This window comes from Phalangium opilio, unplaced genomic scaffold (assembly GCF_054372755.1).
Source record: "Phalangium opilio isolate 3A_F unplaced genomic scaffold, DU_Popi_V2 ptg000013l_1, whole genome shotgun sequence".
In the NCBI taxonomy this organism is placed as follows: Eukaryota; Metazoa; Arthropoda; class Arachnida; order Opiliones; family Phalangiidae; genus Phalangium; species Phalangium opilio.
In genome coordinates, this window is record NW_028324148.1 from 9,475,170 (window position 1) to 9,603,856 (window position 128,687).

General features: G+C 36.4%; 9 protein-coding genes, 6 long non-coding RNA genes and 1 other non-coding gene across 18 annotated transcripts; 14 read left to right on the forward strand and 2 right to left on the reverse strand.

Annotated features, from left to right (window-relative positions):
• Positions 1 to 4,924: 4,924 nt before the first annotated feature.
• On the forward strand, positions 4,925 to 31,293 carry LOC149708862 (xibalbin-1-like). 3 transcript variants are annotated; one of them, XM_089864344.1, is made up of 4 exons: positions 4,925 to 5,989; positions 29,452 to 29,549; positions 29,868 to 29,922; positions 30,801 to 31,293. In XM_089864344.1, the coding sequence occupies exons 2-4, from the start codon at positions 29,477 to 29,479 to the stop codon at positions 30,937 to 30,939; spliced, it is 267 nt and encodes an 88-aa protein (XP_089720470.1). In that variant the 5' UTR covers positions 4,925 to 5,989; positions 29,452 to 29,476; the 3' UTR covers positions 30,940 to 31,293. The 3 variants fall into 3 exon arrangements, with proteins under 3 accessions (XP_089720470.1, XP_089720469.1, XP_089720468.1); XM_089864343.1 differs by having other exon boundaries at positions 4,925 to 5,273; XM_089864342.1 differs by lacking the exon at positions 4,925 to 5,989 and adding an exon at positions 28,524 to 28,825.
• LOC149708863 (uncharacterized) lies at positions 23,631 to 26,337 on the reverse strand. The gene is made up of 2 exons (XR_016381229.1): positions 25,227 to 26,337; positions 23,631 to 24,867 (listed from the first exon to the last, which is right to left on the reverse strand). It is a non-coding gene; the product is annotated as an uncharacterized LOC149708863 (long non-coding RNA).
• Positions 31,294 to 32,715: 1,422 nt separating the features above from the next.
• TRNAV-CAC (transfer RNA valine (anticodon CAC)) lies at positions 32,716 to 32,788 on the forward strand. The gene has a single exon. It is a non-coding gene; the product is annotated as a tRNA-Val (tRNA).
• Positions 32,789 to 38,895: 6,107 nt separating this feature from the next.
• On the forward strand, positions 38,896 to 46,611 carry LOC149708865 (cytochrome P450 4C1-like). The gene is made up of 10 exons (XM_089864345.1): positions 38,896 to 39,635; positions 39,896 to 39,984; positions 40,568 to 40,758; positions 40,854 to 40,923; positions 43,468 to 43,594; positions 43,678 to 43,848; positions 44,113 to 44,286; positions 44,361 to 44,427; positions 45,190 to 45,369; positions 46,240 to 46,611. Exons 2-10 carry the CDS (start codon positions 39,896 to 39,898, stop codon positions 46,395 to 46,397), a joined length of 1,227 nt encoding a protein of 408 aa, XP_089720471.1. The 5' UTR covers positions 38,896 to 39,635; the 3' UTR covers positions 46,398 to 46,611.
• Positions 46,612 to 53,793: 7,182 nt separating this feature from the next.
• Positions 53,794 to 55,818, forward strand: LOC149708866 (uncharacterized). Its single transcript, XM_089864346.1, has 2 exons — positions 53,794 to 55,637; positions 55,718 to 55,818. Exon 1 carries the CDS (start codon positions 53,835 to 53,837, stop codon positions 54,327 to 54,329), a length of 495 nt encoding a protein of 164 aa, XP_089720472.1. The 5' UTR covers positions 53,794 to 53,834; the 3' UTR covers positions 54,330 to 55,637; positions 55,718 to 55,818.
• An 8,465-nt stretch (positions 55,819 to 64,283) lies between these two features.
• LOC149708867 (uncharacterized) lies at positions 64,284 to 66,065 on the forward strand. The gene is made up of 3 exons (XM_089864347.1): positions 64,284 to 64,849; positions 64,916 to 65,050; positions 65,110 to 66,065. The coding sequence occupies exons 1-3, from the start codon at positions 64,312 to 64,314 to the stop codon at positions 65,577 to 65,579; spliced, it is 1,143 nt and encodes a 380-aa protein (XP_089720473.1). The 5' UTR covers positions 64,284 to 64,311; the 3' UTR covers positions 65,580 to 66,065.
• Positions 66,066 to 84,503: 18,438 nt separating this feature from the next.
• LOC149708868 (uncharacterized) lies at positions 84,504 to 85,553 on the forward strand. The gene is made up of 3 exons (XR_016381230.1): positions 84,504 to 84,635; positions 85,092 to 85,156; positions 85,331 to 85,553. It is a non-coding gene; the product is annotated as an uncharacterized LOC149708868 (long non-coding RNA).
• Positions 85,453 to 86,812, forward strand: LOC149708869 (uncharacterized). The gene is made up of 3 exons (XR_016381390.1): positions 85,453 to 85,529; positions 86,399 to 86,483; positions 86,597 to 86,812. It is a non-coding gene; the product is annotated as an uncharacterized LOC149708869 (long non-coding RNA).
• Positions 86,813 to 92,002: 5,190 nt separating this feature from the next.
• LOC149708870 (uncharacterized) lies at positions 92,003 to 92,581 on the forward strand. The gene is made up of 2 exons (XM_089864348.1): positions 92,003 to 92,122; positions 92,192 to 92,581. Exons 1-2 carry the CDS (start codon positions 92,085 to 92,087, stop codon positions 92,541 to 92,543), a joined length of 390 nt encoding a protein of 129 aa, XP_089720474.1. The 5' UTR covers positions 92,003 to 92,084; the 3' UTR covers positions 92,544 to 92,581.
• Positions 92,582 to 92,670: 89 nt separating this feature from the next.
• On the forward strand, positions 92,671 to 93,290 carry LOC149708871 (uncharacterized). Its single transcript, XR_016381232.1, has 2 exons — positions 92,671 to 93,003; positions 93,061 to 93,290. It is a non-coding gene; the product is annotated as an uncharacterized LOC149708871 (long non-coding RNA).
• A 1,227-nt stretch (positions 93,291 to 94,517) lies between these two features.
• On the forward strand, positions 94,518 to 95,007 carry LOC149708872 (uncharacterized). Its single transcript, XR_016381231.1, has 2 exons — positions 94,518 to 94,778; positions 94,869 to 95,007. It is a non-coding gene; the product is annotated as an uncharacterized LOC149708872 (long non-coding RNA).
• A 4,884-nt stretch (positions 95,008 to 99,891) lies between these two features.
• LOC149708873 (uncharacterized) lies at positions 99,892 to 105,218 on the forward strand. Its single transcript, XM_089864353.1, has 4 exons — positions 99,892 to 100,908; positions 101,064 to 101,211; positions 103,992 to 104,797; positions 104,985 to 105,218. Coding segments are annotated over exons 1-4 (969 nt in total). The 5' UTR covers positions 99,892 to 100,906; the 3' UTR covers positions 104,998 to 105,218.
• A 2,419-nt stretch (positions 105,219 to 107,637) lies between these two features.
• Positions 107,638 to 108,325, forward strand: LOC149708874 (deoxyuridine 5'-triphosphate nucleotidohydrolase-like). The gene is made up of 2 exons (XM_089864372.1): positions 107,638 to 108,101; positions 108,157 to 108,325. Exons 1-2 carry the CDS (start codon positions 107,936 to 107,938, stop codon positions 108,180 to 108,182), a joined length of 192 nt encoding a protein of 63 aa, XP_089720498.1. The 5' UTR covers positions 107,638 to 107,935; the 3' UTR covers positions 108,183 to 108,325.
• An 18-nt stretch (positions 108,326 to 108,343) lies between these two features.
• On the forward strand, positions 108,344 to 109,815 carry LOC149708875 (uncharacterized). The gene is made up of 2 exons (XM_089864362.1): positions 108,344 to 109,086; positions 109,144 to 109,815. The coding sequence occupies exons 1-2, from the start codon at positions 108,939 to 108,941 to the stop codon at positions 109,497 to 109,499; spliced, it is 504 nt and encodes a 167-aa protein (XP_089720488.1). The 5' UTR covers positions 108,344 to 108,938; the 3' UTR covers positions 109,500 to 109,815.
• Positions 109,816 to 121,631: 11,816 nt separating this feature from the next.
• On the reverse strand, positions 121,632 to 125,704 carry LOC149708876 (uncharacterized). Its single transcript, XR_016381235.1, has 3 exons — positions 124,650 to 125,704; positions 124,298 to 124,515; positions 121,632 to 124,234 (listed from the first exon to the last, which is right to left on the reverse strand). It is a non-coding gene; the product is annotated as an uncharacterized LOC149708876 (long non-coding RNA).
• On the forward strand, positions 122,952 to 123,516 carry LOC149708877 (uncharacterized). The gene is made up of 2 exons (XM_089864363.1): positions 122,952 to 123,339; positions 123,391 to 123,516. Exons 1-2 carry the CDS (start codon positions 122,952 to 122,954, stop codon positions 123,420 to 123,422), a joined length of 420 nt encoding a protein of 139 aa, XP_089720489.1. The 3' UTR covers positions 123,423 to 123,516.
• Positions 125,705 to 128,687: the final 2,983 nt, after the last annotated feature.

The window sequence follows — 128,687 nt, forward strand, 5'->3', positions numbered from 1 at the left end:
TTAGTCCCGTTAGTTCGAACCATCAATATAGCTAGAATTTCTAGTTTTGTTACCGAATTTTACCTAACTTCAAGGCTGGTAACAGTAATAGTAACACCACGAGAAGGTCTAAGAAATAGTTTGAGTTCTGGAAGGCTGGGCTGGTATGAAAGTTCTAATCTACAACCCAAAATATTTTAGCTTTATGATTCGTGGTTTTGAAATTGAAAGTTAAAAAAATCTTAAGATTTTAGTTTTCAAATATAACAAAAACCATGAAGTTATTTTAAACAGGTGGGAAGTGTTTAGTGTCTACATAGACAGTATACACTTCCTAAATCCATTTCCTTTAAACATAGGGCAACGCCAGGTAGCTTCGCTGCTGAAACGATTTCTTCATGACCTTTACGATAAAGTTGAAGGTCATACTTTAATCTTATATTCATACGTAAAGCGGTTACGCAATAGGCAAAACCAAATCCAAGTAAGACACCGTTATATAAGAAATGTTTCGGTGAGGTGGGTTGTTTTATCAAAACAGGGTATATGAGGGTTATAGAAAAGGGTAGAATATAGGCCTGGAGCGAATCCTATGGAAACGAGAGTGGGTAAAGACAACCACGCCATGTATGCTGCCCAGGATATCAACACAGGCTCAAGTGTAAAACCTGTCCCCGTAGTGCTCGCGTTGTGTACTGTTCTAAGCCTTCTCAATTTTCCTTGCAAGCCTGAAAAAGAGAGAGATAATCCATGGAGTTGCAGCTTACTACGCGGATGGCTGAGAGTTGGGTTTTAAGGTTTTCCCGTGGGCTTTGTGAAAGACGGTGGAACGCTTTTTTTGGGAGCAACGAAATGGGAACCGTAACACGAGGGAACTGCTTTTGTGCGGCGAATAGAAAATAAGCTGGATTTTAAACTGTATGAGAAAGTGCATCAAAAAGTAAATACTGGTTCGTATTCAACCTGGCTATGGTATATGCTAAGAAATATTTCATTTTACTGTGAATACGGGGATAAAGCAGCCTCTGGTGGCATACTTGCATATATACTTTCATTTGCTAATGTTTGTTCGAAAACTGTTAAAATGTTAAAAAAAATACTCTTGCATTTAAAAATTAAATTTTTATTCCTGCAAAAGATAATTATATCTTTGAAAATAAATAAATTCATGGCGTTATTCTGTGTTCTATGTGCACGCATAAAGTTGCAAAAACGGTCAATATAATCATCCCCATTAATGCATTGTTATACGCATAAATTGATAATCAAACATTAAGTTTCAACGTCTTAATGGGATCTATAGAGGACTAGCTGCCCCCCCCCTGCAGAAAATAATCCGTCTTACCCCAGCCATGGGACACTATAAATCGTCTATATACGAGCATGCTTGCTAATATACAATGGTAGAAAATGGTTCGTATGTTGCCTGTATTTTTATTCGGAACGTAAAAAACTCAGTAGCGTAAGAGGTAGAAAGGTGCTGCGCAAGCCGTGTTAAAAACATATCTCAAAGCTTGCGGGAGAAAACCCCCACGATAAAAAGAGACACCCTAAATTAAAAATTTAGAGTTGGCCCACCCCTTCACTTCACTCCTTAGAGTAGACGGTCGTGGCTTGGTGGCGCCACTACGGAAATAATAATCTCTCTTAGGCGCTGACGTAAAATAAAAGGGCAGGAGATCTTCCACCAACGACATGATGATGGACACTTAAAGAAGAAGATTATCTGCTTATGTTATAACTAATAAAATAGCCTCTGTTTTATAAATTTCTTAGTTTATTTCGCGTTCTAGGTGCCTGCGTTCAGACGTTAACAACATCGACTGGCAAAGAAAGGTTAGTAACCATATATATGGGGCAGGGGCTCATAAGTTTACTAAACTTCGATCAGCGTGACGTACAGGCTTTGAACTGTTTATCATCAGGGTGGGAAATATGGATATTTTTAAAACTGGACACTGGGCCAGCGACCTCCTTGGCCTGGAATAAGTAAACTGGCCCATGACCATTGACCAGGGCGCGTCGTCTGCTAAACTAAAGAAGTGGGTAATTAAATAGTTGAGATAATGTCTGGACTCTGGTTACCCTTGAATTTTCTTAGTGGTCCCGTGGACCACTGACCCCCCTCCTATTTAATTTTTAAACTGATCCAGGCAATTTTTAAACTGGTCATTTGCCCTGTGCCACCGCCTTATTTCCCACGCTGGTTTATCATTATAAATGGTTCAAGTTTTGATAGGCTTCTGCTTCGTATAGCAATTTTGAAATGGGCCAAACAAAAAACAGAATACCCATTATGAAAAATCTCTTGTTACTTGTTAGGTCTTTATTTGAACATATCGTGAGAATCATTAGAGTCATCAATCTCCGGTGCGAATTCATACGTCACAGCTTATTTGCTGAAAAGAATAGCCTCCCTTATAGTCAGTGACTTTTATGCCATTTTCCATCGGCTGCTAGCAATCTGCTACTATGGAGCAATGTTGAACCAGTTTTAGCTGTAATGTAATACCTTTTTAAAGGAGACTTCCTTTCTCACTCCGATATCGCAACGCTTTGCTAACTGCAAATGTCAAACGGTATTAGGTTTTCGATGAATATCGAGACGTCACAACAAGAAACTCGAAAAATCTTTATGTAAACAACCCAACAAAACGTTGAGTTTGATGTTTGTATTTTGACTATACTCAGAGAAACCAATCGTAAGAACCCAATTAAATTTAAGATATTAAAGAAAATAGAAATTTTTCAACTCTTTATTTTCTCAAACCCCACAAAATAAAATAAAAAGACGAAAAATTAATCTCTCGCTTATTATTTATAGAAAATATCCTAATACTGAAAATGGGGCTTACAACTACAATTCCATTCACAAAAATTCAGCAGAAAATATATAGTATGATTTTTGTGTAAAAGAAAAATACAGTTGAGCTCAGATCTAGCTAAAGAGATTTTGTAAGCAATTATAAAAACTTCCTGTTTGTGACGGGAGCTAGTAATCCCAGGAAAGTCTGTGCGTCTAAATCGTCAATTCATTTCTCGTTAATCCTTTACTTCTCGCGCATCAAGCTGTGGGTGGACAAAGAGAGCAAAGCGGAATAGAACCGCAGGGCCCTGAGGTGATAGAAAATGCCTCCTCTAAAAGAGCAAACTTTAGAAAAAACATCCCTTCCTTGCTAAGCTAGTCTCTTTTAAAGACAAGGGGTCCGACACTCTCTCGTAAACTCATGAGATTTCGTGATTTCGTCAGATATCTGTTTAAAATTTTACGAAATCTTCATTTAGGTTTCATGAATTCCTCTTTCATTTCACGATTTTGGCAGTATAGTCACAGATTTAGCAATTTCATGATTTTGCTTTAGATTTTAAGATTTTGTTTTAGCTCTCATGATTTTATTTCCGATTTTATGATTTTGTTTGAGATTTCATGATTTTGTTTGAGATTTCATGATTTTCCTTGAGATTTAATGATTTTCCTTGAGATTTCATGATTTTCCTTGAGATTTCATGATCTTTCTTGAGATTTCATGATCTTTCTTGAGATTTCATGGTTTTCCTTGAGATTTCATGGTTTTCCTTGAGATTTCATGATTTTGCATGAGAAATCATGATTTTTTCGATTTTATGATTTTCTTTCAGATTTCATGATTTTGTTTGAGATTTTATTATTTCGTTAGAGATTTTATTATTTCGTTTGAGATTTCGGGATTTTGTCTGACAATTCATAATTTTCGTCTTTTTAAAAGATTTCATTGTCTTGTGTAAATGTCGGACCCCTCGTTTAAAGATCATTGTTAGATGTCACATTTGCCGCTCCATCGATTCCAGTGATTCAGCCTCCTTCCTAAAGACGTCAAATGAAAAAGGATCCTTCCTTCCACGCGCTCATTTCATCCTCATCCTACATCCCTCTCCCCATCCTCTTTCAGTTTCACATCAACAGATTCCCTTCGAAAAATTATCTTTGTGCCATAGTTGTAAGATTGTAACCGACTTCGTGACAACAATATATTTTGGAACCACTATAGTAGAATTGAGTGTTGCTAGGAGAGATTTTAAAATTCGATTAAAAACTGATTTGTTGAATGCCACTATTAAGAGATGATGCTAAATGTGGTAAGACTAGGCCTATATGGTGAACAAAGAGCCTGACAAAGTGACAAGCGTTATACTTTTCCAAAGTTGCATTACGGACGAAAAATTGTTTAGCAATGGTATTGTTCTTAAGAACTCTAATCACAACCAACAGCATACGGATCAGATATCTTTTGTCGAAATATATTGTTACACTCTCTATTGTTATAATGAAACAATTCAACCGTCCTGGAAAATTGACACTATCCTCTCAAACATTCAAAAATCATTTAAGGTATAGTTTACTTAAATTTTAGCATAATTTACCTAAATTTAAGCATAATTTACCTAAATTTGAGTGTAATTTACCTAAATTTGAGTTTAATTTACCTAAACTTGAGTGTAATTTACCTAAACTTGAGTGTAATTTACCTAATTTTGAGAGTAATTCACCTAAATTGAGCGTAATTCACCTAAATTTGAGCGTAATTTACCTAAATGTAAGCATAATTTACCTAAATTTAAGCATATCTTACCTAAATTTAGCTATAATTTACCTAAATTTAGCTATAACTTACCTTTAGCTATAATTTACGTAAATTTAGGTATAATTTTCTTAATTGTAGGTATAATTTACATAAATTTAGATATAATTTACTTAAATTTAGGAGTAATTTACGTAACTTTAGGTGCAATTTACTTAAAATTAGGTATAATTTATTGCCATAGTTTATCATGGTAATTTACAAGGGTAATTATATTTTTGGTAATTATCCGAATTCTAAGCGAACCCATTAATAAATAATCCAGCTTGTCCTCTCTCTATCTGACTTTGAGCTTTTTCTCTCCATAGAACTTGTGCCATCAAGCATGCGCGAAAAGGCTGAAAATTTTGCGGGGGAGTTGAAGTGTATTTCTCCTTCGGCGCGAGCAATGGGAAACTGACGATAAACGCGCTCATGGCCTGATAGTCCATAACCCTCGCAACTGTCACGAGCTCTCGATATAAGAACTCGTTGCTTCGGTGACACGAGTGCAAATAGTGTTTTAAACTTTGTTAATATAAGAGCTTGGCCGCTCTAAAATTCCCTGGCACCTGAAATCTATCCTCGCCTTTAAACCTCGGCTACTTTTTCGTTCGTTCGCAATCGGTACTGCGCCTCTCAACTACTCTCTCTTCTCTCTCTCTCACTGATCATTTATCGAGCGAATATCAACAGGTTAGTTGCCAATATGTTTTGCGTGTTGTTATGCTACTGTAACATGTGACCAACGGTATTTATCTCCAAACTCGATCGATGATTTTGTATCAATTTATTTACTATTTTCATTGACTTAGATTATACAAATTTGATATTTTGGAAAACACCACGTGGTGAAGAATAAAGCTGTAAATCTAAAATTTCACTAGTGGTTTTTGAATTATATATTTTTCTTGTTTTTGCTCACTACTTTCTTGTTTACTGCACTGCATTTTATGTCATGAATGTTTGCGACAACTTTTCTTCCTTATCTTTTAATTTTTATTTGTTTTACTAATTACCACCAATTTTTCTTACCTGTCCACTTTTTTTCTATTGCTCTATCATTATTTTTATATCATACCATTTTTACGCGCATTGTCTCAAAAATATTCAATTTTTCTTGTATATTAACATAAATTTTATCTATATTTTCTCAAAATGTTTTGTTCTTGCTCTGTCTAGACTTGAGCATTTTAATGGGAGGTGTTTCTAAGCTATAATCTTCGAATTATTGCTGCCAAATAATTCTCAAATTATTGCTTACATCTAATTCTCTAACCTCTTCGCCTATACTTTCTATACTTGCACAAATTTCAGTAGTTACTCGGTTCTATCAAGGAAATTCGCAATTTTATTAAAAGCCAAACCACTTTTATCAAGGAAATTCGCTATTTTATTAAAAACCAAACCAGGTATTTCAAGGAAATTCGTTATTTTATATATAAAAAAAAACTCCGTTTTATCAAGGAAATTCGCTATTTTATTAAAAACCAAACCAGGTATTTCAAGGAAATTCGTTATTTCGTAGCATAGGGGCTAGCCACCACCCCTCTATGCATTGTAAAGGCGTTAGATAAGGGGCAATAAGTCGCAAGATGACTTGGTCCGATTAGCTAGCTGAACTTTTAAAACTCCGTTTTATCAAGGAAATTCGCTATTTTATTAAAAACCAAACCATTCCAGTTCGTAAAAAGCACCCTACCAAAGCCAGACAGCTTACCTAATAATTTATAGTATCAACTCATCTCTACATTTAGCGTTTGCTATAAACAAAAATACTGTACTTTGCGGTTCTAGGAATAAACGGATTGCAATTAATATAAGAGTTCTTAGTAAATGACTTTTTTGCCTGCACTGAATATATACTAAAGTGTTTGCGAAGAGATTAATCCGTTTGCTTTCTGGACATAAGAGAGATGAACCCGGGCTTCACAGTTATTAGTTTAGCTCTGCTGATTTACTTTCGCATTGAATAATATCCGATACGTAGAAAACGTTGATTGAACCAGAAACTGATTTATGAAATAGAAACAGGAATGAATAACAGTTGCCATTCGACGCGCGTCATAATGCATGACCCCCTTCCGCCAGATGAGGGTGTTTAGAAAAGAAGAGGCAGTTTTTTTTAGAATTCACCGAGGTAAACAAGATTTACGCCCCCACCATCACCGTCATCAAAACGTCGAGTTGGGAGAGCCAATGACGTATTTTAAAAAGTTTAATTGCACGTTAAGGTAAGTAAAGGTTAATTGATATTCATTACTGCTTCCTTTGAATAAATAAACAATTATCTGATTTAACAAATGGTGATGTAATTTGAAAAAAAAAGTTACTATTAGAAACTAGAAACCTTCTCGGTATATATTTTAAAATCATTAATAAACTTCATAATTGAAGCTCCATGCACAATTAAATATATAATTCTCGCTTTTCGTTCTTTAATAAACGCGTGGAAAATACGTTAGGGAAATAACCGACGAAGCTCATTCGTTCATAAAAGAAAGCGAGATTGAAATGACTTGGTTAAATTTCACTCGGTAAACATCTTCGATAATTATGTAAATAAAGAAACGTCTTTAAAATAATTTGAATAAATTATAAACCACCGAATAAAATTTAAATAATTTATTTTGAAAAAAAACTTATTAGGATCGTTCCTGCTATGATTTTTAACGCGTTCAACCTATCATCCCTTGAACCTTCTTCACATTCGACTGCATATTAAAAATTTCTAGGCCAATGGTCAGAAATAGCTTATGGTTTTCGGTCCAATTACACTCGGTTTAGTAGGACATTTTGGATATGTACGATCCAATGGGACAGAAGCATAATATCCGAAAACGCCTTTTTTTGTTGCTTGGTGGATCCAATTCAGGCTTCCGATTAGGCAAGGTAGGTTGGGTTGAGTTGGGTTAGGTTAGATACTGTCCAATGGGATGCTTTTCAGTAGGATTCGATCGAACGTGATATTTTCCAATGGGAATCGGTTCAGTGGGTTTACTGTCCAATGGGATTCGGTTCTGTGGGTTTACTGTCCAATGGGATTCGGTTCAGTGGGTTTACTGTCAAATCTGATTCGGTTCAGTGGGTTTACTGTCCAATAGGATTCGGTTCTGTGGGTTCACTGTCCAATGGGATTCGGTTCTGTGGGTTCACTGTCCAATGGGATTCGGTTCTGTGGGTTTACTGTCAAATCTGATTCGGTTCAGTGGGTTTACTGTCAAATCTGATTCGGTTCAGTGGGTTTACTGGCAAATCTGATTCGGTTCAGTGGGTTTACTGTCCGATGAGATTCGGTTTAGTGGGTTTTCTGCCCAATGGGATTCGGTTTAGTGAGTTTCTGTCCAATGGGATTCGGTTCTGTGGGTTTACTGTCCAATGGGATTCGGTTCAGTGGGTTTACTGTCAAATCTGATTCGGTTCAGTGGGTTTACTGTCAAATCTGATTCGGTTCAGTGGGTTTACTGTCAAATCTGATTCGGTTCAGTGGGTTTACTGTCAAATCTGATTCGGTTCAGTGGGTTTACTGGCAAATCTGATTCGGTTCAGTGGGTTTACTGTCCGATGAGATTCGGTTTAGTGGGTTTTCTGCCCAATGGGATTCGGTTTAGTGAGTTTCTGCCCAATGGGAATCGGTTTAGTGGAACGTATGGTATAACAACCCCACATTTTGGCTATATTTGATTTGCTCCAACACTTTACAGTTAGGGCAAAAATAATTTAACCGGTTTTTATTACAGTTAATTCCACGTGGCTCTGTGTTCTTTAAAATATACTACTAGTAAATTTGAAGTTAGAGACTACATCCGACGTTTTTGTCTGAGGAAATTAAATTCTCTAATGGGCTAGGGTAATTTATCGCTATTCTTCAGAGTTTTTTTAGTACCGGGAGTTTATCGATAGTTTCACTTAGGAATAGGAACAACCGTCCTGCCATAGACCCTATAGCTCCAATTGAAGGAACGTTATGTGGGTGGGTATTAAACTTGGATAAAGATGTAATTTCGCCTACGTTATAGTCTAAAAGCTCCAGATTGGTTGCCCCATTAGAGATAACGAGGGAGCCGAATACGAAAGGAACCAGGCAAATTTCAAAGGGACTTGATTTCATCCGTTAAGCGATGATTCGTAAGTGGTATTGTATACTCATTCCTGCATGGTAAAAAACTTCACCGGCAACAAGTCTGGGTTCATCCCATAACACGTGCGGTGCTATACAGGGAAAACTTTTAGTTGATTTACAGGTGCTCGTATAGTAATAAAATGAGGAGTTGAAAATACCTTTATGAAAAAACTTTTGAATCAAATCTTTTGTTCCTAACCCATTACAATAAATGATTCAGCCATTATAAATAGATGATAATTCGGAAGTTCGAAAGCTGTTGGCCCTCACCATTACCAAAAGTAACACTCTATTACAAGTTATGGTAGATGCGACGCCCAGCGGCCATTTTTCCCCATTGTATTTTAGCTTCGCTGTAACAAATTTTACGCCAAGGCTTAGCGATTTGAAGCATTTAACACTAAATGAAAACCTTACACGGGCCCGAATCAGGAATACACAGATATTTTGACTTCGAATCTTTAACATGACATTTTCTGGGCCTTTGTGCCGGATTTAAAGCGGAGGATGTGTAGAAACTGTCACCCCTGACGTCATGCATAATTTATTTCAACTTAGAAACCACGTGACATCGACGCCCCAAGCGACCTTTGCTGGTGCAACACGAATGTAAAAAGATCTTTGCGATGTCTGAACGAGTATAGTTCTAGGGTAGACGGCTGTCCTACATATGTGAATAGCCAATCCTTCTCCTTACCTTCAATCAAGTATTACAATAGAGTCTGTGGCCTCTTAAAGACGCCAAGTAGAAGAAAGCTGTGTATTCCTGCCTGAATCTATAAAGTCTGGTGTTTTACTTCTTGCTTTCTTAAGAAGGAAAATCCGGTATATTGATCCAAAGACCTTATACATGGCTTCTAACAAAAAAAACTTTGTCGGACTGATATCATTGAAGCCCTATATAATATTATCTTTGGATCCACATCGCGAATGTTCCATCTTAATCCTACATCAAGCAGACGAAAGGGTCTATCTGGATTAGATTAAAGTCGAATGAAGTCAAAAATCATCAATTTGTACTCAATATCCAGGTTTTAGACGGGTTACGAACGAGATGAGGAAATAAGGGTTTTGAGAAAATGCTTAAAACCGGATTAGGTCGTGGGGAAACCTTTTATTTCCGCTATTATTTTAGTTTAAGAAGTGTAAGACTTTTGTCTGAGGCTCTATTATTTAAAATTATACGACTACCCACAAATAAAATTTTAGGGTTGGAGGTGAAGACGATAATAAGTCAACTTAAACCGCAGCAATTGCATTCGGACTAAAAAGATTATTCTAATTAAACAATATAGCTGAGTTATTACAGGTCAATTGAATATTAATTCCATGCGTTTTATGAACTTTTGTACTTCGAGTCAATATTTAAAAGAAATTTTTATGTAAGAACCATCGTAGTGTCTGGCAAAACTAAACTGAAGACACGTTCTCTAAGCGAAAACTAAGAAAACGATATTCGAAAAATGTTTTATGCATGTAAAGTTGATCTCCGAGCTTACGACGTCAGATTTTTTTAGGTTCTAGAACTCATAATTTTCAGACTAGGAAGAGTCATATCATTTACACAAGGAGGCCAAGCTCCCTGGTGGAGTCAAAAGCATGGCCTCCTTGTGTAAATGATACGAATCCTAGTCTGAAGACTATCTACAGACTGAGTATCGTCAATAGGCCAAAAATGACGTCGAAGTCCAAATGTTTTTGGAAAATAATGCGAAGGAATCGTGTTTCAACTTATTGGCTTTAGGTTCCACTATTTTGAAAAAATTGACTTATGTCCACGTTCATTTTCTTCATAGAAACTGATTCGAAACCTAACTCTGAACGGTGACTTATGGAGAACCCACAAAGCATACTTTTTTTCGTACAAAGTCACCTAACAAATATCATAATGGTGGGCGTGTATAAGAAGTTTAGGCTTGAAAAGAGCAAGTAAAGGTTGAAACATGAAGTGGTACCAATGACCTTGGACGATGACCGTTTTGTCACTCAAACCAAGTGCCTAACCTCCCTCCAGCTGATTGGTGGTCAAGACAGAAAGTTTTAAATGTTAAAGGCTGGTGAAGTCTGGTCCTCTATAATTAACCCTCCGTTGTTGGAGACATTAAAGCCACGTTCACACTTACACGGGAAACCGATTCGGAGCGATTCAAATCGCTTCCGAGGTTACAAGTGTGAACAAAACTGACAATCTTGAAACTGATTACAAACGTGGTTTCTAGTTTTCAGGGGTATTTCAATTGGGATGAGTCTAGTCTTAATGGTATTTTCACCGGAGAGCAGACAGCACTAATATGAGCTTCATAATGTGTGAACCGAGACTGTTGAAATCGCTTTAAACTGGTAATAAAGAGTGTTTCAAAGGTAGTCGGACAGACGAGTTGTCAACCGACTCCCGTGAAAGTGTGAACTTAGCTTTATAGCACTTCCTGTCTCTGCGCCATATGACGCGTTCCTCATTTATTTTCCCTAAAATAGAACCTTGACGTCAATTTTAGTCTATTGAGGCTACTTAATCTATAGATACTCTAGGTTTGATAATCACACATATTATAGAAGTGACCGATAATGATTGTGTCATTATCCTAGGTCGGTTCTTTAGTAAAATTTTGGCAAGAGAAGAATAAATTTTTAATGGTTATTTATGGAAAGAAAGAATTATTACTGAATTACAAAAGCGACAGGTGAAAGTTGTTTCGGTAAACCAACTTATTACAACGTCAAATATATTAATTATATGAAATGTTAAAGATTTATCTTCGTACGCGGAGAACAGAGGCGAAGAAATCAATATTCAAGCAGACTCAGCGGAGTATCCAATCTTCTCTGTGGTTGCCAGCAAAGTAAATGTTAAGGTTGACCATAGCATTCTTAATAAAAGAAAAGGGCAATACAGTACGGTTGCCCGAATCTTGATGTTCCCTAAAGACGCGAAAGGTCGGGAATCGTGCCCTCGGATACTTCGTTTCATCCCCACATCCAATCGTCATTAGCCTTTCTTCATTGCTATTTGGTCTCCTCAAAAGGTTGCAGCGACTGCACGAGTCTTGTTCCCTTCTATTCTTCGGATCATTTTATTTACTAAACTAGCTTTGACTCTCACAAAACTCTCCATCTGAACAGAGAGAATGTCTTCTGTTCAAGGTATCATCCTCAAGAGAGATAAAGTGACGAAAGTAAAGAACCATTTTACTTCTACGTTGTTTTGGGCCTATAATAGCACTTGTTTCTTAGATATTGTTTGCTTTTTTCTACCATCAGACTGCTTCGAATGCCAAAGCAATCGCCATTATTTTTTAAATAGAAAGAGACAACTCTATCTGGAACTGCGTGTTTACTCTAAACATAACAAGGGGGGTGACATTTTTCTAGGAAGCCAACTTGCAAAATCCGAAATCATACAGTAAATCACGAAATCTTAGAAGAAATAAAAATCTCTGATACTCGCCAAATCCCTGACCAAATCATGATATATTTTTATAAATCACTAAATGACCGTAAATGTCTAAGACAATTTCGAAATAAAATTTTAGGCAAAAATCCCAGACTAATTTCTGAAAATCGTGAAACCAAAGAGGATATCCACAAACTTTAGAAGATATTACTAAGTGTACAGCAAAATCGCAAAATCTCTAACAAAATCATGAAATCTCTATGGTGAAGTAGAATGATTTTAAAACGCAATCCCGAAACGTCTTAGTTTGAAGTACGCAATCAAGTTATTAAACTCAATTTTTTAATACGGTTCAGAAAACCAATTTCTCTTTAAAAATCATCGAAAAATCCATATCCATATTTGAAAATAATTCAACCCAAGAGTAAGCGTAGAGTCTTTAAAATTAAATAATAATTACTGTACGGTTTCGGAACTTATTTTTCGGTTAATTTGTTGGAAGCATCTGTTAAACATTTTAGCGCAGGACGCGGGTATTTACGGGGCATCTTAAAAACTGCCATACAAAGAACAGTAACACCCGAGTATGTAGTTTCTACGAAAATGGTCTTGGTAATCCGATTGTTTGCCAAGCGAGGAATCAGGTTCTTTCCTCAGAATCCCTAAAAATCAAGAAATAAAATCCAGACGTTCTGTTTCAATTCACGGAAAAAATAATAGCAAATTTTCTAATTTAGAAATTCTCTTTAAAAATTTTAGGTTCAATGATTTATTAAGCTAACGTGCTGTAGTGATTCGAAATTATCATAAACAGCGTCTTACATTTCGAGAAATAAAGCATTCGCCTTTTTGCACGAGGCTAATTTAAACCATTCTTTTACATACGCATTTTTTTGGTGTACGTGGAATATTTTTTATTTAGTTATTAGAAACTTAATAAGATAATTATAACTAAAAAATCGAATATTTGGTAACAAAATAACACCAGGAATACCCCTAGATTTCAACTACTTGGTGTCTTTAACATGCCATTTTCTGGGTTTTTCTGCTCGAATTAAAGAGGAGGAGGTATAGAAATCGTCACTCTTGACGTCATGCATTTGATCTTAGAAGAAAAAAGACATTGTCGAAGCTAGAGACCAATCCGCGCCGAGCAAGAGGTTTAACCAAGTTTTAAGTCCTTCCCCTTACCTTCAATCAGATATTAATATGGAGTCTATGGCCTCTTAAAGATTCCGAGTAGAAGAACTCTATGCATTCCTGGTTATATTTACCTCAGCAACCCGTTGTATTGCGTAAATGAATGGTTTCATTTTGTTCATGTTATCTTTTGTGTATTTCATAAAGTTGCTTGTTTGTTCTTTATGCCTATTATATCCCAGTAATATTGTAGCTTCTTTATTTGAAATATAAAGTTGTAAAAAAGGTCCGTTTATTTAAAGAAAATAAATCATCATTTAACGACTATTTAGTGGTCCGGTACCTTAGAGCAAACGAGCCACACCGGCTATAGCTTAGCTAGTATATAATACACAACAGATGTTCATTGTTTATTCAACTAATTTAAAGGCATTATCACCTAAAAGCAAAAGTGGACAATCTCGTTGAAGGAACGTGGTTGGTAAACTCACTTCACATCTTGTTGTTTGAAATCACTTCTCAAGTAGAGGATTAAAACATTCAACATATGGCAACTGATTATTACCCTACGATTTGTTTAATTTTTGATATTTCAGTGATAAGATAATAGCCTGTAATACTGGCTCATAATTTGTTATATAAGATCGATATAATCAAAATATTTACAGTGAACTTGTGTTGTTATCTTCTATATCAAGAATGGGAATGATCGCATCACGTGGAATCCTGATATGTTTTAGATCCAAGCATGGGTCAATAAACAAGAGTACATAACCGTCATGGCATATGCAGGGAAACGAAAACCTTCTAAGCTTTGTTCTCACTTGCACCGGAATCGGTTCAGAATGGTTTATCCAACTAGCATTGAAACCCTCGGGTGTACCTCGTATGAGCAGTTCCCGGTAGAGCAGTTCTCGAACTAGCAGCCGCTATTCCAAAAAAAAACAGCGGCGTTCTTCAAAACTGCTGTTTTAGAAATAGCGGCTGTTATTTTGGGAAATAGCAGTGTTTGTCTTCAATTTCGAGTATTTCTTAACAATACAGTTATATTCGTTGTTTTCGAAAACTACCTTTTTCTGTGATCATTTAGTCAGTAATATGACCTACTAACGGATCGTGTTTTTAAAGTACACTTAAATATTACACTATTCTTCAGGCTGTATCAGTTTACAATTCTAATACCAGGATAGAAAATATTTCAAGAAAGCTTATTTTATTTCGGAAGTAGATAATTGTAAAGAGTAATTTTTTGGAAAAGGCATATTATTATTTGGGAAGTGAAAGATGACAAACAACAACATTTTGGAAAAGGCGTAACATTTTTACACCTTTTCCAAAATATTACTAACCTAAGTCTAACCAATCAAAACAAAACCTAAAAAACCCAACCTAACCTAACCTAACCTAACCTAACCTGACCTAACCTAACCTGACCTAACCAAACCTGACCTAACCAAACCTAACCTGACCTAACCAAACCGAACCTGACCTAACCTAACCTAACCTGACCTAACCAAACCTAACCTGACCTGACCTAACCTGACCTAATCAAACCTAACCTAACCAAACCTAACCTAACACTATTTGGGGTTCAAATAATCAACTTGAAGCTAACCATATCTGACCTAGTTCTATTTAAGTTCATATAACACAGCGTACACCATAAAAAAGAACAGTCGTTTTTCGCATTCCTGTTTTTCTGCTCTTTAGAGAACTGCTGTAATGGTACGCCGCGTTTACGAGAACCGCTGTAATGGTACACCGCGTTTACGAGAACCGCTGTAATGGTACGCCGCGTTTACGAGAACCGCTGTATCGGTAACTGTTGTAACGGGTAAACTGCCATTTCGGGAAACCGCTATTTAGGGAACTGCTGATATGAGGACCGCTATTATGGAATCTGCTCATACGGGAACCGCTCATCTGAGGGCTTCCCAAACCCTCGCCATTACCAAATTCGAAGAGATTTCAACAGTCGTGGTTCCTACTTTAAGATGCTTCTATTATTGCTATCTGATATTACTTCTCTTAGTGCTGTCTGCTAATGCAGGGAAAATTACCCTTAAGGCTAGAATATATCCCCCAAACCTTCTTCATTTTGGTTCAAGAAACCGCGTTTGCAATTTTTTTCTCGATTTCTATTTCACCTTCACACTTCACTTTGGAAGCATTTTGAATGACTTCGAACCGGTTTCTCGGTTAAGTGTGAACGTGGCTTTAAAGTTAAATAGACCGAAGCTATAACGACAATATTATATGTATTCAGTACTGTTCAGTTGGCTGGCAGGGATCTCTTTACAGCTACCACCAGGACATCTAAAAGTAACTTTAAAAAATTGCGTAATCAACGGGCTAAGTATTTTACGATCATTTAATTTTAAGTTCCATAATTAAATCGTTTGAATACTAAAAGTGTTAACTCTTTTCATATTGTTCTTAACTATCTCATCCTTCTACTAGTTGAATTTCTCTTAATGTCCGAATAGTGTCGCTAGAGTCATGTCCTTCTTTTATTTGCCCATGGTCAAAGCGTTCTCCCTTCATGCTTAAGCATAGCTTAGATAGGACCAGATTGTCTTGTGATGTCTAGAGAAAGGAGAGATGTAAATCATGGGGAGCTAAGCTCCACCCACTAAGACTTCCTTCCTCCCAAGCCCTTGAGCCAGTAACCGTATTCCATGTGTAACTATCTACGTATTCTTGGTTTCATAAAAAAAAATCTAATTTCGTTCAGCCTTGAAGTTGCTTGTCTTTCCTAAAAGATGATATATGTAAACCTTGGGCGTAGGGAGGCTTGGCTAAGGGGATTTTAACACAGAGAATATACCAAGAGGAGTGGAAGATAAACCAATACCAGAAGAGAATAATAGGAGAAGGGTTTAGAATTTGTAACTCGAGTCCGACCAACCTCAAAACAAAAACAATCACTGAAAATTCACGCAACTACAAAGCGTAAAACCAACTTCCACTAAAACTACTCCCCAGGTTATGTCACTTTAACTTTTAACTGGCTTTGTCTGCTACAATGTGAATAGCTTGATTCCGTTTTATGACGCTCACTTCAGCCAATTTCATTTAAAGAATGCACATTATACCCTTAACTGTTATTTGATTCTCCAGGCGTCCCCCCACGACATTAAGGGACTCAACGAGGACAGCTCCTAAGCCAATCAAGGAAGGGAAGGTAATTTGAGATTGGTAAAATAATGTTACAGCCACAAAGCATTATAGATTCATCAAGTGCCATCCTTCGCTTATATTCGCTTCTCGCAATACTTAGTAGCCCTGAGTTTTTAGGGTCCTAGTTTCGGTGAGCACGTGATCGCGTTAATAGAGTCGTCAGTTTACTATTCTGCTTAAGCAGGCTCACGTACTCAGGGCCGGAAATAAGGAAATATTCTTATAGGACATGCGTCCAGTGACCTCTAGTTTGACTGGAAAATTTATAGGACATTGTCCACTGGAGTGTGCAAAAATAGTGTCGCATCTCCATAGTCAAACCATCAAAACTACGGAAAATATATTGGTCAAAATGTCCAGTGTCCCCCTTAGTTTTTAGAAAAATTGTGGGACATTTTAAAATTTTATTGGACAATGTCCAGTGTCCGGTGCTTTTTTCCGACCCTGCACGAACGAACCTCTTCCACCTTTAAATTATATAATGAATAACATTTTGGCTACTTTATAATTGGGTAATTTGGTAGAGTTTTAATATGAGAAGAAAATTGAAATTGAAACTTTTCTTTGATAATTGCCATTCAAATTTTTTTTCTGACTCTTCTCAATAAGGCAATCTTTTTAGTAACCCTAAGACTAGACTCTAAAATGACCTTAGTCGTTAAGCAGATAACATATTACGTTGCAAATAACTAAATGTCCAGAAACCAGATGTAGTTCCCTAAAACACTAAAAGCATTGGCAAAGGCTTGGTCTTCTGCTTCTCGACTGTATATTCTCTTTGATTTTACTGGCTACAGTGTGATGGAATTGAGGGAGTGTCTCTGAAATTTTGTGGACTCTGAAACTCGCGGACGCCGATCAATCGATTCCGCGAAATTAAATCCTTGGTTTGCGTAAGCAGCGGCACACATGACCCCACTAAACTCTATCTCGAGGCTACAAAAATTGTATTTCGCACCGCTCCATAAAACATAAGTTACATTGGAAGTAAAAGTATGACCAAACTGTATGATTTCACGAGATTAACCATATACGTTAGGCGAGGAGATTGAGGGGAGATACACGAGAGTGCCTGGTTTTCAAGTTTCGCTGAGAGTGATTATTAAAATCCAAGAGGGTTAACATTGCAAACTCTACTAACGGAGACATCAGCCTGGAAGGTTTAATTTAATTCTCAAGTAGAGCTAGGGCGAAGTATCTAAATTCGATTCTTCAATTGGTCGTGCGCTAATATAATCCTTACACAGCGTTCAGCAGGAGATCAATACCCAAACGTTCCATAGATCGGTTACCTTGGTCAGCGTCCCAATGAATCCAATATTGAAGACCCCCTATTATCTTTCCTTTGCGTTAAATGCGAGTTCCTTTAGCATTAGCAGAGCTTTCTATCTCCCCGTTGTCTTATGTAAGACGGGTCTGAGGTAAGATGGCAATAAGCAGAAATTACTTCATGAAGACGATGGCATAGTACAAAGTTGCCTTTGATTTGTTTCTAAAACTTGAGAGAACCTCACGTGTTTCGTAAGGGAGATGAACAAAAGGGAGAAATAAATTGGACACGGTCGAGGAGAGTCAATGAAACGTGACGTTCGCGTTACTTACTTTTAGGAAGGGAAGGATTCAAAACGATTCGTTGCTGCCCACTCCAGGCGATAGTTACATCAGGTCGAAGAAGGGCAAGAAAGAATGATTGTTTTGCCTTATCGAAAACTTAAATCCGTTCCTGTCTTCTTCAATAAACATTTCATCACTACTAGGCGTGTAGGAGGTTTATCAGTTGAAGGAAATCAATAAAGCGAATGAACACTCTCAATCCTTTGTTTAACTTCATTTGGTGCCTTTTCTTACGATTGCCTTGTTGCAAAGTCTTGGTCGGGAAAGAGTTTTACGAATTTAATCATATGCGGCTCAATATTTTGAGTAACATGACATATGTTTGACGACAGTTTGTCAATTTCGGTTTAGATTTTGTAAGGAATTCTAACTAAAATGAAGGAATATTTCTTCCACTAGGAATCTTTAAGAGTTCTATAGATTCCATACTAATATCTGATTGGAGGTAACCGCCCGCTCCTCCTTCCTAGCGATTCATTCGTTCTTCACATACATAGGACAATAAACACGCGACACAAAAACAACTTGTTTACATTAGGATTCGGTGCGGATCCATCGCTAGCTGCGACAATGTATTTTGGTATCTAAGGTCATAAACATTAGGCCTAACGTCAAGAGTGACGGTTTCTATACACCACCTTTTTAATTCAAGCAGAAAATTGGCGTGATCAAGATTCCAAGTAGATGAAATCTATCTATTCCTGATAAAGTTACCTTTAAGGAACACATAACTTCGATAAATTAACAACGCATTCGGGTTTGATTCCATTGAACATTTCTATTGGTTTTAGGACATTGTTATTTTTGAAGGCAGTTAGTCATTTTAGGCTCAGATTTTGTGAGAAACAGATTCCTGTTGTAAGTGGATATATCTATGAAATTATCTTAAAGGAACGATTTACTTTGTTAAATCTATAATGCATTAAAATTTGACTAAACAGTAGATTTCAATTGATTTCATGACATTGCTATACCACATGGTGTCGAAAAAACACGGAAGTCGAAACTAGCAGACGACTGGTATTTTCTGAGAGAATTACCTTAAAGGCATCATTTACAACAAAAAAATGTATAAATAAATGGCGTGGGAAATACTACATAATTATAAGTTATTATAATATTATATTATTATATTATTATTAAATCATAAGTTATCACATGGATTCGGCCAATGCACGTAGTCAAGTAGCTAGTTTTTTAAAAAAAATTAAAATTTCACCGTTGAATGCCGCTTTAAAATTTCTTTACCATGAAGTACCTCTCATTGAAATATGACTCTATCTTTTTAATCTTTCAAAGTGTGTAAACTTACTGTATAATTCATCATCTTAGAACCATTTTTGAGTTTGCCATTCGAATCGTTAATATCATTTCTCTTTACTACTTTTTCAAGGCACCAATCCAAAAAATTTACATTATTTAAAAATTAAAAGTAAATTTGGTTTAGTAATTGTTCATCACTTTAAGCGTTTCCTAAGAATCTGACGCGATTATCCTTTAATACGCCTTACTATTTCGTAGAAGGAGAAGTCCCAATCACCCATTAAGGTCTTCGGGTTTATGGCGATAAAGACGTTAAAATGGCCCATCTGCCATTTATAGTAAGAACTAAACAAATTTCAAAAGCCATTTTGCCCCTTCTCAATACCAAATATTCTCAGAAACTACCCATAGAATTTTATAGTTTAGTTTCACTTAAGTCATTAAAGCAAGGTTTATTCAAAATGGTTTACCGGTTTTGAGGTTTAAAGAAAGTATATGCGAAACCGTAACAAAATAATTGGCAACTGTATATAAAGGTTAACATTTTTGGTAAAAGACATATCTATAGAAGAGAAATATAATTCTCATATTTCTTGGTTATTGTTAATTCTATTCCCAGCTTTGATCTCTTTAAAGGACTATAAACGGATATCGTGTAGCGGATTATTGATTGAAACATCAAATGTAATTATTCACAAGTTCAAATATAGTTTACATATTTTGCCGCAATTAACTGCTTCAGATCAAACGGACTTTTAACTCATAAATTGAAATTAACTTCGTATTGAGATAAAACGTATAGAAATTCGTATAGCCACAAGATAATAATACAGCTCCAAGGGACCATTTTCTTATTTTCGCCATAGATTATAGTTCTAAGAGTTTTGACGTTAAGCTTGCTTAGATTCCCAATCGCGCTGACCACAACACAGAGAAAAATTTCTAAATAATAAAAAAGCCACCCGGAGTTTTTGCAATAACGCTTCCTAGCGGTTGAAAATGTAACTATAGTGAACTTTTACTTTTGAAAAAGTATGTAGAAACGTAGTGGAGAGGCCTCGAGATGCAGTTTTGCGTGTAATATTTATTTTACTTCTATTGGCTTTTAACATCTCCACTCCTCTATTGGCTCGAATAGACTATCACGTGCAGAACAAAATCCTACAAGGACAATAAGGGTGGGATTACAATAAGGTAACCCCGATCTCCGCAGCAGTTGGCGCCCAGAAACGAGATGCAGAGAGAAAGACTTGATGAATTCAAATTCGGCTTAACTACAGAGAATATATTAGGGACGATCGACCGACAGAGTCTGAACCTTTGAGTATAGCACTATTACCTTATGGTATGGTATATCCGCATAATTTGGAACAGTTTTGTACTCCAAATAAGGTCGTTAAATTTTCACATATCAAAGCACATTTATTAGCAAATACAATGTACCATAATCATTGCATGTTACTGATAAAGTCTCAATACCATGACACGTTTCACGCGAAATTAACATTTCCCAGCATCACCATTACCATATCTACAGACGAATTAATATAGCACATGGATGCATGCTCGTCATTAAAGGTAATAATGGAAATTCCAGGAAGAAACTTTAGATGGAATTAGATATGAGCCTAAATCCTTTAACGCCCCTGCATTTAGGGAACTTGTGCTAAATCTAAAATCCCTGTTCACCCCTACTATCCATTATGTACTTACTTAAGACTGATCGTCCGACCGTATTCACTTCTTACTCTATGAATTGTTAAAGCGTACAGAATTTAAAATTTCAAAATCAAAGACTTAACCAATATTTTAATTTTAGTACTAGCATAAGTTGCAACGGTATTTTCTAACACTTACCTATAACGGCCGGGGTGCCCAATGCGCGAGAATTAGCCTATATAGTTTTGAAAATATTGATTCTTAGAAAGTTACAGATGTGGGAAAACATTTTGAAAATCTAAATATGATGTTACTATCACTTGAAGCAAAATTTTATTTTTTATTAGATAATATGCTTTAATAGTTACTAACCATTTCGTCTAAAAATCTTGATACTAGCACATAACTTGATGCGGGGGTAACACTATCCGCAATATAATTAGCCTAATCCCATTTTAACGAGCTCTCAAATTAATGGCGAGCCAACTATTAAGGAATTAATGTCGGAAATTCTCCAATGAATTTGCTCTGCTCGGTCTTTCACCAAAGCAATTCCTTCTCTCGCTTACTTACGACGGAGCTTTTATAGTTTAAACTAGCGTGAAGAATTTGCGATTAATGAGATATGGTAGTAAGCAACCTAAAACGCGGGAGCTCAACATTCTATATTCAATTGTGCTCTGGAACATAAGCTAATTATATCCCCACTAAGTCTCTTCTACTTTGAATCTTTAACTTGTCATTTTCTGGGCCTTTCCGCTTGAATTATAGGGGAGGAAGTGTAGAAACCCTCACCCTTGACGTCACGTATTTAAACTTAGAAACCATGTTATTGCCTATGCGCAACGGACCAAAAATTAAACAAGTTCTCTTTACGTCGTCTTCCTATATATTTGAATAGCCAATGAAACCCGAGGAAGGAAGAGCGGGGAGTTTAAAAACGTTTTCAGTCCTACCCTTTTATCGTATATGTTAAATTTTCGTTCCATGGTTGATCTAAACTTCGTTGTTTTCTTTTATAAAAGGACTGCTACTTCATAGATTTTTAATAAAAATTTTATTTATTACTTTAAAATAACGGGAGCTTTCGGACCGTGGTCCTTCTTCAGCCGATACAATTTCTAATATTACCCTTTTATGTTGTACAATTTTTGGACTAATCAAAGAGAGATAGAGAAATAAAAAATGTTGATATGATTAACAAAACATTTTTTTTTATAAAAGGCTTAAGAAAAAACTATGGATCGAGTTTTCATTTGATAAAACTTCAATAACAGAAAATCTTGTTAGAAGCACAGGACTTCATCCAATGAGTTTGAATCCCTACAATTCTCTATGAAGTTATCATCAGTTACATCTAAATTCATAAAATTTTAGTCAGATGCAACATAGTCAAAATTTTGCTGTGGTATGGATCTTAACCTTGAATCATGTTACCTTCTAAATTTGAACCATTTTTGGGCACCCTCTTAATGTAAACTACACTTTCAGTTAAGGTACGTTTTTTTTGGTCCTTTACAATTAAATAAAACAATGATTGCTTTAAGTAGTTATTTTACACTTAAACAATCAATACTGTTTAAAAATGCTGGCACAATTAAAAGCTGGTTCTATTATTTGCCTATGATAATTTTACCATTATAAATCTATACATAGTGCTTAAATCTATGATATCAGCAGCATGTTTCTCTAACTCTAGGGGAAGCCTTCATTTCAAAAAAGACTCGATAAAAGTAATCAAGAAATGTTTCAATTTAATTATGAAAGATATTTCGTAAGACAACGAGAAAATTTTGAATTTGAACCCTTCCACAGTTCAAGTGACATGGTATGTAGTTCCAACTAAGACTGTACCGTGTAATGTTGAAGACTTACAACTATAAACCTATAAGGGTAAAAGATGGGGCTCTGCAATCAGTTTAATTAAAGACTGTAAATGATCACTCATGTAGAAGTATTCCCTTTCGAATCCAAGCTAAGAGCTAAACCGTTGACGTAAATATTCGGGTATTTATATAAACTACTAAACTACAATTTGAAAGAGAAATAAATCGTAGTATGGTCGAATTGAATCGAAATTTAAATTTGTTATCAGAAATTTCAGTCGCGTATTTGAAGAGAGAAAAGACTCCAGACTAGAGTGTATAAATTTACACGTTTTGACTACAAAGCACTCCATTATTTTTGGAGAAGTTCGTTTTATAATTGTGGATGGACCAGCAGGGGCTAGTAAACTTGAGGACATACCTCTCATAGCATGTCGCGTAGGCAGGCTTTCGTGTCTCTAAAAAACCGGACCTTTATTTTTGGAGGTTCTCATCCTTGAGCGGATGCAATTAATCAGGGTTGAGTTTGGCCATTAATCAGGGAAGTAATGGGAATTGTACACATTCTGACGGAAAGTGGAATTGGGGCAAGTCACAAGTCACCTTTTTTTTCCTCAAACTTTGTCGCCCAGTTACAGGAGTGCAACACACTCCCGAGAAAAAGACGACGCTAAACGGATAGGAAGCATTAATTTGATTCACTTCAGCCTGGAATACATAGATTTCTTCTACAGTTCGGTTCAGCTCAACTCCTTGAAAAAAAAAACATTTTTACGACTGCCACCGCACCTACAAATAATTCTCTTCATCCACTGGGTTAATCAGTTATAAACAAATAATTTGAAAACAAAAAGTAAGATTAAACTCGTAAACATTTTTATTCTACTTTGAATGACACTGTGAAAGTATGTAATTCCGTTACTCCAACTCTCTGAAATAAGCTGTTACTGGCATGATTTAATTCTGCTTTTTCATATTTGTTGCTATGTTGGACGTTTTACTCAATGATCATGTAGCGACAGTAGAGTCATGTGACTCATGTCAATCTTTATTTGTCCTGGGAGAGAAGAAAGCAATTATTACCATCGCGCAAATTTATTTAAAAAAGGAAAAGAAAACGATAATGCATAGTTTAGGGTGGTGTGATTCCATTGCTTGATTACTCCAAGCAATATACTGTAGAATGAACCAAGTAGGTGAGACGGGATAATTGCTTACTTTGGAAAACATGGAATAACGAAGATAGAAGACATAATATAATTCATTAATCAGAGCCTTTAAAATATACAATCTAAAATACTCGTAACATAATTAACTAAAGAGTTCCGTAACTTTCAAAATTTATAGCAACAACATTTTGGGGGATTTTGCAATTCTAATTAGCACTAGTACATAGCCAATGAACATTTTCTCCGTGAGCTAGTTGTGTGACAAGCTCATAAGTCCATCGCCAGCGGGGACTACAACAACAAACCTTGGCCCACACCTAAATCGCAGTAATTTTATCGAAAAATCATTTATTAAGGAAATTTTGTCTGCTAAAGTGTCCACCTGTGGCCTTATTTAAATTTTCTAGTTTACAACGAATCTGAGAGCTCAAAAGCATTAGTTCGAATTGTAAACAGCTTCTCACTTGCTCTTACGATTGTCCTGGAGTTCTAAGCTCACCTAAACGCTCTGAATTGGTCATCAAAAAATTGTACAGAGAACCGTGACGGTTTCAGATAACACAAAATTACAAATAAGATTGTTGAAAAGTTTGAAACTTATATTAGGCTTAATGTAAATAAAGAAAGAACCTTGTTTGAGAAAACATCTGCATATTCTGCCATCTAGTTGTGTGACGACGTTCGATGTCTTGGCATGTCCTTTCAGTTAATCCAGAAGTCCATTAAACTAGCCTAGGAAGTGAACAATTACAATGGCTGGTATAGCGTACGTCTCTGCTGGGATAAAAACTCCTTCTAATTCCATGGATAGGGGGTTAAATTTTTCCCCCTTTCCTAACGCAGTTAGAAATCTCTAGCTCCTCTCTAGAAAGTCTTTCTTGACGTGAGCGGGGCGTGACTTCTTCAGCCCATGAACGCTGCATCTCTAAAGGGTAGATTGTTTGCTTTATAAAAAACTAAAAAAAGGAACGGCCACGGTTGTTAAAGGGAGGGTGAAGTAGAAAATCAAGTGGTTTTTTAATCGATTCTTCTACTAATTATAAAAAGGCAGGGGGTTACGCGATTGGTCGGACGTCCTTATTTAAAATTATCTTTTAAATCTGAACCTAATTTGAATTTTAAAATCATTCGGAGCTAGTATTTCCTGAATGTTTGACTATGCAGACTGGTCTTGTAAATAGTAGGGGAATCGATAAAAAAAACCACTTGATTTTCTACTTCACCCTCCCTTTAAATAGTTTTTTTTTCTATAGGTTTATGAAGAGTCATAAAAAACTGGATGACCTTGACTGTTCCAAAATTCACATCCCCATCCCTTCTCCTATTTTTAAGCGGGCTCGGTTTTACAGTGGAAGGGGGCGTTTTCGGCCAACAGTTTTTTCTCTCTCGATAGGGTCAATTTTGGCGTACGAGTCGCACCTAAACCGGAGATCTGAGAAAAATTATCGCGAGGTAGCGAATGTGTCGCCCTTCTTCAGTATTGCTACACAAGAGAGGGGATTCCCAAACCCCGCTTTTGGTTACTTCCTAGGCTAATTTAATGGACTTCTGGTTAATCTAATGGAATTTTTGTCTTTGCGTTCTTCAGAGGTGCGAAAGCATTGGTCAGACCCTTGCTGGCAGGCTGGGCGCCTTTTTCATCCCCTTTCCCTTCGCACCCCATCTATTACCAAACCATCTTGTTAACTATTAGGGCTTTAATTTCTAGAGTTGTTGGTAATTACAAAGCAGAACGCTTCCACGTATTTACCCGGGGGCAATTTGGGCGCGTTTAATTCTCGAATACTTTAGTCCATTTAAATAAGTGTTGGTACATAGTGTTTTATTTTATTGTGATTGTGTATTTACTTCCTGTTAATCGCTAAATGAACATATTTATTCCTTCATAAACGTGTCTAGTGTGGTGTAGTTTTGGTTATTTGATTGTTATTTAGTTTTCCTTAACTGTATCTCATTGGTAAACTAACCGTGCATTTCGCAAAATGAAATTCTTTCTGTATTTACTCAATGCATAAAAGATAATGGTTCCTAATACTGGTCAAAATCCGGTAAATCAAATGCTTTTCACTTGATTATAGTATTGCAACAGTTTCGTCCTTCTGTAGTTTTGAATACCAATTTCATCCGTCGGCTGTATTGCGATTCCAAACAAAATAAGCGTTGCTCTGCTGTCTTCCAGGCACCGTATTATTTTATTTAAGGTTCAATTTAAATTCCCGGGTATTTCGAACTTAGTTTTAAACACGTATGAAAAAATTCTATTCTGCAGTTCAAAGATTCTGATTTAGCTTCATTCAATCCAACTTACAGGATACCCATTGAATCCGTATCCAATTATTTTCAACCATTACCATAGCTTTATACAATACTTCAAAAGATCCGTTTTATTGAAGCCACTCTCTCCATCTTCTTTTCTTATTCAAAAGTATTTTTATAAATGTCGAAGCGTAAGATTTTAATGTTAAAATCGGATTAAGACTTTTTGAATTAATTTAATGGAGTTTTTTGGGGTAAAACTTGCTATTTTTACTTAAGCTATTAAAATCTTTCTTAAGAAAGGTTGCCTTATTAAAGAGAAAAGTGAGCAAATAAAGAAGGGATTAGGCTTTTCTTCATTTGAGTGCTTTTACTAAGAGCTTCATTTAAACATTCCTAGTTATTAAGATGGTTTAATCAAAGAAATTCTCGTGTTTGGGAGGTAATATTATAACATTTTCTTTAGACATTTAACCCATATTTAATAGTTTCTCTTAAAAGACATACCCGAACACAAAGATTGAACTCCCTTAAATTATGAGAATCCTGGAACCTAGTTTGGAAACCTCCGCTCTGTTTGGCAGAAATTATAGATAGTGGAAAAAAGGTTACGACACGTATGTAAATGAAAAGCAAATTCATTTTCTAAAGTGCCTTATAGCGAATGAAAACTGACATGAGATCCCCTTGTTTTTCGCAAACTTACCCGTATCGGTTTGAATTTTAAAGAGACTAAAATTCTAGGAACGCTCTGGCTCGTTACTGAATTAAGTGCGAGTTTACCACTACTATCAAAGACATAAATTTTGCTAATGAAGAATTCAATAAAAAAATTGCTACCCGTGGTGAACTAAATATTAGAAACTAAATATTTCCTAAAGCCACGATTTTTATAGCTTATCGTTGGATTACGCCGCTCTCGTCAATTTTAATATGTAGAAGGAATAAAACATTTAGACTACTCTAAATTCCATCAGGAATGCATAGCTTGTTAACTTCAAACTAATATCTGCTTGAAGGTAAGGGGAAGGGCTAAAATGTTTGTTAAACCACCAGCCCCTCCTTCCTCGCGATTCATTGGTTCTTCACATAAAAATTACGATCATTAGACGACTGAAAGATAACATTTTACGGCCGGGTTCACTAGCTACGACAATGTCGAGTGTTTATAAGTTCAAATACATTACGCATGACGTCAAGCGTGATGGTTTCTACAACTCTTGTCCTTTAATTCAAGCAGAAAAATCCAGGAAAAGGCTTCTTAAATACTCCAAGTAGAATAAATCTATGTTTTATGTATAAGTTCGTGATTCAAGATGTCTTTATCCATAGCATCAAAAAGTATATTTGCTACGAACACGCGTGGCAAATGAAAGGTTAAACGGGAGTCCAGTTGTGGTTTATTTTTGGTCCTCTACACCTTCCGGAGAAAGATTTGCCCCAATCGGAAATCATTGCCAACTGTGATATCTATTTCCAAGGACGATGGGGGACGAAACAAAATCCTCAGATTAGGTCCGTTAACTGTGAAACGGTTCAAGTTGGGTGGGACGCCAAAAATGGGGAAGGAATAGTGGGACGCATTGATAATTGGTCAAGAAAGAACACAGACGAACCAATTACAATTAATTCCGACTATTTTTGCCCCCTTTTTGGCGTCACATTACTAAAGACACGCACATACAACCATAGAAAGTTCTGGAAAGTTCACGTCATTCACATGTTTTTCGAAGAATTGTTAAGCTTAGAATATATGTGTACATATTGTTTTTTAAAGTCAATATTTCCTTTGAAAATCCACTAAACCCTTATGAAGCATTATGAAGCATTATTGAAAGGCTAGCTTTCAAAAATTATAGAGATTTTTCCCCCTGAAGGCATTAGTGGGATAATAATTACCCAAGTAGTTTATATTGCAGCAGCTGGAATGAATGCAAAATGACCATAAAAATATTCATTACCCTTAATTAAAACGCGCTAAGACAAAGGCTTGTCGCGTGACATAGAGAGAAAAGAAGCTTACGTTCAGTGGAAGGGATACAAAAGCGTTTAATTTCTCCTTAGAGGGGTACTTTAAGCCAAAAACGATAATAATCTAAGGCGTTATTTAATATCTTGGGAAAATATATACTGAGAATTTATTTTAATTTTGTTTCCCTCCACAGTCCTACGCAACGAAGTTTCGTCAACTGTTCTTGGCTAACGAGACCTTCGGGCGTTAATTGTTTTAAACAACTAAGCGAGTTTAAGATCTGAGATATTGTCATAACAGTGGTTGGAAAGTCTGTTGTTAATACAGGACAACACCTCGAGGGGAAACTTAGATGTCTAATTGAAGAATTACTTCAATATTCACTGACAATTAACAAAATTTACGTTTACTAACAAACATATATACATTATTAATTTCCATATAAACCAATATTTTGAAACCATAGCAGCCGGAACGTATAGGACCACCAGTTCCATTTTATTCCGTTCTGAAACAAATGCTTAGTTCCATTTTATTAAGGTCTGAGAAAAATGGTTAGAGCGGTCGAGTATTACGGCTTAGAAAAAAGGCTAACAAATGAAAATATCATCCAATAATTATGAGACAGCATGCCACGAAATATTTCATTTATTATGTAAGGTACAATTCACTGTCACAATGGTATTCACCACAAACGTATTTCGAAAACTATTTGTCTGACCAGAAATACGTGCATTTTTTAAGGAAGCAGTTAACCTTTACTACAGCCCTATTCATAATAAAATGAAAAATCCTCATTGGCTATCTTCCACGATGCATTGGTGCTAGAGGCGAAGTCACCGGTAGAAAAGCGTCGTTGAATATTACGATCGGCTGATAAGACCTCTTATTATTTTCTGCTACTTTTAAAATATTTGTAACTTGGTTTGAAAGGTTTGTAACATATGCGTAGGAAAATATTATTGGGCGTGGTTAACTCGTGTGCCCCCACCCCCTTTTGTCATTGAGCGCTCATTATAAATGGGGAGGCTTCTAAAATATACTGCCCTTTTTTAAAAATCTGAATTTTGTTACACTACGTTGCTAAAATCCCTAGATAAGAAATGTTGGTGTACAATGAGCATATTCGTTCGTTATATCGAAAAACTTGCATTTTGAATAAGGGTTGATAATTATTTCGTTTTGTAAATAGTTTGACAAGACGATTTGTGCGAATTTGTAGAATGTTGGAAATACGCAATGTACACGAAACTGATCCATACACATTTTTTCTCTTCTTAGGTTCTCAAGAACGACACCATTGAAAATGACGACTTACATGTTCTGGGTAATTCTATTGCTTATGGGTACTACGTTTGTAGCTGGATATGCGTCAAATGGTAATTTTAAACAAGCATTTTAACTATCCCCATCATCAAATGCAAAAAACAATAATCGTATCTGTAGTACGAGAGGTAGAAATGGCCAAATTTAATTTGAGGTTAATTTTGAGTTCACATTTTGCCGATAAACCAAATACAGGAACCTTTCCTAGTCATATTTCGAGATTAATAGGAGACAGCGAACAAGATGCAAAAAGAAAAAAACTACACTTATTAATTAGGAGAATTTGCAATAATACCTATTGCAGATACGATTTTTCAGTTTGCGTACACGATGACTTCTATGCATTTTTCAACCTCTGCTAACTTTTATAGATGTATATGCTGATTACAATGATAACTTGGCGCGTTTAATTTTCTACAGTCGGAAGTAAGTACATTTTGAAAACATTATTGTTAATGTTATGATTTGAGCCAATTTCTTGGGAACGAAGCTTATACTGGTTGTTCAAAAAATAGTGGTATGACTAAAGTACAGTTGGTTCTATGAGAGATTTTGAGTCGAAAATGTTCTATGAGAAATTTTGAGTATAAAATGTTCTACGATATTTTGAGTCTAAAATGCTCTACGATATTTTGAGTCGAAAATGCTCTACGATATTTTGAGTCGAAAATGTTTTACGATATTTTGAGACGAAAATGTTCTACAAGATTTTGAGTCTAAATTATTCTGATATTTTTAGAAAATGTTCTACGAGATTTTGAGTCGAAAATGTTCTATGACAATTTGAGTCGAAAATGTTCTATGACAATTTGAGTCGAAAATGTTCTATGACAGTTTGAGTCGAAAATGTTCTATTAGATTTTGAGTCGAAAAGGTTCTACCATATTTTGAGTCGAAATTATTTTACCACAATGACCATTGTTAACAAAATAAGATTTGAATGTTTTACAAATGGCCCCTTAATTTATTTGGCATCGTCTTTGTAAATTTAAGGGACCATTTATAAACCCCAAATCATACCTTGGGACGAAATCTCATAAAACATTTTCGACTCAACATCTCTCTTAGGACTCAACGTACTTCAGTCCTACCACCCTTTTTCAAACATCCTGTTTATACAAGGAAAATAAATGGTCTGACGATTCGTAGCGTTGTCGTGTTGGCGATTTCCAATCCCGAAATTCATAATAATCTCCATGAAGTTTAACATTAAGAAATGGCACTTCATTATACGTTCGCTCTAACACAATTAAAACTAATACTATGTAATCTAAATATTCTTTGTTATAATTACTTCTTTCCAGGCGAAGCTGCATTCGACGTAACGCCAGTTGCGATCATCGACCGCACGATTGTTGTTATAGTTCCGCCTGTCGATGTAACCTGTGGGGAACCAATTGCCGGTGTCAAAGGGTCGGCTTATTTCAGAAATGGGGAAAGTGATCCAATTGTCAACCTATTAAAATCTCTGTGATGTGTAAAAAATCATTTCTGGACGGAGCCCAACACATTTTTGCTTAATTTTCCGCTTTGAAAGAATGAATTTGTGCCAGAAAATTAAATAAGTTTGGTGAAATGAAAAAATCACTGTAAGGAACAATAAACATGGAACTTTAACTGAAGAGGATTAATGTTGAAGAAATATGAACCTAAGTCACTGATATGTTTAATATACTTTTTCTTTTCACATATTATTTTTATACATTATTGAAATTAAAATATGTAAAATACCTCACTATCATAACTTGTAAATGGCGTTACCGTGTAGCGTCGATTTTGAATTAAACTATGTTTAATTTACCCTTAAACTAAATTTCCGCAAAGAAAGATTTCATATTGTCATCAAATTGCCATAGCTAAACGACTTTCTCTCGCAAATAGTATGTTCACCTTTCCATTGGTCTTCGTTCCAGACGTTCTCGTGGTTTTGGCTTTCAAGGCGGCGTAACTTACTTCTACACATTTTTGGTCGCGTAAAAAGGTTTTCCGTTACAATGTCAAACAATCACATTAATAGAAGTTTTCTCCGCATCTATACCGCTTCTAATTGTTTATCAGGTTTTAAAGAAGTTTAATCAAACTTGGCCGGTTAATAAAGGCTTGATTTATTATCATCCGTCATTGTGTGGTGAAAAACTCCTAACATCAATGCGATGACCTATTTAGGTAGAGCATGATGGAGGCATGGATGCGCTACATTTCAAAGTCAAATTTGAGCCCCATTGAAAGACAATGTTGTAGAAGTTGATATCTGGCCGTAACTGTTTGAATGATAATGGTTAATTAAATGGGAATTTTCAGAACTTTTTACGAAAAACAGATCTGGCCACAATTCCATTTCTAAAAAGTATATTAGCTGCACCAGCGACTTGCGTTTATCAACCAAAGTTACCAAGTATTTGAGTAAGCAAAATTTGCTCAGCATTTATTAAAGGATCCCGATATCATAAGCGAAACAGCCTCTGTAAGTATCCAAATGAAACTATTTGGTGGAACGTCTCCAGCCTCTTTTCTTCACACATGGCTTGCAAAAATGGTGGCGCCGCTCGTGGCTAAGAGAAGTATATATGGGCGTGGCCTGATTCAATTGGGTAGAATTTTCAGTTTAGGTCTCTCTTATTATAGTGGGTTTTCCCCCGCTCACTTCGACTTGTGTTTTTTACAAGAATCACGAGGTGATTTTCTACCCCTTACGCTACTGATGCTTGTACTTTTCCATTGCGAGTTCCATTAAAACTTTAAAATGATTTCAATTGAGAGGTGTTCCTGGCATGACCAGTGAGAATTTGCTTAAGTCAAAATCTAAAAATATTAGAATTATCGCTATAGGCCTTTAGACGCGCAAAGAAAACTGTAAAAAATCACGGCTAAGTAATTTCTTAATTTATATTCTACAGGGCCGGTAGGCCCTTGTAGATATGACTTGATACCGTTTTGTAACGTTAAAGTAATATTCACCCACTTTTGCTAATTTCCTATGGAGATTAACATGGGTTTTTCGTGATTTTTCCCCACCGATAACTTAAAAACTACAGAGAAGATACTTTTCGGAATTATCTTAAATTAACAATTAAGTATTCAGGGTGTGCTATCAGCCAGTTTGATCAAAACAATTAAGTCTAAGTATGTTAATTTTAGTTAATTACAGCAGTACGGCTTTGACCATCGTGATTGGACATAATAATTAGCCAGATCTCTTGGAAAACTCAGTGTTACTACGTATCTGTAGTGTGGTGGTTATCACGTCCGCTTCACACGCGGAAGGTCCCAGGTTCGAGCCCTGGTAGATACATGTTTTGACCATCGTGATTGGGCAAAAGGATTAGCTAGATCTCTTGGAAAACTCAGTAATACCACGTATCTATGGTGTAGGGATTATCACGTCCGCTTCACACGCGGAAAGTCCCAGGTTCGAGCCCAGGTAGATACAGGTTTTAACCATCGTGATTGGACATAATAATTAGCTAGGGCTGCGTTCAGTAACACTCATCAGGAAAAACATCGATGTTTGGGAAAATGAAATCGGTGTTCTTTTGACGTCATGATGACGTTGAAGTTGTTGAACGGGAAAATTTTATGTAATCGATGCTTTTCAAAATGGCGACTATATTATGATAACGTTAAACCGAACTATTTACAAATATATTATACTTCAACAAGAATAAATTTACTATAAGAATGCCTAAGTCACTAGATTTTACGCTTCTACTCTTACGCCGGTGTCAGCGGACAAATAAGCCCCACCCCTTTCATGACCGTCATTGCTCTGTGCTTTCCTATTGGATCCCGTGGGGATAGGTCATACAGACGCGATTGACGTATTCCGAATAGAGAAAAAAAAACCTCGAGCAAAGTAAACAGAAAATGGAGGATGCCAGTGGTGCTGAAACGGTACGCGAATGGTTTTTAATTGCCATAACAAGTTAGTTAAAGGTTTTGAACCTAACTTAATGGATTTTGAATATGTGTCTCTACGTGAAAATCGTTCGTTCTATAATTGTTTCTAAATCGAATCAAGTGTACTATACTTATGATTTCGTGAGTTTCAAAAACCAAACCAAGGCTTAACGAAAAGCTAAAAGAGATAGATGGTGAAAAACATAGAGTAAGATAAAATATTAAGTCCCGCCTTGGTTTCCAGCCTCCCCCCACCCATGAGGGGGGATTGTCGACTATCACGCGCACACCGGAGGCCTTTTTAGGCCTTCTTATAGTAAATTCCTTCTTGACTTCAATTTATCAATTAAATCAAAACGCCTAGCTCTTAAAATTCTGTCATAATCCTTTTTTAACGAAATAATACGTTACTTTTTAGTATTATTATCCATAAATATAATATTTGCCAATTCTTCATTATTAAAAATTGCGGAAGATAGGGATGAAGTTCCCTACTATTTTTTTGTCGCGGCGCAAAATGACGAAAATTACGTCATGAATCCGATGCTCATCAAAAAAACCTCCTATCACAGCTGATTTTTTTGATGGGCATCCGATGAGCATCATGACGTCACGCCCAAAGACGCGAAAAACCGTTCAGTAAGACATCGATGTCATCATTTAGCCATCGATGTTTTTGATGCCGGTTACTGAACGCAGCCTAGATCTCTTGGAAAACTTAGACTTACCACGTGTCTGAGGTGTAGTGGTTATAATAATAATTTAACAATTATTTCACTTCACTTGGTTTAATAATGTGACATAGGTAGCGTACTTTTTCCCTACTTTTAAAACCATTAAACTAAGTAATATTAGAAGTTCAACAGATTGTCTAAAAAAGATGTTAAAAGCCACTGTAAATGGTGCATAAATGCTTAATATTTCCTTAATACTTGCAAATAATATTAGTAAATGGCGTGAATTGATCATAGAAATGGGGTTAAAGCACACCCTAAATGATGTCTTTTTTGGCACTGGAAAAAACAGCATATATGGTGTTTGAATGCACCATTATATTTTAGAGTGCAAATGTATGAAGGTAAAGCAAACATAATTATTCAAAATTTAATTACATTAAGACTGAAGTGACAGATATTATATAAAAACGTCTTGGTTTGGACCAAGGCCGAAAAAACAAACGATATGTGTGAGGTTTAACAATTTTTCAGATATTGAAATTTTTTTCTAGTTATTTTGATCCACTCAATCCTTAATCAATATTTAATTCAATCAACTGATTTTACTGTTAATCGATCTAGTCCCTCTAAATTAATTGAAAAAATTACATATCTACGCTTTTTCAAGAACAATTACATTTTCCGAAAACATTTTATGAAAAAAATTAATTATTTTGAAGGGATTTCGTGTCGATGCTCACTAACTTGTGAGCACCTTGACCGACATAGTTTTAATTGTCGCTGGCTTGACAAATTTTCAAGTTTGCACCAAAAGAAGATTAAATCTGTTTTAAGTTGTTGATAAGACTATAGTTTACAGTGAATGTCGTCTACTTAAGACAAAGCAACAAAGTTTATCCTGTGTGGTAAAGGGTAAAGATCACATAAACAGAAATACTTCTCAGTACTAGTTATATTCATTTCCCGCGGAAATAATATGGTTAAACACATCATTCATTACTAGTTACGCCAAGAAGGTCACATTTAATTCCGACACCCCTCTCTTCCTCTATTTTCCCAATATAAGGCATTTTATAATCACCAGTGGTTTCAGTGTATGGGTCATCTGAGCCGTCGCAACACACTCAGCCAATATTACCATAGACTGAGTTATAACCAAGAAATTGTTAAGTACGGAAATGGAAGTTCCAGTGCAAATTTACCATCATAGAGGCGACAATAGAAATATAGCATTTCGATATACGAAATTAAATGTATAAATTCGCTCTACACCCCTGTTTGGCATCCACGATTAAATATTTACACTTTCCATTCGAGTTATGCCAAGTTCGTTTGCTCTTTTTAGACATCCAGTAGAACATTTCAAATATTCAATACTGAACCCTCAACACGTACTCCCTTCAAAATAATTAATTTCATGATAAAATGTTTTCGGAAAATGTAATTGTTCTTGAAAAAGCGTAGATATGTAATTTTTTCAATTAATTTAGAGGGACTAGATCGATTAACAGTAAAATCAGTTGATTGAATTAAATATTGATTAAGTATTGAGTGGATAAAAATAACTAGAAAAAAATTTCAATATCTGAAACTTCAGTCAATTGTTAAACCTCACACATATCGTTTGTTTTTTCGGCCTTGGTCCAAACCAAGACGTTTTTATATAATTCTATTTGACGTCTTAATCTCGCTGGCATAGGATGTTTTTACCTCTCCAACTGACGATTACATCAAGAAGCGGAGAAGTATTACACTGGAGTGTCTGTGTGTGTTTGTCACTGCGTTTTCACTAGAAAAATAGGCACAAACGTGTTTGTAATTTTCGAAACGCGTTCATTGCTCACAAAAATTCGGAAAATTGTGTTTTACTACGTTATCTATCTCATTTTTGCGGTATTCTCTAACCCTTCTTCTGTTAGCTTTCCAACAATTATTCCATCCATTATTTACCTTAAAGCTTGTTTAAAGAATTGCTGAGATGAATAAGAGATAACATTTTATATTTTTTAATAAGCTTACAGCTTCTACTCCTCGGTTCATACATCTTTCTTGTTTTTACCTTGGCTGGAATGTAAAGAACTCTTTCAAAACCTTAATATTTTCTTTTTGCAAAATATTAAATGAAAATATGAGAAATATGCTTTGTTATTACGATTTTTTAGTAGTTGCGTAGCTATAAAGCTATGTTTCATTTCGATATTCCAAGAACATCTTTTGATATTAATATTTGAAATGGGAATTTATAAATATTTATTTAGCTTTACTATGTTTATTAATAGCCTAAACGTAGATTCAAACAAAATTATATACGTATTGGAATGTAATGCTTAATTAAATTCCTTCCATTGATATTATATCGGTTTGGAATTTATCGAAAATTGAAAACACCCTAGGGCCATACCAAGATATATACGATTAATATTGGCGTTGTTTCGTGTCCTCTGTGAAGTGGTGATCCAAAAGTTAAATACACATTTTAGTAAATAATACTAGGTCCTTAATTAGAACCATAGAGGATATACGGTAGAGAAAAGTACACTATAATCTTTACCAATGCATAAGCAAATAACTTGTTAAGTTTCTACTATCCTTTTCCGATTTGTTCTCATTGACTGATTGACTTCTGTATAAGACATATAATTATAGGTTGAAAAATGTCTTTTGCTTTACTGTAGCTCCTCTATGGAGGTAGGGAGAGATATTTAGACAAAGAGAACCACGCGTAAACCAAGAAACACAGCGCCGAAAGTAGTTCCAAAAAATTAACTATAACTGATTTTAAGAACTGTGTATTCCTCTGTTGTATATCCTCTATTTTAGAACCAAGAACCAAGAATCATGACCACAATTAGATCGCATTATCAATGGAATTCTTCATCACACTTGAATAATTCACTTTTTAAAATTTTAAAGCTTGTAGTCTCATATCAATAATTATCATTAGTTACATATTCAGGTAAACAAGTGGGTAGATGATAGTCCTCGTCTCGACTGGGAAAGGTAATATTTTTCTTTCCCAACTTGTTATTTTTGACATGTGACTCTGCAATGGGGAAAGCTAGGCTAATAGAGCCGTTTATGATAAAAGCGATACACAATACACAATACAGTGAGAAATCTGAATTTCAAATGACTGGCCGTATTGTTTTTAGTTCGCTTTCTACGTCGAGATTTTGCCTTTCTTAAGGCATACAGATTTGCTAGCAGTTCCAATTATCGCTTATTACTTTTCTATGAAAGGTAAATGAAATAATATAATTACCTATCCTGTCTATTAATTAAAAACTTTCCTATACGTTCAAACCCGAGGGGTCGGACGTATTTGAAAAAGTGTACGGGATTTCGAAATCTAATTTGATTTCTTCGGATTTCGTTTGATTTCGTCGGATTTCAAAATTTGATAAAATCGAACGGATTTCGTCGGATTTTTCGATTTTTTTCCCGTGATTTCGAAGGCTATTGGGATATTTCTCTTGATTTCGTTGGATTTTGAGGTTTTTTCCATGATTTCCACGGATTTTGAGATTTTTCCCGTGATTTCGTCGGATTTTGTGATTTCTTTTGATTTTGGAATTCGTGAATTGTGTAATGGATTTCACGATTTCTTTACTGATTTTGTTTCTGATTTTGTGACTTTGCTTCTGATTTTATTATATCTTTGTTGATTTTGTGATTTCTTTACTGATTTTATGATTTCTTTACTGATTTTATGATTTCTTTACTGATTTTATGATTTCTTTACTGATTTTATGATTTCTTTACTGATTTGGTGATTTCGTTGCTGATTTCGGATTTTTTATTTGATTTCGAAATCAGCATTGATTTCGAATTTCTTAAGTTGGATTTCACGGGTAGCGTACGGGATTTCATCAATGACCGACCCCTCGTTCAAACCTCATTGCAAGAATCCAAAAATATATAGATAACTATATTTGGAGAGAAGAGAAAAATTGTTTCCGAAAGGGATTTTTATTTAAATGGTTTAAAGTTTAATCACTCTAAATTATAATTTTAATCGACACAAGAAGAAAAATAATTTATGAAATAGTAAAATTATGCCGATCGTGTAAATAGCTTAGTTTTTTATGTTTATTTTTTTAATAGAAGAAGACAAATTAATCATGAACTTTGAAACTTCCATAGAAGTACATGATATCAGGGAGTACTTAAAAAGGGGAAGTATTTTAAGCGCTTTTGAGACTGGCAAAGGTAATTATTAAATGCTTTCAAGGGAAGGAAAGGGGAAAAACTTGATTTGAACTCATCACGTGGCCAGTGGCATCAGACATCTCGTAAGAATCTGACCGACAAAGCTAGTGAGTATAAGAACGAATACAAGAGTGTGGTCAACTTTGAAAAAATTACTTTTTGTGTTGCAGAGGGCGCAAACTACTAATTTATAACAAACAGCATCCCACGCAACAAGAAGGAACCAATTGAATTTAACCTCTCTTTCCTTTAGCGGGCCCTTCCTCCCAATATGGGAGGTTAGACTCCCTGTGTAGGGTACTAATTCATCCCAAAATACGCGGCCTTTTCTCTCATCAGAATGATTATTATAAAACTCAAAAGCTGCAGGAAAACGTCTTTATATTCAGCAATTTCTCACTGTAAAATCACATTTTTAATTCTTCAACTTAAAATTATCAGACTAAATTATCATCTAGCTCTGAAAGTGTCAACCCAAGATTCCAGCTCCACTATATAAATGATCTTTTTTGTAATAATGGCATTACATCCGTTAAGACGTAAATGATACAAACTCCGATTTAAATCATTAAACTTACAATTTGCAATCGAAGCTTTATATATTTCATAATCACGCGAAGGCCCTTAGAGATAGAGAATGCTGTTTGAAATGCAGAATTTTTTAAATAATTATATATTCATAGCATTCGCAACAGTGTTGGGTTTTACTATATATGTTTTTCTATGGAATAAAAAGCAATTGAAAGATTTGAAAAATTTACCGAGTTTAAAAGGAGTTTTTCCTGTAGGACATTTAAATTACTTTAAAAAATTCAATGTCAAAAAAGATGTTCCCAAAATGGCATGTAAGTTTTAAATTTTTTCTTGGCGTTAAAGTGAAAGACGATTAAGATAACCCTGCTTTGATATCAGCTTGTCAAAGTAGCTTTCCCTCGTGGTGTTACGCGGTTTCTTCTTTACATCAAGACTTTCTGATGCTAACGTTAATAGTCAGTACAGAGCGCTGTCGGTTAGCTTTGACATAGGAGAAAGCAAATATCACTCTATGCACTGTAAATAAGCCATACGCTTAGTGATCATAATCCTTCGTATAAAAAGCTTAGATTCATTTTATTGGTATCATAACTTTTCCAAAATGAAGTGATTAAAGTATATTAGAGAAAAAAATGGTACTCGGTTCTTCGAGAAAAAAAACTTATCAATCTCATACCCATTTATATTTGTCATTTCAATTGTTTTAAAGATGTTCTAGAAGTTTCTACGGGATTAGGGAAATTATTTGAAAAGGAGGGGAAATTTTTGCTGAGATTGGGACTACAAAACCTCGCAGTTCTAGCCACTGCTGAATATGCCCAGGTAAGCAAAGAAAGGTTTATTTAAAATTTTAACAGGTAAACTGGCAATAAATTTCCTTGAAGTACTCACTGTGCAATACAAAGGCATCTTAGCATAACGCGTATTACTTAATTGGCTCAAGATTTAACACCCATGTTACGGTAGATTCGCGTTGAACGTCAAAAGGCCAAATTGAGATATGGTTTATACAAGGGAATAATACACGCTTGAAAGTATTCTAACTGCCGCAATCTTTAATGGTTTTTTTTTCAAATTTTTAGATGATTTTAACAAACAAAAAGGAATTGCGCAAATCTGACTCGTACCATTTAGCAAAAAGGCTAGTCGGCAACAGTACGCTGACCAATGAGTAAGTTAAAATTTGATGCAAGCAGAATTTTCATCAAGCTAATATTCTTTGTAAACTCGTTAAAATGAAAATAAACCACGGCATTATCAAATCATTACCTATAACTTCCTGGATAGACGGTTAATTTTCCACGAGGTCTTCAAATTAACGGAGACAGTTTAAAATCAAAGTGTGCAATTGATCATACTATTTATTTCCGGTGAAACACAATACTGCCGAAGGAAGAATTATGTATACTAAATTGCAGACCTATGAATTTGCGTGTAAAATTTAAAATATCCTCAAACTGAACAATGTAATTACATATAATACAACATGAGCAATAATGGCACAGAAATACTGCAATTTTCAAGTGTCAACACCTTTTCTTAAATTTTAAATTACCTGTGAATACCCTTTTTATTTAACTCCACCGAATTTTTCCATTGGCAGTATTAGTATTTCCCTACAAAATAACTGTTGCTATCTCACTCTGTATATGAAAAGCTACATTTCAAATAATAAACCATTTTATAGCTGTTTCACATTAGTAACAGAAATTATTTTCTCGAAGAGCTAAAGTTTAGTAAAACTTTCATTACAGGGGTGACGCTTATGGCAAAAGACACCGTAAAATAATCAATCAAACATTTCACTCGAAAATGCTTAATCAATTTCAAGATAACATGGTTAAGCACTCGTCTATTCTTGCAAGGAAGCTATCAAAGTTTGAAAAACGCAATGAAGTAAACATCAAGGAATATCTTACGAAATGCACATTGGACATCATTACAGGTGAACTAACATAGTCCTTTGAATAACTATTACTTTTAAAACCATATCCCTCTGACGAGATTTTTGGTAACTCATGTAATATATTTTAATTTCAGAAATCGTTTTGGGTGAGAACCAAGAAAATAATTATTTCTTCAGCAAAGAAATATTGGAATCGCTAGAAATGTAAGTTGAAATAATAACTTTCGTGAAATGTTAACTTTAAAATTACGAAGAATAATCAATACCTATTTCGAGAACTGTAAACTAAGTACGCTGAAACGAATGCAGAGGGATCTACTTACCTTCAATGGAGAAATCAATAGATTTGAAATATAACGTAAATCGTTAATCGCTTTACGGAATTTTAAAAATGTTTCATCCATTTTAAAATGCAATCGAAAAGACAGAGTGCAGGTTATTCTACAAAACAACTAATGGAACACTGGTGAAAAGAGAGATGGCGCTGGGTATTCTGGAATGATTTTACCGTTAACTGTAACTGGAATTTTCAATTTTGAAAGGACCAACGCTGATCTTACGACAACTATGAGAAAGAATACCATTACGAGATGCACCATTTATAATTTTTATAAATTATCATTTAATGGTTAATGCGGTGTAATATACGTATCATATTCATATGCGTTTCAGAAGAGCTTCTCTATGGTCCGTTCACATCAGAGTTAAAACGTTTCTTAGTTTTCAAATCCCAACTCCCACCCAGGTTAATAATGGGTGTTCTATTAGACCACTGTCAGCTACGTTGTCAGGGCTTGGGGATGATTTCCTTTGTAGAGCTTGAGTCAGTGAGGAGACCTTTCACAATCGTTGTCAGTGGCGGATTACCCAACAGGCGCATGAGGCTCGTGCCTAGGGCCTCGAAATCGTTGGGTTAATTATACTCAAAAACCAAAATATAATTTTTATTGTCTCTAAATAAGTGAATTATAAAATAACCACTGTTACACTGAAGGCAAATTTTAAAAAACATCTAAAAAATCCTATTTTGATCCTGGAGACAGCGTTCGGCGGGGTCTGTTCGTTACCGCTTCTTTCCAGCTCCAAGCTGAGCAAGCTCGCGTCATAGCCGACTTCGGCAGTCTGCTAGTATAGTAGTATTTAAAGGCGCGTTTGTTCACTAAGTTCGGTTCTCGTACAGATTGTACGCCCTGGTCCCTGGAATGTATTTTAGCAAAATTTGAATTGGACATAAGATGAAAAGAACATTTCAGTCGGGTGCTGAGGAACGATAGTTTTCCGGATACGAATACCAAAAATAAGAATGTGAAGAGAGTAAGCGACACTAGATGGTCAGCTAGAGCAGACGCCGTTTCAGCCTTAAGATTAAATTATAAAAATATAAAGGAATCATTAATTAAAATTAGCACAAGCGAAACAGAGAAACCAATTGGTAAATTAGAGGCCAAAAAGTTAGCCAAAAAATTTGATGAATATGAAATAGCCTTAATAACTGTGTTGTGGGACAAACTGTTGCAGCGAATAAATACTACAAGCAAATCTTTACAAGACGTGCAGTCGAATTTACTCCATGGGGTAAATCTACACAAATCTCTATCTGATTTTATAAAGGATGTAAGAGACAAATTTGAAGATATTGAGAATGAAGCAAATTTACTAACAGAAAATAGAAACTACAAAGATAGTGATGGCAGAATAAGGAAAAGAAAATTACAGTTTGGATAAACATCCACTAATGACACGCGTTTAATTGGTAGGCAATCTTTTAGAGTTAAAATTCATAATGTAATTTGTGATGTACTCATATCTGAGATTACCAGGAGAATTACCACAGTTTACAGTGATGTTTTGAATGATTTTCAAGTCTTTTTCAATGAGAAAATGAATAGAGATGAAGTTAATGAATGTGTCGATAGGCTATCGTTGAAATACAGCAATGATATCGACATTAAATATTTTCAAGATGAAGTCCTACATTTCATCAAATATGCTAAGGAAGCAAACGTATCCGATCCTGTCGATATGTATAAATTATTAATTGACGGACTTCAGTCTACATTTCCTAACGTAGAAACTATTTTGAGAATATTTTTGACAATGCCTATCTGCAATGCAAGCGGTGAACGGTCATATGGAGCACAATTATTTCTATTAGCTTACAGAGCCCTGGTTCAGACAATACATGAGAGGATTGGAATGCATAATGTAGTAAAGTGTTTAACCTTTCGATGAGTTAGGATTCTGAAAATTATCTTAGTTACTGAATATTTCAGTCTTGGGTGTAAAAAGACTTTGGTTGTAGCACTGATTTTTCTTTCCCTCACCTTGGACTAATAATGGGTTAAAATAGGTCATATAGAAAAAGCTTGGTCCTACATGACCATGGTTCGGAATTATTGTTAAATGGATTGCAAAGCTGTACAAATTCCAAGAGAAAACAACTAAGATCATATTTCACAAAATGACAAGAGTACTTTCGTTGGAATTGCATGGCTTCTTATCGAACATTTTTCGGATCTCTATCTCCGAATTGGTTACCTGTAGCTAATTCATTGTCGCCATTTAATACTAAGCTTTTCCACACTTTCTCCAACCTTTTCCATTGATTTTCGGTGGCGTTTGCTAATGATACACGGATTAGGTCTACTCAGTTAACAAAAACTGCCGCCAAATTGATGATAGAAAGAAGCTCATTTACGAGAATTGTAGGAGCGCTATCTTATTTAATTTTTTTCTTTTTCATTACAGTATTGAAAAAACTTGGTCCGAAAGTATTGTAAGGATCTGGATGCAATGTGACATTATGTTTGACTTAACACCAACAGGAAAAGAGTTTTTTGTTCAGAAAAGCAAGGTTTTCGAAAATTTTCAAAAGGTATCAAATAATTGAACGATATTTTGCGACCGAATAGAATGCCTCTATTTTAGGTTAATTTAATAGTTTCTCCCTAAAAATAGAAAATCAAGGAACGAAAGTCATTATTGGAAACATTTGAAAAGACAAAACTGGCCGCAGACAATTTTGACCCAACATGCCTATTAGATTTTCTTATCAAGGAACAACTTCGAGACCCAACATCATTTTCGGACATGGAAATATATGAAGAGGCGTTTACAATAATGGAAGCTGTGAGTTTTAGTCCAAAAAAAAACGAAGAATTTTAAATATATTTGCATGCTTTGCTGAGTATGAAAATTAGGAAGCGGTTTAATTCATTGCTCATGAAAATCATTTGATAAAAAAATACAACACGAATTAGGGAAAAAAGTTATTTCGAACCTTGAATATTGATAGAAATTTTCTGATCAAGTTAATGGCTACCCCTACCTTCTTTCTTTATCCATTTATTTAAATATACTTCATTTCATTGTTAATTCGACGTTTGGTTTTAGGGCATACAAACGACAGCAATATCTGCTGCTTGGATTCTATTTGTCATTGGTAATTATCAGAAGGAGCAGTTAAAGATCCACGAAGAACTGGATTCAATATTTGGCGTAAATACGGATACACATATCGACGCCAAGGACTTGAGTCAGTTGAAGTACCTTGAATGCGTTATAAAGGTAATTTCTATTTAAAAATTTAAACAATTGAAGCGAATTTTACAAAAAAAGTGAGAATCATTCTGTTGAAATAGGAAGTTCTTAGGATGTATCCACCATTCCCATTCATATCAAGAAAACTAAAAGAAGATCTTTATATCGGTACGTGTGATATAGAAACTCATTTAAGCAATATTCAATTGCTGACTCAATTTGGGTAGGTAAAGCCAACTATTAATATAAGTAGTACTATGACGTGAAACTAGAGCTCGGCATTTTCGATCAATTATTTACTTTATTTTATTTTTTATCCATACTCAAAAATTATCCACAGAACTTACATGTTAAATCGTATTATAATCCACAAATTTGTTTATAAATAATCGGTTATCCACCAATTTGTGGATAATTGATCGAAAATGCCGAGCTCTACGTGAAACAGAGAATCTTAATCTCTCTATATGCGGACAGTAATAAAATATTATGACAAAATTTCTCCCACATCTCTAAGTTTTATTTCGGCACCTTTTCCTTGAATTGATTCATTCTATCACATCTAATAATAATGTTACAATATGTTGTTCAGGGTTGCCACAGCTCAGGGAAAATCTAGAAAAGTCAGGGAATTTCAACAAATTTGGTTGAAGTGGCTATAATATCTGCACTTCAACCATCAAGCTGGGTAATGTTTTAAACCCGGTTTTAGTGAGGTTACGTTTTACCAGAGACGAAAATGGCGGAGCTCGCTCCACAACATCATACATTATATATTCAAATGTGCGATTCAAACGCAATTCTTTAGTTATATTTAGAACAATGACAATTGGGCCTAAAAGATAAGAATAACCTGGAAAATTTAGTGATTTTGAATCTGAAAACTACCTGGCAACCCAAACTAAATTCATATATTTCGTGTCGACCTAGATGATCTTAAACTGCCAAAGGGAACTACGACAGTACTTGCTGTTCTGATGATTCACAGGAACCCTGAGTACTACGATGAGCCTGAAAAATTTATACCGGAGAGATTTCAGGCAGAATGTATCCGAGAAAGGCACCCATATTCCTATATTCCATTTTCATCTGGACCAAGAAACTGCATGGGTATTTACCATTATACGGCTTTCAAACGTAAAGAATTGCTACATCAATATTAATTTCAAGTTATTTTAACCAAATTGATTGCATCGCAATTTTACTCAAATTTATGAAAAACAAACCCATACTTTGTTGAAGAAGCAACCTTGTACGCGCTTTGGTTTAAGGGGGATTGTGAAAAGCTAAATCAAGTTGTAGTTATTTCATTTCTCTACTCACAAAAAATATACAATTATATTTAATGCTTATTATTTAGAATAGAAAAATTAAAGTTCGAAATGACTGAACTAATAGTAAGACAAATTTTTATGGCATTTTTTAGTTAGTATATTTGTTTATTTTTTCGAACGGGCATAACAGAATCGCTAACTATATTGTGAAATTCATTCGAAAAGAACTAATTTCGCTTATTTGGAAAGTAACGATGCAGTCACAATCTGACACACACCAAAAAAAAAAGCTCAAAAAACGTACAAATTCTATGCTATGCGTTGTGATCTCGCATTTTTTAACAATATTTCTCTTAATAAGTCTTAGTCTGATCATTCCTATTAATGTTATAAATGTATGTTTGTGAGATTTGATTTTAGTTACTCTTCCTTTTTTTTGACTGGCAATCTATTCGTTTTGCTTTGCTATTTTGATGTTGTTGTTGCCTTACGATTAAGTAAACTATTAATTAATATTTCCCTTTATTATATTTTTATATTATTTTTTCGATTCGTTTTCGTGTTATAATTTCAACGCTTCGTTATTTAAATTAACAGCTTACCTGACTCCCTTCTATTTGTTTTGCTATGCTTTTGCAATATTCAATTGAAAAATACTACTTATTGCACGAAAACAGATGGTAATACTGTAATTTTCAAATAACAGGTAGAGCTTTCGCCATGAGAAGTATAATGACAATGTTGGCGACTCTTCTTCGATGCTATAAAATTGAGTCCGTGGATAATATCGATCGCATTGGCATAGACTGGCAAATTATGGGCAGACCACACAAGGATATCTTAATAAGGATTCACAAAAGATAATTTTGGTCTTCAAACAATTAGGATGCATATACCAAAAGTTTCGATGATTATAAAAACGTTATTTCATTATGAGTAATTCTTGGTGATTCATCCAAGCTTTCGTAAATAACAAAAACTAATTAGGTACTGTTTCTGTACGGTTCAGTCTAGAACCAGTTTTTAGAGTTCAAATAAAATTTCTAGAACCAGTTTTTAGAGTTCAAATAAAATTTAAAATTGTAGAAAGTAGAGGAGAAGGGCCGGTTCTGGGACAATGTATTTTTCTATGGGTCTCAGCTGCGACCGCAGGCTTCGACCCCCTCTCTCCCACCCCTTCCTCAGATTGATGTCGATACATGGCGCGGGCATTCCCGGTGACTGTATGGTCTTGCTCCTCTTGTTCGAACTGATAAGATTAACTCGACCGTCGATATTTCCGAAAATTCCGTTGTAAAAAAATACCGGTCAGATCCGGTTTACTGATTTCTAAATAGCATTTCCCAAGGTAAGATAATAAGGAAACTTCAAGAAATATTTCAACAGGGTCTGACGCAGAGCTCCGAAATAGTAATTTCGGAAAAATTGGTTAGACCTTTGGTTTTGAATTATTATTAGTAGGATTTTGAGAGTGTGAGTGTATTCGGTCTCGCTCCTCTTGTTTATAAGAGATTATATATATATATATATATATATATATATATATATAAACATAAAATAAATATTTGTTTTTAGAGGAATAAAGGATTTTAAATTTATTAGAAGCGTAATTTATTGAAGTGATTGTGAAATATATTTGTCTCGAAAATTTATTTTCGAGAGTTTTGTTTTGAGATGAGTAAGGCGGATGACGCAGGGAAATTTCACGGAAATCGGTCTTGTGAAATAGTTTGTCTGGAGGAGTTGGTATATGATTTCGGATCACTTATACCTTCTTACAAAGTGTATGGTGTATTGGTCCTTTTGTTTGCTGGATTTAAGCTGAGAGTGGGTAAGGTTGTTAGATTGCTAGGTACATCTTGTTTTATTGATTGAAGTCTGGAATTGATAAGACACTTCCGATGGAATGTTCTAGAATTTCATTCGCGAAGTATAAGAAACGAGGTTATCCATTTTTAAACTTATATTTGTTCATCGTCTTGTAATTGCTAGACCTTCTACTTTTTTTACTCGCGTTTATTATTTGTACACCTGTATACCAAACAAAGAAACACGTAGTTTTTGAAGACAAATAAAAACAATGATTTTAATTCAAATCACTTACTCCGAATCGCACATTATAATTTTTCTCAAACTAAAGGTTTTGGATACTTATCATATTTATTAATATAGAACATGAATTAAAAAATACATAATAATCCTATTATCAAAGATGGGATCTTTTATTATTATCAAAGATGAGATTTTTCATTATTGTTATAATTAAAGGAGTTCGAGGAAAATGTTCGCCCATTTTTGTTTTTTAAAGTTTCTTCAAATTCCGGAGCATAATTAACTTCATTCCAAACCAATACTCTTTTGTCAACACATAGATTAAATGGGAATTTATTATGGTGACCAGGATTAAACATATGTCCGACATTTATATAGAACGTTGAGATGCAGTCGATCAAAACGACTTGTCGCACTTCGCTATTTCGAAACGAGCGATATGGATGTCTAAATTTATTGCACATCACTAGACTCGGTCATCTCTTCAAGAGTATATTTCGTTTCCCTTAAATATACCGGTGCATATGACTCTCAAGATAAAAGCGCACTAGGGTCTCCTACATAATATCAAAATGCGACCAAAGGAATACTATCAATAATGCACAGTCAAAGCTATAATGACGTGCGAGATTATGATACCATTTTAAGGTATAAAAAGCCAAGACACTGAGTTAAACAGTCATTCTATTACCAGTAAAGTTCGATGAGAAAGGATCATTCAACAAATACAATGTAAGTACAACTCTGTTGTCTTAGATATTTTGTGTTAAATATATTTATTATATGCTCGGAAAATGACTGTGTAAATGGTACGTTGATCATTCCCATCGCTAGGTTTAAGAAATCCATCGTCGTAGAGTTTGATTTCCTCGACTGGCGTGCTACTATTAATGGACGGGAAAAAATAGCGAAAGAAGTGGCGGTTACTATATAGTATGGAGAAAACACCGAGAGTGGGATCATGGACATTCATGGCACCCAACCCCGAAAACGAAGTAACGCAGGAGGCTAAACATCAAAACCGGTGGTTGCTGAACGATTTACACGGGCTTGGATTTGACGATGGAGTAACTCCCTACGAGTGCCTGAGAGGCGCCGTGCAATATTATGATAGTGTATTTTGTAAGGGAGATGAAAAATGCCTATTTTTGTCGGACATTATACACCGGGACGTTATCGAATTAAGTGGGGTAGAGGGTGGGCAAAGGCTAACGAAATCGACGAAGATGGCCCGATGATCACGTGTATAAATAACCATTAGACTATCTTTAATAACAAAAAATAATTTGCGCGTTGTCAAAATGTATTTTATTTTCTGAATGGGTCTATTGTCACGAGGTGATTGTAAGCAGTAATCTAGAAAATGAATAAAAAATGAATAAAAAAATCTAATGTTTTTTATTTTTCAATATTCATATTTGATACGAAAGATTAAAATATTGCAAAATGCTGATGGGTGATGTTGGTAGGTTCCAGTAGCGCTTTATCCAACTTGGACGTTATAATCATCCATAAGTTTACGTGGTCAATACGGGATTAGCAAATACTCCGGGTGAACATTGAACCGTCATTTATTTCTCGAGAAAGAAGAATTGCGAATTCTTTGATAGTTTCGGCAACCCACCGGATTTCCTCCAGTTTAACAATTTTGTCGAGAAAAATAGTTTAACCGTCACTTTCAATTCGAAGCAACTGCAAAACAACAGCGGCAAAACGTTCGGGGGATATTGCGTATATTTTACTTTAAATAGATGTCGAGGAATAAATTTGAACGATATTGTTATTAAATTTACCAATGATACAAATATTAATGACCTTATGATTTCCGAATTTGTGGAGAAAAAGTTTCCAATAAAATTTTTACCGTAACAAATCGTTTTTATTATTGTACTGTTTATACAGTATATTGTTATGGCCGTTAGCTAACGTCGAGACACCGTCATCCAGGATGAAACGTTTATCGTTGTACGGGTTCAAACACAGCTTGCGGATTACAAATATGCGACAACGTAACGGTATCGGTGAACAAAAGTACAATACAAGATCGTAAAGTAACCGAGGAACTAACAAGTACCATGTGAGTATTATATTTTTATATCCCAACACAGTCCATACGTCCCTGAATATCTATAGGCACGACAACTCACCCATTCGTACCATTAGGTTCAAAAACTCAATCGTGGTGGACTTTGAGTTTCTCCTTTCGCCGATGGTACTCGTCAAGTAATTTCGCGCGGACATACTCCAAGATAAGATCGGCTTCTGGTCGAACCTCTAAGGCTGTTACCAATGTATCATACGACTCCGGAAGACTGCATAATAGCATACATGTGAAATCTGATTCTTTCATGTTTTCTCCGATACCTCTTAGATGTTCGATAATTTCAAGCATGGCGGTAATGTGTTGCTGCATAGTTTGTCCGTCCCGCAGTCGCAGTTTGTGTAATCTTCTGAGAAGATATAACTTGCTAGTTATATTGGCTTGTTCATGAAGCTTTTTGAGTGTGGTCCACATGGCCCTTACCGATTTCGCGTTCATGATGTGCACCTCCTCCACTGCGAGAGCTATTATGGATTGAGCCTGACGGTCCCGTTTATTCCAATCCGCCGGTACATCTGTAGCTGGTTTGTCCTCATTTACGACTTGCCAAAGATTGTCCCTCGTTAGTACCATCTTCATTTTAAATTTCCAGAGTTGATAATTTGTGTCGGTTAGTTTCGTTATCAGTAACTTCGGTTCTCCGTTTACTGCCATATCTATCACTTAACTACAGGTGCCTGAGGCTTTAACTAACCCTACTAACTATTCACTTGTTCAATCGCAGGAAGCACGGACTGAGCCCATAACCTATTAGAATGAAGCAACGAGGCTAACTTAACATGGCAACAGTTTATTCACAAGTGGAAGTTTAAAATACAGAGTTAACGCATTTATATATCTTTAGTATACATTAGTAAAAAAACTACAATAAAACATTAGTTGACATATTATTGATCTACAGCTGTACGGCACCGTCGCTTATCTATGATGACGCCAACAGGTCGCACAACTTTGGAGAGTCGTGCTAAGATTGTGAAGGAGGCTGCCGCAACAGCAGTTGAAGTAACCCCGAGAGTCGCATCGTGGTCATTTGCACCTCTTTACCCAGAACATGAATTATCTCCGGAGGCAAAACAGCAAAACCGGTGGGTATACCACAACCTTCACGGTCTCACCTGGGATCATGGTGTTATTCCATATAATAAACTGGAAGTGTGTTTAAACGAAGCCATCCAAGGTTATGAAAGAGTGTTTTGCAAAGGAGAAGAAAAATGTTTATTTTTGTCAAATATTATTCATCGGGATGTAATTGATTTAAGTGGTGTCGGTTGCCCCAAAGCATCCGATATTGACGAAGATGGGCCCATGATTTCCTGTTTAGTAGGACATAAGGTTATATTTAAAAATGGTAAATATGTATGTGCCCTATTAAAATTTATAAACATGAAGAGGATGTCATATCTCAAATTGAATAAAAATAAAACAAATTGTAATAATTAACGTCTCTTGTCCGACTTCTTGTTATTGAACGCTAAAAGGAAATGCAATGTCTCAGATAAATTTTACTCCTACACGTATATAAATAAAATGATATAAAAACATTATTCAAAGAATGGAAAATTTCCTGGTTAATAAAAAATAGTATAAAAAGTAAGAGGCGATATGAACATACACAGTTTCAAGATAATTTCGAACGACAAGTACTCAAAGTCAATACCAACTTGGAAAATTTCCTGGTCAATACAAACTAGATTAAAAAATTAAGAAGTGATTTAATCAAAGAGAACATACACAGTTTCAAGATGTATTCCAAAGAGCAGTACTCAAAAATGAGATAAAAACATTATTCAAAGAATGGAAAATTTCCTGGTTCTAGTGTAAAAGTAAGAGGCTATATGAACATAACACAGTTTCAAGATGATTTCGAAAAACGGTGTATAAAATGAGAGATACCACAAGGAAAGATCCAAAGACGTTGTAACATGTCTTTCAATCCAAATTCATTATTTAATCTAGCTAAGAGTACTATGCGTGACGTATTTTGTCAGTGGCACGCTGATAAAGAAAGTAGTAGCTGGGATTTGTTCAAGTCGAGGGCTGTGCCTACATTACTGGCCAAGACTCTGGAACCATTGTTATTGGAAACGGTGGACAACGAAATGTTTTACGAAGATGCCGCAATATACGATACAGACATGGATTTCTGGTCATACCTAATAACCGGCGTTAGGATTGGATATGACCAATATAATTATATGATGGCTCCATGCGATTGGATCCCTGTATGGGTTAATAGAAACCATGTTATTTGGGACTACTACCGATTTGAAATTACTATTGATTTTCCGGTTCAAGATCCTTATTGTATCAATTGCCATGAAGACGAACCCGGGTATAAAAAGTACTATAAAATATGTGGAACGTGTTACCATGCTAATCAAGGTGACGTGGGGTAGAAAAATGACTGGGGTTGTAATATGTCGATTCCGGAGTTCCGCGGAAGCCGTGGAAAGGTGTAGAGCTCGGCATTTTCGATCAATTATCTACTTTATTTTATCTTTATCCATACCCGAAAATTATCCACAGAACTTACATGTTAAATCGTATTATAATCCACAAATTTGTTTATAAATAATCGGTTATCCGCCAATTTGTGGATAATTGATCGAAAATGCCGAGCTCTAGAAAGGTGACATGATAATCGTATGTCGTTTGCACAAATTCAAATTGCACGGTGGAATTTGTGTCTGGTCGATAGATAGCTCGATCAAAGGCCTGAGTAGAGGTAAAGTGGAACTTATATATCATTAGGTGGTGGAAAAGCAGTAGAAAAGTGGTCAAACTGTGGTGAACAAAAAAAAATCAGGTTGAAATCCTATTGGGTTTAGTAAGGGGAGGTACTATATCAAAGCGGTGAGCTTCAGTTAAAACCAGCATTGACGGACTCTATTCATCTTTGCAAGATAAAATAAGAAAATTCAAGGAGATTTTATTGTTTTGTATTCGTCCACAGCAAGCACCTCCTTCCCGGTAAAAAACCGCGTCATCTGCTTTTTAAATTTTTATACTTATTTTTGTATAATGCTAAATTGTCCCGAAGTGGCGCCCTAAGTGCCACCGCCTAGTATATTTTTTGTACAACATAAAAGGGCGAGCTGAAAGCAAAAATGAGTCAGTTTTGCCTTGTCGATTTGAGCGACCTTCGCGATTTATTCTTTGAACTTGAATATAAGTATTTTCTCACGAAGTGCGTTTTTGTTCACCACGCTATGGATTATTTGGTAATTATATTTTAAGTCAGTCATGGATAATAAGTCCTTTAAACGGGAACCTGGGAACTTCTAGTATTATTTATAATATAATTTCTTTGTGAATCGTGAAGTTAGGCCCACTTTCCTACATTTTAATTTTACGGTTACAGTATAAAAGCCAAACCTTTTGAAAACCAAATTATTCAACCTATGAAAAAAATAATGTATAAAAGCTCTTCTAGTAATGAGTCAAACCGAGTTAAGTAAGTTCGCGGGGCAACTCAACTATCAAATCATCCACTACCGTTAACGAAGTTTCCGGCTCTCTCGAGTGACCGGGAATTGAAAGTAAAATGTTCACAATCCTCGACAATAATCGCGTCGTATGTACGATCCATCGCGTCAACCGTTCCAAATTTATATGGCATCACCGAAGATGGACTGTCCTACCAACAGAAAGGTGTCCAGTACTGGTGCGATCTCTACCTGAACCATCGTCCAGAAGACGTGGAACTTCTTCTTACGACAACAATCCTTCTATCTTAGCTTAAAACATGCGTACTAGATGACACACCACCGGTCGAAGCTCAGAGCTCTACATCAGTTTCAAATACTCCGGCAACAAAAATCAGTCGTCCCAGTCGTCCATTAGCACGTTATTTCCGATGTTTATATTTGTTAAAAACTAAATACTTATGATATGATGCACATCTTATTATGCAACGTATTGGACTACAGAAAGAAAACACGATCAATTGCATCCCATCTAACACGGAAACATACTTCAGCTTTAGCTGGGATTCTATAAGATTTTTGGATTTTCCGGTTTTTACCTGATGGTCTAGAAACCCTAATCGCTAAGGGAAAGGATCCGATCACTTCCGATCTTTAAACAAATTTCGCCAACCGGAACAAGTTGAATTACTATTAAGGTAACAAGCCTATCCTTACGAGTATATGGATAGTTTTGACAGATTCAACGAAACGGAATTACCTCCCAAAGATGTTTTCTATAGTGTCTTAACCGAAGAAACTATTTCTGGTGAAAGTTACAACAATGCAAAAGAAGTTTGGAGGAGATTCAGTATTAAAACTCTAGATGATTTTCATGATCTTTATGTGACGGTAGATTCACTCCAGTTAGCGGACGTCTTTGAGAATTTCAGAGATATGTGCAAGGAATACTATGGTCAAGACCCTGCTCACGCGTTTACAAGTCCTGGATTTGCTTGGGAAGCCGCTCTACACATGACTAAAGTCAAAATGGACTTGTTTCTAGACCCTGATATGCACCATTTTATTGAGAAAGAAATTCGGGGCGGTGTTAGTATGATAAGTCAAAGATACGCTCAAGCAAACAACCCGTATATTCCGGAAACATATGATACATCTAAACCGAAAAATGAAATCATGTACCTTGATGTAATTAACCCTCTATCTGAATTCCAATGAGTTTCACATCATGATATGTTAAATTATACAGAGCTTCACATTTTCAACTGCTCAGATGTTTCCTCATATGGGTGTTTATTAGAGGTAGATTTAGAATATCCTGAAGAGTTACACGAAGAGCATAACGATTATCTCCTAGCACATGAATCATTTAAAATTCGTGAGCATATGTTCTCAGGTTTTTATGTTAAAATGATGGAAAATTTAAATATTCCTATCAAAGACACTCTTCCCAAATTTATATGATGGAGAGAAATACGTTATCCACTATCGAAACTTGAAGTGTTGTGTTTCTAAAGGAACGAAACTCTTGGCAGTTAATCGTATTGTAACGTCTAGACAAGAAGTCTGACTTTGACCCTATATTGATTTCAATACTGAGAAACGTAAAGCTGCAACCGACAAATTTTCCAAAAATATTCATAAACAACTGCGTGTACGGAAAGATGATGGAAAATCTTGGTAACAGAACTGACTTCCATCTAGTTCAGTCCTCAGATATGGCAGTTAAGATAGCATCCTCACCTGCCTTTGACAAGTTTACCATTTTTCATAATAAATTTTTAGGTTTAATCGATAGACCCATATACATATGATTCACAATTTTAGAATTATCTAAATTAACTATGTATGAGTTTCATTATGATTATATTAGATCAAACTACGGGAATCGGGCCCGCTTGTTCTTCACAGATACAGATTTCCTTATGAGACTGATGATATTTACAAAGATTTTGAAAAAGATCGGTTTGGTTTTTGTATCCAGCTAAGCACTTTCTTTATTCTAAGAAAATAAGTGTTAGGGAAAATGAAAGTTGAGTTAGGTGGTACTCCGATTCAAGCGTGGGTCGGACTGACTAATATCGAAAAATGCAACACTTTCTATGAACTTTTACATGGAAAAGTTGAATAAGATATAGCATGTCCTAAGTTTAGCTCCCTTCCAAAATGTATATTTGAATAAGGGATAACTGAGCGTTGTTCAAGTCAAACCAATTAGTCTCTTTTTTTTCTTCGAGGAAATTTTATTTTTGACAAAGAAATAAATTTTAAAAATAGCTGTCTACTTTATTCTGGGTATTCCTACATTAATCCTTTTCAAAGCACTAATATCTCGTTATGTTTTCTAGGAATTCAGAACTCAAGAGGGTACATTTTGGATATCTGTTTACTTGATCGATAAATTTTAATATATATTTATTTTCATCTTGAAAATTGGGTTTCTTCATGATTTCACCACCGTCCGACACAACTCTTATCATTTGAAAGTGCTTTTTATATTTCCAATATGAAGGAAATAAGATTTTAGTAAGTCACTATTCAACTTAGAAACGTTCTAAAAGTAAGTGAAATTAAAATGAGTAAGGAAAGCCACGTAACCGATGTAGTGGATATGAACGAATTGCTCTGATTTGCAAACGGCGAACGCAATCCCCTGGGGTGTAACAACAAACAAGTCCTGGACAGAACCTCTCCGTGAGTCCGTGACGTAAGTCTTATAACATTTGCAAAATATATTTCAAGTATAACTATTTTAATATCGAATGATGTTGGTAATCTTTTTATTAGTTTAGTATCACACAACAGGGGTAAATCAGTAGTGTACTGAATATAGTCATGAGAAGAACGGGTATAGGGATGTTGGTTTCATGGATAAATTTAAGCAATTCTAACCTTTGTCAGTCAGGATATTACGGGGTGTTAAAAGTATGTACCGTGCCACTGATATAAAAGTTTATTTTAAATTTACAGAAAAAGAGCTTCCAAAACTGGGTGGACCTATATTTATCTCACCGCCCAGAGAACATGGACATATTTATGACGTCTGTCTCATTTCCTGCACGAAACGTCCTCGTTTCTTGGCTAGCAATAAGCTTACACAGCCCACCACCAACCGAAGCCCAGGGTATGCCGTCGTCGTTCCAACCTCCATGGGCTTCCAATAAGGCGACATGTCGGCAAGTAATCAAACGTTCTTTACTACGTCAATCCGCCGATGTTAAAGGAGAAACGAAAAAGAAAACCGAACTTCTCGCCCTCTTGATCAAAACTTCGAGACAACGAAGGAGTAACAACATACATTTCCCTAGAGAAGTCTTCCTCGGATGTTTAACACATTAAACAATACCAAACGTCGGATATCGCTTTTCTAGATTCTGGAGAGTGGTGGAAGAAATGCCAACTGGAAATGCTACTTCCCGTGAGCCAATCGGCTTTAACTGGCCTAGCGGTTCTCTCCGCTATTGAAACCGTCGTCAAGCAGGACGAAAATATAATAAGGGCTCCCAACGTTGAATGCACATTCAGAGCCACAAACAATTTAAGTGAAGTGAGTAGCGTTATGAGAAAAAATCTTCATAATAATAATATTTCTAAATGAAAGTAAATCAAGTGATCTAAAACTATTGTAACATTTTCAAATTCAATAAAAATATATCAAATGCAATATAAAATGTATCAAATGCAATAAAAATATATCAAATGCAATATAAAATGTATCAAATGCAATAAAAAATGAATCAAATTCAATAAAAAAATATTTCAAATGCAATATAAAATATGTCAAATTATAAAAATATGACACAGAAATTGCTTTTCTGGATTCTGCAGAGTGGTGGAAAATGTCAATTGGAAATGCTACTGTCTTTGAACCAATCGGTCTCAACTGGTCAAGCGCGATTATCTCTTTCATGGAAACAATTTTGAAGCACGAGGAAAGTATTGTAAGTGCTCCCAACGTTGAATGCAAATTCATGGCCACGAGAACATTTAAATAAAATTATCGTTCTGTTTTTTTTTAAGGCCGCCCGAAAATATAAGGGCCATTTCACTCAAATGATGTGAATTAATGAAAAATTAATTATAACAATATATTAATTTTCATTTGATACTTTGTTTAATGAAATAATCAAGTAAAATATAAACACCAACTTTGTTAAGTCGAAAATTCACAAAAAACGTGTACATGTTAAGCCCAACCTAATTCTGCAGGGCCGGTAGGCCCTTGTAGATATGACTTGATACTCTTTTGTAACGTTAAAGCAAAATTCACATGCTTTTACCAATTTTCCTATGGAGATTAACATGGGGTTTTTCCTGATATTTAAGCACCTCTAACTGAAAAACTAGAGCGAAGTTACTTTTCGGAATACTCTTAATTTAACAATTAAGTATTCAGGGTGTGCGATCGGCTAGCCTAATCAGAAAAAATTAAGTCTAAGTATGTTAATTTTATTTAATTACGGAAGTACGGCTCTTGAGTTAAACGTCAGGTTAACCTGTTAGCGCGCTGATATCCATTTCTTCAATTTTCAACCAGATTGAGAACAAGGGAGGGCCTAGCTTTGTGCCTGATAACAAGTTTAGTTGACATTTTCAGTTTGCTTCATTCTGTGGAAGTTGAACCTATAGCGCTAGCAGCCTGCGTCCGCGAGTCGCGTGATCCAGGAGGCTATGATCTTAAGAATTTGTCTTTGAGCAGTCGACGCTTGTTTAGTATTTTCCGAGCTTGAACAACTTTATCTGGATTTTCTAACTAACTATAACACCCTTAGAAACAAATACTTTGTTATCAGGTCGAACTTTCGTCTAAAAAAGTAATTCAGGTAAATAATTACAGTTAATAGAAGTTTTTATATCGTTTGAACATAGCCAACTAGATTAGATAAAGCCCGTGCATGCCCAGAAATTTCTTTTCTAAACTGGCTTTTTAAGAACGCCAAGAGTGGCCGCAAGGTAGCGTATTATGGACTATGAATGATGACGTACGTCGATGACGATGACGTAGTAGCCGGCTCACCAATTGAATTTTTTTTTCTCAACGGTTGTCGGTTAACGCTTGGGCAGCTCGGCCACCACGGGTCCGCCGGCACGGGGCCGTTTACTTTTCGACAAAATAAACGTTAAATATACAGGTAAAAGTTAATTTTATTGTAAAAATTTGTTTATCTACGTTTTAGGTTCAAATATATAACTATTTTAAAATTTTAAATACCTTTACCTAGACATCCTAAGCGAAAATTTACGATATAGACTAGGGCCTTGGTCTTTACCTTGAATGAATTTTTATAAATGGTTTTAAATTTCTTTCAGTATTAAAAATGGTTTATTGCTTTGTTCCAACTTGTAAAAGTAGTGATTGGAATAAGAAGGAAGGCCGAAGTTTCCATAGAATCCCGAAAAAGGATGTTGACAGAAAGAAATGGCTTGTTGCAATATTTGGAGTAGATCATGATGAGAGGAACGATGAAAATTTACACAATCCAGGCGCAAGAGTTTGCAGTGATCATTTTAAGCCATCTGATTTTAGTATTTCAACTACAAGAAAATCTTTACTGACATTTGCTATTCCATCTGTATTTGCCAAAGCTGTCACTGAAAACCCTTCATGCGAACAGACATTGGAATCTCACGAGAAAAGAAATACTCAATTAAACAGATCACCATTATCAGGAATCATCAATGAAAATAACCAAGAAAATCTTCCTTTTCAATCTAATTCTAATGGAAATCCATATTTATCTCCTCCTAAGAAAAAAAGGTCTCTCGAATTAGTACTGTGTCAAAATGTTGAAGAAAAGGCAGACTGTGATAATATTAATCAGTATTCAACTCCAAGGAAAGAAATATCAACTCCTGTGAAAGCTTCAAATTGTACAAAAGTCAGACGTAGAAGGTTGTTATTTGAAAGTTACAGTGATAAAACAACCGTAGTTTCGAATTCAAATAAAAAATTGAATATCTCTAATATCACGGACACGCTCAAAGAAAAATGTACCGAAGAAAAGGCAATCCAAGTGTCCGTTCCAGTACTTTGTAGGAGACGTAAAATAACATCAACCAGAAAACAATCTAGGGTTATTTACAAATTGAAAAAAAAATTGAGAAACTGAAAAACAAGGTGTCTCAACTCGTAACAGTTAACAAACAACAAAAGAAGGAGATGAAAGGAAATGAGTTTGTACAATTACGTAAAATTATTGAAGACAGTAAAACTGATTTGAAAGCTTCATTTCTTTTGGAGCAAGTATTATCATTTCAAAAGGAGAAAATGCCATTTCTTGAATCAACCCTTAAAATCTGCTGCATACTATTCAGAAAATCACAAAGTGCATATGAATTTATTAGAGACCTTGGCATCCTCAGACTCCCTCACAGAGTTACATTGGCAAGATACGTTGGGCATTCTTCTGGCGGGAAAGGTATAAATGATCTTGTGAAGCTGAGATTGAAAGAACAGTTTGGAAAAATTCAAAATGAACATGAAACATTAGGCTCTCTAGTTATGGATGAAATGTCCATTAAGCCGAAACTTATCTATGATCGTAACATGGACACATTTTTTGGCCAAACCGCTTCCACTGGCGAGGATTTAACACTAGCAACACACCTGTTATGTTTTGTATTTCATGGAATCACAACAAATATCCGAATACCAGTCTCATTTTATTTTACTGCCAATACTGATGGAGTGACCTTACACAAATATTGTTTGGAAGTAATGAATCTTGTTGAAGAAAGTGGATTTGTTGTTTTACGTTTCGTGTCAGATAATGCTAAGATCAACACAATGGCCTACAAAATATTTGGAAATGGAACATTAACTCATGTCATACCACACCCTTTGGATGGGAAACGAAAATTATTTTTTGCGTTTGACCAGAGTCACCTTATAAAAAATTTGCGGTCACTGTTCCTATCACGGGATATGACGTTTATTGGCCTAGTCATTACGGCAGATTTCATTAAGAAACTCTACAATATGCAGAAAGAAAATCTAGTCAAGCCTGTACGTTTCCTAACTAGGAAAGTAGTATTTCCTAACAACCTTGAGAAGATGAACGTACTACGGGCTATACAAATAGGGGTCGACTAATCTGCAGGTACTCTGAATGTCTGAAATGCAGTCCACGGTAGGAAACCTACTATTTGTAGTATGCAGGTTCGGTTCACATTTACAAATATAAGAAAGCAATACTATAATTCATTGACTAACATACAGTCGAACAAAATTAGAGTTTCAACTCTGAAATCTCTTGACTAAAATGCAGTACTCTGAAATGCAGTCCTAGAAAATTATTATTTTCAACTCTGAAATCTATTGACTAAAATGCAGTACTCTGAAATGCAGTCCTCTAAAACTATTAATTTCAACTCTGAAATCTCTTGACTAAAATGCAGTACTCTGAAATGCAGTCCTCGAAAATTATTAATTTCAACTCTGAAATCGGTTGACTAAAATGCAGTACTCTGAAAAACAGTCCACGAAAATTATTAAATACTACTCTGAAATCTTTTGACTAAAACGCAGAACTCTGAAATGCAGTCCTCGAAAATTATTATTTTCAACTCTGAAATCTTTTGACTAAAACGCAGTACTCTGAAATGCAGTCCTAGAAAATTATTATTTTCAACTCTGAAATCTATTGACTAAAATGCAGTACTCTGAAATGCAGTCCTCTAAAACTATTAATTTCAACTCTGAAATCTCTTGACTAAAATGCAGTACTCTGAAATGCAGTCCTCTAAAACTATTAATTTCAACTCTGAAATCTCTTGACTAAAATGCAGTACTTTGAAATGCAGTCCTCGAAAATTATTAATTTCAACTCTGAAATCGGTTGACTAAAACGCAGTACTCTGAAATGCAGTCGTCGAAAATTATTATTTTCAACTCTGAAATCTTTTGACTAAAACGCAGTACTCTGAAATGCAGTCCTCGAATATTATTATTTTCAACTCTGAAATCTTTTGACTAAAACGCAGTACTCTGAAATGCAGTCCTCGAATATAATTATTTTCAACTCTGAAATCTTTTGACTAAAACGCAGTACTCTGAAATGCAGTCCTCGAATATTATTAATTTCAACTCTGAAATCTCTTGACTAAAATGCAGTACTCTGAAATGCAGTCCTCTAAAACTATTAATTTCAACTCTGAAATCTCTTGACTAAAATGCAGTACTCTGAAATGCAGTCCTCGAATATTATTAATTTCAACATTGAAATCGGTTGACTAAAGTGCAGTACTCTGAAAAGCAGTCCACGAAAATAATAAATTTCAACTCTGAAATCGGTTGACTAAAATGCAGTACTCTGAAATGCAGTCCTCTAATACTATTAATTTCAACTCTGAAATCTCTTGACTAAAATGCAGTACTCTGAAATGCAGTCCTCGAATATTATTAATTTCAACTCTGAAATCTCTTGACTAAAATGCAGTACTCTGAAATGCAGTCCTCTAAAACTATTAATTTCAACTCTGAAATCTTTTGACTAAAACGCAGTACTCTGAAATGCAGTCCTAGAAAATTATTATTTTCAACTCTGAAATCTATTGACTAAAATGCAGTACTCTGAAATGCAGTCCTCTAAAACTATTAATTTCAACTCTGAAATCTTTTGACTAAAATGCAGTACTCTGAAATGCAGTCCTCTAAAACTATTAATTTCAACTCTGAAATCTCTTGACTAAAATGCAGTACTTTGAAATGCAGTCCTCGAAAATTATTAATTTCAACTCTGAAATCGGTTGACTAAAATGCAGTACTCTGAAAAACAGTCCACGAAAATTATTAAATACTACTCTGAAATCTTTTGACTAAAACGAAGAACTCTGAAATGCAGTCCTCGAATATTATTATTTTCAACTCTGAAATCTTTTGACTAAAACGCAGTACTCTGAAATGCAGTCCTCGAATATTATTAATTTCAACTCTGAAATCTCTTGACTAAAATGCAGTACTCTGAAATGCAGTCCTCTAAAACTATTAATTTCAACTCTGAAATCTCTTGACTAAAATGCAGTACTCTGAAATGCAGTCCTCGAATATTATTAATTTCAACTTTGAAATCGGTTGACTAAAGTGCAGTACTCTGAAAAGCAGTCCACGAAAATAATAAATTTCAACTCTGAAATCGGTTGACTAAAATGCAGTACTCTGAAATGCAGTCCTCTAATACTATTAATTTCAACTCTGAAATCTCTTGACTAAAATGCAGTACTCTGAAATGCAGTCCTCGAATATTATTAATTTCAACTTTGAAATTGGACTGCTTTTCAGAGTACTGCACTTTAGTCAACCGATTTCAAAGTTGAAATTAATAATATTCGAGGACTGCATTTCAGAGTACTGCATTTTAGTCAAGAGATTTCAGAGTTGAAATTAATAGTTTTAGAGGACTGCATTTCAGAGTACTGCGTTTTAGTCAATAGATTTCAGAGTTTATATAATAATTTTCGAGGACTGCATTTCAGAGTACTGCGTTTTAGTCAACCGATTTCAGAGTTGAAATTTATTATTTTCGTGGACTGCTTTTCAGAGTACTGCACTTTAGTCAACTGATTTCAGAGTTGAAATTAATAATATTCGAGGACTGCATTTCAGAGTACTGCGTTTTAGTCAAAAGATTTCAGAGTTGAAATTAATAATTTTCGAGGACTGCATTTCAGAGTACTGCACTTATCCAACCGATTTCAGAGTTGAAATTAATAATATTCGACGACTGCGTTTCAGAGTACTGCGTTTTAGTCAAAAGATTTCAGAGTTGAAAATAATAATTTTCGAGGACTGCATTTCAGAGTACTGCGTTTTAGTCAAAAGATTTCAGAGTTGAAAATAATAATTTTCGAGGACTGCATTTCAGAGTACTGCACTTTAGTCAAAAGATTTCAGAGTTGAAAATAATAATTTTCGAGGACTGCATTTCAGAGTACTGCGTTTTAGTCAAGAGATTTCAGAGTTGAAATTAATAGTTTTAGAGGACTGCTTTTCAGAGTACTGCATTTTTGTCAAGAGATTTCAGAGTTGATATTAAAAGTTTTCGGGGACTGCATTTCAGAGTACTGCGTTTTAGTCAACCGATTTCAGAGTTGAAATTTATTATTTTCGTGGACTGCTTTTCAGAGTACTGCACTTTAGTCAACCGATTTCAAAGTTGAAATTAATAATATTCGAGGACTGCATTTCAGAGTACTGCATGTTAGTCAAGAGATTTCAGAGTTGAAATTAATAGTTTGAGAGGACTGCATTTCAGAGTACTGCATTTTAGTCAATAGATTTCAGAGTTGAAATTTATTATTTTCGTGGACTGCTTTTCAGAGTACTGCACTTGAGTCAACCGATTTCAAAGTTGAAATTAATAATATTCGAGGACTGCATTTCAGAGTACTGCATTTTAGTCAAGAGATTTCAGAGTTGAAATTAATAGTTTTAGAGGACTGCATTTCAGAGTACTGCGTTTTAGTCAACCGATTTCAGAGTTGAAATTAATAATTTTCGAGGACTGCATTTCAGAGTACTGCACTTTAGTCAAAAGATTTCAGAGTTGAAATTAATAATTTTCGAGGACTGCATTTCAGAGTACTGCACTTATCCAACCGATTTCAGAGTTGAAATTAATAATATTCGACGACTGCGTTTCAGAGTACTGCGTTTTAGTCAAAAGATTTCAGAGTTGAAAATAATAATTTTCGAGGACTGCATTTCAGAGTACTGCGTTTTAGTCAAAAGATTTCAGAGTAGTATTTAATAATTTTCGTGGACTGTTTTTCAGAGTACTGCATTTTAGTCAACCGATTTCAGAGTTGAAATTAATAATTTTCGAGGACTGCATTTCAGAGTACTGCATTTTAGTCAAGAGATTTCAGAGTTGAAATTAATAGTTTTAGAGGACTGCATTTCAGAGTACTGCATTTTAGTCAAGAGATTTCAGAGTTGAAATTGATAGTTTTAGAGGACTGCATTTCAGAGTACTGCATTTTAGTCAAGAGATTTCAGAGTTGAAACTCTAATTTTGTTCGACTGTATGTTAGGCAATGAATTATAGTATTGCTTTCTTATACTTGTAAATGTGAACCGAACCTGCATACTATAAATAGTAGGTTTCCTACCGTGGACTGCATTTCAGACATTCAGAGTACCTGCAGATTAGTCGACCCCATACAAATATTCTCCAAGCCATTAACTTCAGCTCTGAAAACAATGTTGCACCTGCGTTATGTGGATGAAGACCAAAGAGAAAACTTGGAAGCCACAATCTTTTTTATGGAGACCATAAGAAAATGGCATGAAATTCATGAAATTGCCAATAGGACACACGCCTTTCATTCTCGCAATGATAATAAAATACCATTTTCGGACTTGGATGATGAACGATTAGAATGGCTTCTGGAAGACTTTCTACCTTTTTTATCAATGATTCAAGTTAACGCTACAAACAAAATGGAACGTTTATCAGATGAAACATACGAAGCACTTCAACTTACAACAAGATCCACAGTTGATTTAATTAAATACCTCCTTGAAGGGGGATTCCATTACGTGCTTACAAGAAAGCTGTCAAGTGATGTAGTTGAGATGACGTTTAGCCATTTACGTAGCTCAGGAGGTCGAAATGACCAAATGGATGTTAGAGCTGCTACTTTATCTATTGAAAGGTCTTTAAAAGTAGGAATCATCAAATCATCTGGAAGCTCTAATGTTGGTTCGACCACCTGTTTAAGAGAATCGCTCAGTTCCGGTATGCATACTGTTAACCATTCTCTCTACGATAGTGTATTACATATTTGTTTCCTTTTAATTGCAGAATTGTTACAGAATAACAGGAAATCATTCCATGAGCGCTTGCAAACACCTAGCCCGGCAAATAAACACTTACAGCCAGTATTATCGTGGCGTTTAATAAAGTTTCTAAATCAAATGGAAGTGACGACGGGACATGGTAATATTTTTCTTAAAAAATATTTTATGTAGAGGCTATAATTCGCCTCCTTTTTCTAGATTTTTGCATGGTAACAATTAGAAATTGTTCAGTAGCTTTAATTGGGGGCTATATTGTACGTGTAGCCGAAGAAAACACCAACTGTCCTGGATGTTTAGAAAAATTAATCCAGCCCAATTCTGAAGCTCCATTGCTCTATCTAATTAAAGCAAATGATAATGGCGGACTTAAGTATCCAAGTCGGCTTCTAATATGTTTATTAGTTATCGTGTTAGACTTTGTACAATCTTCAATCACCCAGTTTCCCAAACAAAATATTTTAGCTACATATGTAGAAACGATATTGCCCTATTTTCAAAAGCCTTTAAAATGTGAAGATGATTGTGGGAATTTGAATCTTTCTAAATTACTCTTAGAAAAATTTTTAAGACCCTTACTTTATAATTATGCCAAAGATGTTTCTGATAGGAAAGAGAAAGTTAAGAAGTTTAGGGCTAAACCATTATCAAGAAAACTTCTAAAAGTTTAATTCTCAATTAATTCAATTGCAATGATATGCAAGTTCCTATTTTTTTTTAATATTTCTGTGATAAATAAATTTAATTGCTATAAAGTGAGTTGAAATAGTCAAAAGCAATATTAAAGTGATTAAAAATTGTTCCTATCAATTGCTATTATATGCAAGTTCTTTTTTTAAATTTTGGTGATAAATAAATGTAGTTTAATAAGTTTTTAATAGTCAAAAGCAATATTAAAGTGACTAAAAATTGTTCCTATTTGAAAATAAAGCTTTGCTTTAAACCTTAATCATGAGTACTTTTTATTTAAATATATTTGGTGTTCAATTTCAATTTTCAATATAAAAATAAATTATAGGACTTACATTTATAACTTTATAGACAGCCCCTTAATAAGTTTTTGGAATTTCAACCTTTATGACCGACCCCCGAAACTCATAGTCCAAAACACGCCATCGAGCGACCTACCGGAGAACTAAAACTTGGCAAGGAGTATGTAAAATATCTCCCCCTCTCCAGCGGGCATGCACGGGCTTTATCTAATCTAGTTGGCTATGGTTTGAAATACGTTTTCCGACGTTCTTTACGGCCAAGGCTTAGTAAGTCTCTGTAAAGACTGCAAATTCTGCAATATAGTCTTTATAGTGTCATTCCTCTTTAAAGATTATTAAAAAAGCTAATTTCCAGCTCCTTTTTTGGAATTCTGTTGTCTGTAGTCTGCTTCGTTTCCTGCTAGAAACATATCCTAGGTTTTACCGGATTTACGGGGCCCTTCCAATTTGAAGTAAAAATGTTATATCTATTCAATTTCTTAACGTGTTGATTCTTAAAATAGAGTGTTTTCACCTTGTCAAAAGTTAGAAAACTTCAAAATACTACTGGAATGATGACAAAAAGTTTAATGTGTTTTCACTAGGGAAGTTAAACGAGTGGTGTTTATTTAATTCAACATTCCCATATGAGGTATACACGGTTTCATTATTTGTTAATCTCACTAAAATTCTACTAATTTGAAGGTGTGTGATATAATTCCTGAAACTCAACCAACGCATCATCATTCGTTAAAACAATTTTTAATCCTAATGATGTTACGTAATCATTTTTTAAACTATTTGTTACCAACAGTGGATTGTTTAATCCATAAATAGAAGTAACAGTGGTGCTGGTTAATCCAGGAGGACAGTGTCGTTATGTAATTTTATTAGTGAAATAATTTTCATGTTTACATCAGCGGAGAATTTTCCAACGTAACCACGTGGGAGTCAAAGAGTTACGCTGTTCGCCAATCGGTTACACGCTATTTCCACAGTCCACATTGCCCTTTGTTTATTAAATTGCTATGAATTATTTACGCATTTGATGTAATTACTGACATAAAAGCCAAACTATAGAATAGCATCATTCATTAACTTATTTCATAGATGTTCTTTCCGTTACCGCAAATTTAGCAAGGGTATGATAAAAATTGAACGCAATGTGTTGGAATAATCAAAAACTCTTCTAAACATTACAATAAAGGTCAATTATTTATTCAAACTCTTTTTATAACCTAAATGAACACTGTCGAAACACAATCCAGCTTTAATTTAAACTTATTTAAGTAATTAAAGTGAAATTAAACCAAAAATATACATTTTTCTGGATAAAAACGGAAATAACTTTTAAATAAACTATTTAAATAAGATTAAAACTACCCAAGCCGTTGGTAAAGCCAAAGGTTTTCTATTTCACTCTTAAATTAATTTGAATTATCTTTACAGTACATTAAGGCGCAAAATTCTTAATTTTAGGGTAAAATAAGAATCAAAAACTCCACAAAAATGCAATTATGGTTAATTATTTATTGAAACTCATTTTATGACCTAAATGGACCCTGCCGAAACAGAATCCTACGTTAATTTCAACCTAATTAAGTATAATTAACGTGAAATTGAATCAAAAATATACATTTTTCTGGATAAAAACTGAAATAATTTTTAAATAAACTATTTAAATAAGATTAAAACTGCCCAAGCCGTTGGTAAAGCCAAATGTTTTCTGTTTCACGCTTAAATTAATTTAAATTTTAATTAAAGTACTTTAATAGGCGTGAAATCCAAAAGTTTAGGGTAAAATAGATAAAGTTCGGCAAGAATCAAAAACGACACCAAACATTTCAGCCTGTTAATAGTTAACTACCGCCTTAAGACTGAAGTGACAGATATTATACAAAAATGTCTTGGTTTGAACCAAGGCCGAAAAACAAACGATATGAGTGAGGTTTATCAATTGACTGAAGTTCCAGATATTGCAATTTTTCTTTAATTATTTTTATTATTAATTTAATCCTTAATCACTATTTAATTCAATCAACTGATTTTACTGTTAATCGATTTATTCCCTCTAAATTTATTCAAAAAATTGCATATCTACGCTTTTTCAAGAACAATTACATTTTCCAAAAACATTTTACCATGAAAATATTTTGAAGGGATTTCGTTTCGGTGTTCGCTAACATGTAAGCACCTTGACGGACATAGTTTTAAATGTTAGTGGCTTGGCAATTAATCTTCAAGTTTGCACCACTAGTAGTCTTTTCAACGGTTACAATTTGCTGAGAAGACGGATATTCGATAAAATATGATAAAGAGAATTTATTTTGCACGGACTAATTAATAAAATAATGCCATTTACTTAAGACATAGGAACAACGTTTGTCCCTTGTGGTTTCTTTTAGTAGGTAGCGCTTCTTTCATGGACTGGAAAATATTATATAGGCATAACCAAGGTTAGGGTAAAGATTCTATAAAAAGGAAAACGTCTCAGTACCAATGATATATATATTCTTTTCCTTCGGAATTAATACATAAACCACTCCATTCTAAACGAGTTATGCGAAGGAGGGAACACTAAAGCCCGCCCCTTCCAAAATTTTCTTAGTATATAAAATTTTGCAATTATCAGTGCTTGCAGTGTATGGGTCATCAGAGCCCGCTCAAAACACGCGGTCAGATCCAAATCTTTCCACAATGTAAACGGTACGTGACTCTCTGGACTTTCCTGCCAACCTTAATAATCTATGACTACAAATTGTTTGCTCTTTTTAGGGAGTCAGCAGAATATTTCAAATATTCATTATTGATCCCTCAATACGTATTCCCTTCAAAATAATTAATTTCATGATAGAATGTATTCGGAAAATGGAATTGTTCTTGAAAAAGCGTAGATATGCAATTTTTTGAATAAATTTAGAGGGAATAAATCGATTAACAGTAAAATCAGTTGATAGAAATAAATTGTGATTAAGGATTAAATTAATAATAAAAATAATTAAAGAAAAATTGCAATATCTGGAACTTCAGTCAATTGATAAACCTCACTCATATCGTTTGTTTTTCGGCCTTGGTTCAAACCAAGACATTTTTGTATAATAATTAAATGTAATTATCACGTGTGAAGTAAAGAAATTCCATAAATAAAATAAATCTTCAAATGCCAAAGGATAAAAAATAATAACACCTGTTTATTAGCTTTTAGATTTCAGGCTTAGATGCTTTCGTAACAAGTGGGAGTCAGATCCTAAATAGCGATATTACCCAAGGTATATACAGAAGGAAAAATTGGTATTATTACTCACCGACTAACTTTCTCATTTCAAGTCCCCCGATAATTCGACCTCGCTCCATCGCTTCCCCATCTCTGAATCAGAGTGAGGCCACGTCAGTTTCATTCGGATTAGGAGATTATTGCCCCAACAGGAGAGGAAAAGGTGACGCTATTCCCCAAAGGCCAAGCAACAGTCAAGTATAATGGCCAGATGTATTTCGTATAGTTCAAATTAAATTTAAACTGAATGTATGTATAGGAACTTAGCTTTCGTGGCACAAAGTCAATATTAAAATATATAAATTTAAGGAACTCCATAAACGATTCTGTTAACTTTAAAATGGCCAAGATTCTATTCTCTCCTTATATTAATAAAAACTGTCATTGTAGACAAAGACGGGAAAGTGTAAAAGATTAGTGTAGAAAATTAATTGCCTGAAGTCCCAGATATTCAAATTTTTACTTTTGAAGACACAATCATCAAACATATCTTATTTGAAAAAGATTCTTATCTTAGTTTTTTGACCAATTTTCTTAGCCCTAAATATTTTTCAACATTATTTACACAAGTATTTTGCTTCAAATGGCATCTTCATTTATTATTTAAGGGATTCTGGATTGAAACTATCTTTTACATTTTGACTAACATTTGCTTTTAGGAGGGTCAAATACTGTATGTTTCAAAGTCGGTCGTTTTACTTTCTATGATGTCGAGAACCATTGAGCACAAAGGTTTGGTTGCTACTTTTAAAAATCTTCACCAAAAACGAGCAGTAGTGAGAGCTGAAGAACCTATGCCGGCTTCGTATTGTTAGACTTGAGTCAACAGTTTATAGGCCAGTCGCAGGGAAAGCAACAAAAACTACGTTCAGGTTCCTTCCTATTTCGTAGCATCGCCATTGACTCGCCGAAACTCTCGCTGTCCCTGTCCCAATTTAAAACATAAATATAACTTCGTTTTATAACCATCTTAAACCCATTTAGATAGAACAGGACGTTATTATTAAAACCAATACAAAATAGTATAGTATAGTTAGAAATTTAAATTGGCAAATCAAGATTTTAAATCTACGTGAAACAATACTAGCTCAAACATTTAAATTAATTAAAAGTTCGCAAAAACAAATTGAAAAAAAATTGAAAGTCAAAATGATTAACTCCGGTTGGTTAAGTCGAAGACTTCAGTCACCTTTTAGGTTGTATTTATAAAACTGAGAGACAAACTAAAATTTAAGCTATACAATTATTATTAGTTGGCCTTAATCCAGAAGGTATGTATCACTATCGGTATGACCCTACTTTCCTTGATAGGGTGGAACGGAGGGGACCTGACTCATACGCGAGCATAGCATGGCGGAACGTGCTTCCCGAGATGGGATGGGGACCAGGCAAGGATAACTGGGTTAGCCGAGCGTGGCGGCGATTATATAGCCACAAACGAACCATGAGCCGTTATAAAAAGGCGAACAACTTATCTTCAATATTTCTCTCTCCGGCGCCCCGCGCTCTATTCTATAACGGCTTTAATACGAAGGGTGCCAGATTACTCACCTACTGAATGCGCCATTGAAACTGGGATCGCTCCCGATTTAATGTATTCAAAAATGTACCCCCGTAAGTTGCGCTGCTCTTTTAGCCATCCTCTACCCGCCCGGGACGTGCGTCATGCCGATGACCAATTCGCTTACCTCACTGCTTAGTTCCGATACATAGATACACGATCGACTTATCATATAGATTAAGGCTCAGCTTAGAACTTTGCACATTAAAATTCTGAAATGAGGATTTCATTTTCACAATTAAAAAGTTGAGGTGTAGCATTAATTAACCTTTGGTACTATGTTCATTTAAAACCGCTTTTGTGTTGCGTTGCCGTAGCGAGCATCTGATTTTTACATGCTCATTAGAGTCAGGGCCTTACAATATAGTTCAAGGCTCAGATCAGCATTTTGCATATTAAAATCATAAAATTAAGAATTCATTCACACAACTATCAAATTTGGGTTGAGGATGGTCGAAGATGTGTTTGTATCTTTACTTAACTTTGTAAAAGTCCATATTGAAAAACAAGACTGTTTTGTGAGGGCATCAGTAAGCGCTGAATAAAGGCTGAACTTTTCACTAAGGTTTTTGGTTTCAGGTAGGCAATGCTACAAAATTTGTTTGGAATCTCAAGCACTATCACAGAAAAATAGCCTCAAATATGATTTTTTTTGCACGGGTGGAGAGTTTCGCTTCTATTAATTTTCAATTTAGATAAGAAGCACCGAAATTAAACATGCCGGACTATTTTTCAGATATTTCATTTGATTGGTTAAAACGGAGCCTCCGAGATATCTAGGCCCATGCATCTAGCGAAGCGAGAATATTTTTTTGACTAATTTAGTTCGCCGTGTTTTCCCGCTTGGTTGCGCTTTCAGCACCGTAAAATAAACAAGTTCAGCCTAATGACCCCGTCGACTGCTACAATATTAGGGCAAGGTATAGACGTAGAGCGGTGAAGCCGAGGTCGCGGATAGTTAAAAAATGTTTTTGAAAATTTCCGAAGACCTTTATTAAACAATCATTCCAAAGAAGTAAAGGATAAAAATGTTAAGGTTAAAAAAATTAAAGGTTTTGAAGGGGTAAAAAATCTTCTAATGGTATATAAAAACTGTGAATTAGGAACTTCAAGAAGATTTGTTTTACTAAAAAACAACGATGTTAAAATCTCATAATTACTTTTTTGTCCATACAATCTAACCTATAGATTCAATAAAAAGTGAATAGCCCCTAAAAAATTACGTTAATTTAAAGGTGAAACCTTTCTCTTTCATAAAAGTTTTATAAATGGTCCCTAAAATGTCATCGATAATTTATGGAAGACCCCGGTCGCAACGGTCATTAAAGCGCCACCTCGTACACAATATGAAACTGGATATTTCCCCACGTAAAAATCGACATGCATGGGCCTAGATATCTCGGAGGCTCCGGTTAAAACGATTCGCATCCAAAATTTGGGTCAGTCATAAATATTTAAATTTGGTGATTCAACTTCTGTTCACACAACCCAACTAGCTCACTGAACTCAAGTTGACTCAAAATCAAAAATTTTAACGTCTGAAAAGGCCTTCGTGAATTTGTTTGTTTTTTCAACGATTTTTGGTCATTGGTGCAGGTCTCTTTACATGTTGCATGCAACTCTGTCTCCAGTTTAACTTATCCCATGTCTGAGAAACGGCACAGTTTTGTACATAAGAGACTAAAATAGCTTAAGGAGACAGAACTCATCTATAAGATTCTGGGTTACTTTTAGTGAAACGTACGGGCATTGAATAGCAATATTCCTTTTTATTTAAAAAATATCTTGTTTTAAGTTTTCTTTTGCTGGGGCACAAATTTTTATACAGCTATCATCTATTTATGTAAAAACATTTACCTGACTGACAAGTCATGAACGACTAAACAAAACGCGCCAATTAGTACACTTTTGTTAACCTGCACTTGAAAAATATCGAATTCTGATTGTTTAACCTCAAACAAACACGAAGTGTTTCGCACGAGCTGGTAGAATTGTCGAACGGGATTCAAAAACCACTATTTGCACATCTCTCTAGCGACAATGCAGCCGGTAGGAGGGAACAGCAAACCTCCAACCTTCCACATCCTGTAGCTCGAAGTAACGGAACTCCACAATGCAGGAACGTAACGTGTCAGGGGATGAGGGAATTTTCTTCATCACGATACGTAGAGCCTGTGTGTAAGGGAATTCTTCATTCATTCCAGTACTCACTATCGCTCTGCGCACTCCTTTAAAACGGTGTCTCCTACGCGGTGTGCCACGCACCTTTAAAGAACCACGTGTTTTTTTCAGTTTTCAGTTGAAGGATGATAACTTTAGTCTCGAGTGTAAACTGAACATAATTCCTAATGAGAATTCACAGAAAATTGTCAAATAGAAAACTGATATACGTGTTTATAACTGTAAATAAAACATCGTGGTCTGTGTTAGCTTTATGGCTTCTACTTTCGGCTTTCGTTTTCGTCTTGTCTTTTATAAGTTTAATAGAAAACGAGTGGTTAGTTAGAGTTAATACCTCTTTAAATAATGACACTACGGAATACTCCTGGTTATTGCCATTGCATTATCACAGAAAGGACATGGTGTTAACTTTGGGACTTTTCAACATTTGTTTTAAAGAGGATCAAATATCTTTCATACAGTTGAGTTGCCTGAAATTGTCAAGTGCTTTTTCGACAGAAAACCTTCTGATTTACGCGCCAGGAGGCATTTACTCCGTCGGTGTCATTCTTCTTGGCATTTCATCAGCTTTATCCGTACTTTTCTTAAGGAAAAGCAATTATTACATCATCATTCTTGGTCGGGTTCAAGTTGTGGCAAGTGAGAAAAAACGAAATATTGGTGTATATCTTAGTTTAAATTTCTTTGTTGCAACAGTGGAACTTCGTTGTTGTTTATTCTTTTTAGTAGTGTATCTTCGGTGTAATTTATCTGTTGTAGCAGTGTATCTTCGTTGTAATTTGTTTTAGCAGTGTATCTTTGTTGAAATTTATTTATTGTAGCAGTGTATCTTCGTTGTAATTTGTTTTAGCAGTGTATCTTTGTTGAAATTTATTTATTGTAGCCGGGAATCTTTGTTGAAATTTATTTGTTGTAGCAGTGTATCTCTGTTTCAAATTTATTTGTTGCAGAAGTGTAGCTTCGTTGTTGTTTAATCGTTTTAGCAGTGTATCTTCGGTGTAATTTATCTGTTGTAGCTGTGTATCTTCGTTGTAATTTTTTTAGCAGTGTATCTTTGTTTAAATTTATTTGTTGTAGCAGTGTATCTCTGTTTCAAATTTATTTGTTGTAGAAGTGTATCTTCGGTGTAATTTATCTGTTGTAGCTGTGTATCTTCGTTGTAATTTTTTTGTTGTAGCAGTGTATCTTCGTTGTAATTTATTTGTTGTAGCAGTGCATTTTCGTTGAAATTTCTGATGTGTAATACAAGATTGGTTTATCGGAACATCTGTCTTGCTTGATTTCGTTATTTTTTATTGATGTAGTTTGAGAAATACTAAATAAAAAAATAAATATATCATGTATTTTTAAACCACATATTAAGGGTTCGGATTTTAGTTCTGTGTAATTTCTTGGAAACAGTAAACCATTTCAAAAAGGTAGCTAACCAAAGAGCAATTCTTCTACATTAAAGTCATCATCAGGTCTTATCTATGAGAGCCATTTGCTAATCGTTTTAATACTACTCTTCCTATAACATACGTTTTCTACGCAAATGATGAAAGGAAATCCCTGATCTTATATTATTTTTTATGAACCCCAAAGTTTCCCAAAGAAAGCAATTAAGCTTCGAGAAGAATCGTAATTTGCCTTTCGGTAATTAGCTCATACCCGACCTGTTTGATTCTTGCAGCACCAAAAACCCTCGCTTACAATGCCAAGCCTATAAATGATTGTTAAAACCGTGATAAAAATTCTATAGTAACTTTCAGTAACAGATAGTACGAATCAATACACAATTTTAAAACTATAAACCTACAGGTGACGGTCATAATATTCAAATTTAAGACTTAAATTGCTATATTGGATTTTTATTAGAAATATGGTTTTCGCGGACTAGAATTAACCTTCCAACTTTTGCCTACATTGTTCTATATATATTGCAAGAAAATCATTGCAAGGGTCAATTTTTGTTAAGAACATTATAAAAAATATTTTTTTTAATATTCCTCATATCAACTATTTTACTCTAAGTTTGACTTTGAAATAAAATTTACTCTGGTTCCAAAATATAATACCTTTAACAAAATTTACTCTGGTTCCAAAATATAATACCTTTAACATTTTTTCTTTTCTGTTCATTCTAGTTACGCTTCAAGCACTTTCCTTGGTCGTATACGCATTAGTGTGGTCCTCATTACAACATGATTTGGAATATTTCAACATCTTTGCTCAGTATTCATCATGCACTTCGAAAATTGGGTGGGCCTACATACTAGCCATGGTTACAACTGTTCTTGGTTGCTATTGTCCAATGTTAGCTCTTCACGTTAACTACACAGATATTTACGAAACTTATCTATGGTCTTTTGTATAATCATAAAATAAATTTTCTTAATAACATTACATAGCTTGTGGTTTCTTTCATAAACAAAATAAAACCATTTTATTTTCTTTTTCCTGCCGTGTCATTGTTCGAGAAACACCATTCACTATGAAATAGTAGATGAGCGTTAGTTTTCAGGGATCCTGGAGTTATTTTTAACATGCTCCAGACTGGCACTAATTAGAACTTGACCAAATCTTCCAACACTAGGTAAGAAAGCATGTAAAATTTAGTACAAGTGATCATACCCTTGTATTTCGTTGAAGTAATATGTGGGATAATAATGTGGGAAAGATTTCTTTGAAATAGGTAAGAATCTGGTTGCACCCATAGAAGTTACATTGGTTGCACCGTACCTCCCCTCCCCCAAACAAGATCCGAAAAGTGTAAGATCCTGCAGAGTTCTTTAAAAGTGTCTCGCGAATAGTCTAAAAACAGTGTCCTGCGAATAATTGAAAATAAGAGCAAAATAATCGTCAAAACAATATCGGTGCTCGTGACTAGTGTATTTGCATACTCATAGTATGCAATTCAAAGTCATTGTACGATTTAACCAAAGAAGAACTGGGCAAAACGTTTCAGCAGTTTCACGCGTTAGACGATCTTTGTGTAGCTCGCACAAACTTATTCAAGACCAAACCAATATTAATCTCGTATGATTTAGAAGAAACTGTGATTGACAGTGCAGAAGCCGTGGACCGGATGAAGATCTTCTGAACGTGCGACCAATGTGCTGGCAACGACTATCTTTCTTAGAGTACAATCATCTTATGCTGCACGAAGATCCTGATGAAATGTCACCGGAATGGATGTTAAGCGGACATTTGATTAAGAAGTACTTCAAAATGGAGTGTATGTTCGCCTGCCCGAACAAAATTCCCAATTGCATAGTTTGTCATGAAAATGATAAGAAAAGAATAATAAAATTATGTCTATCTTGCTTTAACAAGTACAATTTAAATGACATTACATTCCCAGAAGTTTTTGATCAGATTACACGAGTGGAATATCATAACATCTACGAAATCGTGGAAATACATGATGAAATCACAAAGGACAAAGCAAATTATTGGTGCAATAACTGCTTCTTCACAACACTATTTTCAGTATTAAATGAAAATGTTGGAGAGGGGAGGGCCAGATATGATCGGAAGCGCCATCTCTGGGGTTGGTTATACGAATCAGTGCCATATATCAACATCATTCGGGTGAGGAGGGAAGGGACGGTGCAGCCCCAATGCCCCATATAAAGAAAAATATCCAACAGAAATCTGGCACATACGTCATTTCAAGACGCAAGCCCTGGAAGGAGCTCTAAGTCGTAAGGTATAATTCCATTTGTCAATGTACATAAAGGAGACGGCGACCTACGATGTCTGAATTTTCAAATCACTAAGCTCCTTCTCATAACTACCCGTCCGAGATAAAGGACAGTGTCACTATTTGTTTTGCAACATTTGCATCCTAGGCTTCGAGAAGGGAAAGTATCCCAACTACAAGCTGCAGGAAGTAAGCGATTACATTCGCCAAAGGGCATCATCCTTCGTAACGAAGGGAGTTGAGAAAGCCGAGCTCCTATCTAGGATTTTGGGGATGGTGTCAAGAACTGGTCACCATCGAGGACTGTAAAACCCCCAAAGCTTGTACGTACAATGGACCGACAACAATTGTGCCCTGGTGAAAGCCGCGAGGCTATTCACATGGCTCCATCGAAGAGTGTTAAGAAATTGTGTATTTAATTCACGCGAAATAATTAATTTGTAACTTTGTAAAAATTTTATGTCAAATCCCTTGTTAAAATCATCCTAAAATTACTTTGTAAACATGTATTGAAACCTTAAAAAATAAGAGAAAAACAAAATTCCCCAATCCCTTACAAGCCAACCCCAATATAAAAACCAGTTCAAACTTTTCCTAAAACGCCAAGACCCCTTCAAAACCACCCCCAATGTAAAACTCCAAATTTTCCCCAAAACCCCTGATAAGCATCATTGACGTCATGGGCCAAAAAGCGGTACCCCAAAACTTTTCAAAACCACGCCCGCACCTCGCCTGCGAAGCAAAGGTGAAATCCCCCGTAAGACGATGACGTCAATGATGCCTTCTATAAAGGCTTGGCGAGAAAGGGAAAGTATGGGCATTCCATTCGTAGCTCTCTGACCAAAGGGTCTCCACCTTATAGTACCCTTATAATTTTTAGAAACTAGTAACTCCCTAGTAAAACTTTAAATAATTTTTTAGTGTAATAAAATAACTTTTTTGAAATACAACTCAAGTTTCCACCTCCTTTGCACTATTAAATTCAAGTTCACCAAGTCCATCCAAATATCTACCAACTGTTTCAGTCCGGTCGGTAGATTACCAAGCAATTAAAAGCTCTCCCAACCCAGCGCTATTCTTCATGGTGCCGAAACCCGGGATTAAAACCGTAACCTTTAGCCGAACTCCTTGGTATGTAAATCGAACTTTTACTCCTCGTAATTTAATGCGATCCACCTCGGTATTCAAACCGGAAATTAATTTGAACTCCTCGGTATTTAAACCGGATCTTAAATGAACTCGTAAATTAATACGGACTTCCTCGGTATTTAAACCCGATCTTAATTGAACTCCTCGGTAATTAAACCGGACTTCCTCGGTATTTAAACCCGATCTTAATTGACTTCCTCGGTAATTAAACCGGACTTCCTCGGTAATTAAACCGGACTTCCTCGCGTAAATGCCAGATCCCGAAAACGAATGCAATACCTCTGGATCACACCAAACAACCATCACCAACCCCTTTGGAAGCGAGCAGACCAGGCGGACTACACAAACCTCCAAAAACGCCGCGAATTCTGCCACTAACATGGCTAACACCAACGGATCCAGTCAGAGAGACGAAACTTGCCCGCGCCTCCCAAAATAGCGCGAGAAACGCCGCCACCCGAAAAATAAACGCGCTTAAAAGCCTGCTAAAGGGAGCATGCATCGACGCGGAAGAAGTGGAAGACGCCATTGCCATGCTTATCCAAAGGGAAGATGACGTCATAGTCGCGGACGCCAAAGTACTAAGCCTGATTACGGACGATGATGAGATGGAAACCGAATCAGATGCCACCATCGCTTTCCGTGAGGAAATTTCGGAATTAAAACTAAAGGCCGAAAGAGCTGCCCGAAAGGCCCACCAAACCAACGGAACTTCTTCAACCTCCAACTATAGTGGATCGACGCAGATCAACGGAGTCAACGCCACACCAAACCAGCAACCCGCCAGTGTACCCAGAAACAACTCCAAGCTGCCGGAGATAAAAATTCCAACATTCTCAGGAGACCACGCGAAATGGAACTGTTTCTGGTCAAGGTTTAACGCGGTCATCGAAAAACAACAAGGCATCTCAAAGGTAGAAAAGCTCATTTATTTAACGGGATTTTTAGAAGGCGAGGCCCTTCAGGCCATCGACGGATTTGACGAAGTAGACAGTTCTTACGATGAAGCGGTTAAAATTCTTAAAAAACGTTACGATAAAAATGACATGGCAGTCCATCTCCATTATAAGAAATTAAATGAAATTCAGCCGGTTGCAAATTCAAACAATGTAAAGGCCCACCGTACCCTTTTAGATAATTGCGAGGTTAGCATTAGAAGCCTTAAGAGTTTAGGAATAGATCCAACCGTAAAAGCCGAAGGGTTTTGTCCAAATATTCTAGCCTGTTTACCAGCGATATAAGGACCGCCTACTGTGCTCAGAGAAAACCATCCACAAATGGATCGGTTTGGGACCCCGACGAATTAGTAGAATTTCTAAGGGGACAAGTGGAGAGTAGAGAAATGGCCGAATTATTAGTTGACGGTCAGAGAACAATGCCCTTAGTCAACCCCATAAATTCAGAAAAAATTCCAGATAGGTTTAGAAATAGATCAAGGTACGAACATAATTATAATAATCATAGAAGACCGTCAGCTGCCCAGTTAGCCACCGGAGTAAATAAAGCTCCTAAAAACCAGGAATTTACTTACTGTATATTCTGCAAAAACGATACCCATAAAACCCTAAATTGCGCCAATTATACTATGAAACAAAAAAGAATAATAATTAGGGATAGCGGAAGATGTTACATCTGCCTTCGCAACAACCACGACGCTCAAAGGTGTACATCTAGATTTAGAAATTGCAAAACATGCGGTAGAATGCATCATTTCGCCGTATGTGATCAAAACCCCTCTCACAAAAGGTCAACCAATCAAGCCCAAACCCAATTAGTGGCGCAAGTCCAAACCCAAAACGCTTACCAAATCCAAAATCAGGGCCAGAACCAAGTCCAATATTTAGTTCCCGTGCAAAACCCAAGTCAGGAAAACAACCACGCCCAAACGCACGTAAAATACCAAGACCAAAATCCAGTAGAAAACCTAACTATGGCCTTGGCGCCAATTAAAACCTGCAGCCAAAATGTACTGCTCCAAAGAGCTATAGCCCTAGCCAAACATCCCTCCCAACCAAATAACTCTAGAATAGCTACGTGTTTCCTAGACGGGGGGGAGCCAAGGTAGTTTTATAAAGGAAGAACTTGCCACGAAATTAAACCTACCTATCGTGGGGGACCAAGAATTAGATGTTTTTAGTTTCGGAAACAAAGATCCCCACCAAGAGAAACATAAGAGAGTAAGGGCCACCTTAGAGAATAAACAAAACCCAAATGAAACAGTAGAAATCATTTGTATTGTCCAAAGGTTCTTAACATACGACTTTTCTAAATCCAATGATTCAGAAATTCAAGAAATCCTGAAAACCAAGGGGATAAGTTTAGCTTGTGAACCCGCCTTAGAAATTGAATCAGAACAACCTGATATTGATATCCTAATAGGAGCTGATTTTTATTGGGAAATCGTCAGCGGGAGAACAGAAAGAATGGGACCCCGCACAGTAGCGCTAGAGACCAAATTAGGTTGGTGCCTAAGTGGACCAGAAAAGAGCTCAACCTTAGCTAAATCCAACCAATCTGTAACCTCCATGTTAATTAGCTTAGGGGAAAAACGAGTAAATCAAACCTTAAAAACATTCTTTGATTTAGAAACCCTCGGTATTGATAGCTCAGAAATTAAGGAAAATCCCAATGACCTAGCCTTAACCACCTTTTTTGAGGATATTACGTTTGACGATACCCAAGGTCGTTACGTGGTAAAATTTCCCTGGAAGCTTAGCAAAGAAGCATTACCAGACAACCAAGCTGTAGCCATGAAAAGAGCCCAAAGTTTAGAAAAGAAATTCCAAAGAGACCCCAGCTATTATGGACGCTATAAGGCGGTAATTAAAGAACAATTAGAACTAGGCATAGCAGAAGTAGTACCCCAAGACCAATTAGCTTTCTCAAAACCAGGCATGTATTACATGCCACACCAGGGTGTAGAAAGGGAAAATGTCCAAACAACCAAAACACGTGTCGTTTTAGACGGCTCATCACATGCCTATGGGAAACCCTCCCTAAATGACTGCCTACTACCAGGTCCCAATTTAACTCCAAACCTCCTATTAATTCTTGCCCGATTTCGAAATAACCAAATAGCAATAGTGGCAGGTATTGAAAAAGCATTTCTGCAAATAGCTTTGGACGAGGAAGATAAAGACTCTGTAAGGTTTATCTGGTTCCAGGAGGAAAATGATAGTATTAAAATAGGCCATTACATAACCCTAAGAATGACGAGAGTACCCTTTGGGGTAACCTCAAGTCCCTTTCTGTTAGGCTGTACCATTAAATACCACATCCAGCAAGATACAGACCTACCAGATCTAACCAGACATATACTAAACAATGACCTTTTTGTCGACGACCTCACCACCTCAGTAGAAAATGTAGACCAAGGTTATGAAGTATCCCTTAGTGCCGCGAAATTAATGAAGGAAGCCGGGATGAGATTTAGAAAATGGGGTACTAACTCCCAGGATTTAAGAGATAGATGGACAAAGCATGATAACCAAGGGGGCCCAAAATTATTCGAACAAAATACTGAGACCATAGAAAATAAAGTATTGGGTGTAAATTGGGACCCTAATTCGGACATGTTAACATTTAACCTCTCCAACCTAATCAAAACCAGTCAGGTTATGAAATTTACCAAACGCCAGGTGCTTAGTTTCATCCCTTAGGCCTACTCTGCCCATTCACAATTAGGGCAAAAATGTTATTACAATTGTTATGGGAAACCAAGGAAAATTGGGATACAGAGCTTCCCCAAGAGACCAAGGGTATTTTCGAAACATGTGTAAATGAATTACCTCTCCTACACCATCTCAAAATTTAAAGAAACTACTATTTCAAAGCCATAGACGAAATAGCAGAAATTGAGCTCCATTGTTTCTCCGATGCGAGTTTAAAAGCCTACGCCACCTGTGTTTATGTTAGGTATAAAACCATAGCCAACCAAATAGGAACATATTTAGTCACCGCTAAGTCGAGAGTAACCCCTCTGAAAAACCAAGATCCTAGTTTAGATTTAAAACTTCCCAAGCTAGAACTAATGGGTTGCCTTTTAGGAGCTAGGCTTACAAACAACATTAGACAAGTTTTCACCAAAAACCTAGTGGGAATATTTTGTTGGACCGACTCCACAATAGCCTTAGCATGGGTCACCGGCGATTCCACCCAATGGAAGCCCTTTATATCAAACCGGGTTTCCGAAATCCAAAAACTAACCAAAGGGGAAATGTGGTTCCACGTCCCCGGAAAAGATAACCCTGCTGATTTTCCTACCCGAGGCATGAAAGCCGAAGACATGAAAAACAATAGTAAATGGTGGGAAGGACCCTCGTGGTTAAAAGAACCTAAACAAAATTGGCCAAATTCGCGTAAACCCTCTGAAAAGGATTTAGAACCCGTAGCAAGCGAAAGAAGGAAACTAACCCTAGCTATAAATATAACCAAACCCCTAGGCATCCACACCTTAATTGATTTATCAAAGCACTACCGCCTTAATAAGGTATTAAGAATAACAGCCTATTTATTCCGACCCGCCCACAACTTCAGAAATCCAAACATAATTACAGGCCCAGTTAGTGCGGAAGAGTTACAAAGGGCAGAAATAGCTTGGATAAAATCAGTGCAGACCTTAGAATTTGGACCTGAAATTAGACAACTAAAGAATGGAGAACCAATCCACCCCAACTCTAAGATAGCCCCCTCTAAAACCAATCCTAAACGAAACTGGTATTTTGGGCGTCGGCGGACGGTTGGAAGAATCCAGTTTTTCCTACTCTGAAAAACATCCCATACTAATATCAAAGGGACATAGATTAGCTAAACTGCTTATATTTAGAAGCCATATCCAAATCCATCACGCAGGTATTAGTGATACAGTCACGCAGTTAAGAGAGAAATATTGGATACCCTCGGCGAGACAATTAGCACGCTCTGTAGTTAAAGATTGCGTCATATGCAAACGATTGAATGCGAAACCAGGTGATATGTCTACCGCTACACTACCAAAAGATAGACTGTCAGAATCCCCTCCATTTTCAATTATGGGTATTGATTTCGCAGGCCCTTTAATAGTAAAAAAACAAGTCCCAAGACCAAAAGTGCTACATTTGTTTAGCAACTTGTGCCATTACTCGAGCTATCCAATGACTTCCTATTAGCCTTTAGAAGGACAATAGCTAGGAGAGGCGTGCCAGAAATAGTCTACACAGACAACGCCAAAACATTCAAAAAGGCCAATTCAGATATCAGAACAATTTGGCAAAACCTAAAGCTTGACCAATTAAAAGAATTCTTCGGTAATAAAGGGATAAAATGGAAATTTATAGTAGAAAGAGCCGCGTGGCAAGGAGGAATATGGGAAAGACTAGTACGCTCTACAAAAAATATCCTTAAAAAATGTCTAGGTAGAGCCTCGTTAAATTATACCGAATTAGAAACCATCTTAATTGAGACAGAAGCAATAATTAACAGTAGACCTATTACATATATCTATAATGATTTAAGAGAACCAATGCCCCTCGCGCCTGCTGAATTTCTTATTGGGCGCAGAATTACGTCACTGCCGCCATTGACATTCACCAAAAACCAAGTAATTCCAATGTCACGTCAAGAAATGACCAAAAGACTCAAATATCGCGAAGCCACAATAGAAAAAATATGGAATCGCTGGAGACGCGAGTACGTTATGGAACTTCGTTCCGCTCACCATTCAAAACTCGCTAAAAACGAAGCCGCGTTTAAAGTCGGAGACGTTGTGCTCATACACGACGAAAAGATTCCACGTCACATGTGGAATCTCGGCCTCATCCAAGAAGTAATACTCGGTCGTGATAAAAAAGTGCGGTCTTGTGTAGTAAGAACCAAAAACCATAATAACATTAAACGTGCCGTACAACACTTGTGCAACCTTGAAATCAGCGATTCCGCGTAAATTGTGCCCTTGGTAATACTTCGTATTACCGGGGGGAGTGTTAAGAAATTGTGTATTTAATTCACGTGAAATAATTAATTTGTAACTTTGTAAAAATTTTATGTCAAATCCCTTGTTAAAATCATCCTAAAATTACTTTGTAAACATGTATTGAAACCTTAAAAAATAAGAGAAAAACAAAATTCCCCAATCCCTTACAAGCCAACCCCAATATAAAAACCAGTTCAAACTTTTCCTAAAACGCCAAGACCCCTTCAAAACCACCCCCAATGTAAAACTCCAAATTTTCCCCAAAACCCCTGATAAGCATCATTGACGTCATGGGCCAAAAAGCGGTACCCCAAAAACTTTTCAAAACCACGCCCGCACCTCGCCTGCGAAGCAAAGGTGAAAGCCCCCGTAAGACGATGACGTCAATGATGCCTTCTATAAAGGCTTGGCGAGAAAGGGAAAGTATGTGCATTCCATTCGTAGCTCTCTGACCAAAGGGTCTCCACCTTATAGTACCCTTATAATTTTTAGAAACTAGTAACTCCCTAGTGAAACTTTAAATAATTTTTTAGTGTAATAAAATAACTTTTTTGAAATACAACTCAAGTTTCCACCTCCTTTGCACTATTAAATTCAAGTTCACCAAGTCCATCCAAATATCTACCAACTGTTTCAGTCCGGTCGGTAGATTACCAAGCAATTAAAAGCTCTCCCAACCCAGCGCTATTCTTCAAAGAGAGTACACAAACATTTAAATTTTTTAAATTATATATCAATATGCAATGCGCGTTAGAGAAATTCAGCGATTGGACCACATTTCATAAAATAAACTTCCATGGTCATGTTTGCACGCACTTGAGAAACACTACTTTCATATTTTACTGCATAATCGTGCAATCCTTTCTTGAAGAAAAAAAGAGAAAATGAAGCCGTAATTGGTTAACCGGAAAAAAGAGCCGCCAAGTCAAATGAAAAAAGAAATGGTGTCCAATCAAGTATGAAAATCTTATTTCAAAAATAACGTAATTAGCTTAGCTTATGAGAAGATGAAAAACTTACGGGATACAGTATAGATTGCATCGCGAATCAATTCATGTTTATAGAAAGGCTACTGTAACCATGTCAAAAAGGCTGGACTTTAAATCAAGATCTAGAACGCCCACGTATGTAACGTCTCTATAGAGTGCTGTCAGAGCCTAGGAGTAGGCTAAACGTCACGAGTTTACCTTTGGCAATGGGCGGGCATGACAGTTACCGTTTCTTCTTAATGGGAATGGGTGACGTCACAATTAGCCTTCTGAAAGCACTCTATAGGCTTTACTTACTGATTGGTGCACGCGGAATTAAGTTCGGCCTCTTTTTGACAGTAAGATTTTCAAGGATATAGCATAGCATAAGAATCCTTATTCAATTGTATATGAATACACTCATGATCAAAATTAAACTTGAAGGATTTGGAAAAGTCACAAATTGAAGTTGATGACGAAGACTCAACTAAAACTAATAATAATTCATGGTAATTTTTACAATCCCTCAATAATTCAACTTCACTGTAAGTTTCCAATATATGTTCCATAAGTGGAGCCCCAATGGAAGAGTTACGGAAATTAATGGGGCATTCATTTGGAATATATACACTAAAACTTATAGCTTCACGAAAAGCATATATTAAATAAATTATGTATTATAGGATTATTGAAAACAAGAAAGATATGAAGAAAGATATGGTGGGTTCACGTACAAATTTTGGTCTGGAATATAAATTGCCAGAAGTTCCTGACACTTTAAAAAAAAGAGCTATACAATTGCATAGTAAAAGAGAACAAGACTAAATTAAACCGAGAACTGATCAATATCTTGTTTAATGACACCGTGAAAAACTATTCACTGTGAGTTCAATACATTTATTTTTATCTGGGAGAAACGAGGGGTCCGTCATTCGAAAAGAAACGTACGGGATTTTTAAATCCCTCGGATTTTTATGGATTTTTACGTATTTTTTTTTAAATGGATTTGTCGATTTTTTATAAAAATCCAAAATCCAGTAGGATTTTCACGTATGTTTTTTTAAATGGATTTGTCGATTTTTTATAAAAATCCAAAATCCAGTAGGATTTTCAAAAAAACCGTTGTTTTTTAGAATTTTTTCATGGAATTTCGTATTTTTTTCGGGATTTTGTATTTTTTCGGGGATTTGTAATTTGTTTTAGGAATATCGTTGTTTGTTTTGGGATTTCGTATTTTTTAAGGATTTTGTATTTTTAACTGTAATTTGTATCGTCTTCCTGTATTTGTGAATTTGAAAATTTTGGATTTTTTGGTGGATTTTTACAAAATTTTGGATTTTTTTTTGGATTTTCGGATTTTTTTACATAGTTTTATATATTTTGAAACTTTTGAAAGATCTTCGGATTTTTCAAAAAATACAATATCCTTTTTGTATTTTCACTGGAATTTTGGATTTGTTTTTGGATTTTTCCCCGAGCGTACGGGATTTTTTGGCAATGACGGACCCCTCGGGGAGAAATCATCACTGGAATATGGAACCGTTTTTAAGTTAGTGTTTCTGACAAGAGGCACAGACTGAAGATAAATTTAAATTCTCTAAATACTCAGTCTGGCCTGTTTCAAGAATGTGACGAAGGTCAAATTGTACAGATCTATACTGTATTCATGTGTAAAATGTATAAATTCATGATGTAATGAATTTGTTTAATCAATGTGATGGTTGTCCTTGAACCAACTTTGTTTTTTTTAGATATCCACCTTTTCATATGCATGTTGCAAAGAAGCTCGTACTAACACACCCACATTTGGTTCAAGATCCTGATATGGAACCTTACGTAAGTCAATATTTATGTGAATAAGTTGTAAATTTAGGTTTCTCTAATTTGACCTAATTAAACATCACTCTTTCGTCTTTAAGAAATGAAATTTAAGATAATTTTCCATTTAGGAATACTGGTACAAGAAGCTCCAATCAAAGTACAAAAACTTTAGATTTGGCTTGAAAGGGGTCGCTTCTGTAGAAAAGGCCAAAGGAAAATATGGAAAAGTCCCAACCAAAAAGAAGTCTACAACTGTCGACAGATTTTCCACCTCTATAGACTTAACATCTTCAGCCCTAACAGTGTGCGATGACCTTTCAAAACTGGAATTAGCGATGAAATAAAAGAAACATCGACGGTAGATGGATCTGAAACCATTTCCTTAAAAACTTCAGCTAAGCCGCTACCATCTGTAACCCAGAATGATGAAAATGCAGGTAAAGATGAGCCAATAGAGTCTGGATGCTGCGACTGGATCCAAAGCTCCGGATGGGAGATGCAAATCTCCGCCTGAGGTGATGTTCGTTCGTGGTGTGGTACCATCTCAAATTGAAGCTAAATCCGCTAAATCCACGAAATCCAAAACCCCAAGCAATAAAGAGTCCTCGAATGACTCGAATTTCGAAGATGAATCCAGCCTTCAAGAGCACATAAAATATATGCAACAAGAAATGGCAAAACCTAACAAGGACTGGATGATTATTGACGCGAGGATGAGTCGGAATTTCCATCAAAGGCGGCAAATGATACATAAAAAGACCTTGGATGCCGTATTTAGCACTTACCCGGCTCTTCGAGATATTAGACAGGTTAGAGAATGTTATTCCTATCAGAATTTTTTCTCCTATGACTAACATCAATTATATTTCAGATCAATTTGGAATTTGAAAGGTTGACCAAGGTCGATATTGAAGAAAAATATCAAGAATCCTTTGAATTATTTTCAAATAAAATTTGGAACTTAAACCAAAAGGAATCAGTGGAGCTAAGGGCTGAATTGATGGGAAACGTAACGACTTTAGTGGACCCCGAGTCACAAACTAGTAAGTGTCATTGTTTTTCCTTTACTATACACAACCACAAATATATTTCTACAAGAGATATTTGTCTCCATATCGCATTATCCTTGGCAAAAATACCTTGATAAAAAAAACTGTTTTCTACGATTTAGGAGCAAAACAAGCATACACTCTTATGCTTATACCAGGGAATTTAAAAGAGAGCCACATGCAGTTCTTCTGCCAAAAAAATGAAGTGTCTAAAACAATGGTGAAAACACCAGTTGTCATCTATACAGGAAGGAACATGTTTTCGAGTGATCAGTATGAGTTGTATATTGATCGGGAATTGGTCACACAGGCTTTTGACTTTTTATCTGCCATGTGTGCATTTTTTGCCTCCTTTTGGATTTTCAACATCGAATACCCTGCCGTTTTGACAAAAACATTAAGCTTTGTTGAGTCTTGTTTTCTAGGTTTGAACTCAAGCAAACTATCTGCTCAGGTGAAGGCATTATCAAAAAAATGTAAAAATAATGGCAGGTGTTAATAATAAATTGTTGCTTACAAGAACATTTTTAAGTTTATTGTACATATGCAACCCCAAGCTACGGTGACTTTCCTTGTAATGGCGAAAGTTACAAAACTTTGCTCTTTATCCTTTGGGAAAGGAATTTGAAAATCCGTTCTAGGTTTACACATATAGACCAGTTTTATACTTTTAAGGTTATAATAATACACATTTAATAGTTTAAAAATACACCATTTTATTGCTATACAATGGTTTATGTTTATAATAGTATTCGATTAACTTCAGGCCCATACTGGACTTTCAGCAGCGCAATAATGGTTTATAATTATAATAGTAATCGTTTAATTTCTGGCCAATACCGGACTTTCAGTAGCGTATCAAGGGTTTATAATTATAATAGTAATCGTTTAACTTCAGACCAATACCGGACTTTCAGCAGCGCATCAAGGGTTTATAATTACAATAATTGTAAATAGTAATCGTTTAACTTCAGGCCAAAACCGGACTTTCAGCAGCGCATCAAGGGTTTATAATTATAATAGTAATCGTTTAACTTCAGGCCAATACCGGACTTTCAGCAGCGCATCAAGGGAGTAATATGAAATTGAGAGTTCAAAATAACGGGGTTCTGGGCTCCGGTTACCGAGACCCCAGAATGGCTACCGGCGTGTCAGTGGACTTTTTACGGCGATACTCTCGAACCCCAAACCGTGCTTTTATATATGGAAAATAAAAAATTTCAACGCCGTGATAATTCTTCGCAAATACCGATAGCATTTTATCAGCCAACGACATAAAATCACCCCCAATTCGAACGAGGAACCCAAGAGAGCGAAAATTTTCCCGGGAATTTGGTGTATCCATAGGCGGTAGCGTGAAAAGTTTATTTCTCGAGATTATTTATAAATCGATTGTTTATCTATTGAAATGGAACTAGTACAGTAAAGGGTGGAAGAATGGTTTTCAGATATTGCGATGGGGCTCTGTAAAATTGCAGACTTATGCGAAAAAATGTTATTGACCCCTTTGGGTGTGAAGTAAACAAACGGGGGTATAAAAGAGAAGAGAAATGCGGTAGGACGGTATTAGGGATAAAGTTGGCCTGCCGATGAAAGTAACATCTTATAACAGCAATATCATTAGAACTGTTATTGATACTTTACACTAATAGAACTTAAAATGATGAACTGTACGGAAAAGACATGCATTCTTGAGGTCAGCTTCCTACGGGCAAATAACGGATATATCATAAAGGAATTGGCGTACTACGTCGATGGAACTAATGAAAATGGGGTGTTCGTTTTTAAACCACCGTTTCCATACAACCAACTGACTCCCCGAGAAAAACGGACAAATTCCTGGATTTCTAGGAATATTTGCGCCCTGGAGTGGGATGACGGAGACTATGAGTATAGCGACATTTCCCATATTTTTAAGGAGATTAAGGGTGTAGCCAGCGTTTATTGGACGAAGGGACTTGAAAAGTCGACTATACTCTCGAAATACCTCGGAGTTGACGTGGAAAACGCCGAGTCTTTGCTTTGTCCCAAATTAAAGAATTGCACAAAAAGCCCCAATTTATTGTAAATACCACGGAGATCACGTCCATTGTTGTTTATTTAAGGCATATAAGTTACACTTATGGATAAAAAATAATTGAAGTGTTTGTACACCAATTGAAAATAAAATTCATATCTGGAAGTAATTCCCTTAAGTTCATTATTATTTGGTATAAATAGCTGTTTCAAATTTCTTAAAAGCACCATTCCTTCTAACAACTACGTAAAGTAAAAGAAAAACTAAAATGGAGACCAAACCAATCCGCCCTACTTTATGTAGCATCGTATATACGGCAACGTTCGGTTTAATAGCTCCGAACCTTTTATTCAAGTTTTAAAAGTAATTGTTTCCAAGTACCACGGGACGTGGCATAACGGTATTTTCCCCGAAGAAAGTAAGCGTGAAATTCGGGTAAATCTTCCGTATCACGCCAACTTGGAGAATATAAGGACGAACGGACTTAAAAAACGTCAGCAGTTTATAAAGGTATGTTAATATTATCAATATTATATTTTGACTGTCTTTGTAATTTGATTTTCTAAACTAGGTTGAGAAAGTCCATCTTCCTGTAGACGGAGAATCTGAGGTGGAGGATGTCCTTAGGTTCTTTGACATCGATGTAGTCACGATTATACCCGTCATCAACCAAGACGTTCCTACTACCCCATCACCCCTGTCTCCACCAGTACCCGAACCCATCCTGTCTCGAATTGAAGCTCCACCATCATCATCGACACCACCACCCACCCCCGAGGGCAGTTCCACCACACCTGCACGTAAGAGAACCAAGGCCTCAAACCCCACTGACGGAGAACCAAAAAAGCGAGCGAGGAGAATGAAGCCAGTCATTGAAACCGATGAACTCCAACGTCAAATTATTGTAAATTAACAATTTTGAGTTGGACAGAATGTCCGCCACAACGTTCCTCCCCATATCGTCGGAAAAAGGCAGGTTATCTTATCTATTGTGAGATAAAGATATCAAAAATTATTGGTATATAAACCTGCACTATCGGGAAGCTAACATATTCGAGTAAAAAGGAATCTGAATGATGTGAGTAAATACCTTCTTTTTATTTAAATAGATTTAAGCTATACTAATTAAATGATATTTAATTTGAAATAGTTATGTTACGATCGCCTGTCCATTGTGATAGAATCAACTTTATCATGCCTGTATTTATCGATGCTAACTTCTTCCGTGTTAGAAATAAATGGATTCTTAAAGAGATTGCTATTTTCGTATCAGAGACGTGTGAAAGCCAAGTCTGGACAATTAAACCACCAATCCCCTTTAACGACCTTCCTTATGAGGATAAAAGACAATGTAGATGGTTAGAGAGGAATATCTGCGACATACATTGGTATGTAGGTAATCACGAATACAACAATCAGCAGGAGATAGTGGAAGCAATCCAAAAAAGGTCCACACAATTTTACGCGAAAGGGTTGGAGAAGTGCGAATATCTGTCGACTATTTAAATCTGAATGTAGTCAATATTGAGGACCTACGATGTCGCAAATTTTCATCATTGAAATACAGGAAACCGCAAGGTTGCCCTTTCCATCGTGACCCTAACAACTGCCCATCTGTAAAAGCTACAATACTTTCATCTCGGTTTCTTGAACAAAACTGTACCAACACAGACAGGATGCCCTAAGTTTAGTTCCCTTCCAAAATGTGGTTTTGAATTGATATGCAAATATCACAATAAACATGATAACTGCGCGCTGTTCGAGTCAATCAAATTGACCTCATTTTTCTCTTCTAAGTCAATTTAATTTAAGAAATAATTAAATTTTACGTTTTTGATGAATAAAAGTCTACCTTATTGTGAAAACTCATACAATATTTAACATATAACATCAATTAACCCTACGAACTCAACAACCTATGTGATTTATTAAACTCATACAATATTTAACATATAACGTCAATTAACCCTTTTAATATCTCGAGAGGTTGTGGAATATTTGAAAATGAAAATACCCTTCATCTTATACTGTTTATTTTCATCTTGAATCTTTTTGCGCGGGGCTTTAATTTCTACTCTCAACAACTTGGGTGATTTATTAAATTCAATGCTGATTGTATTTAAACCCACACTGTTCTATTGATTCAATATTTCAACTTCTAATGTCGATAATTTAGGTTTATTTTATACACAAACAATATTTTCACCCAACTCGAGTGTCGAGTGACTAGAAATTTAGTATAAAAAGGGGTTACAATGTAAATTTTCTATATTGTCTTCTTCTATTTCAACCAAGTTAAACTCCCTTCTAATTGATAGTATTAAACAATGGCGGAACAAGTTGATATGAGTAAGACCGTTTCAATAGTCGGGTTTTCAGTAATAAGGACCAAAATTGATGGAAGACCGGAGATATCCCCATTTTCCTTCAGAATGTTGGAAATAATAGTAAAAAAATACTGAAACTGGTTTTGCCAGGAAACCGTAGTGGAAGAGAAGAAGGGTTATTTTGATGTTCATTTAGCTACGCACGTATCAATCGAAAAAATATATGAGAGGATTGGACCTATATCCAAACATTTTATTAAAGTAAGATTTTTTTTGGTTTATTAATATAATAACCGGCTGGACAAGAAGTTAAATGTTCTCTCTCTACAGATTGTGGCCAGAGCCCAGAGTTGTTGGCGTTGATGACAGAGAGGATGAAGAGTGTGAAAATTTTCTCACGTTTTTAAAGACGAGTGACGGTGTCCAACCAACATTCCAAGACCAATCAACATCAACCCCGCTTCTTAAGACGAGTGACGATGTTCAACCAACATTCCAAGATCAACCAACATCCCCTGACGGCTCCACCACCAATACACGCAATATAAACGCGAGAATGGGTGATAAAAGGAGAAGACCCGAAAGTAAAGAAAAATCAAAAAAAATAAAAACTGCATTTGAAAATAGCGACTTAGAAAATATTATAGCATCTGAAATTTTGATTAAAGAAATGAACAAATAAAACACGAATAAATACAATTCAAAACTGACTATTATAAAGTACTCTGGTTTTTCCCTCTCATATTCTCAAACACTCCAATCAATTTTCACACCACCACCGCAATAATCAATATCTTATCAAATTATGAGTATAACAAGTCGGGAAAACCAAAATATTACCTCTCCGTGTCGAGAAGATTATATAAACTTAAGTATCCAATGAAAACGTCGACCTTTTTGCCCTCATCCTTTCCCGCGCTTTGCGCTTCCGCATTTCATCCTTACTCTCAACATTATCTTCCTCCATTTTACATACAAAAATCGAATACTCACAAAAAGGAGCGGCAAAAACCTGCTGGCTCTTTACAACCACTTAATTTGACTTAATATCCAACTTCCAAACACAAATATTTACTGGTAGATAAATTGACAACCTACAAGCAAAGAAAAATTCTCAAGAATGGCTCCCGCAAATTTAAAAGGTCTATTTTCAAATAGGTTTTTTTGAAATTTTTGGTCTAACTGTTATCTACACCTAGATGGTTTTCAGAGAAACAAACAAGGAGCATAAACACAATAATGGAAGCTTCAGTTTTATTTAAAACATGTAAAACAATTATCATCTCTGCAAATAGCTTACACATGTCTTTTTTACCAATGCCTAACCGTTTGGATTTTTCTAAAGCAATCTCAGCACCAAAAAATATTTTTTGATACAAAATAAATGTTTTATATTCTTATTAAGAATAAAACAAAAGGATAAAAAAGATCTGTCCTCTCGTAATTTTTTAAGCTTTTATCAAGATTACTCTATACAACAGTAACAAGGAGTATAAACCCATTAGTGGAAGCAGTATTTTTTTTCCGAAACAATCTCGCTTATGTTTATCCTCTCTAGGCTTCGCTAAATACGTATTTCTCTTATGTAAAATATTAATAGACAGGCAAGGATTCATACCATTAAAGAAGGAGAGCAATATTATCCATATTTTCATTTCATATACAGAGAAAAGAAATTATTATGTTTCTGAGAGGAGCTTCCCATTTTTGTTGTTGTTTTGAAAAATATATCGTAATGCACGGGCCTTAATAGATATAGGAGGCAATGAATGAAATATATCACAATGCACAGGCCTTGATAGATATAGGAGGCAATGAAGGAAATATATCGCATGCACGGGCCTTGGTAGATATAGGAGGCAATGATAATCTCTCTCTTTGCACGAGAGATTTATCTTTAATATTTAAATAAATATAATTATTTTTAATTATTTTAATCTTCAATAATTAACATTAATAATAGTTAAATCGTTTAAAATAAAGTTATACCTATTATCATCTCAAACTTTGCTAATATTGACGTTTAAAGTGAAGGGTACCCCTCTTGCCCGCTTTTTTCAAATTTGGGGTATATATACGATTCGATTCCATTATAATAGTAAGGAAAAAGCGCAATTGCGAAAACCTTTGGTGGAGATCCCACCTTAGGGAGGCTAGACGTTTCTCGTAACCCTAGCTGATCGCCGCGTATATCCTAAAACCAAACGATGATAATGGAGTAGAAGCCAATGATATAGATTGGTGTCTATGTGGAACAGACTTTGTGGATGGTGGTGTTAGAAGCCAGTGTAAGTGCAGACTGGTGTCAATGTGGGATTGACAAAGAATAGAAGATGGTGGTGGTGGAAGCCAGAAAAGTACCAGACCGGTGTTCATATGGGATGGACGAAGACCAAACATGGTGGTGTGAGAACTCAAGTATAGACTAGCCAAAGGAGAGAAATACAATTTTCCAAATTTCTGTGAACTGTCAATGCGGTCCGGAAATTGGGAACACGTTTGCTCCGATACGCAAACTGCGAACGCGGTCACGTGGGTGTAACAACGGACAGACAGACACACAGACAGACACACACACACACACACACACACACACACAGACAGACACGGCCGTTACAGAACCTCTCCTGGACTACGTCACACGGAGAGGTAAAAAGACCTAACACAGAGCTCTGAATTGGTAAAATTTCATTTGGAGATTTATTAAACCATGTTGATCCTACATGGTAGAACATTGCGATAAGTCATCTTTAAGAACGTCATCTTTATGAGATTAGAATCCGATCGTCTCGCGATAAGATCCTATAAAAGACGTGGTAGTTTAAAAGATAAGCCATTTTACGACTCTTCAAGCTTTTCACCCCAGCTAACGATATCCACGTGTCATCACTTAGAAATGGACTCTGTCAAATTGAAAGTATACTCTTAACAATACAGTTAACCCTTGCATATGCATTTGTATCCAGACTTATAATCAGAGTATCCGGTTAATTTTTTACACCAACAGGAACGAATCAATAGCGTTCTCCGAAACTGACAATACGCCGGACACGTCTTCCTGCCCTATCCGTTGTAGTGAGGGTGGTAGATTGAATTCACCCATTACTTTAGAAGCCGCCGTTAGACGAAACAACTTAAGACGAATTGAAAAATTTGCTGCTATCGGATGGGATAAAGATTACGGAAAATCTGAAAGGACTACAGATCCCGAAACGGGGGATTTACTAATAAACCCCACACCGAACGAAGTCTATAATGTAGCCGATGGTGAAGGCTATATATGGCAATACGTTAATGGCCCTAATATAAATTTTGGTTTGAAACACTTAGCGATGTACAGATTACTAACTTCTACAGTGCAATTTTCCGCAGTGTCATTAATTGATATGTTTGCTAGACAGTTTCCATGTATCCTAAATAAGAAGGTTCATCAATTCAAATTGAAAGAATTTGCGGGGGATTCAGATGATACTTCCAACCATTCCCATGCCGTCCAGTCAATTCCCGTGGCTACAGAACTCAAAAAATCGAAATACCATGAGAACTTTGCTTACCTTAATCAAATCATGTCTCGAGAGCGCGACGAAATACTTCAAGGAAATGTCCGAGAAAACGCCGACGAATCAGAGCCTATTACGTCCGAAGCCATTGAGTGGTTGGTTGGATTTCTGGTTAAATTCCCTCCTCGAGGATCACGACTTATACACGTATTTCCCGTACACCTAACACCGCACAAAATGTACGGAATGCCAACCCCAAATATTTGCCAGTTAGGGAGTTGCCATCCTCGCAATGAGGAGGGATGTAAATTTCGTACCTTTTGTTACGGAGGATACGGATTCATTGTTCATACTAGTACTTAAGAGTTCTGAACTTAGCTCTTCATATGTGTATGTTTATGGTATATAAAACTAACAAAACCGTAAGGAAAAATTATAGCGATGAAAACGACATAGCTATGCATTATATATTCAAGGCCCTACAGATTTGCAGGTTAGCCGAGTGTCTGTGTGATAACACTCACAGTTTAATGTTTCACGAAGTTCATTATCACATGAGATCCAATGACGCGAATAATTATTTCGCGAATAAGTATTTCGCAGACTTTCATTAATTAATAAAACGTTTTTAAGTTCTACATTTTGTAGGCGAGGGATAGTGTTAAATGTTAAACAATATTTGTAGAATCTCGAATAAAAAGAAAATGTTTGAATGATATGTGTTTCTAATTATTTTACGTAGGTTTAATCAAATTAATATTTTAAGCCCATTTTAAAACCTTATCTTTTGACCATTTAAACAACCGCCTTATCCAAATTTGCACAAATAGTCCAAATTTGGATGGCAAGTGATGTAAGGGTCCAAAAATGGTAGCTTTAATCCAAAAATGGATGCCTTCGATTCTTGGTGGGAAACCCATCCATATCGCAACATAAACACCCTAGACTCGAACAAAGAGGGGTTAAGGTATATAAAAGGATTAAGGCAATAAGGGGGAGCGAAATGATATTTGAGCATCACCTACATAAATATTTACCTATTTCTCATTAATCATTTCTCTTTATTGATAAGCAATTGCAGAAGTTAACGTAAAACACAAACACGTTAGATACAAAGCCTCTCCCCAGAGAGGTAAAAATCTACTCCCCATACAATATTTCAGAAAGTCACGCTTGAAACATCTTTGGGTCATTTACCTCAAAACGACTTCTTTATTCCACTTTAATTAACTAACGATATCAGTACTAGTCATACATTAACTTTGGAAAGAGCTTCATGGTACTGTACAGTCTTTATTACTCGCTTTAAATAAACTGTGAAATATATCCAGTGTATCGACTTCACACAATCTTCCTTACTTGTCCTATATAAACTTTGACTACGGATTTTTTGGTAAAGATAGGTTTTTCTCAAATGTTTTATTAAAATTATTTCATATTATTTATTTTTATCGAGAGTTACTTATCATACTTTTAGTTGTATCGTTTTAAGAGAGGTTTTCCCTATTATCATTTGAACCTAGCTAATATTGACGTTTGACTCCTAGAATATACCTCTTTCGCGAGTGTCTAAAAGACCACAAAATGGTGTAGTTAGATTGGGGATGACTGAAAAGAGAATAGTGGTCAGTGTACCTGCGGTTGTACAGTTTGCCAATATTCCACAATTCCGTTAACTGTGAATTTTGAACACTTGAACTGTGAAATTGAGAACACTTTTGTTCAGATTAGGAATCTGCGAAAGCAATCTCTTGGGGTGTAACAACCGACAGACAGGCACACACAAAGACAGATGGATGCGTCGAGAACAGAACCTCTCCATAGCATACATCACTCGGTGAAGTAAAGAATCTAGCATCCATATTGGCTTCATATGAGCCCGATATTTTTCGACATTTGTTCAGTGTTGGTTAGGTATTACACCAATATGGGCTCGATATTAGTCCAATATGGGTTCGATATTAGTCCAATATGGGTTCGATATTAGTCCAATATGGGTTCAATATTAGTCCAATATGGGCTCGATATTAGTCCAATATGGGTTCAATATTAGTCCAATATGGGCTCGATATTAGTCCAATTTGAGCTCGATATTAGCCCAATATGAGCTCTATATTAGTCCAATACGGGCTCGATATTAGTCCAATATGGGCTCGATATTAGTCCAATATAAGCTCGATATTAGTCCAATATGAGCTCGATATTAGTCCAATATGAGCTCGATATTAGTCCAATATGAGCTCGATATTAGTCCAATATGAGCTCGATATTAGTCCAATATGAGCTTGACATCGTTTAGAAATTTGTCCAATCTTGTTTTGAATTTAGTCCATTATTGGGAGGATACTAGTGCATTTTTGTCCATTTGCGTAAAAATTGGATAACATCCTGTCCATTTCTGGGTAATTGTTGATCCCTTAATAGATGATTCAGGATCCAATTTTGGATGAGACTCCCAATCTGGCTTATCATTTGGCCGTCCCTTTTTGGACACAAATTACGTTATCCAAAAATAGACGATAAACTGTGCTGTCTCAGAGTCAGCCGTTTGGATCCATTTACATCCAATTTTGGACAACATTTTTTAACAGTGTAATTATATAATCGTTTATTTTCCATAAGATTATCTCGCACATTTTTTCATGGCATCCAAATTTACCCGTGTTAGTTACGATCTTTCTGATTTTTACTCGGAAAGCGCATTAAGGCCTCTCAGAGAGGTCCGCACTTCTTCCCAAGTTCCATCCAATTTTTATTCTAAAATTTCAGAGCTCATGAAATACAATCTTCCCATTCCAGAGTCTCTATCGAAAATGGGAAAATGGCGTCGTCTTATCGAGTCAGCAACGAGGGTGTGACGTCAATCACGTGAGTAGTAATCTTATCTCTTTCCTTATCAGTCTGGGAAGTACACATAAAGTTTTATGTTTTTTCAAATGTTTTCTTACCTATCCAAATATAGGAAGATTATGATAAAAATAAAATGATTAAATGAGAACTATGACCGCGTTTGTTTTCACCATATTGTCTCGATGAATATTTTTTCAAACTATTTGACTAAAAAATAGAGTTTCATATCTATTATAGGTTCGACATCTCTAGTGTCAAACGACCCAATTAAATGTATGTCTAAATAAAGTCCAGGCAATCCTTGGAAATCGGAAAGTTTAAATAAAAAGGCGAAATTTAAATTTATTTTTATGAAATACACGTGCATTTTCGATAAATAAACTTGAACTAAAATGTTCAACATGCGACGTCAATTGACTGTTTTTTTGTTGTAATACAAGTATAATTTTATTGCGTAATATCTCTACCAAAAACGGCACCAGGGAGATAGTCTCCTTACAACAATTAAGAACATAAATAATACAAAACTTTGATAGTTATAAGTGTGAATTACTATTTATTTAGGCCCAGAGCTGATAAAGTTGTTTTCGGTGGAAATTTCAACATTATTATTTCTTTAGAGTCGACCTCTGCTATTTGCACCAGATTGTCTTGATGAATATTTATTTTAACTCAAGAGCTGACAAAGTTGTTTTCGATGGGAAATTTTAGAATAGAATTACTTTTGGAGTGGGAGCTGAAACTTGTAGTTTGAAGGAATGAAGGAAATTTTGTGAATTATTATTTCTCACAAAACAGAATAAAAAAGTTTTTATATTCACAATTTTACCGAAACCTTTTAAGTTTTGAGCTTGTTATTGTATATTGAGCTTGTTATTGTATATTAATAATGAATTAGATTTTGCTATAGTCTATTGAATGAATGTTAATGCTGAATTAGATTTTGTTTTAGTCTATTGAATGAATGATTTAATCGATGTCTTTACAGAGAACCCTTTTATAACAGGGAGTACCTATTAATGGATCGCAAGTATGAGTGTATTAAATTTAACAATTGGGTAATACAAGTCAATACTATGATTTTTTCATAACGATTAAAACGGCAGAACAAGGAACAGAATGGTGAAGGTGATAACATAGTCACTCAATTCAAACGGATTTGGCACCAGAGCATAAGTATTTTTTGTCGATGACGTTTGGGTTGTGTCATTAAAACCAAGAAGAGTATGTAATGCCATAGGAAAAGCAAACAGCATATGGAGCCTGGCCACCATCAGAGTGTATTTCCGTAGAACCAAGAAACACCGCAAGGGGCAGTGTAAGTCGGCTAATCTACCGGGGGGGGGCGAACGTGGGTTCTGTTGGCATTCCCTATTGCCGAGATTGAAGAAGACTCTTATAACGGTCCCGCCCCTAAGCGTTGATTTTCAATTACACTCGAAATTTTATGCTTCAACACCATTCCTCGGTTAACTGTGACCATTCCAATCATAAGAAATTAACTTAATCTGTTCTCGACAAGATCCATTTTATATTTTGAGTTTCAAATAGTTAAGATGAGAAACATTTCGAGTTTGTTATTAGGAGGGTATAAAAAGTCTTTGTCAAATTAATCGCGAAAAACTTAATTTTTCGCGTACTTACATTTTCTCAAACCTGATTGAGAAAATACCCAACATGTTATAAATATATATACGTGTAATTAAGCGTGGGCATGTTTTACATGTCTGTCCGTCAGACTTAAAAAACCCAATTAGGAGAAAGAGTACTGGAGCTATCAAAGCACTTGAGGCGATGGCTGTATATAAATGCCAACACAAAATTCACTAACCCATTCAGTTTTATTAAGTTCCACATTACCATAGCTCTCGCTGGGAAATGGTTTCTGGCACCATATGTTTTAAAGAGTTTAGTCAGTTAGATGTGTTAAAACGTCAAGTGAGGGAAAAACATGTGAATGAAAAGATAAGTTGTGAAATTTGTGGGAAATCATTCACAAGGAGAGAGATTCTTAAACGTCATTCACTTATTCATCGAAAGACTAACGAAAATGTGTCAAATAGTCTCAACTCGTCATCAACTTCTGCAACTGTGAGTCTATCAAACACTTCAACATCCATAAGTTGTGCATACACAAGGAGAGATAGTCTTAAGCGTTATTCGCTTACTCACCGAAAGACAAACGATAATGTGTCAATTAATTCCAACACTAGAGTTAAGGATCTGTCACACCCTTCAACATCCACTGAAATTTGCCACACTACCCCCATCCAACCTACACCACCTTGCATCTATCCCTCATGTGTAACACCTAAACCTAATTACAAAATCATTTTGCATTTCTCCGTGTGATTTCCAATGTGGTAAAATTATACAGGACCCAATTCAATACACGCGAAATACAGTGACCAGCACACTAAGCTTGAAGGAGAGAGAGAGAGAGGAATGGAATGGTAACCCCCATACCTATACCGTTGCCTCTGTACCCCCCCCCTACGGTACCATAGTCCTCCCAGCATATTTATATCCACTTAATAAAGCACACAATTTCGAAAAAAAAATTATTTTCAAGTGAAATACCATCACTAAATTTTTTCATCCATAAATTTAATCTAAAAGCTTTAGAAAGTCAACAATACTTAATTTACGACAGTCAAGAGTCTCGACACTTCCCACCAAGCTTAGAAAATTAGAAATGTTTGTACACAACTTTTGATTAAATTTCAATTCATTTTAGGATATTTGTATACAATAATTATATATATAAATATAAATATGAGAAGAAATTTTCATCGACGACAGTCGCACCAATTTAAAGGAATGAATCCTCCTCCACTTTTTAATTTATGTAGGGATAGTATGGTCGGAGTGTTTCGGGAATCATTTAATATGGGAACGGCCTCGAGATGGAACTTGCATCACCAATACTACCAACATCAATCGCACGCACGTTGGACCCTCAGCTTCGGGAAGCTTCTCTTTGTCCGGTCATTCAAAAAGGTGCAGCTCTTTTGGATATACCCCAGTAGCAAAATGGACGTTGGGCCAACGGAGTCGGTTCGAGGTCCAACCAACACTGACGTAAAAGCGTCGGTAAACTTTCATTTCGACCGTCGAAATATCCTATCCGTTTAAGCGTTGGCCCGACTTCCGGCCGTAGAAATTTTGCCAGCACTTTAACCGACTCTAAAAAGTAAGCGTGTCCAGCTCTTACATTATCAAACAAGAAGTCGGCTTTGTTATCTGGTTATGGTCGGATTATTAATCTAATCGCGGTCGGCTTTATCGACTGTTATTTGTCGGATTGATGGCTTGTTTGTGGTCGGCTTTATGGCTTGTTTATGGTCGGCTTTATGGCTTAATTAGGGTCGGCTTTACGACTTGATTATGGTAGGCTTTATGGATTGTTTATGGTCGGCTTTATGGCTTAATTAGGGTCGGCTTTACGACTTGATTATGGTAGGCTTTATGGATTGTTTATGGTTGGCTTTATGGATTGTTTATGGTCGGCTTTATGGATTGTTTATGGTCGGCTTTATGGATTGTTTATGGTCGGCTTTATGGATTGTTTATGGTCGGCTTATGGCTTGTTTATGGTCGGCTTTAAGGGTTGTAGTTACTGTCTTCTAAACACCACTTTCATCTGGTCTTTTGTCCATCCCACATGGACACCAGTGTGTACTTACTGGCTTCTACTCCTTCATAATCGTTAAGGTTAGCGATCGGCTAGGGTTACAAGAAACTTCTAGTTTCCCAATGGTGCAGTTTCCACCAAAGGTTCACGCAATTGTGCTGTTATTATCCATTACTAAGATTCGAAACCTTATGTACCGATTGGAGTAAGACAGCAATGGGCGTATGCTTCATTTCAAACGTCAATATTAGTCTAGTCTCTCAAGAATGTTCAATAGTTATTTTTTAAACGATGTAACGCGCAATAAGGTTAATAATTATCGAAGAAAATATATAATATTAATTATATTTATTTTAATGTTTAAGATAATCTTAAACCGTTGATACACTAGTGCACTTTGATAAAAACGCATTTTAGTTGGTAAGGAGTCGAGAAGCCAACATAATCCTTCATTACATTAACCGACTTAAAATGTAACTATCAGACTACTCTATTCTATTGTTGTCAAGGCCGACTGCAAAGCGGAGTTAGCAACTGAAGTTGGATAAAAGTCGGATTTCCGTTGTAAGTGCCAACTAGACCATAAACCGACGAATCTACCTCGAACCGACTGAAACGCGGAAGAAGCTTCATTATAACGAAATTTGACATGTTTAGTATTGATCGGTAGGTAGTCGGATATGCCAACCTCTCGACCCTTGTTGTTATTTGATAAGAAACCCATGTAAGTTGGTAAGGAGTTGAGCAGCCGACCTAATCCTTTCTTACACCAACCGAAAAAAAATGTAACTATCAGCCAACTCTATTTGTTTGTTCTCACGGCCGACTTTAAAGCGGAGCTGGTATCTGAAGTTGGATAAGAGTCGGACTTTAGTTGTAAGTGCCGACTAGACCATAAACCGACGAATATACCTCGAACCAACTCAAAGGCGGAAGACGCTTCATTATAACTAAATCTGAAATCTTTACTATGATCGGTAGGAAGTCGGATATGCCGACCTCTTGTCCCTTGTTGTTATTTTTATAAAAACCCATGTTAGTTGGTAAGGAGTTGAGCAGCCGACCTAATCCTTTCTTACACCAACCGACATAAAATGTAACTATCAGCCAACTCATTTTGTTTGTTCTCACGGCCAACTTCAAAGCGGAGCTAGTATCTGAAGTTGGATAAGAGTCGGACTTTAGTTGTAAATGCCGACTAGACCATAAACCGACGAATCTACCTCGAACCGACTCAAACGCGGAAGAAGCTTCATTATAACTAAATCTGAAATCTTTAGTATGATCGGTAGGTAGTCGGATATGCCGACCTCTTGTCCCTTAATTGTTGTTATTTTGATAAAAACCCATGTTAGTTGGTAAGGAGTTGAGCAGCCGACCTAGTCCTTTCTTACTCCAACCGACATAAAATGTAACTATCAGCCAACTCTTTTTGTTTGTTCTCACGGCCGACTTTAAAGCGGAGCTGTTATCTGAAGTTGGATAAGAGGCGGACTTTAGTCCTAAGTGCTGACTAGGCCATAAAGCGAAGAATGCACCTCGAACCGACTCAATCGCGGAAGAAGCTTAATTACAACAAAATCAGAAATTTTCAGTGTGATCGGTAGGCCGTCGGATATGTCGACCTCTAGACCCTTGTTGTTATCCTTTATTTGATAGAAAAGCATGTTAGTTGGTAAGGAGTCGAGAAGCCGACCTAATCCTTCATTACATTAACCGACTTAAAGACAACTATCAGCCAACTCTATTTTATTGTTCTCACGGCGGACTGCAAAGCGGAGTTGGCAACTGAAGTTGGAAAAGAGTCGGATTTTAGTCGTAACTACCGACTGGACCATAAACCGACGAATCTACCTCGAACCGACTCGAACGCGGAACACTCGTGCTACTGGGGTATTAGACGGATTTTTTGATTCAAGCATCATAGAAGGATCTTCAAAGTCTTACCAAGAATTCAATTTCATGATGGCGGAAAATGAATACATACCGATGTGGATTGAAGGAACACACGTTATCAACCATTATTACCTGTGCCAAATATATTTCGATTGCCCATTTGGAGATCCTCTGTGTACCCGTTCTCATGAAAATGATCCCGATTTAAGATTCTTTCATAAAATGTGCTCCACTTGTTTTTATGATTCAGATGATACTTCCCACCATTCCAATGCCGTCGAATCAATTCCCGTGGCTACAGAACTCAAAAAATCGAAATACCATGAGAACCTTGCTTACCTTAATCAAATCATGTCTCGAGAGCGCGACGAAATACTTCAAGGAAATGTCCGAGAAAACGCCGACGAATCAGAGCCTATTACGTCCGAAGCCATTGAGTGGCTGGTTGGATTTCTGGTTAAATTCCCTCCTCGAGGATCACGACTTATACATGACATATATTCAACGGGAGATGACGCCGGTCTTGAAACATTGGCTAACCTCATTGATCAGCGAATCGGAACAAGCCGCCACCTCGCAGATAGGTTCTTCCTCATCTCATTCCACGAACGTCACCTCCATGTCCTACATACCTGTGAGTGGAGACGATCCTACTGCAGGTGTCCCGGGTTCGTCGACTACAGGGAATACTCCCAGTGGCGCTTTCGACGTACTCGGCCAATACGCATCGGCGAACTTGCCTCCTCCAACTGGCAAAATATCATCCGTTATCAGTCTACAGGGTCTACCAGATATAACTACGGAGTATACGGGGGTGGAAAAATATTCCACGGAAATTTGGATGCTTCGTCATTACAAGACACAAGACGTAGTAGATAAACCACGCAAGGACTGGTGGAAGTTATCGGATCTAGTGATGACCCTTCCTGTTGGGACCTCCTACCAGGACATGGGACTGAGAGCGGCCTTCAACAAGGTGATGGAAGAAAGCAAGAAGATAATCGAGGACCCGACGAGCAGTCGCATAATCAAAAAGCGCTGGCACTCGAAAGAAAAGTAATTGGAAATCCTGTGTCCCCTATCACTGCTGTGGTGAATCTAAAAGCTTGGCTCGGTACTCACGAGGAGCCGACGTCCACTCGTTTTGTTAGGAGTGACGACCCGACTCTTCGTGATGTATTCGATGTGGTCAATTTGAGGTACAGTAATATGTCTCTAATTGATTTCATTGAATATTTTTCAGAGTCAAAGAGTAGATTGGTGACAAAAAATGGGACATTATTCAAAAAATTAAATACCATTTGCGACATTCGAGATATTCATGATGAAATTATAAGAGATCAAAATAATTGGTGCGAAAATTGTTTTTTAACTCCTCTTATGACAATAATGGTTGATGATACATGTAGATGAATATATCCTCATTACCATGGATTAAAAAGAGAATGTCCATGGCAAAATAATGCAGTTGTTTCAAAATTTTTAGAAGTCTTGATATTAATAATACTTATGATGAAAAAGCTATGACTTGTTATCAACATTATAACAATGCTGAATAAAATTATCTTTTATAGAATGGATGAAACTGATCTTTGCTTGCCTCTTTCTTTTATTTCATTAAATTTAAACGTCCATGACGAACACCATCCATCAACTTGTTAAAATTATCGTGAGTAAACGTCTTCGATAGGGTTAAAGAGAGGATGAGACCAACGAGTACCATGTAAGTACTTAACAACACAATTACATTTCATCACCCCGGAATAGTAATAACCCATATGCTCATCCTAGGTTTAAAAACTCAATCGTCGTTGACTTTGAATTCTTGGAAGGTCGATCAACGGTGGGTGGACGATTGAAAATTGTAAAGGAAGCGGCTGCAACAAAGGTTGAAATAACACCGAGGGTAGCATCATGGTCCTTCAAACCACCGTACTCAGAGCAGGAACTCTCGCAGGAGGCCAAACAACAAAACCGGTGGATTTGCCACAATTTACATGGTCTCCCATGGAGTCATGGAGTTACATCATACAACAAACTGGAGGCATGCTTATCTCAAGACGTCTAAGGATACGAACGGGTGTTTTGTAAAGGCGAAGAAAAGTGTTTTTTTCTCTTAAATATAATTCACCGGGACGTTATCGACATAAATTGTGTGGGGTGTCCCAAAGCATCCGACTTTTTCATCAAATGCGGAAGACGACCAGCCACTTTTATATGCCCTGTCGATCTTAACTGGAAGCGCGATGAAAATCATAGAGAATCCCAAAACTCAAGAAGGTGGATGGACAGAAATTGCGGAACTAATATAATGATATGTAATTCTGAAACCGAATAAAACAGTCCATGAGCTGGTAGAGCTTACCGAACACTGCAAGGGAATACTGGGTACTACATTAGCACAACGTTCGCCTTACAACAGGTCCAATAATATAAAAATAAATAATAATAAGAAATCTTTACATATATATAGCCATGAAAATAAGGAAATACGTCCGCTTCGTTATCGGTGTTCGCGTTAGGATGAGTATTACCTTAAGAGAATAATTAACTAGCGTTCGTTTTCAAGCCACCGTTCCCATACGGCGAACTAAGCTTGAAGGACCGACGGAATATTTGCGCTCTCAGTTGGAACGACGGGAAATACGTATTCGTGGACTTTGCCAACATTTTAAGTGAGGTATCTGGGAAAGCTGATATCTTTTGGACGAAAGGGTTAGAGAAGTCGACCTTTCTCTCGAAATCCATCGGTGGCACCGTGGGAAATGCCGAGACTCTCGGCTGCCCTAAATTAAGTGGTCCTTCAAAAGAACCTCCGCCATCGAACTGTATTTACCATATGATTACTGTTGTCTTTATAAGCTTTCAGATTAAATTTAGGGTTGAAAAAATTAGTGCGGACAATAATTTTGAAAATAAAAATTAAATTCAAATTTGTGCATGTTTTATTACGTGGTGTGGATACAATTGGTATAAATACCGTTTCTGACTTACGGAAAGTATCATTCTAACTCAGCCTGTCGGAGAGTATCATTATAAAAGTAAATACGGAATTAAACCATGGAGTCTAGCAAGCCCACCACCTGTAGAATCATCTACACTGCGACATTGGGGTTAATAGCCCCCAATTTGTTATTAACCTTCAAAGTATTTGAAATTATAATACAAAAATACCACGGATCCTGGCATAACGGGATTTTCCCTGACGAACCCTCCGGCCAGATAAGGATGGATCTACCTTACCACGCCAATCTGGACAACATTAGAAAAAATAGACTAAAAAGAAGTCAACAGTACATCACGGTACGACAATATTTTCAGAAATGCCTATAATTCGATCTTATGTTAACTGGAATATCTTCTTTTAGGTCCAAAAAATTCCCTTGCCAGTGGAGGGTCAGGCTGAGGTGGGCGATATTTCTAGACTTCCTCGGTATTGAAGTTGCCACCCCGATAACAGACGCATCGCCTAATCCATCGCCGGTCAATCCGCCGTCATTCGTGTTAGCATCGAGATCGCTTGAACCGACAATCGTACCTCACCTAACGGTGGAAAATCTAAATCCACCCATCTTACCAAGCACCACCACAACCTTCGAGTCACCCCCATCATCTTTTGATGTAAACCCTCGAAAAAGGACTAGGGTGACAGCAGGGGCGTGCCACCATGAGCCAAAATGTTCTACTGGAGCGGGGGCAAAATGGCTGCCTAATGTTAAAGTCCCATAGAGTTGAAAATTTGAGCGGGGGCCTTCGCCCCCGCTGCCCCCGAAGTTGGCACGCCCTTGGGTGACAGGGTTGGTTGATCCTAAAAAAAGAAGAAACAAACCGATCGACGAGACACCTGAACTACAGCGGCAGATAGATCTAATTTTCTAAGCTTGGGTGGGGGGGGGGGGAAATGTCGAGACTCTTGACTGTCCTAAATTAAGTATTGTTGACTTTCTAAAGCTTTCAGATTAAATTTATGGATGAAAAAATTTAGTGCCGGTATTTAACTTGAAAATAAAAATTTTATTCGAACTTGTGTGTTTACTAAGTGGATATAAATAGTATAAATAAGTTCTTCCATCATTACACTTTCGCTATCCTTTGCTACTTTTCGTGTTAACTATTTGTCAAAACCCGCTTGTAGGTTTTTTGCCCCACGTCTCATTCTAACTTTACCGTCTAGTAATCAGTTTTTATTTCTAAATGAATACCTTAAAAGTAGTTAAAGTTAAAAGTACAAGGGCATCGATTAATTCTGCCGGGCTAGATCTTTACAGCGCGCATAATGTCGTTATTCCTCCATTTTCAACGGGGATGATCGAAACAGACCTCCAAATATGTGTTCCTGAAAATTGTTATGGTCGCATTGGTATATACTATTTCGCCTGTGTATGATTATATATTTATAAATAAAACTATTCTAGCCGGGAGATCGGGACTAGCCTTATAAAAGTCTATTTCGGTTGGAGGCGGAGTTACGGACCGTTATTACACCGGCAATGTAGCAGTTATTTTATTCAACCATTCAAATGTAATGTACTTTGTCGAGAGAGGAGATCGCATAGCTCAGCTAATTTGCGAGCTTATAGTAAAACCTGAAGTAGAGGTTTGCCAAGTATGCTTACTATAATTTGTTATATATTCATGAAATCGACTTACCGTTTTGGCTCACTTTAGACTCTCGAAAAGACGGCTAGGGGGGACTGACGGCATTGGTTCATCAGGAAAATAAAATGTGGAATATGGTTTATTGGAATAAAGATTTATTTTCATTCTATCTTGATTTTCTATTAAAAACAACTATAATATTTTAATCTTGTTTATATAGATTAACAATGTAAACAAAACTTGAAGAATACCTTCGCTAATATTTCCGCTAAAATAACTAATACCACTTTCATATCGAAAATTTATGATGTTAAGACGCGGTTTGATGTTAAAACGAAAGTGCTGTAAGGACCCCAAACAAATGTTAAAGCTGAAAATACAACTCAGAATATAATAGCATGGAAATCCATATTACAGACCCATTCCAACCAGACCTTCTTTTTTAAAATAACTATAATATTTTAATATATCCTTAAAGCTACGTGATTTATTTTAATATATTCTTAAAGCTACGTGACCAGAGAAGGCGGTTAAAAAGGCCAATACCCCAGCCTTTGAGAAGTTTACCATCTTTCACAATGAGTTGGTTGGTATTCACATGACAAAAAAGAAGTTGGTCCTAAACCGCCCCATCTACACGGGGTTCGTTATTCTGGACTTATCTAAACTTCTGATGTACCAATTTCATTACGATGTAATCCAGAGACGATATGGGGAGAGCGCGAAATTACTTTTCACAGATACTGGTATGAGGTTTTTAAGGTGTTTACCCGATTTTAAACTAAACCAGCTTGTAATTACAGACAGCCTCACGTACTGCATCCAAACACCTGACCTATACGCCGATTTCGCCGCTCAAGCGGACTTGTACGACTTTTCTGGTTACCCTCGCGATCACCCGCGTTTTAGTGATGCGAACAGGAAAAAACTTGGAAAATTCAAAGACGAGCTACATGGCACAGCGATTGAACAGTTTTGTGGTCTAAGACCCAAAATGTACAGTATATTATCTGCAAAGGGCGAAAAGAAGACTTGTAAATGTGTATGCAAGCTTGTGGTCAAGAAGAATGTTCGGCACGAGCAGTACCGCGACTGCTTGTTTAATCGCGTGTTGACTGTTGCGGAAATGACTCAAATCGTGAGCAACAAAAGGAAATGACTCGATTCGTGAGCAACAAACATGTTTTAACAACGGTGAGACAGAATAAACTATGTGTTAACCCTCGCGACGACAAGAGGTTTATTTTAGATCAAGGAATATGGAGATAGGGAAGTTTGGTCAGTATAGGAATCTCTCTTCACGAAATGTAGCAGGTCACACGACTTATATTCGGCGTTAGTTTGAACTGCGCAGGAAACCGGTAGTGCCGCCTATCCTCAGCACGATGCGCGAGAAAAGTGCGGCGCGTGCGCACATGCACATCCACGCCGAAAACGGGATTTTTGGGCGACCGGAGTTATAGCGTTACACGAAGCTTCCCTACCTCCATATTCCTTGTTTAGATGACGTGAATGTCTCTCAACTAATCACACTCGTAGATAAATATATATATGGTTTAAATTTAGTTTAAAAGGAGAATATTATTTGAATTTTAAATAGTTTCATTTCTTGTTTCATTTAAAAAAACTCAAACCCAACTCAAGCGCGTTCCAAATATATGAAACTTATATATAATAGTAAAAATCAATATGGAAAACCAAGAATTTACATTGAAATACGTCAAGCTCTCGTCCAACGCGTTTTCACCAACTAGGGGATCGAATAAGTCTGCAGGGTACGATCTGTACAGGTAAATATCCATATACATGAACTTTCACCATTTGTGTAAAACACTATACTTGTAGCGCAAACAATTATGTAGTGGCTCCTATGTCACGATGGTTAGTGAAAAACGATTTACAGATCGCTGTACCTGATATAAATTTCAAGACGTGATATAAATTTTAAATGTCGTTATTTACGTGATTTGACATGGATAAAAACGTACAAAAGGAGGCGATCGAAAATTCAGCGATCGCCTCTGAGCTGGTAGCAACAAAACCAGATCCAAAGTTGTACAGTAGTGAAGTAGTTGGTTCAACTTTAATTCAAACATTAATTGAAGCGTTGGAAATACAATGTGATCAATTTGTGATTTCTTCAAATTTACAATTAAGTGGAAGTGTTTTTGCACAACAAATTATTTCCGAAATATCAAAATTAGAGTCAATATCTGAAATTGGAGTATTAGATCAAGTTCCGACTTATTATACTTTCAAGGATGTAGATAGTGTAATTAAAGTTTTACGAGTGGAGTTGTATATATTGAAAAGGTCAGAATTAATTAAGGATAGGAATATTGTCCAATGTGAGGAATACCTACAAGCTCTTTTCACACTGCATGCTGACCTAATTAAAGAGGGAAGCTTTGTGATTAAACACATAAAAAGAACGACGATTGATGGTCGGACGGTGGTTGATCATCTGTCGTTTGTGTTAAATGTTGATGCGATTTTGGGCATGGAAAGATTAGAATTTAAACCGCAAATATAAAAATTTCGTCGATAATATGTTGCTTGATACTCGAAGAGGCGGAGTTGATGAAAGTTTCAGATCTTCGAAGCGGCTATTCCCGACGAAATTTATCAAGTACATAAAGTGCTAATTGATTTTTTAATTGATTCGACAAATGATAGGTTTACCGCATTAAAACTATGGTTGATGAACTACGGAACGTTCAAACGACTATCGTACTCTGAAAGCTTTCTTTCAAATATCTTAGCATGAGATTGTTTTTATGTCATTCCCTACAGTGTTCCTGTGAATCCTCAAATATTTTGGGTAATCCCACAATCGGCTATATTTAATCTAGTGATTAATATATTTCTTGGAATGCCGCCAATCCAATACATCTTAATGTCATCTTCAATCATAACTCAAACAATTTCAATGCGCATAACTCAATCTAATCCATTGATGAGACTGGTACCTGCGACACCAATTCCTCCGCAGAGTAATGAAATACTGAAAATTTTCCTTGCATTAGTATTCCCAAATCAGATTAGGATTTCAATTGTTCCAAGACAGGAAATTGATTATCCATCTTTGGAAGCGGTGTCTATCTTGGCACGCGCTCTGTTTTCTTTTGGGCCTACAGTATTTAATTTAACTGAACAATCGATTGTATTAATCGATCAGTTAACAAGTTCATACATAAAAGGATTTGGGCAGACATTACATGGTATTAACCAGAGGTCCGCCGCGCCATTAGATTTCACCATCGGTCGTCCAGGACCTGAATTTGATATGTCGCAGGTGAGGAATGATCCAAATACCGGTCAAGGATACGCTGGAATGGGTGTCGGATTTCTCCATCCTGGACTGAATTCACCTTATGATACGAAAAGAGAAAGACGTTCTTATTTTGATCTCCCTGACCTAGAAATTGTTGATCAAAGACCGTTAGTCGCGAACCGTTACCAATTTTTGATTTATTAGTACGGATGTTAAATGCAGCTAGAATATCATCATTCTCTGCTTTTATAACAAACTTGCGAACTTTCACAATTGATAGATTTGCATCTATTAATAGAATTATGAAGTTAGATCTAGTCAGCGCATTTGCCATGCCGGATGCGGAATTTGGTTATCTTTCGAACGCGATTTTACGTGGAGACGAAAATGTGCATAGTAAAACGATTATACTTGAAGTTGACTTAATTTCCGTTTGGCATGCGTTCAAACGGATAATGTCTCCAGCAGGAATGAATGAGTTAGTGTAAAAGCAGCCAGAAACTGAGGCCTCGTTTGGACAGGCGATTTGCCTCCAGGCTCAAAGGGCTAGAATCTTTTTTGATGAACGTGATGATGTTGGAAATCTAGCGGAAATTTCAGCAAATTCAATACTTTCTGAAAATGCACCCGTTGCCGTAAAGACTATGTTTGACTTTCTCACTGTGAAAGGTTTTTCTACAATTGAGGAAATACAGAGATGGGTTTATGGCCATATTCGAATTGATGCGTTATTGACGCGTATGTCAAAATGCGCGTGGGAACAGATTCAGCGGAATAGGGATGCGTTTGCACTTACTCAGAGAGTTTTCATTAAACAGAAGAAAATAGTAATACCACATCCGTATGATCCAATAAAATATAGAGATGATGTTGAAATATTCTCGAATGTTGAAGATGCTATTGGAAGAACCATAATATTAAGTTATGCAGACATGAGGACATATGCCAGAAATGGAAATTTGAATTCAACAATTTTAGGCCACTGGGGTAGATGTTCAAATAACTGCCAGATATCTTAGACTGGTTTATATTTGGACGAATTCCATACCCCCTATTGGTATTAGAGAGAAAATAGGATTTATCTTCAATTCTGAAGTGACGGCTGGTAGACTAATTTCAACACTTGAATTAGAACCAGACGTCAAGGTAGTTTATGTACACTGGCTTGTTGATCATTATATAATAACTGATCAGTATTTACCCTTGTACCCTTCTTTCATTTTATCATCTTCAACATTGCAACGAACACCGTATATGATCACACAATCAGGCGATTGGACACGTTATCCTTTGAACATCTAGTTAATTCTCTAGTTAATTCTATATAATTACTCTGTTTCCCTTTCATACCGTATGCTAGGGCATATGCACTTATTTGGTATGGTAATGGTGGGGGGGGGTTAATAAACCATTTCGGAAGGTGTAATTATAATCAACTAACAACTTGTCCTTTGCATTCTGGATTACAGGAGAACGCTAATAACTTTCCGCTAGATAGCGCTGTTAATCGTCGAATTCTTATGTTTAACGAACCCAATTGGGAGCCCGCCGCAGAAGAAACTTTAAAAATGCTTTTCGGAGGAGACAACCTCGTGGCTCGCGTAAATAAGCCTTCGACGAACATCAATAGAACCCCGGTAATAATCTTGTCTAACCACTGTGTACTTGACCCTAATCGCTCTCACTGGAAAACCCGGGTGGCCCATTATGTATGGAAATCATGCCCCCACTTAAAAAATTTAACCCGTAAATTACATTCAATTGCTTTGGTCAGTCTGTTCTCTGAGTATGGACAACAAGAGGATGTAAGGGAATGTATTGAAAAAAATAAAACAAAATTGTTATTGCTTCATTAATTAAAGTGTTTTTATTGGATGATTTCTGAGAGTAGGATATTACAGATTTTTAGAACGTAATACAATTCTACAAGGAGAACTCAGGGAACACTTCGAATCTTCCATCCCAATATCGAAAGAGACCATTGGCAACTTGGCTAGATACCTATCTAAATACTCTCCACGCGGATCAAGGCTTGTACACGATGTCTATGCCACGGGCGACGATACCGGGCTTCAAATTCTTTCTAACCTCATTGATCGAAGACTCGGAGCACGCCGCGAACTCGCAGATGGGGTCATCATCATCTCGTTCCATGGAAGACACCTTCATGTCCTCCATATCTAGAAGAATATAAAAAATAAAACATTTCATAAAACTGACTAAGGATTTTAATGAATTCGTCAACTTTTAATACTCTTGACGACACCGATAGAGGAAAAAGGGATTCGGTTAATCAGGACATGACTTCTCTAGTTCTTGTTATAGAATATGACAATAATAAGCATATGTTATGTTTAAAATACTTCTGCACATATTTATAAAGATTTAAATTCGAAAATGATTCATTAGATTTGTGAATAATCATTCAATTTATTTCGTAAAAGTTCAATAAATCTTCAACCACATGAGATACGAATAAGGTTTTCCCCCCCTTCTAAACGGAGGGGTGTAGGAGGAAAAGGAACACGTCCGCGTCCGGAAACAACGCGTGAAATAATTTATACGACGGTGATGCTTTGCATTATTATATGTATCATGAAAATTGGGAAAAGCAGTTCTATCAGGTACCAGAAGCTCTGGACATTGTCCTAAAACGTGCGGTCAATATGACCAATTTTAACAGAGTACGAGGATACCCCTTGCGGGCTAGGTCCGTTGCACTCGTTTTGCGATACTTGTGACGTAGAAGGATATTACTATGGAGGATGTAAATTTCGCTTGGTATTGAATTTCTTTTACAATATCGCTATACGCCATGGTGAAATGCAGTAGACGGATATCCGCATCAAATCAGTTAGCACGCTATTATATGAAAAATGTTTTTATACTCGATCGTGTCGTATCTAACAAACGTAAGTAACAGAGAATGGCTATTATATGATCTTAAACAGACTCCTTTCCGTTGTCCTAGTCTTCGAGGAGATGCTATGTGCGCGAGAGTACAGGTATACTTCCAGGTTAACAAGCAGTAATCTTCATTCCGAAGTGACATCGGTTTTAGAGGAGAATCTTTTCCGGATTGATCAGGAGCATATGACAAAGGAGTCTCGGATGCTAGCTTCCACAATATAGAGGGCAATGGCACCCGCGTACGTCACAGCTGTAGCGGTATCGTTTGCCATAGAGGCGCTATCAGACATTATAGCAGACGATGTTTTTGGTGGACTATATCTGGCACCAAAGTCTGCTGGGAATTTTTTTTGTAATAACGGACTAACGGTGGATACTGAGGTTCGTCTTATCCGATCGCGACATAAATATACACAATATAATAACTTTATTCAAACAGCTGTAACCGTTGGGATTAAGATAAAAGGGGAATTTTGAAGAATAGTACCTGCACCGCCAATATTTTTTTTTGTTTTGTTAAAAGAAACTACATCTTGTGACTTCAACCTACTAAATAGTCAAATTAAGTCCAAACTAGCAGAGAAACCCAGGTAAGCCAAGGCTTAATTAACAATCTGTGCCCACTGGAATGATTGGGGTCGGGTTTTCAAAAGATAAAAGCAAGGTTTTAAAAGATGCCGAAACACAATGTTATATATGTGTTTTAGGGCCGAAACATTCCGTATTTCTTTTGAATTAATTGACTGCTACAAGAGGTTGGAAACGAAATCACTGTCTCTTACTTTTTGGGTTTTAAAAGATCGTGAGTGATTTCTTTTCCCAACCTCTTGTAGCTATCGTTTAATTCAAGAAGAAATTTAGGAAAAATTGGCACTGAAACACATTTTAGTTTTTTAATAGTGTATACGTTACTCGCTGGGTTTTTCATTATCAATTTTAGTCCCAAAAAAGATTAAAAAGCCGTTGAAATCCATTTTTTAACTCTAAAACTCGTTAAGCCTAGGCTAATTATAAGCAGACGATACGTATTTTTAAAAAGAGTTTCCAGACGCGATTTCCCAGATCTCCTTTCGAGACTTTGCAGCCACGCTATTGGTTGGAAAATAAAGTTCAAATTTCCTACGAGTGGTGGCACTGGTGTAATGATTTTGGTTAATAACCGTGACGTTCGCGGATCCCATTGCCATCTACATTATGGAAACTAGCGTCCGAGACTCCTTTGTCATCTGCTCCTGGGATTGATGGATGTTGGATAATGAAGGTCTTTATGTTCTTGAGGAAGACCGAAGCGTACGGGGTCTGGATCTTCCAATCACCGTGCAAGTTCTCGGAACTCTAAACCAAGGATAAAAGACAGTGCAGGTGGCTATCACGGAACACTTGTGACCTGTCGTTCGAGGAGGGAGATTACCCCTACGTGGCTCTTAAAGGAGCTGCAGACTACATCAAGCTCCTAGCATCGTCTTTCGTGACGATAGGATTGGAGAAGGCTGATATCGTGTACAGGTTCCTGGGAACAGAAGTTACCAACGCCGAGGACTACGGTTGCCCACGACTAGCCACTCTTGAGGGTGAAACCCCGAATCCTTGCACATTCCATAGGGACAGGAATCAGGACATTTGCAAACACATTATCGTCCTAACGCTGATTTACTCCACACTGCTGTTAGGGGTTGTTCTAATTACACCCATATGATTTTTAAAAACCATAACGACGGTATCTTCACTGACTGGTGGTTTAACTCCAACACTGACAAGTACTGGTATTCAAATCAATTTTGCGTATACAGGAACGAATGCATCCCAATAGAATAGAAACCAACAAAATACAATACGATAGATTACACCTTTAACGCTTTGAAAGACTTATGCTGGTTACGGTTATTTAGGCAACATACAATCTTGGAAAAAACCCACGTCCAGTTCGCATTGAGTTTGATTTCTAAACACCTTTTTCACGGTCACGTTTACGTAAGCTCGACCCTTTCTTTCATTAATATACCCGACCCCTGGAACGATAGCCCGGTCGTAATGAGAAGGTTTATAGCTTGGATGGTACCGACAAAAACCGCTTTTAAAATAAAGTGTCCCTTTCGGTGAAATGCGACGTCTGTTACGGGTATTACGGGGGATATTGCTTTCACGAAGAAACGGCCTATAGAAGTCTCTTAAAAGTGTTCTAAACTGTGCCTGTTCCAAGTCACGAGAATAAATAGACCTTGCCTCAAACATGGGACTCGCTTTCAACAATCTGACTGGTGGAGATCAGCGGACTTGGTCATGACAGTGCCTGTGGGGACGTCGCACCAGGACATGGGGCTCCGGTCAGGATTCAACAAGGTGATGGAGGAGTTGAAAAAAGTGTTGGAATCACCGACAACGAGACGTACAATCAAAAAGCGTTGGGTCTTGAAAGAAAAGTAATAGCCAACCCTGTAAAGCTAGATGATTTTTTGTACATAGTGGGCGTAGCTCGCTTACATTGCAATACTACATGGTGTTTAACCTTATGAGATATAATGCAAGGACTCATAGATCGCGACGCTTTACCCTTCTTAGTAACACTGATTTAAAATGATGGAATATCCAAGCGACGTCGAACAATTGGAACGCCCGGCAAAACGTCAGATGACGTCGAGTGGGACCAAGAATTACAAAACGCGTTCATTCATACAGAAACTTTCGTTTGTAAATTAAAATATTCTCGTTTGTAAATTAAAATATTCTCGCTTTTAAATTCACCATTGAACGAAAACGAATCAGCTATCTGAACCTCTACTTCTAAAAAGACGAAAAATACAACATCTTCGTACCAGGTCAAACTAATAGCCTCATTGCTACATGTTTTTCAAACGATGCGACTAGAAAAATATAGGATATATGCATTTTAGGCTCAACATTTCTGGTATCAAACGACCCAATTAAAAGTATCACGTCTAATCAAACCCTGAAAATCGGTAAATTTATATAAAAAGGTGAACTCTAATCCGTTCTTAAGAAGAAAATATAACGACCTTGGGATACTTTTCCTCGAGGAACTGGGTAGATTTAAGAGTTATTTAATGAAATTAAATTATTTGCTATGAAAGCCGAATTCTCCCTTTGAAGTTGACATTTTTAAAGTAGTGACTTTATTTGGGGACTACCATACTGAAGATCAACATGAAATATTTATTAGGCAAGCGGTTTTCTTTGGTGGAGTTGGCAGGTATTTATCCAAAAAACTTCTCATCTTGGTGAATTTTAAGGTAAATGTCCCCCTCTCGGATCAACATCACCTGTTCCCAATCATGCCTTGAATTACTGAAGCTGATCGACTATAGCAGGTATAAATGGATTTTCCGTGGACGGGGCTAAGTATATTTCCACCAGATATCATTAACATGGTCTTGTCATGGTATGGTATATTTATGTAAATTATTTCATGGTTTTTATGGGTCTATTCTATTGTGATTCAATAAGTATTTTTTGTAAAGAGCGAATAATCTTTCTGTTAATTCTCTATGTGAAGGATTTACCACGAGAAGGTAGACCACCGATCTTAAATGATGCCCAGGGACGACGACTGGCAAGAGAGGCTCTTCGTAGGCAGAAGCTTGCACTACGAAACATGGGTCATATGTGGGAAGACGTAAGTAGTACAGAAAAGAGACGTGGGTGGCAGTGACACCCAGTTGACGCCTGATATCAAGATGGCGTCCTCAAACTTTTAGCCAGATTTTTTTTCTTTTGGCGGGGAAAAACCCGGGGGAAGCAATGACCCCTTCACACCATGTTGACTTTGTGACTGGCGTGGAAATTCGGAGGGTAAATGCCATGGCGTCGGTGGGGAATTAGAATTAAGAAATGCAGGCGTCATGTTAACATTCGGCGTCGTGGTTGGTGAGAAAATATACATGATAGGACGCGTGATAGGATGGTCTAAAAGACGGGGTACGTTTAAAGATAAGTTACAACTCTCTAAACCTTACTCCAATACGTTGAATTGTACTGGATATACACAGCCCATCATACTGAAACGGAGTCAGTCAAATTGTAAGTACTAATTTTCTTTTTTAACATCCGAGTTAAGCCCTGCCAGTTTCCCCTAAGATATATAATCAGTGTTCGGTTAATTTTAGCCTCATTTATCGATATGGATTTAAGTATGAAACACCCATTTTCCGGACTCGTAGCCGGGGTCTCGGGATGTGGGAAGTGTTTTTGTAGGAGAGTTAACTAAGCATAGAGATATATGTATTTCACATACCCCAGAAAGAATAATTTGGTGTTACACTGAATATCAGTCGAAAGTTTTTAGTACCATACTACCCCATACCCCAAACTTGGAATTCCATGAGGGATTATAGGATGTTAGCACCTTAAATGCTAGTGTGAGGCTTTAAGGCTAACACCCAGGATAATCATAGATTAAGAACCGGTAACAAGCAGCGGTATTCGTACAGAAATGATGGCTATCCTGGAAGCGAACTTTTTCAGGTTCAAGGGGGAATGGATAATTAACGAGCTCTCAATGTACTTGAAGGAGACGGCAGCCTACGACGTATGGATTTTCCAATCATCATGCCCATTCTCCGAACTATCTATTAACGATAAAAGACAGGTTTTCTGGCTGTCTCGCAACATTTGCGATCTAGGTTTCGAGAAGGGAGATTATCCCTATATATCTATATGAAACGGTGCAGGATAAGGGCTATAGATAACCAGTTCTTGGGAAAGCATCCCATAGTGTACCGGTCAACAAACTTCAGTATAAGCAAAGGTGCGTGCACACGTGTAACCCGTACGCACCAGTCAAGGAGTGCGATTGAAGAAGCCTTAGTGGAATGTGACCAGATATATGGTACTCTAATCGTGGTGGTGTGAAACCCCTCAAGTGAGTGTCCAATGGACCAGGATTCTCGCCAGCGATGGGTCACCAACTTTAATGGTGCAAAATCCATGGCACAAAACCCGGTACATCACTTTTTATGGAGAGCTTCTTTGAGACTTGAACAACACACCCTAGTTCCGGAACCTGATCAGCTCCGAGACTTAGAAAGAGTCCGAGAAGCAGAAATCCTGACTCTCGAAGGCTACCGGATGACCCTTCGCTGGCTGCAACCCCTGATGGTGCCGACGGGAAGATAGACCCCTCCCTTGCCGGACAGCCGCTCTCTCTCTCTTTCTCTCTCTCCACTGGTCATTCACTCCCGGAATCCGTCGGTTCTACTCCGACTACAGACTAGTCGCCAGAATAGAAGCTATCAAGATAGTGATGAGCACTTTTGTTGACACTAATGCGAGACTCGGATAAGTGGGCGCTTCAGCGTCAACATGTGGTGTTGCTTTGGCAACAATCAAGACGAAATTCTTGACCGGTAACGCTTAAATAAACGTTTTACGGGAAGTGATGATCCTATCGGCAGCCGCGATATAGGAGTTGGAATTGAGTATAAGTAATTTACTATTTTCCCGAAACACTACGCTTTATAAATATTTTGATTTTCAGTTTCCATTTCATGCAAGAGAACTGCCCAGCGCAAACGGCAAGGGTCGTAACGGCCTTCCTTAACGATGAAGGGATACCGACGTTGGACTGGCCTGCAAAGTCGCCAGATTTGAACCCGGTCGGAAACCTTTTGTCAGCAGTAGTTCAACGCACGGAGAAACGGATCCGAATGATGACGAAGATCTACTGCTGATGGCACAAAACGCTTCGAATTTGCTATCGCAAAACTATTGCGAAACCCTATGCCTTTCGTTTCGTAAACGTCTCATAAAATGTTTGAGTGTGCATGGGCGTTTTCTTGTATATAAATCGACCCCGCTGATAACGAAAATGACATAAAATTTATCCAAAAACTAATATTTAAAAAGCTGAATTATTTCGGATTTGGGATAAATTCGCATTTTTAGCGCGTGCTTGGACCAACGCCTTCAAATTGCGTCTCATTTCATGGGCAACTACTGTATGTATCTTAGTTTCAGTTATCAATTTCCTATGGTCAACGGTTTTTGAATTAATGAAAGTTCACCCCCCCCTCCCCAAACAAAAATCCACGGAAAAAAACTTTTGAAAAAGAGTGTACGTCGTCTGGTGGATCTAAAACATTTTTTCTATGTTTTGACCAACCCGAGTATGGGAAGGTCATTAACCCTAATCTAAATTCAGAGATTATTGTTCCCAGCGTAAGCACTCAACTATTTCATTCATCACGTAGTACCCAATGCATTTCTACTTATGTCGTTTTAGAATTATACTTAGTAATCTTATCTCTCTCCTTATCAGTCTGGGAAGTACACAAAAAGTTTTATGTTTTTTCAAATGTTTTCTTGCCTATCCAAATATAGGAAGATTATGATAAAAATAAAATGATTAAATGAGAACTATGCCGCGTTTGTTTTCACCATATTGTCTCGATGAATATTTATTAAAACTATTTGACTAAAAAATAGAGTTTCATATCTATTATAGGTTCGACATCTCTAGTGTCAATCGACCCAATTAAAAGTATGTCTAAATAAAGTCCAGGCAATCCTTAGAAATCGGAAAGTTTAAATAAAAAGGCGAAATTTAAATTTATTTTTATGAAATAAATATGCATTTGCGATAAACAGAATTTTATAGTTAAATAAACTTTAACTACAATGTTCAAAATCTGACGTCAATTAACTGGTTTTTTTTTGTTGTAATACAAATATAATTTTATTACGTAGTATCTCTACCAAAAACGGAACCAGGGAGATAATATCCTTACAACAATTAAGGACATAAATAATTCAAAACTTTGATAGTTATAGGTGTGAATTATTTTTTATTTAGGCTCAAAGTTGTTTTCAAGGGAAATTTCAACATTATTATTTTTTTAGAGTCGACCTCTGCTATTTGCACCAGATTGTCTTCATAAATATTTATTTTACTAGCTGATAAAGTTGTTTTCGATGGGAAATTTTAGATTAGAATTACTTTTGAAGTGGGGGCTGAAATTTGTAATTTGAAGGAAAGAAGGAAATTTTGAGAATTATTATTTCTCACAAAACGGAATAAAAAAGTTTTTATATTCACAATTTTACCGAAACCTTTTAAGTTTTGACCTTATTATTGTATATTAATAATGAATTAGATTTTGCTTTAGTCTATTGAATGGTTTATTCGATATCTTTACACAAAACCCTTTTGTAACAGGGAGTAGCCATTAATGGATCGCAAGTATGAGTGTATTAAATTTAACAATTGGGTAATACAAGTCAATACAATGATTTTTTTCATAACGATAAAAACGGCAGAACCAGGAACAGAATAGTGAAGATGAGAACATTGTCAATCAATTCAAACGGATTTGGCACTAGAGCATAAATATTTTTTGTCGATGACGTTTGGGTTGTGTCACTAAAACCAAGAAGAGTATGTATGCCATAGGAAGAGCAAACAGCACATGGAGCCTGGCCCCCATCAGAGTGTGTTTCCGTAGAACCAAGAAACATTGGAAGGGGCAGTGTAAGTCGGCTTGTCTACCGGGGGGAGCGAACGTGGGTTACGTTGGAATTCCCTCTTGCCGAGATTGAAGAAGACTCTTATAACGGTCCCGCCCCTAAGCGTTGATTTTTATGCTCCAATACCATTCCTCGGTTAACTGTGACCATTTCAATCATTAGAAATTAACTTATTCTGTTATCGACAAGATCCATTTTATATTTTGAGTTTCAAATAGTTAAGATGAGAAACATTTCGAGTTTGTTATTAGGAGGGTAAAAGGTCTTTGTCAAATTAATCGCGAAAAACTTAATTCGGTGTTAAAATTCACTTGGTGAGACAAAACAGAGAATTGGGGCTACTGGCGAGTGGCGATATCTCTATAAAAAACAAGTCATACATTGAATATTGTATATAATATATTAAGTCATACATTGAATATTGTTTATAATATATCAAGTAATTGCTAGTGATCGTAGACTTCTTGCACATTGCAAGTATGGAGTTATCCATCCTCATGACGTAGTTCGGATACGACAGTGCACCTGATTCCTCACGAGGACAGGAGAATCCATGAATTTCGCAACCTACAATGTTTTAGAATGCAAATAAAGTGTAAACACGAGGACATACTATCTCCGATATTGAAGTTGAAAATTGAGCGCATCGCTAAGCCTTGTCATGTCTTGGGGTTTTTAATGCCGCCATGTTGACTCTACATGGTAGAACATCGCGATAAGTCATCTTAAAGAACGACATGTCGGCGTGATTAGAATCCAATCCAACCCTAGAAGAAAGTCACGTGACAATACAGTATGAAAGGCAAAGACAGTTTGAGGATAAGACATTCTACAACTCTTTAACCTTCCTTGAAGTAACGATCCAGATCCGAAATTTAAAATGAAAGTACAATTCTCAAGTTTTCTTTACATATATTTATGGTAGTAGGTTAAATTCTACCATTTAATGATATGGATTTAAGTATGCAACACCCGTTTACCGGACTCGTAGCTGGGGTTACCGGATGCGGGAAGAGTGTTTTCGTAGGGGAATTAATTAAACATAAAGATATATGTATTTCACCCACTCCTAAAAGAATAATTTGGTGTTATACGGAGTATCAGTCGAAGCTTTATAACGTTATACAATCCCATACTCCAAATTTGGAATTCCATGAAGGGTTATTAGATGTGGGCATCCTAGATTCCAGTGTGAGGAACCTAGTTATATTAGATGATCTACTATGTGAAATAGCCAATAATAAGGATGTGACAAATCTTTTAATTAGAGGATCTCACCATAGAAACACTTCCGTTCTAATTTTAATGCAGAACCTATATTACCCCGGAAAGGAAATACGTAAGGCTAACACCTTAGATAAACACCGTCTAAGAACTGGTATACTTTCAGGTCATCAAGCAGCAATCTTCATCCCGAAGTAACAGCGGTGTTGGAGGCTAATTTCTTCCGGATAGACGGAAAATGGATCATCAAGGAGCTCATGATCTTCTTGAAGGAGACCGGGGTGTACGAGGTGTGGATCTTTAAATCGCCGTGCCAGTTCTCGGATCTCTCTGACAAGGATAAAAGACAGTGCAGGTGGATAACACGGAACACCTGTCGTTCGAGGAGGGAGATTACCCCTACGTGGCTCTTAAAGGAGCTGCAGACTACATCAAGCTCCTAGCATTGTCTTTCGTGACGTAATGATTGGAGAAGGCCGATATCCTGTCCAGGTTCCTGGGAGCTAAAGTTACCAACGCCGAGGACTACGGTTGCCCACGACTAGCCACTCTTGAGGGCGAAACCCCGAATCCTTGCACTTTCCATAGGGACAGTAACAACTGCACCCTGGTAAAAGCCGCGAGGCTTGCATCATGGCTCCGCCGAAACGAGTCGGAGAACATTTAAATTTTTATTTCAAAGTGTAATTCTTGCCAAAGTGGGGCGGCGATCAAATATTCAAATAAAGATGCTATACAATCTATCATTGAGTTATCCAACTTCTGAAACCTTCACCAGTCGAAGATGGGGAATAATAATCCTCCTCCACTTTTTTCAGGTGGGGGTAAAATTGTTCTTGGTTTTTCGCCGGTTTCACTTCACTCCTTTTCGCTGTTTTATTAATTTCCCTCAAAAGTACGTGGAATTTATTGGTATCATTTAGTTTAGTATCGTTAATGGAGATTTCATCTTATGCGCCTTATCCAACTCCATTGAAGTGTCGACTTTTAAACCACTATTCGATTTTGACCTATCATACGTGTCCTCAGAAAATTACTAACATTTTTCGTGCCATTTCTTTCTTTCTTCTTACTTGAATATTGAATATAATATATCAAGTCATTGCTAGTGATATTCGACTTCTCACACATTGCAAGTATGGAGTTATCCATCCTCATGACGTAGTATGTAACGTTTAACATTTCTACTATGGCGGTTACGTCTTTCACGACGAATTGCAGTACCGACGTGTACTAGAACTGTGTTTCAAACTATCCTTGTTTCAGTTCATTAGATTTATAAAAGATTGCCCTAAAAATAACACCCCGTTTAGTCAACCTTTAGCTGAATTCTATTTGTTAAAAGCTTACAACATAGCCGAAATTGCATATCATTCCATTGAGGAATATTAATTGGTTTTCTTACGCACATATACGTACATATACCTGATAACTACTCCGTGTATTATTATTCCGTTCTAATATAATGGAAGCTGAATGGAGCGACGAAGGGGGATCAACCTCCAAAGAAACGGAAGATGGACTTGACATCGCGTACATCGAAGAGGAATTACAATACTTATTACAATCTGATGGACGTCTTTCAACAACTTCAGAACAAGGAAATGACACCGAAACGATCATATTCACCGGGAGACAAATAAAACCATAATATATCCCAAGGAACACGTGCCAAAAGTGTTGAAGTAGCACGAACAAGCTCTTTTATACCAATTTGCTTATGTGCTAATGCGTACATCCATTAGTTGAGAATGAACCGTAGGTCATGTTCATGATCTAGCCAAGGCCAGTAGGTGGAGCCAGCTTATCTGTCGTCGTCGCATCTCAACCAATGGTTGAGCAGCAAGTAAACAGCATGAGATAAGTGAAGAGGGTGGAATTTTTAGTATTTAGCACTGTGCATTCCCCATTTTTATTAGTGCTGTGCGAGTACTCGATAAGAGATTTTCTGAGACTCGAAAAAGTTTCGAGTATCAAACCAAGGCTCGATAAATACTCGAACCTGCTTTTGGAAAGCCTTGAACTCTGAAAATAGGATGTAGTAGCTATAAAAATCTACAAGAAAGTAACGCTTATTGGTTAACAGACGCACATTAAGCTAGATTCCCACTTGACCGAAAAAACCCGGCGGAAATCACACAGCCGACGGTAGAAAATTTAACTTACGCTGGCGTCCGGCGGTAGACCATTCACACTACGACTGAATTATTAGTTTGGCGGTAGATATTTTTGGGTCACGTGACAGATTTGAGTGGTTTCCACAACATCTATTTCACACTCTGAATTGGTATCTTTGTCCCCTTGTCGCTTAGATCGTACAAGAAGGAATATTTTCTAACATCCTCAGTAAAGTCTTCCTTATTAACATCATATCTCTTTTTACTTCCGTTAGTTTAATTTTTCTTTCTTGGTGGCGTGTTTCCGATAAGCCTTGGTCAACCACAATAAAATGGCGGCTATCAATCGATCTCGCGTGTGGGTGCGCTCTTGAAATTTATGACGTTGTCAGTGGGATAATTTCATTGACTGAGACATCGGCGTAACGCCGAAGACGACCGAAAAAATAGAACACAACTTACGCCCGACTGAACGGAAATTCCGTCGGGCTCGGCGTAAAGATTTTTCGGTCGAACCCCTTTCTGCCGTGTTTCCGTCGTGTTTTCCGTCGAGTGGGAATCTAGCTTTAGTGCTCATTGGGTAGTTTAGATCATAATATCAGTGCAATGTAGTAGGGTAGCAGCTCCTAGCTGGTAAAATAGTGGAAGTAAAAGTAAGGAAATACAGTTAAAGGAGCGTTTACTATTATTATTTTATTAATTCATTTATTTATTTATTTATTTTAAGTTTAGGTTAGTAATTTTCGTTTGGAACTTAGCGCGAAGTATAACAATGGCTACAAGTGACTTCGGTGAGCAATGAGATTCCGAAGAAGATACTAATGAGGAATTAAGTTAGTTAAATTTAAAGGGAAGAAGACTAATACCGTCTGGGAATTGATGGAAGTAGTTGTCGATGATCAAAATTACACCAAATGTCTATTATGAGAGCAATAAATTAACAGAAAGTGTGAAAATACTAGAAAATCCATTCCCAATTACTCGATAAATACTCGAAACGAATTTTCCAACTACTCGATACTCGATTCGAGTACTCGAGACTCGGCTCGATTCTCGATAAGGGAAAATTTCAATACTCGAGACTCGACTCGAAACCGAAAATTCAAGGCTCGCACAGCCCTAATTTTTATTCATTCCGTTTTTTACCAACGACGACAACAGTAGCATTTCAACATAAAGGTAATGAATCCTGCTATTCTTTATGATTTATGTAAGGAAAATATGGTAGGGGTTTTTCGTAACTCCTTTGAACACGGAACTGCATTGCGTTGGAATATGTACAACTCTCCAAAAATTCCAAATCGCCCTGCCCGTGACCTTGAATATGAACTAAAAGAAGCATCTGAGTGCAAAATGATCCAACTTCATTCTCAACTAATGGACTGTGCAGAAAAAATATACAATTGCAGTATAATTGAAGGAGTTTCAAAGACCTATCAAGAATTCAACTTTATGATGGCAGAATCTGAATATGTTCCAATGTGGATAAATGGAAGTCATGTTGAATTTAATTATTTCCTCTGTCAAATGTATTACGATTGTCCTTTTAGTAATCCTTTATGTACTAGATGTCATGAAAATGATAATAATTTTAAATTACATTATAAAATTTCTTCTACATGTTATTATGAAGGTTTCGCGAATATTGATGAAAAATGGGATACAATAACTAAAATTAAAAACCATACTGTTGTTGATATCCATGACGAAATAATAAGGGATAAAGATAACTGGTGTGAGAATTGTTTACCTCTTATGACTATAATGCCCGAGAAAGAATGTAGACGATCATATCCCGATTATCACGGAGAAAAAAGAAAATATCCGCGGCTTAAAAATTCTTGTGTATCAAAAATAATGAGAAATATTTTAGATCCGGATTATGAGAACGACTCTACGTCATGTCTACGAGAATTATGCACTATTGAAGAGTCAGGAACTGCTCTGCAGGTCTATGATTATGTGGACACGTCTGGCAATCAAAGAAATATGTGGCACGAATGGGTCTCATCCTGGCCAAATGGTTACGGAGGATAGGCTCGAAAAAGTTCATCAACAACATTCAAGCGCGTCCTGTTACACGACATCATTCCCAAAGTCAACCGTGGAGTGGCTAACGAAAGGGCTAAACGGCTTGCTGAAAGACGGAACGACAACGGGATTATCATCCTTAACTTCCACCCTGAAACCGATGCGATGGACGAGGTTATGTCAGAGGACATGTCCACTTTGTCCACGAACGATATTTCCACCAATCATTCTGCAGATGTTCCTGCACAGCAGTCGTCCAGTCATTCGGACATAAGATCAAGCCAAGAAAGCGCGGCTGTGCTACTATCCGGACTTCCGAGCGGTGCTCAGAGGTTGCTCGCTTATTTCGCAGACGTAAGTCTTAGACGTTATTTCATTTAGAATCTATTAATGAAAAGCGTCATTTTACAGCCTCCACGGGAAATTCTCTTCTTTGCAAGTCGACACGGAGTGTAAAACATTGACCTTACAAATACTTCTACTCTCTACAAGCGGGCTCCGAGAATTAGGAGCGGACAGATGGTCGGAAGTGGACGAGAGGGAAATGAAAATGCAAGTGGACGAAAACGACGAGTTCAAGAGATTCAAACGGATGATGGACAAGAAACAGGACCAGCTACTAAAAGATCCGGAGAAATAAGAGAGGCATTACTAAAAGATCCGTAGAAAAAAGAGAGGCATTACTCCGCGACTTACAGCAAAAAATCCTCGAGTAAGGTTGTTGCTCTTTGATAGACGCTTGTAAGACCGTTAGTTATCAAGAGTCCGAGTGTTGTCATATTCTTCCCGGTGACCCGAAATAAAATATAGTAATCACTACTCTTCTATATAAATTTCTATAGAAATATTAGATGAATTATTATTATATCAATTCTGGTACTTGTTTTTGTTTAGCTCCTTGTTGTTTTTTATGTGCAGCTAATCTAGCTTCGTATTGGTCTTGGGGTTCTATTTCTTCACTTTCATAATTAGCTACTTTACATTCACTTTTATTTTTTCTCTTAAAATATCTTTTATTTTCCCTACTACCAACGTATTCTCTAGGTGCCCTATCTTTTGATAAGCATGAAAATACAACTTGGGAATCGACCACGGTCACCAAACCTGGAACAATTTTCTAAGTAGTAAATGCCAACATTTGGAAGTGTACGAAGGAGTTATCGTCAAAAGAGGAGTTGTATATATAACCATTTATATATATACGTGTAATTAAGCGTGGGCGTGTTTTACATGTCTGTCCGTCAGACTTAAAAAACCCAATTAGGAGAAAGAGTACTGGAGCTATCAAAGCACTTGAGGCGATGGCTGTATATAA

Excerpts from the sequence above, each read along its gene's own strand:
- LOC149708873 (XM_089864353.1), top strand. Across the intron at positions 101,212-103,991 it reads TTGTCCGGTCATTCAAAAAG|ATGATACTTCCCACCATTCC; the intron begins GTGCAGCTCTTT and ends TTTATGATTCAG.
- LOC149708867 (XM_089864347.1), top strand. The coding sequence starts at position 64,312 with ATGTTGCACCTGCGTTATGTGGATGAAGACCAAAGAGAAAACTTGGAA. Across the intron at positions 64,850-64,915 it reads AAGAGAATCGCTCAGTTCCG|AATTGTTACAGAATAACAGG; the intron begins GTATGCATACTG and ends TTTTAATTGCAG. Across the intron at positions 65,051-65,109 it reads GGAAGTGACGACGGGACATG|ATTTTTGCATGGTAACAATT; the intron begins GTAATATTTTTC and ends TCCTTTTTCTAG.
- LOC149708875 (XM_089864362.1), top strand. The coding sequence starts at position 108,939 with ATGACAAAAAAGAAGTTGGTCCTAAACCGCCCCATCTACACGGGGTTC. Across the intron at positions 109,087-109,143 it reads ATTACTTTTCACAGATACTG|ACAGCCTCACGTACTGCATC; the intron begins GTATGAGGTTTT and ends TTGTAATTACAG.
- LOC149708877 (XM_089864363.1), top strand. The coding sequence starts at position 122,952 with ATGGATTTAAGTATGCAACACCCGTTTACCGGACTCGTAGCTGGGGTT. Across the intron at positions 123,340-123,390 it reads TTACCCCGGAAAGGAAATAC|GTCATCAAGCAGCAATCTTC; the intron begins GTAAGGCTAACA and ends GTATACTTTCAG.
- LOC149708866 (XM_089864346.1), top strand. The coding sequence starts at position 53,835 with ATGGATAGTTTTGACAGATTCAACGAAACGGAATTACCTCCCAAAGAT.
- LOC149708870 (XM_089864348.1), top strand. The coding sequence starts at position 92,085 with ATGAGAGGATTGGACCTATATCCAAACATTTTATTAAA. Across the intron at positions 92,123-92,191 it reads TATCCAAACATTTTATTAAA|ATTGTGGCCAGAGCCCAGAG; the intron begins GTAAGATTTTTT and ends CTCTCTCTACAG.
- LOC149708865 (XM_089864345.1), top strand. The coding sequence starts at position 39,896 with ATGATTTTAACAAACAAAAAGGAATTGCGCAAATCTGACTCGTACCAT. Across the intron at positions 43,595-43,677 it reads TTTTCGAAAATTTTCAAAAG|AAAATCAAGGAACGAAAGTC; the intron begins GTATCAAATAAT and ends CCCTAAAAATAG. Across the intron at positions 45,370-46,239 it reads TGGACCAAGAAACTGCATGG|GTAGAGCTTTCGCCATGAGA; the intron begins GTATTTACCATT and ends TTCAAATAACAG.
- LOC149708862 (XM_089864342.1), top strand. The coding sequence starts at position 28,800 with ATGCCACGAAATATTTCATTTATTAT. Across the intron at positions 28,826-29,451 it reads CGAAATATTTCATTTATTAT|GTTCTCAAGAACGACACCAT; the intron begins GTAAGGTACAAT and ends TTCTCTTCTTAG. Across the intron at positions 29,550-29,867 it reads AGCTGGATATGCGTCAAATG|ATGTATATGCTGATTACAAT; the intron begins GTAATTTTAAAC and ends TAACTTTTATAG.
- LOC149708874 (XM_089864372.1), top strand. The coding sequence starts at position 107,936 with ATGAATACCTTAAAAGTAGTTAAAGTTAAAAGTACAAGGGCATCGATT. Across the intron at positions 108,102-108,156 it reads AAATTGTTATGGTCGCATTG|CCGGGAGATCGGGACTAGCC; the intron begins GTATATACTATT and ends AAACTATTCTAG.